The sequence below is a fragment of the Mus musculus genome, chromosome 5 (genome assembly GCF_000001635.26).
Source record: "Mus musculus strain C57BL/6J chromosome 5, GRCm38.p6 C57BL/6J".
Lineage (NCBI taxonomy): Eukaryota > Metazoa > Chordata > Mammalia > Rodentia > Muridae > Mus > Mus musculus.
Window position 1 is genome coordinate 41,597,101 of NC_000071.6, and position 144,179 is coordinate 41,741,279.

The 144,179-nt window shown below is 39.0% G+C and overlaps 1 protein-coding gene, 1 long non-coding RNA gene and 1 pseudogene across 12 annotated transcripts; 1 reads left to right on the plus strand and 2 right to left on the minus strand.

Annotated features, from left to right (window-relative positions):
- Nucleotides 1-8,718: 8,718 nt before the first annotated feature.
- Gm35380 lies at nucleotides 8,719-20,845 on the minus strand. 5 transcript variants are annotated; one of them, XR_868389.3, is made up of 3 exons: nucleotides 16,964-20,845; nucleotides 12,388-12,547; nucleotides 8,719-9,096 (listed from the first exon to the last, which is right to left on the minus strand). It is a non-coding gene; the product is annotated as a predicted gene, 35380 (long non-coding RNA). The 5 variants fall into 5 exon arrangements; XR_868388.3 differs by lacking the exon at nucleotides 8,719-9,096 and adding an exon at nucleotides 9,117-11,900; XR_868392.2 differs by lacking the exon at nucleotides 8,719-9,096 and having other exon boundaries at nucleotides 11,916-12,547; nucleotides 16,964-18,548; nucleotides 19,194-20,845.
- Nucleotides 20,846-27,872: 7,027 nt separating this feature from the next.
- On the minus strand, nucleotides 27,873-111,093 carry Rab28 (RAB28, member RAS oncogene family). 7 transcript variants are annotated; one of them, XM_017320585.2, is made up of 8 exons: nucleotides 110,805-111,093; nucleotides 106,338-106,434; nucleotides 101,290-101,378; nucleotides 90,621-90,750; nucleotides 38,706-38,809; nucleotides 36,073-36,150; nucleotides 29,887-29,981; nucleotides 27,874-28,762 (listed from the first exon to the last, which is right to left on the minus strand). In XM_017320585.2, the coding sequence occupies exons 1-7, from the start codon at nucleotides 110,877-110,879 to the stop codon at nucleotides 29,892-29,894; spliced, it is 663 nt and encodes a 220-aa protein (XP_017176074.1). In that variant the 5' UTR covers nucleotides 110,880-111,093; the 3' UTR covers nucleotides 27,874-28,762; nucleotides 29,887-29,891. The 7 variants fall into 7 exon arrangements, 6 of the variants coding, with proteins under 6 accessions (NP_001297519.1, NP_081571.1, NP_001297521.1 ...); NM_001310590.1 differs by lacking the exon at nucleotides 29,887-29,981 and having other exon boundaries at nucleotides 27,873-27,988; nucleotides 110,805-111,079; NM_027295.3 differs by lacking the exon at nucleotides 29,887-29,981 and having other exon boundaries at nucleotides 27,873-28,762; nucleotides 110,805-111,079.
- On the plus strand, nucleotides 119,992-120,525 carry Gm19004 (predicted gene, 19004; annotated as a pseudogene).

The following is a 144,179-nucleotide window of genomic DNA, read 5'->3' on the forward strand; positions in this document are numbered from 1 at the left end:
TTTTATGCATCAATTTTCCTGCCATGACAATAAACTGTTTAGAAACATGGGTTGCCTTTTTTCATCAAGATCTGCTGAGGGGAGTCATGGAGAAGGCCTTTGCCTACAGAGCCACAGTCTAGTCTCCTGTAGAACTCCTCTCTGCATTCCTAGCCACACAAGCTAAGGACAATCTCATTCCCCGGGACAAGCTGGAGCTCCCCTTCCCACCTCCTTGTCCCTAGGCTAGACACAGGCCCCCAACTTCATTCTCTGCTCTTCTGGGACTCCTAGCAGCGTGCCTGGGTATCCAAGAGCCTGAGAACCCCACAGCCCTGGCTTTGTTGCAGGCCTGAGGACTCCTGAACCAGCTCTGACTTTCCCACACCTCAGACTGCACTTTCCCACCCCTGGAGCAGCATCATAGTGCTTCCCTACAGCCCAGCACCCTCTAGGCAGCAGAGTGGGATAAGTGCAGTCAGACTCCTCATCCCACCTCCGTAAGCAGCTGTGCCAGTGGTGGAGCACAGGCCAACAACCCAACAGGGGCTTCCAAGTCTAACAGCAAACAGAGCTCCCTAGTAACATGAGAAAACATGGAAGCCAGGATCTAATTAAGCCTCTGCCTCCTAAACTACTCCAAGATGTATAAAGGCCACAGCCTGGGGTACCTAGTATTCTCTGTATCTGAAACATATCCTCTTAGCTGTGGGATAGAGTCTCTCTATAGAGGAATTTTAATCCAGAAACATGGCTGATCTGGCAAGGGATCACATCAAACAACCTTCTAGATACATTTGATCTGGCTGGAATATAGACATACCCTTAGTATATACCTTTAATCCCTAACAACGAAAGTATGGTTAGTTTGTAGAAGTAACCAGCTATGTTTGAAAGTGATATCTAATTGAGGGGCAGACAAAACAATGAATCAGATAAAGACTTGACAGAGTGAGTCAGAGATAGAATATGTCCAACTTTGACAAGAAGAGACAGGAAAGAGAAGTGACTTAAAAGAGCGAGAGAGAGAGAGAGGGAGAGAGAGAGAGAGAGAGGGAGAAAGAGAGAGAGAGAGAGAGAGAGAGAGAGAGAGAGAGAGAGAGAGAGAGAGAGAGAGAGAGAACAGTTTTACCAAGACAATTTTACAGAGACGGGTTGCAAGAAAAGACAGAATGAGCCAGAGAATGAGAAAAACCAAAAAATTTAGAGCAAATCACCAAAGTTAGTATGAGGTTAAGCCAAGCAACTCAGTGAGAAGCCAAGAAAGCCACTATGAATCAGTCATCTTGGAGAGGCATTTAAGCCAGAACAGTTGAGCTGAACCAGCCAGCCAGAGTTCAGAAAGAACTAGAAAAGGTGCATTTATCCAGTAGTAAGTCTCCAAGATGGCAATTACATCAGGCGAACAAAAAATAAAAAATAAACCTTTTATATCTGTTACGTGTGTTGTGTTTGGCTGCTCAGTGACATCTGGCTACTTCGGTAAGAGACAACATGCTCTAGGTTACAAGCAGCTTCTATGGCTTCCACCCAGCCTGAAGAAGATACATCACTTCCTCCTTGCAGACTAATCAAGTGTTAGATACCATACGACACTCACCAATCCTTTTCATACCCAGCTACTTGAAATAAACTATGTACCTTCATTTCTTTCCCATTGAGGAACAGCTCTGCAAGCTAGTGGGGAGGGGAGGAAAATACTTAACAAGAAAATGCCTATTTATAGAATGATGTTAAATACGTATAATGACCCTCTGTGTCTGTGGATTTCACATTCATGGACTGAAAATATTTTTTAAAATGTGTTATATTGAACAAACATTAACAATTTTCCTGTCAGCATTCCCTCGACAATACAGTATAACAACCACTTACATAGTGTTTTTAGTGCTCTAAGCATTACAAGTAATCTAAAGATGATTTAAAGTCTGCAGAAGGTTGTGTGGGTTCTATGAAAACACTACACCATTTTATGTAAGTAACCTGAGCATCCATGGGCTTTGGTGTCTGCAGGAAGGCCTGGACCTAGTCTCCATGGATACCAAAGGACAGCTACATCCATGAAGGGAGGGAAACAAACTAGTAATTGTAGTTTTACGCATGCAATGGTGCTCAGTTGTTCAATGAGTGTCTGTCAGATACTTTCTAGGTGCCAAGCTGAGTTGGGTCCTGAGGACAGCAGTGAACACAGTAAGGCAACCTCAGTGGGAGGGAAGGGCAGTGAAAGCAAGACAGTAAACGGTATGTCTGCTCTGATGAGTGCCAGGAAAAGAGTGATGTAGGAGGGGACAGGGCCAGCTGCAAAGGCATGTGTGGGAGATGCTGGAAACAGGGTGGAGGGCACTAAAAAAAAAACCAAACATTTAAATGCTGGCCTGAAGGAGCTGAGGGAGCCACCGAAGCCACAGAGACACAGAGATTCCTCCCATTTACCTGCATCCTTCCACCTGTCTTCTGAGCATCACCACCCATCAAATATTTGTTGGTCCTTGTTTTCAATTGTTCAAACACAATTACCTGAGTCATTTTCTTTAGTGCTGAATGTATATGTATTCCAACTATAGAACTATGCTATGATACTAAATATGTTCCTTCAGGTAAAAAGAGCTACTTACCAGAAGCATTCATAGACTTTCTGTCTCCAGGTATTTATCTTATCTAAATCAATCCTGAGAGCAAGTTACATTCTTTCAAAGCTAGCTTCAGGATTTAGGTCTTCTGAAAAGAATGGCTTTCCACATTCTCTGTCACTTACAGAGAGTTTGCCTATTCATGCCCTTAATGGCTACAGGCAGGCATTATCTGGAAACTGTATCCTGGGTATTACAAATCATGAAGAAGGATGCAATAGATGTTTATGAAATTTCTGGGGTGACAGGAGAAAGCAGGGGAAGATCCTTCCACAGTCAGGCTCACAAGCTGCATTTAGAACATCAAGAAGCTGAGTGTGTCACATAAGTGACTCTCCTGGCCCCAGCAGCAGCAGTAAATCAGGCCACTGGAGCATAACACCTGCTGCCTGCTTCATAGCCTCACACTTGGACATGACCAAAAACTCCTCAGTGCTGCCAGGAGAACAATGATTCTAACTCTGTCTCTGAGCACCTTCTACGTTCTACCTCACTTGTTTGTCACTGGTGAAGTGTGATTAGGAAATTTGCCACAATGAATTCTGGGAAATGTCATTTCTGGGCTCCAACCCTTGGGATTTAGGAAAGATTGGGGGGTAGTCTTCATCCAGTCCGGTACATGGTGCTGACACACAGTCAACTCTCTGGCACAATCAAGTTGCTCTGATTTTCCTAAATGTTGCTTAGTAGTCAAATCCTTTCCCTCCACTCCAACTCAGGGTAGGTCTCCCTAGATTCCAGAGTCAATGCCCCACGTGAGGCAAGATAGCCATTTCATCTAGGTAGTCACAGGTCCTTGGAATCATACAGGTGTGCCAAGAGAAGATAAGTAGAATTCTACCATTTTGGTCTGCCTTACGTCTGGGGGGGGGGGCAAGTGTTACTTGGTAGTTTATTAACCTAGTGCTATTGTTCTCAAGACAAGGGAGCTGACTTGTCTCATAAACTTCTCCCCACTTTCTCTCATTCTTGCAGCTCTACACCATCCTATTTGAGCTTACCAACAGAATTCCTAGATGTTAACCTCCTCCCTAATAGACCCTGAGAAGTCACCAGACTCTCAGTGGGACATGAAGACACTTTCAAATGAGTTTCAGTAAAAGCTGGTTCCTTCTCTTCTCAGTGAAAGCTCCATTGGCATAAAACATTGTCCAGTTTCTTTTCTTCCAGGAGAATATGGCCCACAAGTGTTGGAAAGAGTTACTCCTCCCTTTAGACTGCTAAGAGAACACATCTTTTACTTTCAGAGGAAGAGAAAACAAGTAAACTGTCCATGTTTCTGTAAAGTTTCCAACCTGGGCAGGGTGCCTGCCCTGCTGCAGTAACATTCCCAACACAGGGAAATAAGCAAAGGATGAGGCCTGTGATCTTCCTGCATCTTGTTCTGCCCTGAAGTCAAGGTGATAAAACCACAGCAGTCATTTGGAGCTATGTACATTCACAGGAGAAGCTATTATTAAAAAACAAACAAACAAACAAAACCCCTTTCACAGAGCAAAAACTGATTTTATTTGTTCCAAGTATTTTAACAGCATTCTTACTGATAGACTCTACAGATGAAGTAAACCCAGACAGCTATCCCTTTATATAACACCGGAATCATGAGGAAGTCTACCTCTGACACTATTGATAGTATTCTACTATACTTACAGACAGGAACCTAGCATAACTGTCATCTGAGAAGCTTCATCCAGCAGCAGATGGAAATAGATGCAGAGACTCACAGCCAAAAATTAGGCAGAGCTCAGAGACTCTTGTGGAAGATAGGATGGAAGGGTTGAAGGAGCCAAGTGGGTCAAGGGTACCACAAGAAAACCTATAGGGTCAACTAACCTGGGCCCATAGGGTTTCATAGAGACTGAACTACCAACGAAAGAAGATGTATGGAATGGACCTATGCCTTTACACTTATGTAACAGATGTGCAGCTTGGTCTTCATGCTCTAATCTCAATAATTGGTGATTGCTAAATGATCCATGCAAGAGATTGGGCTTTATCTTCCCCATCTCTTTCATAGAGTCTGCTTCATTTGACTCTAAACTGGGACCTTACAACTTAGCACCAAGAGATGCTAAGCTGTAAGGTCCCAGGTTAGAGTCAAACAAAGCAGAAGCCAGAACTGAGTCAGAGGCAAACTGAGTTGAGGAGAGAGACCAACCATCCACTGTAGAAGTATTTCGGGTCCTAATAAAACTTCTAGAAAATCATTACTATTATTCTCAAGGTTTGTTTCATCCAATAAGAAACAGAGGATTAATTTTTCCTAGTTGAGACCCCTTTCTTAAAGAAAATTCATAGACTTGTCATCCATGAAACAATTCATCTAATTACAAGAACTGACACAATAGTGGAAACTGAAGCTCTGCTGGATTAACAATGCTTGTCCATCAAGCTTCTTAAACTGTGTTAGGTCTGAACTGACTTCACCATCAAGACCTTCTTTTTCCAATGCGGTAGAGTCCTGCTACATGATAAAATGTTAGAACCTGGAAAAGTAAATACCACGAGCCATTACTAGCCAGTAACAGCCATCAACGCAAAGTGTAGGGAGAACAGTGATTCAGAATCAGCTGTAGAGGATTATTTGGCTACACGACGATGAAGAAGTGGCACTTGGCTCCTATGATCTGAGCTTGAACAAGGCATTTTCCCCATCTGAGAAGTTCCTTCTATTTATATAATGAGAAGTCTGGATGGATTTCTAAGGGTTCTTTCACTAATGGAACTGTTAAATTAACCATAAGTGCTTCTCCTATTTTTTATTATAATGCAAGTTGAAGCCAAGTTAAAGAAGGAAATATTTCTTCCATGAGCACAGCACTTTGCCCATCCCCCCACCTGTGGGTGTTAATGTTGTAAAAACGAGCTCTGGTTTCTTCTCCACCCAAGGAGTTTGCTAGAATAGCATGTGGAGAGTCTAGAATAATACATGTATCCAGCAACCCTTTAGTAACTGTTCTCCTAGCTTTTCCAAGAAGATGCCAAACCCTGTTAAACTCCCTATGTCTAGGAGTCTCCCTTGGTTGTTGGGAAATAGACTATTTGATGTGGACGTGTAAATTTATTAAAAGACATAGTGAGATATTTTAAGATTAAAATGTCAAAATGCTCTGGGCATATGGCACTCACGTATAATCCCGAGCATTTGGGAGATGGGAACATAAGGATCTGTGCTTCAAGGACACCCTCAGCTTTAGTTTGAGGTCAACAGGGCTACATGATGATGAGACTGTGTGATAAGAAATTACCAAAATGTATTTTATCACCATTTTAAAAAACTGTACATGTTACAAACTGAAGCACAGAAATATGCATGTGTCAGATTCATCTCAAGAGAAAAATGACCTGATGAGCATCTGAGTCTGAAAATCAACATGGCAAGATCCCGTTCTTTGTCCAACCTGGGCTCTGACAATATTTTTACAACTGGCAATGATGAAAAGGATGCATTTAATCAGAGAAACAACATTTCTTGATAGGAAAATCACAGGCTAAGGAGTATGTGAGCCTTTTTATAAGCCTGGCCAAAGAAACTATACATTTACAGTAAAAAGCTGAAGACTGCTCATTGTGGGGATAGAGTGACTCTGGGGACTGTTCACGTGTTCTATCCAAGCATGTCCCTATCCTCTATGCAAAGGGTTCCTATCTGACTGTGATCAAGCTGTTGCTATGGTAAGTAAACACAAGTTAGAACAAGACAGGTGAGATGCAGGGTTTCCACAAACTAGCAGACGATATGTCCCTAGAGAACACCTAAATGGCAGACATGCTTCTAGAGATTCCCAGAACCATTTGGAAAACTCTGAGGGGACTGAGGGAGGCCTGTGTTCCTCTGGAAAAGCAGATCTGTTGTATTTTCCATCCTCATGATCTATGTGCAAAGAGACACTCTGTGTTCCCTCGAAGTGACACAGCCTGGTGATCACAAGTGCCAATAAGGTAAGCCCATGGAGCTTTGCCCAACAGTGGTTAGAAGATAATTAGAATGTGGAACATTCTACCCTTTCCAGCCTTCTGCCCAAACAGAGGCCAGCCGCCAGATTTCCAACTCTCCTCTCTTGCCATTCAAAGTATCTACATTACGTGCCTCTCTTTGCGGGAGCACTTTTGAGGTGAACAGCCATTGATTGTCAAAATGATGAAATGAGATCAGAATATTCCGGACACATATTTCTAAGCCTCAGGCTTGAAATGGAGGGAGACACGAAGGCCTCTTTGTGTTGGTGGCAGAGTGCTTTAAAATCATGGTCCACCAGAACCTGGCTTGTGAACCAAATAGCTGCACTTTCTTCAATTCAAAGCAAACAACTTCATTTTAAAAATAGGCAATAGGATTTGGAAAAATTAATCAGAGTTTAAGAACACTTGTTGCTCTAGCAGAGGACTCCAGTTTGATGCCCAGCACCCTCATGGTTGAGCACAATGATCTGCGAACTATAAGCCCACAGGACCTGACACCTTCTCCTGGCTTCTGTGGGTATTGAACACACATGGTTCATATACATATAGGCAGGCAAAAACACCCATACACATAAGATTATAATTTAATCATTTTAAAGGGCAAATATATAACTATGTTTCTCCAAAGATGTACGCATTACCAATAATGACAAGCAAAGCAGTTCAATACCATCAACCATTAGGAAAATGCAAATATAACCTCAATGATCACCAACCCCACTTGTGGACATACATGTAAAGGAGACAAATCAGTGTGCCGAGTTCTACATCATCAGCATGTAGCACAGTACAATAGCCAAGAGTCCACATAAGTGCTTATGAACAAGTACATTCAAAGAGTGAAATACTACTCACCCAGAAAAATGACCTGAATCTTGTAATTTGCAACACTGTGGGTTAACCTAAAGGGCATGTAATATATGTCAATCTCTCGGGGAAGTAGAGATTAGAATTGTGGTTACCAGAGGCAGTTGGTAAATGCAGTTCAAAAGGGACACATGTTGGTCAAAGAAATACACAATTAAGTGGGAAAGATAAGTTTGAGAGATGTATTGTACAGTGTGGTTATGATTAATGGCAAGGCATTGTACTTGTCAACATAATGAGGTCAAGTTTAAGTGGACCAGCCAAAGAAAAGATAATGATGTGAGTAAGTGTACTGGTTAACCAACTAGATTTAACTACTCCACAAGGCCTGTAAACATTAAAGCATAATGTTATATATGATCCATGAAATTCAATCTAGATTTTAATTAAAAAATGAAAGGAAAGATAGCAAAAATAAAAATAGAATACTAAATTCATAGCAGATGTGTGGATAAAATAAATGTGGTAAATCCATACAATGGAATAGCAGAAGGCCATGAAATAGAATAGAAATCAGACTTATTAGTGATGTTTAGTTATACGTCAAAGTTGGTAGAATAAAAATAGTCAAGAGTAGGAAAGGAAAGAAGAAAAGACACAAGGTTTTACAGTTTATAAAACTTGACATGATGCCAACCCCAAACTTCAAAGGGATACATGCATGCTACTCTGCTCTGTCAGAAAAGCCCATAGCCTAACTCTTCCTGCTGAACCATTGGCTACTAAAAGATTCTGGGGGAGGGAAAGTCAGTATCTTCATATGTATGCATGTAAGTGAGCCCACCAGACTCCAGTAAACAGCTCCATGTCCCCAGTAACACAACCAACCATGGTGAAACTCAGTGAATTACAAAACAAAACAAAATAAAACAAAACGCCATGAACATGGAACGGAACCCACAGAAAATTGGGAGCATAACAAGGGTGACAGGGAGACAAAGGTGGTGGGTAAAAGCAATCAAAATATACTATGTGCATGTTTGAAAGTATTTAATCCTTTAAAAGAAGCCATAAGTTTCTACAGAGAACAAAGCTCTTATAGGTAAACAATCTGATGTCCCTTACTTTATAAAAGAGACATTGAATGAAACAGTAGATATTGTCAACATCTTTATGGAATCCAAAAATAAAAAAATCGCATACTTTTTTTTGTGGTTTTTAAAGAATATTTTTCCCTTGGATATTTTCTTTATTTACATTTCAAATGTTTTCCCCTTTCCAGGCCTCCCCTTCAGAAACCCCCTATCCCATCCCTCCTCCCTCTGCCTCTATGAGGGTGCTCCTCCCCCACCTCCCATCCTTCTGCCCTGGCATTCCCCTACACTGGGGTATTGAACTCCCTCAGGCCTGAGGGCCTCTCCAATAAGGTCATCTTCTACCACATACATGGCCAACGCCATGGTTCACTCCATGTGTATTCTTTGGCTGGTGGTCCAGTCCCCGGGATCTTTGAGGGGGGGTCTGGCCTGTAGACACCGTTGCTCCCTCCATGAGACTGCAAACCCCCTCAGCTCCTTCAGTCCCTTCTCCATCTCCTCATCGGGAACCCCGGAGCATAGTACAGCGGTTGGTTGTGAGCTTCCTCCTCTGCCTTTGTCGGGTTCTGGCAGAACCTCTCAGGAGACAGCCATATCAGGCTCCTATCAGCAAGCAGTACCTGAAATCCACAATAATGTCCAGGTTTGGTGGCTAGATATGGGATGGATCCACATACTTTTATCTTGTTCAAGTTTCTACTTATCTGTTGTCCAAGAGACAACACAAAACCATTTTCATCCCAGGTTCTACTTTCATTATGGTGGCCAACTTGGAAATAATATATTCCAATTTTTCTATGTGATATTTTCTGCTACATGGGGGAAAAATCATGTCCCATGACAAAACCCATGGCAACGATTTAGGCCTTGCCCCATGAGGTGTTTTCTCCTCAGTGAGTACCTCTGCCCTCTATGTCAATGGGTCTGTCTGATGTCTATGGCCAGGCAAACTCCTCCCCAGCACTCTCCCTACCACAACACCTAACCCATTGAAGAACAGACGGGAGAGATAGAGGGGTAACATTTTCCAACATGAGTAACCGTGGCTTGGGAGGACAGCTGTGCATTCTTCCATGCAAAGGAAATGATGGATGGCCTATTGCTACCCTATGCCAACAGCACAGTGCGCATAGAGTGAGGCTGGAGAGCAGAGGTGGCCTGTAAGCGTGAGGGAGCAATGATTATAACAAAGTTTTCTACTCTGCTTTCTGTTGCTGTGATAAAACATGTTGGCCAAAAGCAACTTAGAAGAGGGGAGGGTGTATTCGGCTCATGATTCTCAGTTACAGTCCATCACTGAGGAAAAAGTCAAGGTAAAAGACTCAAGAAGCTAATCATATCACATCCACAATTAAGAGCAGAGCTTGGGGCTGAGGGTGATATTCCACACAGCATTACCTCTGGCCAGGGAACTCAGTGCACATCCAAGAAGCACAGCAGAGACCTAGAGGAAGACTGCTTGATGGCTCACACAAGCTCATGCTTAGCTCGAGCTTCCTTAGGTAGTCCAGGACCACCTGGCCATGAAATGACCCTCCCACAATGGGCTAGATCCTATGTCAAGGAACAATCAAGACAATTCTCCCACAGGCATGACTATAGGCTAGTTTGTTCTAAGGAATTCAATTGAGGCTCTCCACTCAGGCTATTTCTAGGTAGTGTCAAATTGACAGTTAAAGCTAACTAGGACACATAGTAAGCCCATCCATTACCAACATGAAATAGTAGCCTGTTTTCAAATTTCCATTAATGCATAGAGCAAGCTATCCACCTGGGCATTTATTTCCCAGTGTGTAGATAACTCCACTGGTATTTCTCCCTTCTGCTCTCTTATTTACACTTCCTGTATTGTTCCTGTGGTGCTTTGAATAGGTTTGCCCCCCCCCCACAGACTCATATGGTTGAACTTTTCTCCATAGGAAGTGGCACTATTAGGGGGTGTGGCCTTGTTAAAGGAAGTGTGTCATAGGGTTTGAGGACTCCTATTCTCAAGATATGTCCAGTGACACACTTTCCTCCTGACTCCCTTCAGATCAGGATATAGAACTCTCAGATACTTCTCCACCACCATGTCTGCCTGCCTAGGTGCCATGCTTCCCACCATGATGATAATGGACTGAACCTGTGAACTGTAAGCCACCCTGGATTAAATGTTTTCCGTTATAAGAGCTGCCTTGGTCATGGTGTCTCTTCACAGCAAAGGAAACTCTAAATAAGACAGTTCCAAATGCAAAACCTTGATTGCCCAGACTTCTATGTAACCAAGGATGGCCTTGCAGGACCAGCTCCAGTCAAGAACCACACAATGGTTCACATCCATGGATGTCATGGATATGTCCCCTTCCTTGTCAAAGAGAATTTGCAGAGGAAAACTAGTAGTGGTTTAGAGAAGGGGAGATTAGATTATATTTCTTCAGTGTGGTTACCTCAGTATGGTAGCCTCAGTATTATCACAAGGATCCTTTGAAGAAAGAGACCATAACAATGCAGGGATACAATAATGCCACATGCAAGGGGCCAGCTTCTGCAGCCTATGAAGTTGCAAGAGTTTCCAGGCCAAGAATACAGGTAACCTCTGCCTGGTGAGGACAAGTGGTTGCCGTCTGCCTCAATGCATCTCCACTAAAGAGCACAACCCTGCAACATTAGTCCAGGGAGAATGAGTTTGGGCTGTAGCTCTCTAGAACTGTGGGTTAATAAACATGTACTGTTTGCAGCCACTGTTTATAGCCTCTGTTGTTTCTTGAAGGCTCGTTATTGAGTCATCCAGAGGAAGACAATACAGTATCATGGCCAAGTAAGCATGACAGTCTCTTCTTTATCCCAGTCCTGCTTGGGATGTGAATATGAAGGCATCGAGAGAAGATCTGGATTGCAGTTTTGAGGCACTACAGAGGATGGAGTCATACACGGGAAGCCAGAGCAGGAATCTGAAGCCCTGATGGCTTGCCAGAGCATTGGCATGAACTGGCATTTGCTAGCTTATTGTCACATGAGACAAATGGCATGCATGATTTTTTTCAGTTTCTCTTTAATTTCCACTATATATATTCACTGCATGTTGGGCATGTTCTATAAGAGCGCTTACACAAGTGTGCATCACATACTTCAAACCATCTTCATTTTTACTTCACTACATGAGGATTTTGTAGAAAAATGTTCCAGACTTCCTCTTCCCACTGCTTTGGTTGCACACTCATACAATTAAAATGGTAGTAAACACCCATCACTTCCTAAGTAGTTTCCAAGAGAAAACACACTCCATGCTGTTGGGTCAGTATTATATGCATCTCTTTTGTCTGAGCACAGGAGATACTTCATACTGTCAGCTTCATCGTCACACTTTGGCATATACAACACACTGGTCTCTGCATTCTGCCCAATTCCACACACAAGGACATCACATTGGCAGTGCCAAGCCAGCCTTAAGAGGAAACAAAGCATGCACTGTGGATATAGCAAACACTATTAACCGATGCTTTATTTTTCTCTAAAAAGTCTATTATAGCAGCCAAATACGTTTAAGAAAATTTTAATTGACACAAAATCAATGCAAATGATGTTCTGGTACATTATTCTAAGACACTGCTCATATCTGACTTTTCTCTGTGATAAAAGATTAAATCACTTTTCTTGTAGTTTTTTGAACTATATATGGTTACCTATAGCCACCCCGCTGTGCTATGTAGCACACTAGAACATCTTTCCCCTAACTATAACTTAGCATCCAAGAGCAAACTTCACTCCTCTCCTCTCCCTTCTTCTCCCCTTCTCTCTAATCTCCTCAGCCACTAGTATCCACTAGTCTATTCTCAACTTCTATGAAACCAACTTTTAAAAAAATTTTCCAAGTGAGTGAAGTCAAAAAGTTCTGTCTAGAAAGGCAAAGAAGAAACTGGACTATTTCCCACCATTATGACATTCGTCACATCCATTCTGTTCCAGGCAATATGATTTCATCTCTTTTACTGTGTCGTATTCCACTGTATAGATAGATGTGCCAAAGTGTCTTTATCCATTCATCTGCTGATGGAGCCAAAGGTTCCCATTTCATGGCCAATATGAGCAGTGCTGCAAAGAACATAGAAGGGAAACATCTTTTTAACTGTGGTAACATTTCTTGTCTATATATACTCAATAGTATGATTATTGAATCAGATGGTAGTTCTATTTTTTGAGATAAGTCCATTTCCAGTGGACTTTGCAGTCTCCATAACTGAATATTGTTCTTATTGTAAGATACAACTCAAGTTGTATTTACACAGGACCAAATACTCTAGGCAGCCCCCTTGAGAAGACATCTAGGTGCTGAGAACTACGCAAGGCATGTTCTTTCTGACTGTTTCTCTCACGTTTCTTTTTTTTTTTAATTGGATATTTTCTTTATTTACATTTCAAATGTTATCCCCTTTCTCAGTTTTCCCCCTTCCCGGAGACCCCCTATCCCATCCTCCCTCCTCCTGCTTCTATGAGGGTGTTCCTCCACCCACCCACACACTCACACCTCCCCGTCCTCAATTGCGCTACATTAGGGCATCTATCAAGCCTTCATAGGTCCAAGGATCTCTCCTCCCATTGATGCCTGACAAGGCCATCCTTTGCTATATATGCAGCTGGAGCCATGTATACTCCTTGGTTGATGGCTTAGTTCCTGGGAACTCTGGGGGGATCTGGTTGATTAATATTTTTGTTCTTCCTATAGGGTAAATAGAACAACCCTATTTCTCAAATGAAAAAGAAACAAGGAAATGTGCCACGACTGACTGCTAGAGTCCTAAAGAACCTGAGCAATGCTTTCTACAATGGATGGGGTTTGAGGTTAGGTTTAAAGGGAAAAAAATGGACATAGGTAAGAAAATAAGGGGAAGTGTTACAGACAGAAAAAGCATGAGAAGTTACACATCAAGTGGTTCTGATAGGTAGGACCTAAGCACCCCACTCTTAACTGAAATTTTGTGTTTACTTCTGAAGCACATGTGTTTTGAACACAGTAAGCAGTGACTAAATATTCATCAATTTATTACACAAAGATGACTCTTCAGAGTGTCAGGGATTCCAATGCTCTCCTTATGTGCAAGGCAACACCCTCGCCAAATCGACAGAGCTCCCTGGCATCAGGCTCCTTTCCCTAAACATCAAAGCCAGCCCTGAAACACTTATGGTTAGAAGATTAGATTTCATAAACGTATTAAATTGATGTTTTTTTGAACAGCATCACAGGGGGAAGTACCGTGGTTACAGCTCTCTCATCTTGAAATAGACAGAGAGCAATTTCCTCCTTTGCTGGCTGTCAGCCTGGCTTCTAAATCATTCCCCCCACACTTGGCGGAATTTCAATGACTCTAAAATTAATCTGTTGGGCAGAGAGTATGTCCAGTGCCTTGAAATTCTGGGAGCTTTGCTGTGGTCTTAAAGTTGGTGCCAGGGATGAGAGGTCAAAGGTGAAATTCCAGTCCTTTGTCCAATTTGGAGAACCCTGCAATCACATTTCTCCCCTGGCTTTCTAATAAGGAACTATATAAGATATTTTGAATAGGAATGGATAACAACTAAAGAGAATGGTAAGCCATATGAATTGTGTTTTTATTCATTTAGTCAACATTTACTTGAGTTCCTAAGGCAAACAGATATGTGAACAGATAAATATTGGGACTTGTGTAGGTGAAAATACATGTACTGACTGCTTGGGTCCTGAAGGACCCGAGCAATGCTTTCCACAATGAGTGAGGTTTGAGGTTAGGGTTAAAGAAAAAAAAAATGGACATAGGTAAGAAAGTAAGATGAAGTGTTACAGACAGGAAAAGCATGAGATGTTACACTTCAAGTGATCCAGTTATGAAACTTAAGTCGTAAGTCCCAGAGAGGCAGAAAAATACCAAAGCAAGCATGGGCAAGGGGAAGAGGGTGGCTGGGTATCATGGTGATGCCTCATGCAATGGGAACCATCACAGGTTTTACCTAGGGCATAATATGAACATGTTTGTAGTTAGGACACCCTAAGGCCTGGAGAGCCATGGAGAGCTGTTTGGAAAAGCATATGCAGAAGACAAACGAGAAAGAGTTGGGAGGAAAACAATAGACAAACTGAAAGCACTGTAGACAGAGGTTGGGGAGACTGTTCATGGGTAGAGTGTTTGCCTTACAAGTCCAAGGACCTTAGGTTTTTCTCCCCAAAACTCACATCTTTAAAAAGTCAGGTGTGTGTCACCTGTGTGTAATCACAGTGTTGGAGAAGCAGAGACAGTCAGCTCCCTGGGGCTCACCAGCAAGACACTTCAGTGAACTTGCAAAGAGCTCTTAATATATGTTGGTAGAATGGGAGCCTGACTAATACAGATTTGGGGGATTAGCAATGCCTTCTGTGTGATGGAGTAACATGAATAGGCTAAGACACAGCCAGAACCTCACTTCTGAATGTTTCTGAAAAGGATGTTTCTAGAAGAGATCCTCACCAATGGGGATGGTCATCTGTGGCTTGAAGATGAGCAGATTCTTCTCTCTCTCTCTCTCTCTCTCCTCTCTCTCCTCTCTCTCCTCTCTCTCTCTCTCTCCCCTCTCTCTCTCCTCTCCCTCTCTCTCTCTCTCTCTCTCTCTCTCTCTCTCTCTCTCTCTCTCTCTCTCTCTCTCTCTGCTGGGATATCCATCTGCTCCTGCCCACAGATAGAGTCCCTGGATTTTTGGACCTTGGGGCTGTATGGCTTACACTGTCAACTGCTCTGGCCCTCAGCTCTGCACTGCATTTCACAACTCACTTGCCTGACTCTTCAGCTTTAGGGGGAAAAAATATAATATGGGACTCCTCTGTCTCCATTATTACATGTGCCCAGTTTCCCTAAGTGTCTTTCTTTATTCCTCCAGCCATGCTTTGCTATCTAAGGAACCTTGGTTAATAGATACAGTGAGAATGGCTGAAGCCAAAATGAAAAACTGAAGAAATAGATACTACCTCAAGGATGAGAAGAGAGACAATAAGAGCAACCCATAGGGGGTGCATAGGCAGGAGCCAGAAACCACAGCAGACAGAAAGGCCTGAGGCAGGTGAGTGTGACCAGCTGTCTGAAACTATTAGCATAGCAGGCACAGAGATGGGCTCACCAGTGTTGACAGTGGACACTGAACCATTTACCAGAGCTCAGGAAACCAGCTCTGTGGGAAAATATCAGAAAGGGTATGGAATTATGATATATCAAATAGTCATGCTTACAAAAAAAAGACACAATAAAGTCACAGCAAATGGAAGGGGGGAAAGGTGACAAACAGGAGAAGTACAATCATTTTTAAAGAAAACTTCAAATACATTTTAGACAAAAAATATGAGTAACGCCATCCTCACACCAAGCTGGAGAAATTACTATTGTTTCTTCCAGCATATTTATATTTCCTGCCATTTTGCTGGATGTGTTTTTGAAAGATTCTAAAAACTGAAGGTAAAATAGAATGGGCTTGATAGTCACCATATTTTTCCACAGGCAATGATACTTTCTTCTGTTAACTTTGCCAAAAAAATCTGAGATTCTGATAGCCTCTTCCCTTCCCAGAAATCTTTCTCTGATCCATCAAATTAACATATGATAGAATCTTCCCTCCCAACCCCATAGTTCGATCGGCTGCTGACCTGAGGGTCTTTTACCCATGGAAACGAGACATCTCTGGGGGAATATATATCAACACTAAGGATTGAGGGCAAGATAAGGCAACTGGGATGGCATCTGGGATACTGATGAGGACAGAACAGTAAATACCGAGTGGACTGGCATCTTACAAAGCTCCCAACAGTATCCTGTTATGTCTTCACACCCATCCACCACCCACAGCCACACTTATTCTCTAAGCAAGATCTCTGCACTTCTGTGGAATATTTGGCCCAACCCCAACCCCAGAGGCAGCACAGAGCTGAGGTCAGGTGGCCTCACATTAGTTGGAAGAGGTGGAGTGGGCTGAACTTAGAGTAGAGGTCATCTGGACAAGCAGTGTGGGGTGTGGGCAGGGATTCCAGGACAGGTGGTATGTGCCATTCATTTTCTTGGGTTGTATATGCTATAAGGAGCTTATCAAGGAGTGTTTATAAATGCAGGGACCTTGCTGTTTTAACAGATTAACCATAACATATTAGTTCAGTGACCTGACAGCCCATTTACATGAATGGTTAGTTTACACTTGACTCTTTTCCTGGACAGTAGGCAGATAAAGAGGCCATCGGGTTGATGTGGGGAGGCTGTCACGCCCAGAACTTCCATTAAGCAGTTAAGAATGGGCTTTGGAGGCTCTGTCCCCCCTGAAATCCATGCAGAATTCACAACTCACTCTGATCTAAGTTGAAATGGAAATTGCCTACCCGATCCTGCCTAGGCCTATTTCCAAACAGCTCTAAACATAGGGATTTCACTGTTGAGAAAATATATCACAGTTGCCCCACAACAGGCCATATCTGAAATTGAAAAACATTGTGTCTCTCAGTAAAATTAAGTATGCATGCTATGTTCTCACCCTCTATGACCTCAGCGATGCTGGAACATGAAGTGTTCTAGACAGGTTCCTAAGATGAGTACCAACCAGGCTTCTATCTGCTAGCAAAGGAAGGGGCCTAAGTAGAGAAAGCCAGTTAGCAAGACCATGTCCTGGCCCCTTCCTGCATCTTCTATGTTTCTACCTGCCATGAGGAAAACAATATGGTCAGTAAGTAGCTAGTAGTTACCCTGAGAGCTACACACTAGTTACTCTGAGAGCTACCCACAACATATCGAGACACACAATGAACACTCACCCCATACCAGGATCTTTGTAGAATGCTTCAGCATGCCTTCTCATCCCATGCTTACAATGACTTAGAGATAAATGGTGATGCCCACACCCAACATTAGGAAATCAAAGCCTAGGGGAGCTGAGAAAGCTTACTGAGAGTGCTGTAGTTCCTAAGTGGCAGAGCCAGATGCTAGTCCCAGTCTGTTGGGTTTTCAAGCTATTTCCAGAAGACCATGTTGTTTCATTTCCTTGTGACTTATGAAGCCCTGCATGTTCACACGTTCACCCAAGTGCTTAACGAAGCGAATAGAAGGCATTTGTCATAGTAATCCCTAATGGAGATAACAGAAATATTAGCAAAAGTCCCAGTGAAAACAGTTCAAGTGAGGCCTAATTTTTTTACAAGCCAAAGAATGATTTACTTCATCACAGTAAAGAATTTTATTTGACAAACACATACTTTATCATCTCTGGTCTGCTGGAAATGTAAGTTTACATTTTTCCCAGCCATAAAATTAAAATAATTTTGGCTCCAAAAACTTCTTTTAAAAAAAAATCCCATTCTAGCTTCATTTCCCTGGAAATACAAATGCTAACTACTGGGCCTGAATAAGCATGAGTACTGCCTGGTAGGGCAGCTCCTCCTGTCAGGGAAAGCAAGTTCAAATCCCAACCATGCCTCTTACTAGCAAAGCGAACTAGGACAAGACATTTATCTCTTGTAAGACATTTCTCTCCTCTACTTAACAGCTACCTGCTCTGTAAAAGTCAAGAATCTCAAATCTCACAGTACCCTCAGGCAAGGACCACAGCAGAGGGCCCTGGTGAAATGTGTAGCAGAAAGGGTGAACTGTGGAGATTGGCCATTATCAAACTTGCATGGCCCTAGCTTGGCACCTGGTATTTTACTTGGTACATTCTCAGTTCCTTTGTTCTGCCTTTCCACCGTGTTGCCTGTCTGAAGGGAAGCCTAGAAAGGTGGCATCAAAAACCCAAGTAGCTTCTACCAACCAGTTGTGAAAGAAGTAAGGAAACACCTCGGTTTGCTCAATGTTCTGGCAACCGTTTATACCATTCTATCTGCCTCCAACCCAGCGCAGAGAAGCAAGCCAATCCATCAGTTTATCACTGGCTAATCTGGAAGACAAATTTGGGACGGTGAGGGCACAGGAATGAGAACAGGAAGCAGAGCCAGTGTGAGAGGAAGCAGTTGATTCAAACACCATGGCCCTGTGAAGCTGAATAATACTGGGAAGCAAGACTTCTTACCAGGTCAGGGTAGATTTGGAGAAGGGAACTAAATAAGGGAACTTCAAGGGAGTCTGGAATGCTAGTGAAAAACAAAACAAAACAAAACACAAATCAAAAACAAAGAAAGAAAGAAACCCAGGGTCTCACAGGGGAGTAAGTTTCCATAACAAAGGAGAGTTTAGTTTTCTACTAGTATCTGGTCTCAAAATCTGTACTCCCAGGCTCTCCAAGATAAGCAGAGATGCAGTTCACCTTCTGGTTTGGAATTAAGGTTTTATTAGATCCTGACTCCCACACCCTCATCTCAACCCTAAAAAACCTCAAGAGATGTCATCATGGTTGCTGTCCCATTTTATAGATTTGCTAACCAAACGGAAGCTCACTGTTGACCATACTATTGTGTGCCCAGTAGTCTCCAGATGGAACCCAGAAGCCTGAGCCAAAGGATTGCTGATACTTTCAGCTTCTCTGGTAAATGTGATCAAACATGTTTGAGACCCTCTGACACCACCCAACAAATGCACTACAAAGAGCCTCTGATCCTACCTAACAAATTTATTACAAATAAAGAGAAGGGCGCTAGCAGAAGAGATTTTGGTTTCCAACTAGGACAAAATTTGTCTCTCCATTTAGTTTCCACAACAGGGCAGGCTCAGCTCATTCCCAAGCTGTGTGTAGTTCTTCACAGTCTACAGTGCAGATAGGTTTCATTCATTCAACAAACCTTCATTAAGTATACTTTGGCACAAGACCCAGGTTCTTGGCCTCCTGGAAGGATGATGCCTCGATGGTACTTGAAGAGGAGAAGGCTTGGTATACAGGTGACAGGGAAAGAAGAGATTAGTAATCATTACCTAGGAGTCTTCAGAGGAAAGAGAAAGCAAAATAAGGACAAAGGCTTGGTGCATACAACAGCAGCTGCTTCTGTTTTAACAGCTACATGTGGGCTGTGACTTTATGCAGTACAAATTAAACAAATTCCAATGAAAGATTTCTAAGGGTATTTACATCGTATATAAGAAATAGTCGACACTGAAAGAATTTGATACAACAGATAGATGAAGTAAAAGAAGTTAGGGCCAAATAGAGGCAGTGGGCAAATGTTCTCACAGGCTGGCCTTTTCATTACCATTCAGGTCTTCCTTCTTCCTAAGACTGCTGCAGAAAGCCAGTCCCCATGAGTCCTGTACATGAAAATGGACAAGTCTTCATACCCAAAAACTCTACAGAGCAACGTCCTGCTTCTAAGGTTGTTGGAAGTTACTATGTCTAGTGCATTGGCATACAGGGTCACAGGGAAGTAGGCACTCCTTTGGACTGGCAAAACAAGTTAGGACATTATTTTTTGAGGGCAGTTTGTCAAAGTTTTGAAATTATTTTCTAACTACTCTTATGACCAGCCATAGGTCATAATTTTAAGGTAAAGATCTGACCACTTCTTGGAGCTTACCTTAAGGGTAAATATATAAAAGAAAGCATAAAACATTACACACAGAATAGTTTTTAATAACAGGAAAGCAAGAAAAACTTTCTACTAGTAAAATAAGTGAATATTATCATATTAACAACTATTGACAAAGATGCCCATAGATATAAGAAAATATTTATATTACCCAGCCAAAAAAAGGGGCAAGTCTCATTGCTTATTTCATACCATGTAAATTATATTGAGTACAGCTTCAGGGTATAGATAGATAGATAGATAGATAGATAGATAGATAGATAGATAGATAGAAGATAGCTGTGATCCCATGCCAACAAAGGAAGTCTTAATTTCTTTCTTGTTCATCATTTATGCAATCAGAATAGATAATGGAGCTGACTTTATTTGGATAATCATATTCTCAATACTAAATAGTAAGAAAATCCAACTTAATGGGGACTGTAGATATTTTTCTATGTCTTTAATAACATTCATATATATGCTGATGTAATTAATTCTCTTAAATGTCTGTTCATTCATTTGAAACTATGTAAGCAGCACCACCACTTGTGCATGGGGACAGTAAAGGTCTGGCTGCTGCACTGCATGGTCTGGGGTAGGTAGCATCCCCCTACCTCATCAGCTTTACAGTCATGGATAGCTCACCAAAATGTGCTAAGCCTCAGTGCCTTCATCTGTCAAAGATACTAATAGTCATTACAATAGCTACTGCTATGAAATAAACTACCCAAATGCTTCAGAACTTCAGACAGTAATGGTTATCCCTCCTAGTTCTGTGGGTCAGGAATTTGGAGTGCTCAGCTTGGTACTTCTTTATGTGATGGTTTAAGAAAGAATGGTGACCCCTATAGGCTCATATTTTTGAATGTTTGGTCATTAGGGAGTGGTGCTAATTGGAACCTGGTGTGGCTGTTCCCTGGGAGGTTCTGCCAGCACCTGACCAATGCAGATGTGGAAGCTTGGAGCCAATCATCAGACTGACCTAGGGGACCCCAGTGGGGAAGCTGGCTGAAGGACTGGAGGAGCGGAGGGGGATTGCAACCTTATAGGAAGAACCATGTCGACTGTCTGGACCACCCAATGCTCCCAGGAACTAGACCACCAACCAATGAGGGTACAGTGGGGAACCAATGGCTCCAGATACATATGTAGCAGAGGATGGCCTTGGTTGACATCATTGGGAGGGAAGGCCCTTGATCCCGTGGAGGTTTGATGCCCCAGCATAGGGAGATGATGAAGTGGTGGGGCAGGAGTGGGGGGGAGCACCCTCATACAGGCAAAGGGGAGAGGGAAGAGGGTGGATGGAATGGGGGGAGGGGGCTGTGGAGGGGTAACCATTCAAGAGGCTGAGGTAAAAGTGGCAGTATCTTTAGTGGCCTGCCCTTGGAGATCACACATCATTTCTTCAGTTCCTGACTATGGGATTATATAATTTAATGTCACCAAGGAGGTGAGAATCCTAGAGGTCCCCTGGAAGGCAGACTACACCATGCACTGTGTTAGAAACCCACTTCTGAATAGCATAGAATACCTGCATTGTCCCAAATGAGTCACTGGGGTAACTAACTCAGCAAAAGGGTCCCCATCCTGCTCTGCTCCAGCCCCTCTGTTTCTTCTGATAAGGACACCAAGCTGGAGGGATCTCTAGCAGGTAGTTCCCTAACTGCCCTCTGCAACGTGTCTCTCTCTGTAAAGAAATCCTAGGTAAGGTGAGAGTGTGGGAGCCACCTGCTAGAACGAAATGCCCACTAGTAATGAAGAACGGGTGCTGGTGGGAAGCCTATTAAAGGATTTTGCATGTCACACAGGAATTTACCTACCCTTGATGGAAAAGGCCATATGGGACCACAGAGGGGATCTGAAAGAGTGATAAACTCGTGGGTAAACTCATTCCCATGGTCGTGTGTGCTGGCCACTATGGAGGCTTCCGAGTAACCCCAGTGTCAGGGGCTGAGGGCTGCATTGGTAGAAAAGGGGAGGTTTGAGAGACATAGTACCACCATGTAAAATCTGTAGGTGCTACTATGGATCAAAAGGGGGAGTCAAGAGGCAGAACCAAGGGTGGCTAGCTGTGCTGGTGTGTGCCTCCCACACTCTGTGCAGATGGTTCTCCTTCCATGTGCAGTGTGACAGTAATGAAAGCAGCCTGGAATCAGGGAGGAATATTCTCACTCCTGACTCCCAAGCCCAGAAAGCTGGTACATTGCAGGCTGGAAAGAACACAAGTATGCAGATCTAAGCACAGTGCATGAGACTGTGAGTACACAGACAGCCGAGTTCATTTCCAGTGAGTGGAGAAGGGGCTGTCACTCTCAGGCAGTGATCATTTTTCCTCTGTCTTCTTGTGAACTAACTTGCTGTTCATGTCCACGTATCATCTCTCCCATGGATGGAGTCTCAGGAAACCGAGGATGGCAGGAAGCCACAGGAGCCCACCTGCTTCCTCCTCTAACACTGGAGTTCCCTAATGCAGACACTTGTCTGTGCTCTTGGTTCCCAGCCCCAGACTGAACATTGTGATTTTACCTTCTGACAAAGTTTGACAGGTGTCATCAACTGTCCAGCCAAAGGCTGAAGCATACAGACTCAAGGCTACAACCTGCTCTGTAGGTCTAGTCCAGGCTACCTACCAGACCACCATTCACAGCACCCGTGACGTAAATACTTTACTGGTTGTGCAAGACAGAGCAATGCCTTGTTCCTACTAAACAGTAAAAAGGTTCTCCAAGAGAGGGCAATGGCCTGAGAGAGGAATGCACATTTTCTACCTTGCATAAAGGTTCCATGTGTGTCAGGAAAGACCTTACTCACATGTAACTTGTAGTTGGCCAAAAGAAGTTTTAAAACTACAGTAGAAGGCCTTTATTAATTACTAATCACTGCCGTTCCTCGTCTTATACTCTTAGTATTTTTCATTATTTTTTTTTTTTAGCCGCATAGCCCTGGGAAGCAGAAGTCCACGACTCTACAACAGAGGGCAACAACACAGACAGTAAAACTTGCATCTTTGTGTGGGGTGGGGGGGGGGGGCGTTTGAAGGTTCTTTCCTAGTCCAGACCGAATCTTCTCTGCTTCTTCCTACCTATCTATCCTACTTCGAGGACCATATCACACTTCTCCTAGAGCCCATTCTAATCTATCTGAGTAGCATTATCTTGGCCATCTTTCCCTGGCCTTCTCCCCTCCATACTAAGCATGGTCTTCTTTCAACTATTTTGTATGGCGTCAAATCCCCTCACCTTATTTGGAATGTCGTATTATCCTCTAAAAAGAGGAGCATCCATAAGTCGGGGGGGGGGGGTGGTTAGCCATAGTCTAGTCTTGCAAATCAGACTTTAAAAAAAAACAAAACAAAACAAAAAGCCAGCAGCATAAGCATCGCTTGAGAACTTAAATGCAGAACTTCATGCCCTGCTTACCTGCTGACTCCAGACTACCAAGGTGCTCAGCTGGCGACTGCAGCCTAAGATTACACTAATCCTTGACGGTAATTGTGCTGTGATTTGGGCCCTGTTTGCTCCTATTTAAAATCTGTTTCCAGCCACACTTCTCTTTAAGGGATATTCTAGCATGTTTGATATCTATCTGGGAATCCAAGTGAAGACCTCTAGTACAACTATTTGCTTACACAAGAAGAAAACTGTTTTAAAAGAAATATACATTTGAAAAAAAGGATAAACTCCTTCCATGGGTATTTTGTCCCTTCCCCCTTCTAAGAAGGATTCTGAGCTTCTGGGCTAATATCCTGAGAGGCTCTGCCAGCACCTGGCAAATACAGAAGTGGATGCTCACAGTCATCCATTGGACAAAGCACAGAGTCCCCAATGAAGGAGCTAGAGAAAGGACCTAAGGGGCTGAAGAGTTCTGAAGCCCTATAGGAAGAACATCAGTATGAACTAACCAGTACCCCCAGAGCTCCTTGGGACTAAACCACCAATCAAAGAAAACACATGGTGGGACTTGTGACTCTAGTTGCATATGTAGCAGAGGATGGCCTAGTGGGTCATCAATGGGAGGAGAGGCCCCTAGGTCCTGTGAAGGTTCTATGCCCCAGTATAGAGGAATGCCGGGGGCCAGGAATGGGAGTGGGTGGATTGGGAAGCAAGGGGAAGGGATAGGGAATTTTTGAAGGGGAAGTTAGGAAAGGGGATAACATTTATAATGTAAATAAAGAAAATATCTAAGAAAAAGAAAAAAGGATAAAGGAAAATTGGCAAGTGCTACTAAACAGCTCAAGACACAGCTTGATTCAGAAAGGCATTATGGCCAACCCTTCCCAGTGTTGCTTCTACACTGTAAGCTCCACTCCTGTTCTTGGGCAGGGTTTCTCTTTGTGCTCTCAAATGGCTGCCAATGTCCCTCAGAGCTACATCTGCTTTCACCCTACTCCACCGGGTAAATAATCTTCTGACAACTTGAGTTTCTTGTTTATTCAGTTGGTTGGTTGGAGTTTCTTTGTTTTTTCTTGTTCTACTTCAGACAGCTCAGCACACATCCCAGTGTGTCATTAGTCCTGATAGACTTATCCCCTTATCTCTGAGCCAACCACTGATACAAATGGAGTCTAGGTCCTATTGACTTTAAGCTAATGAAAATCCTAAAACTAAGAGTGGCTGGAGATATGGGGGACTTTTATCAAGAATGAAAGAACTGTGGCTACAGATGGACCTACAACTACCTTAACAGACGTGCATTTCCCTGTCCTTGAATCTTGAAACTTTTTAGACCATCTAGCATTACAGGTCCCATTCGCATAGGTTCTCTATTTTAAACACACAAACATTTAAACATTCTATTTTATCTCATTTTGTCATGCTCTATCTCTGCTTCAGCGATCAACTTTAAAGGGCCCTGGCTTACCTGCTCCCAGAACAATAAAGCAATTCCAGGAGTTCTTCAAGCCACTCCAAAGCCACTCCAGAGCAGTCTGCCACATGTGATAGAGAGTGCACTTGAGAGGCACTTGAGAGGCCAGTTCTCAGTACAGACTTTTGTGTTTCTCAAAAGCTCAGTAAGCAGCAGAAGTAACCACAATATGTTTGAAATATTATAGCATGTGCTTCCAAGAGATGACGTGTCTAAAACTAGATGGGAAAAACTTACAATTTCTTAAATTAAAAACTGTGGACAGGAGAGGTAACTGTCACAGTAAAATGAGCATGGATTCTACATTATTGTTTCAAAAATAAACCTTGAGGTATAGGAAAGGTTGGTAATGCAGAATTCAGAAACCTGCTTGCCCTATGCAATTCTGCTTGCTTGTGCAATAACTGTACTGTTGCTTGTACATGTACTGAGATTTTCAATACCTGGTCACACTTAATGGACATACAGAAAACCAATAGGGCTGACGGAGGAGGCAGCAAGGGGACTAACTTATCTTCATCTTTTTTTTTAATTTTAATTAGGTATTTTCTTCATTTACATTTCCAATGCTATCCCAAAAGTCCCCCATAACCTACCCCCCTACTCCCCTACCCACCCACTCCCACTTCTTGGCCCTGGCGTTCCCCTGAGGCATATAAAGTTTGCAAGACCAATGGGCCTCTCTTTCCACTGATGGCCAACTAGGCCATCTTCTGATACATATGCAGCTAGAGACAAGAGCTCCGGGGGGTACTGGTTAGTTCATATTGTTGTTCCACCTATAGGGTTGCAGACCCCTTTAGCTCCTTGGTTACTTTCTCTAGCTCCTCCATTGGGGGCCCTGTGATCCATCCAATAGCTGACTGTGAGCATCCACTTCTGTGTTTGCTAGGCCCCGGCATAGCCTCACAAGAGACAGCTATATCAGGGTCCTTTCAGCAAAATCTTGCTAGTGTGTGCAATGGTGTCATCTTAGTGGCCAAGACATATGCTGCTCATCAATGCTCAATCATCATTGTTGAGAAAGTGGATGGCACCTCACGGGCCAATCATCACTTCTCCAGAACCACTCACCACCTGACCTGCTCCATTCCTAGGAAATCAATTGAGTGACACAAATGTGTAGCCAGCAAGCATCAGCATCAGGCAATTCTGATCTTGACCAAAAGCATTCTGCACGGCTCCTGGCCCTGCACTTACCAAGGATACTCACTCTCGGTTCCAGTTTCTCTCAAGACCGGGGACGATTCTTCTCTCATCAGTTGATACGAAAGTAAAACAGTGCCTGTGACAAGTCCTGGAATCCTCCATGACTAAAGACAAGCTTACAAGGGCCAGTGTCGCCCCTCTCCCTGCTCAGGTGCATTCAGTTCAAACTTTAACAACACACAGCCACACAATCTTCACTGCCACCACCGCCCCTTCTGAGTGCCGTGCCTGGATTCTCATTGTTCAGCTTCTATCACGCTCACATGAAAACTTGGGAATGCCTGAACCCCTCAAGTTTCCATATCTATGTAAAAGCCACCACAAAAGGGCCAAAGGGTGTGCTTTACCCCTTAACAGAAGGAAAAGCCATGGCAAATGTAGTTTAGCCATGGGCTGCAATCAAGCGCAGCCTTTAGAACAGCACCACCATCAAATCTCTCTCTCCTGAGAGCTCAGAAGAACCCTTGAGGGTTTAGCTCGCCCTTGTTCAGCTTCCTCTTCTCCTAAATGCCCTTGTCTGCAAACAGTAGGCACAAGCTGACAGGAACAGCATCTACACAACGATGAAAGCTTATCACCCTGGACAGCTTTGAAGGGTGCTAAATTATTATAAATTTTAAAATAGTAATAACATGGAAAAACGAACCCAAAATCCTGAGTAGTCATAATCTTTAACATTTAAACTTGTAGCTCCTTGAGGCAGAGATGGCTGTTCCATCAGGTCTAACTCTCATATCACATTATCTTAGGCAAATACTTTTCCTTTCCTCAGTTCAGTTTCCTTAGACATATAGGACATAAACTTTTCTAAAATCTCTAACAGCTTTAAACCCAGATATACAAATTTCAGCACACACTTGTAGCAAGTCTCCAGAGATTGCTTACATTGAAGAACATGAGAGAAAAGATAACAGACACACTTCTTCACTGAGTGTTCTCATGGCTTCTAAAACTAGTAAAAAAAAAAGGAGCACACATGGCTCCAGCTGCATATGTAGCAGAGGATGGCCCTGTCAGGCATCAATGGAAGGAGAGGTCCTTGGTCCTATGAAGGCTGGATTGATGCCCCAGTGTAGGGGAATTGAGGGCAGGGAGGTAGGAATGGGTGGGTGGGTGAACACCCTCACAGAAGCAGGGGGAGGGAGGATGGGATAGGGGGTTTCCGGGAGGGAGGGAAACCAGGAAAGAGGATAACATTTGAAATGTAAATAAAGAAAATATCCAATAAAAAAAAGAAGCAAAAAAAACCCCAAAACAAACCAAAAACAAACAAACAAACAAACAAACAACAAAAAAAAAACCCTGATAGACGGCTCACAGAGAAAACTTGTGCCTTGTGCTGCAGGACAGGAAGGGGAAGGAAGCATCCTAGAGGCACTGGTGCTCATGCCATGGAGCTTAGAAGAGCTTCACATATGTGTGGACTGTGGGGATGTAGGGGGGTCATTCCTACTTTAGTAACAAGTATGCACTGAGCACTGGGCCTTTGCACAAAACACAGAACAATTATGACCAAGACAGAGCAGGAAGCAGACAATGTGGAAGAAGGGAGAGGGAAAGAAGAGGGTATGGGAGGGGAGAGGAGAGGACAAGAAAGGAGGATTCCTGGCTAAGGGACGTGTGCAGCCAATAGATAGGAATGAATTCACAGTTTTATGTGCACAGAACCAAGAGTGGCATGGGTTAGGGAAAAAAATGGGCTGGGGCTGATAGAGGCCTAGAAATGGCAGGCTACAGGCTCAACTATAAACAAGCCAACAGAATGCCTAGGAATGCTTAAGAAACTAGCGGCACACAAGACTTCACAGGATTGCTAGCCATGTGTTCAAATATACTTTGTTTTTCTGTAACAAAAGGAAGATGAATAAATGAAAATCCCAAAAAACATATTTTAAATAAATTTATTTATCTGAGAAAACCATCTGCACAACAGGTCCAGTGTGATCGATCCCCAATGATCCAAGGAGATCATGACTCATCTGGAAGCACTCTCATACAGTCTGTAGGAGAAATTCCATGTGGAGGATCAGCTGAACCATTTATCAAAATCCATAAAGCCATCTAAGCCAAATATGATAAAATATGCAATGACCATGATACAGTAATAAAAATACAATATCAAATACTCACTACTTGTGAGTTATAAACTACAATATAAACACATTAGGCTCCTTTAAAAATGAAAAAATATTTCTATTACAGCCTCATTTGAAGCACTTTCAATTAGATACAGCTTTGTATATTGTACTCTCAATAGCCAGCAAAGGAACACCTTCTTGAGAGGCTTTCACCATCAGCGCTCTGAAGTACACTTTCACATACACAAGTTCAGATAGAAAATGATCATCAAAGCTTGGAGCAGCTTCATATCTGGTTAAATTTTTTATATCTGGGAAACAAAGAAGTGAAGAGAGAAGGAAGCAACATGGTTCTTCTGGAGTGAGGAGGCAGTCTCAATCCAGAGAATGGACTCTCCATTCGGATTTCAAAACGTGTGGTTCCAAATCGCACTCCTTCCGGTCCAGGGAGCTGCCTGATCCCTCAGGCAACTAAAGGATGAAGGAGCAGAGCAGGAGGAAGTGTGAGCTGGCTACGGAGACAGTCACTGATAAAACACGTTCCTAGGCAGCTGGGGCCCAATTCAGGGGAAGAGCAGCCAGAACTATCAATACAGTGTGTGCTCACTGCACTGCACACATGGAGCTCCGAGGAGGGTTAACAGTTCTTGACAAGGGCTCCTGGTTGTAGTTTACAATATCTGCCTTCACCACTCTCTGCCATAAAAGAAAAGAGTTATTATCAAGACATCAGAAAAGGCCCTGAGCAATTGTTTTCTGAGCTCTGGTGAATGTCTAAAAACAAACATCACAGATGAAACAGGAGTTGGTATTAAAAATAATTGGCCAGAATTTATTAAATAGGTTTGGGATTTTCTTGTTTGTCGTCTCCTTTTTTTTAAGGAAGCCATTCAGTTATGAATTTTAATAGTTACTGAAGTTATCACAAATTTTATTAAAAACTCTCAACTCAACATGAATATTCAAACCCTGGTTATAATTTTAGTACAAGTTAAATCATTCATGCATATTTAGTTGATAGGAAAGACATCACCATTTTTAAGATTTTCATTATTTTTTTACTCTTTTCATGATCATTACACTTGGCCATAACTTTGTGAATTAGAAAAAGAGGTGTGTCTTAAAGGATTCACATAGAAAACAGAAAAGTCCTGAGAAACTCCACTGTTAAAAATGTTTCCAGTTTTCAAAACATTCCTCTCAAAACTCTTAGTTCACTATGGGTTAAGCATAATGACTGTAATAAAACATGACATAATGAGGAATTTAAAAGTCACTTCATATCCATGCCTATAAATCAACTTAAACCAAAAGCTACCTTCACACTTCTTTCCATCTTATGCTCAGTATAAAACAATGAATTTATCAAAATGTCTAATACTTCATCTCCAAGTAAAAATTGAAATGAAAACAATCCCTCTTTTAGTTTTAGCTTTTACTAAGTCTATGTACACAGATCAAGAGAGAAGGGCAATTCAAGACTTTCTTTAAAGTCATTTTAAATAACCATTCAATTACCATCTATTTCTGAGGGTTGGGGGGAGAATGGTAAGTAATTACTAATGAAATAACTGCTTCAATCCTCTGCACTACATGTGTAATAAACACCCATAAAGATAAACATAATTGAAAGTAACTAAAATGGTATTTGTTTTCAATTTCTTGTTTAATTTATAATTTTCATGGTAAAAGACCAATTTTTCAAAGTTCTAAACCAAGACATGTCATTTTAATTAATAATTTTCCTTCATAAGGAAGAACAAGATAATATAACTAGCCCTCATCCCCTCCCCAAATGGCAATAATTCACCCATAAGTACCTGCACTACTGTACTGAACAGACTCTACTCTGAGCAGAGCTGGGGTGTTGGTTATCTTCTTCCGGGTACTTGACTATTTCTGCCCTGACAATACGCTGTCAATTCCGTACAACATAAACAAGATGAAGGAGAAAGAAAAAAAGAGAGAAAGAGAAAGACAAAATCAAAAGCATGTTTAACGACTAACAGTAGAAGGAAACACCAAAGCAGAAAAAGGAAATTAACACATGAATTCAAACATGTCACAAAAGAATCAGCAGAATGTTCACATATAAAAGGAAGGAAAAGTAAGAGAAACCCAGTACACATTGTTCTTCATAACTCTGTCCAGCCACTGAAATAGATGACTTTAACTTCTCTGCATTGCAGAGGACTATGGAGGCATTTGCTCATTCCTTTGGCAAACATTGCTGATGATCTACTATGTCAGTCACTCTGTACTAGGCGTGCATGACTAAACCACCTGAAAAATTTATTCCTATGTTACTATAAAGCTACTGGGCAAAGAATAGAAGCAGTTGTCACACAAGTTAGGTATTTTGCTAGTGAGTGGGATGCTGTGGGGACACATGGAGGATGAAAGGCTGTTGTTTCAGCATCAGAGGTAACGCATACATGCAATTTACAGCTTTCATATTTGTAATTTTTACTTCCCCAGGGCTTCCTCTGCTGATCACTTCCCGTCCTCCTAACCACAACCTCCATATTGCCAAATTTCATGTACAAATCACTCCAAATACAAGTATGAGTCATGTAAAAAGGATAATGAAATATAATATTAAGGCACAATAGCTTTTTGCTTTCAAGAATTTTGCTAAATAAACAAAAGCACAGTACTATACATTAGTTGTTCTCTCCTTGGGGATGACCATGGAGAGAGAAGTAACAAGCTCCTTTGCATATTTGGATCTGAGGTGAGGAGTGCTCTCTGCATGACCGCACAGGCCTGATCTCAGAAGCTCCCCTTTCCTAACAGCATATATTCATTTACTAAAACGAAAACACCTCAACATGACTAACTGCCTGTGAAGACATTTCTTAATAAAGGCTTGATAAACACTGAGAGTGAATGAGCAGGACCCTGTAGTGTATAAATGTGGGAGGTCAGTTGGATTCGGCCTAGGTTCTCTAGTGAGCGTAGTATTAATTCTGGACAAGATTCTTCACTTACCAGACACTTGGCTTGGTACCATCAACAGAAGCATTACTAACTGACAGATGAAACAGAAGCAGGGCACATCAATAAAAGGTAAGCCATAATTTAACTCCCTCAACATAACTGTTTCATACCCAACTACAGGTTACAATGAAGAGAAGGGATTTTCACCGCCATAATAGCGGTGTGAAAAACCTAAGTCATTCATCAAGCAAAGCATGGTTTTAAGCACTATTTATAAACATAGCCAGGTTACTGAGCTGTGTGTAAGACACTGGGGTCAAAGTACTAACTTAGGTAAATGACCAGCTCTCATCACTCATTTTGTCAAATTAATGAATAATTCACAAGGCAAATTTTTCCTTGGGGTCTTGACTGCTGAACATAAGCTATGTGCCATGTTTTCAAACCTGAAGCTACTTAGATTGTACCTGAGGTCTCTATGTTTGTTTACTTGCTTGCTTGATTGTTAACTGTGATTTAATTTCACTGTTTTTTAATTGAGATCCAATCTCACTATGTAGCCCAAGCAGGTCTGGAACTTGCTATATAGACTAGGTTGGCCTCAAATGCACAGAGATCAGAGAGCCTCCACCTCTGGTGTGTGGGATTATAAGTGTCCACCACTACACCCAGAAGTTTTAAAGTATTTGAAAACATATATTAAATTTTAAAAATGAATTTAAAAAACAAAGGATATTTGGGAAAATACAGGTCATCACCGTTTAGTGTGTGAGGGTTGCGGTACGACAAACATGAGAGATGCCTTCCTCAAGGAATGTGAGCAGCACTTAGAATGGCTTCAGAAGAGCAATATTTGGAAAAGACAACTCTGAACTCCCTAAGATCTCCTTAAGATTGTGGGCTTGTGCTATCTGTATAGTTGAACCCTCAACAAAAATTTAGAGCATCATACTATTTGCAGGGTCTTATTTCAGATAATAAAGAATATACATTTTAGCATGCCTATACATCTCAGACATTACAGGGATTTTTGTTTTAAAGAAACTACTATATGTCTAAATCAAACCACATAAATTAGTTAACGGTTTATTAACTAATGTGTAAAAATAAGACTTATATCTTGTATTGAGACCCTAGGTCTACATGGCAAAGGTCTCAGACTGAAGGAAAAAAAGCACAAGAACGTATGCTTTCTTCACAGACTGCCTGCTGCATGAGTGAAGAACTGAATGCTGGACATGCAAGAAATGGCTCAGGGAAATTTAACTTCTCTGAACAATCTGAGAAACTAGAAACAATAGCCCCATTTCTACATTGTGACAGAGGGAAATCTGCTCAGGGGAAGGGGAGTGGTTGGTAAGGATGGAGAGGGAGCGTAAACAATGCAAATGAAACTATAATCTAAATTCCAAAGCTGAAATGCTTTCTGTATGGATATTGAAGTATCTGTCTGCTCTATGGTGAAGCATATTCCTCTTTGTGCTTAGATTGCACGGTGGTCCCTTGGCATTATGTAGTCCCCAAAAAGGCTTGCTGTATTAAAAAATCTTCTTTCTCCCATTTTTTTTCTTGCAAAACTTACAAAACATGCTGATAACTCAATTGATTTTATTAGACTCCCAAATGGAAGCAATCTAGGTTAGAACTAAAATAATTGAGTTTAAGTACTCTGTACATAGAATAAAAACAGAAATCTCATTATAAATATTTATGACACAAACCAAATTACTACAGCATCAAGCTGCCCATGGCTGGTGACTCTGACACTTCTTCATAAAATAATATGAAGACATACTTAAAGGCATCAGCAGGACAAAAAACTTGTTAAATACACAATCTGAATATGTATGTATACATGTATATATATATATATATATATGTACATAGATATCTATGTATATATACATAGATATGATATATTGTGTTTATTTGTATATATATATACATATATATATATACACACACACACACATATATACACATATATATATTAGTGTTATGGTTGTTGTTTTCATCTGGAGTTTCTGGAATGAATTTTTAAATGGTTTCCATTGAGAAATATTGACTGTGAAACTGATTAGTGAACTGAGAAAGGTACGAACTCACCTTTCTATAAGATGTGATAATGAAACGTCCATCACACATAAAATTCTGACAAACACAAGGGAGGAAATTGTAGTACCTTAAATTCACCTTCAGATGAATGAATTAAAATATGGCCTATAGCCAGGCATGGTAGCGCACGCCTTTTATCCCAGCACTCGGGAGGCAGAGGCAGGCGGATTTCTGAGTTCGAGGCCAGCCTGGTCTACAGAGTGAGTTTCAGGACAGCCAGGGCAACAATATGAACTAAGCAGTACCCCGGAGCTCTTATCTCTAGCTGCATATGTATCAAAAGATGGCCTAGTCGGCCATCACTGGAAAGAGGCCCTTTGGACTTGCAAACTTTATATGCCCCAGTACAGGGGAACACCAGGACCAAAAAGGGGGAGTGGGTGGGTAGGGGATTGGGGGGGTGGGTATGGGGGACTTTTGGGATAGCATTGGAAATGTAAACGAGGAAAATACCTAATTAAAAAATAATAATAAAAAAATTTTTTAAAAAGAAGAAGAAGAAGAAGCAGCAGCTGCAGTAAAATATGGCCTATTCATCAAATGATGATGGGGGAACTGAATAACCACAAGTAAAAGAATGAAACTGTATCCTATCCTATATAAGATATCCTCCACAAAAATCAATTCAAAATGGATCAAAGACCTTAATGTGGATCTTTAAAAACGTAAGTGAAAAAGAGAGAAGACACTTCAAGATGCAGACAGAGGCAAGGACTTTCTGCAAAGGACTCCGGAAATGACAGCAAGAATATCAAACAGCTTACACATGGTAAATGAAACACCTAAGGGAAGTTAGCATTCACAGAATGGGAGCAAAGCTTTTCCAGCTAGCTATACATCTACTAGGGAATTTTTATCTACAATATACTAAAAAAATAAACAAATAAAAGCAAGAAACACCAGCCAAACAATCTAATCAATAAATAGGTAAAATTTATTAGTAAAAAGTAAAATTAACATGAAAAATATGGTCAACATCCTTAGTCATCAAATGCAAATCGAAACTATATGAAGATTCTATCTCCTCAAAAAACCAAAAAAAAAAAAAAAAAAAGATTCTATCTCACTGGTTGGTAGTGGCACATGCCTTTAGAAGGCAGAGGAACGGGGATCTTTGTGAGTTCAAAGCCAGACTAGTCTACAGAGCCAGTCCAGGACAGTCAGGGCTACACAAAGAAATCCTGACTTAGAAACAAACAAACAAATAAACAAGAAAAAAAGAAAAAAGGTTCTATCATCTCAACACAGTCAATATGGCTACCATTAAGAAAATAAAAGACAGTGAATGCTGGTAAGCATGGGTGGGGGGCTGTAAACCCATGCACTGTTGGTTTAAATATAAGATAGTAGTTATGCCCAACAGTGTGAAAATCATATAGGGAATCTTTTCATTAGAGAATTAAATAAGACCTACCATAGCCAGCTTTTCTTTAGTTCCTAAGGTAACATATCATAAAGATCCTTGCACATCCATGTTTACTGCAGCACTATTCATAACACTCATCCCATGGAATTAGATATACAGAGGTCTATACAGAAGTACACATGATCAGGAAGTACATGAAAACATTTTCAACATCTTAACTATCAGGAAAACAACAAAACTACACTGGAATTCCTTCCCATCCCAGTCAGAATGGCTCTTGGTTAAAAGAAAGTCATTCTGGCAAGGATGTGAATGTACCTCTGTAAACTATGGTGGGAATGGAAACTAGAGAAGCCACTATGAGAATCAATCCAATAACTGAAACTGAACCTCCTATACGACCCAGTTATATCACTCTTTACATGCAAAGGAACCTAAGTCAGGACACCGCACAGATACCTGCACACCCATGTTTACAGAAGAACGCTTCACAACGGGCAAAGCTTGGGAGCAGCCTAGGTATCAAGCAATGAGTGAACGCATAGAGATGGGATCATACATACTGTGTAGCTCAGTTCAGCCACAGAAAAGGAGGACTGTGCCTTTTTCAGGAAAGCAAACAGTACTGGAGATGAATGTGGTAAGAGAAATAAGCCAGAATCACAAAGGTAAGTAGTACACTTTCTTTCATATGCATATTATTTATATACAAAGTATCTTGCAATATATATGTATGTATGTGTATATATACATATATATACACATATACATATATGATAAAAAGTAAAAGAGGAGTTATAGAGAAAAGGGAGCTAGTTCTAACTGCTTCAAAACATTCAACAGTAATAAAAGTACATCACAGAAGTAATTTATAAAATAATCAAGTAAATATTGAAAGATGTGAAAAGATAATTATTTTCAGTTGCAAGGCAAGGTTGACAAAGTACTTAGGAAAAATATTAGCTTGTTGCTTCTAACCCTATTGCTCTTGCTCAAGGTTTTCATTCTATAAACTGTGTGACTTACAGAGCAACTATAATGACAGTTTTAAGCTCTGAACTGCTGATATTTGATTATTACTTACTTACTTACTTACTTACTAGAAATAGTGAAAGAGCACAGAAATCTTCAGTAACTTATGTTATTAAAGTAACAAAATTGCATATCTTTTAAAGAAGAACAGATAACCCTAAAGAAGCATGAAGTACAAGCAGGACCTATAACCCCACCCACACTTTGGAGGTGAAGGTAGGGGAAGCCACCAGAGGCTATACAGGTTCTCTAAAGAAAAAAAAAACAAAAACAAAAGAAAACACATAACAGGATTCTCTGAACCTTAATCCATTAACTAAGAACTGATAAATTTTTATTCATTGTTTTTCACCAAAAGGGACAAAACTGTAAGACTATCATTAATTTGTAAAAAGACATTTTTCATCTTCTGCAATAAACACTCATTTATACATGTAATCTGTTTCCAAGGTTTTGGGTAACACATACATAGAATAATTGGGGGAAAACTGATGAATAAAAATTTGTCACAAGAAATTTGTTACTTTTGAAATATAAATTTTAAGATAATCACCTGTGACTGTTCTATTTCTGCTTTGTTTAATTTGATTCCCAGGATTTCTGCTGCAACTTTCTGAAAACACAGGAAGACCTACATAACAAAAATAAGTTTAAATGATTTAAAACAGACATGCTTCAGTTACCTCAAGTATACTGAACTTTTTAAAGAAGCATAAACACCAAGTATTCCAAAAATGGCTCCAGTTGTCAAATATGTCACCACATAAAATGAAATCATTTTTAAAGAATTAAACCACAATTTGAAAATCCAAGCAATTCAATGAATTAGTCTAAACATGCATTTATTAACAAAACCATTTTTAAAGATTTTTAATGATTTATTTTTATTTTATGTATTTGAGTTTTCTGCCTACATGCATTTATGTACAGCACATGTGTACTGGTATCTGTGGAGGTAGAGGGTGTCAGATCCCCTAGAAATGGAGTTTACAGATGGTTGTAAGCCACCGTGTGGATGTTGGGAACCAAACTAAGGTCCTCTGCAAGAGCCTCAAGTGTTCTGAACAGCTGATTTATCTCTCCAGCCCCATTTGAAAGGATTTAACATAACAATTTCAATGATAAATGTAAAGAACACACGAGCACATCCAATAGTATAATAAACTCCCACAATTCCTTAAGAAAATGAAAATAAGTTCACATACACTTTACACCTCTGGACTATCAGTTCTACCCTGCTCTCCTGAGCTGGCTTTAGTCTGTTTTAACAGGTCTTGCTTTCCAAACCTTTAACACTTTTGGTTCTCTTATCAATGTCGAAACTCTCCATTATTCCCCGAGTAAAACAACTTGGTACTATTTACTGTATTTTATCTGTTCAGGGTAAAGGAGTGATAGAGTCCATTACAGCTATACATTATGAACCTTTTTATAAACATCCTTGAATATGTAGTTGGCTTTTGCTAGGTCCTCTATAATCTCTGGAGCTTCAGTCCAAACCATTTCTGCTGTATAACTTGCTCTATAACTGTCCTACCAGGTTTCTAGCCCAATTCATCTTAGGATCACTTACTAAATACAAGTCGCAAGTTTCCTGACTTAATTATTTCTAGGGGACTAGAGAGGGCTCAGAAGTTAAGAGTGCTTACTGCTCCTCCAGAAGACGCAAGAGTTATTTCCCAGCACCCACACGGTGGCTTACAACCACCTCTAACACCAGTTCCAGAGGATCGCATGCCCTCTTCTAGCCTCCATGGGGTCCTGCATTCATGTGGAGCACAAAAAAGAATTCACACAACCAAGCACATACACATAAATAAAGACAAACAATTATCAGTCATAATCAAGGCCCTAGCCCTAATACCAAATGAAAGGAAAAAACAAACAAACAAACAAACAAAAAAACCAAAGTTTAAGAAAACACTGGACAGCAGACAGGCATGGTAATTCATGTCTTTAATGGCAACACTTGGGAGGTAGAGACAGGTGGATCTCTGAGTTCAAGTCCAGCCTGATCAACAGAGCAAATCCCAAGACAGTCTGAGCTACATAGAAAATCCCTGTCTCAAAAAAACAAACAAATGAATGAACAAAAAACTAGACAGGGACAAAGGGACGACTGGGGCAAAGGTTTAAAAACAATTAAATCCTTAGTCTTACAAGGGCCTGTGCAATAGCAATCTTACAATACTAGAAAAAGAATTTGTTAATTTAGTCTTTCTGGTGAACATCTGGTAACATGTTTCAATCTCCAGTCAAAGAATGTATCTAAAGAAAATAAAGCATAAAGAAAATATCTAATAAAAAATTAAATTAAAAAAGAAAGAGAAAAGTTACTAAAATTTCATAATAAAACTCAAATTTGAAATTTAGAAAAAAACCTACATGTCCAAGATGTCCTACATGTGAATAATTAATTACATTTTTGAACATTTAATAAATGATTAAATTTATTTTATAACATTAAATGACATGGGAAATTTTTATAGATAAAACATTAAATAAAAGAAACACAATATAAAACCACTAGGCTATGATCTTAGTGTCTAATGAACATTTGTTTTGGTTAAAATATCATTACTTGGGCTACCACTCAACCTCTATGCAGAGTGAGCCCTATGACAGGAGCTCTAGAAGATACAGCTATGCAACAGAGACAATCAGACTGACACACCTGACACAAAGTAAGCAGCACAGTGAGGCCTTCAGTGAGAGAACACAGGAGAATCCTCTGAGGGGCTGAGTGGGTATCCCTAAAGACCAGAATTATAGGTGACTTGGGTATTTTATAATTCTGTTAAATCTACTATAAAATTAACTAACCAAAATAAGCATTCTCATATGTTCTATTTATGTCTTCCCTCCGAAAGCATCACTGTGTTCCTTGTTAAGAAGTGGAAGTATATTTCCTGGGGGTAGGGGAGACATCCTCTTGGAGACAGGGTGGAGGAGGAATGGGTGAGGAACTGTATGTAGGAGGGCAGACAGGGAGAGAGTTAACAACTGGACTGTAAAAACATAAAAGTAATTTTAAAAAGGAAAGAAGAGGAGGAGGAGGGAAGGAAGGGAGGGAGGGAGGGAGGGAGGGAGGGAGGGAGGAAGGGAGGGAGAAATGCACGCACGCACTTCCCAGGCACATCAGGAAGGTAAAGCATCACTTACAACAAACTCCATTGCTTTACTTACAGAGTCTCCTGTCTTGGCTGAAACAAAGTGGCTACTAAAACCATTTTCCTGGCAAAATCGTAAGTGCTTATCAGCTTTTACTGTTCGCATATGCTCCAAGTCAACTAGAAAATGTTAAAGAGAAAACAAACTCAATATTAGAATCAAAAAAGTATATTTAACATATTTAAAACTTAACTTTACAATATCATTTCCCACTGTATAATACTAGGTGATTTTTTTAACTTCTTTGTGCTTCAGTTTCCACATTTATAAGCTGTAAACAATGAATATACCTATTTAATACATCATTCTTTCAATATTAGCCAGAACTAGATAGTCAACAAGGACTGGCAAGTAGGTGCTCAAAAATATGTTTTACTATACTACATTATCACCTATATAAATTCACACACCATGACAAGGTTAAAACACATTTGCTCAATGAACCACATTTAAGCACAGTTACTAACTGAACATAGGACATACGAATACAAGTATATCTGGCTGGAAATAGTTTAATTACTTACAAGATAATTTAATAATTATAACAATTCTGAAATCTCTCATATTCTATAGTGACATTAACTTAATTCATACTACAGTTTACTTTCACAAAGACGCAGCTGCTTTCCAAACTGTATCACCTTTGAGGATAGTAAGCAAGATATATTTCCTGGGCTTGAAAGCACAGAATAGAATTCATATCTATACTAATAGCACACTATTTTTTCAGATGAAATCCTTTACTGAAAGGTTTCTGTGCACAACAGTATAACCCTCTAAAGGTTTATTTAATGATATCAAGTGGTACAACAAATAGAGTCACATGACTTAAAATGTAATTAAGCTCTTTGAGTCAGCAGGGAAAACTTTTTTTAAAATGTAAATCAATGGGGGAGGGTATAAAAAATAATAATAAAAAAAGTAAACCGATTTCTTGAGTAAGTTATCTAGCCAACTTGTAAAAACTTAGAAGCCTGCATGTCTAGCAATTGACTATCACCTGAAAATGCCTTCTCATTTCATAAAAGGCTTCACTGAAAATACTGATTACGTTTTTAGTTTGAAGGCTAAAGTTTCTCTAAGAGAGTTCTGAACCAACAACTGAATCTTGCAGCCCATTTACACTGCTGACCTTGGAAAAGAGGAAGATGATTTTTTCGTTTTCTTTTCTTTTTATTTCTTCCTGGCTGAACCAAAAAAAAAAAAAAAAAAAAAAAAACAACCTATGCCTAGAGGAAACACTAAATGAACTCAGCAAGTTGTGTTTATAACTTTATATGAATATATATGTAACAAAGAATAAGAACCCATGAATTTGAGGTAAGAGGGAGTGCTGAGGGGAGATGGAAGAGGACAATGTTGTAAAAACAGTACTCATGTTTATAGGAATGAACCTCACTTTGCTTTCTCTTTCATTCAGTCTGAGACTCCAGCCCATGGAAAGATGCTCATTCCACAGTGAGCACGTCAATCAGCTTAATGTAAATAAACCCCTGTAGGCATCTTCAGAGACTTGTTTCCTAGGTAATTCTAGATGCCATCAAGATAAATCAAGACTAGCAATCACATGAGCTATTAGAACTAGTTATACAGCATGTTAGGTTTTATGTAGACTAAAGTAGAGATAGTTCAAGCAGGCCAGCTTTGGTATTTGCTTTATTCTCTTTCAATGTTGAAAACAAGGAAAATTCTCTGTGGAGAACTAAAGAAAAAAAAGTGATGTATGTTCTTAACACAGAGAATTGTTTGTCTACTTTGACTAGGACAAAAATATAATTCTAGCCCTTCCGGTAGGCGCCAGCACCTGGTGACCTAGGGTGTGGAGTCCGCGGACACCCCCACGGTTCCTAGAAGACTCTCTACGAGATCTTAGGATCACTAGTGAGTGGAACACAGCATCTGTTCCAATCCGATAGCATGGGAACTCAGACAGCAGAAGGGAAGGAGAACACAAGCCTGACCAATGGCACAAGTACCTTCCAGTTGGCACCAGCACCGGGTCACCTTGGGCGCGGAATCAGCGGACACCCCCACAGTCCCCAGAGGACTCTCCACACGATCTTAGGATCACTGACCAAACAGCTCCACAGTCCTCAAAGGAGACACCACTTCCAGGCACTGTAATACGCCCAGGATCTTAGGACAACAGGATCCCAGGATAACAGGAGGTGGGTCACACCAGTATTACAGGGTCTCAGAGGAAGCTTGACTGCCAAAAACTCTGGCACACCCAGAATCTCAGGTTCACAGGAGCCCACAATCAAAGGATCACAGATAAAGCTGGACTCTGAGGAGTCCTGAATCAACTGAGACTATAGGAAGGACAGGCCCCAATCAGATATATTGAGGGCAGCAAGCACTTGAGATAATCAGATGGCAGGAGGCAAGCATAAGAATAGAAGGAAAAGAAACCAAGGTTACTTGGCATCATCAGAACCAAACTCTTCCAACTTACGAAGTCCTGGATACACCATCACACCAGAAAAAGAAGACATGGATCTAAAGTTACTTCTCATGATGATGAAGAACTTTAAGAGGGAAATAAAGGAAAACACAGGTAAACAGCTAGAAGCCTTTAAAGAGGAAACACAAAAAACCCTTAGAGTTACAGGAAAACACTAACAAACAGGTGATGGAATTGAACAAAACAATACAGGATCTAAAAATGGAAGTAGAAACAATTAAAAAAAAAAAAACCCAATGGGAGACAACTCTGGAGATAGAAACCCTAGGAAAGAAATCAGCAACCATACATTTGAGCATCAGCGACAGAATACAAGAGATGGAAGAGAAAATCTCAGGTGCAGAAGATTCCATAGAGAACATGGACACAACAATCAAAGAAAATGCAAAATGCAAAAAGATCCTAACTCAAAACATGAAGGAAATCCAGGACACAATGAGAAGAACAAAGCTACCGATAATAGGAGTAGATGAGAATGAAGATTTTCAACTAAAAGGGTCAGCATATATCTTCAACAAAATTATAGAAGAAAACTTCCCATACCTAAAGAAAGAGATGCCCATGAACATACATGAAGCCTACAGAACTCCAAATAGACTGGACCAGAAAAGAAATTCCTTCCAACACATAATAATCAGAACAACAAATGCACTAAATAAAGATAGAATATTAAAAGCAGTAAGGGAGAAAGGTCAAGTAACATATAAAGGAAGGCCTATCAGAATTACACCAGACTTTTCACCAGAGACTATGAAAGCCAGAAGAGCCTGGACAGATGTTATACAGACACGAAGAGAACACAAATGCCAGCGCAGGCTATTATATCCAGCAAAACTCTCAATTATCATAGATGGAGAAACCAAAGTATTCCATGACAAAACCAAATTCACACAAAATCTTTCCTCGAATCCAACCCTTCAAAGGATAATAAAGGGAAACCACCAACACAAAGATGGAAATTACACCCTAGAAAAAGCCAGAAAGCAATCCTTCAACAAAACTAAAAGAAGACAGTCATAAGAACAGATTCCCAACTTTAACAACAAAAATGACAGGAAACAATATTGTTCTTTGATTTCTCTTAACACCAATGGACTCAATTCGCCAATAAAAAGACATAGACTAACAAACTGGCTACACAAACAGGATCCAACATTTTTCTGCTTGCAGGAAACCCACCTCAGTGATAAAGACACACACTACCTCAGAGTGAAAGGCTGGAAAACAATTTTCCAAGCAAATAGTCCAAAGAAACAAGCTGGAGTAGCCATTCTAATATCAAATAAAATTGACTTCAAAACCAAAGTTATCAAAAAAGACAAGGAGGGTCACTTCATACTCATCAGAGGTAAAATCTACCAAGATGAACTCTCAAGTTTAAATATCTATGCTCCAAATGCAAGGGCAGCCACATTAATTAAAGAAACTTTAGTAAAGCTCAAAGCACACATTGCACCTCACACAATAATAGTGGGAGACTTCAACACCCCACTCTCACCAATGGACAGATCCTGGAAACAAACTAAACAGAGACACAGTGAAACTAACAGAAGTTATGAAACAAATGGATTTAACAGATATCTACAGAACATTTTATCCTAAAACAAAAGGATATAACTTCTTCTCAGCACCTCATGGTACCTTCTCCAAAATGGACCATATAACTGGTCACAAAACAGGCCTCAACAGATACAAAAATATTCAGATTATCCTATGCATCCTATCAGATCACCATGGACTAAGGCTGATCTTCAATAACAGCATAAGTAATAGAAAACCAACATTCACGTGTAAACTGAACAACACTCTCCTCAATGATACCTTGATCAAGGAAGAAATAAAGAAAGAAATTAAAGACTTTTTAGAGTTTAATGAAAATGAAGCCACAACATACCCAAACTTATGGGACACGATGAAAGCATTCCTAAGAGGAAAACTCATAGCTTTGAGTGCCTCCAAAAAGAAACTAGAGAAAGCATACACTAGCAGCTTGACAGCACACCTAAAAGCTCTAGAACAAAATGAAGAAAATTCACCCAAGAGGAGTAGAAAGCAGGAAATAATCAAACTCAGGGCTGAAACCAACCAAGCGGGAACAGAAAGAACTATTCAAAGGATCAACTAAACCAGGAACTGGTTCTTTGAGAAAATCAACAAGATAGATAAACCCTTAGCCAGACTCACTAGAGGGCACAGGGACAGCATCCTAAATAACAAAATCAGAAATGAAAAGGGAGACATAACGACAGATCCTGAGGAAATCCAAAAAACCATCAGATCTTTCTACAAAAGGCTATACACAACAAAACTGGAAAACCTGAATGAAATGGGGAAATTTCTAGACAGACACCATGTACCAAAGTTAAATCAGGATCAGATTAATGGCCTAAACAGTCCTATATCTCCTAAAGAAATAGAAGCAGTTATTAAAAGTTTCCCAACCAAAAAAAGCCCAGGACCAGATGGGTTTAGGGCAGAATTCTTTCAGACCTTCAAAGAAGACCTAATTCCAGTTCTTCTCAAACTATTCCACAAAATAGAAACAGAAGGTACTCTACCCAATTCATTCTATGAAGCCACAACTACTCTAATACCTAAACCACATAATGACCTAATAAAGATAGAGAACTTCAGACCAATTCCCCTTATGAATATCGATGCAAAAATATTCAATAAAATCCTCGCACACAGAATCCAAGAACACATCAAAATGATCATCCATCATGACCAAGTAGACTTCATCCCAGGGATGCAAGGATGGTTTAATATATGGAAATCCATCAATGTAATCCACTATATAAACAAAGTCAAAGACAAAAAACACATGATCATCTAGTTAGATGCAGAGAAAGCATTTGAGAAAATCCAACACCCATTCATGATAAAAGTCTTGGAAAAAATCAGAAATTCAAGGCCCATACCTAAACATAATAAAAGCAAACTACAGCAAACCAGTAGCCAACATCAAACTAAATGGAGAGAAGCTGGAAGCAATCCCACTAAAATCAGGGACTAGACAGGGCTGCCCATTTTGTCCCTACCTATCCAATAGAGTACTTGAAGTCCTAGCCAGAGCAATTAGACAACAAAAGGAGGTCAAGGTGATAAAAATTGGAAAGGAAGAAGTCAAAATATCACTATTTGCAGATGATATGATAGTATATATAAGTGACCCTAAAAATTCCACCAGAGAACTCCTAAATCTGATAAACAGCTTCAGTGCAGTAGTTGGATATAAAATTAACTCAAACAAATCAGTGGCCTTTCTCTACACAAAGAATAAACATGATGAGAAAGAAATTAGGGAAACAACACCTTTCACAATACTTAAAAATAATATAAAATACCTTGGTGTGACTCTAACTAAAGAGGTGAAAGATCTGTATGATAAGAACTTCAAGTCTCTGAAGAATGAAATCAAAGAAGATCTCAGAAGATGGAAAGATATCCCATGTTCATGGATTGGCAGGATCAATATAGTGAAAATGGATAGTTTGCCAAAAGCAATCTACAGATTCAATGCAATCCCCATCAAATTCCAACTCAATTCTTCACTGAGTTAGAAAGGGCAATTTGCAAATTCATCTGGAATAACAAAAAACCTAGGATAGCAAAAACTCTTCTCAATGATAAAAGAATATCTGGTGGAATCACCATGCCTGACCTAAAGCTGTACTACTGAGCAATTGTGATTAAAAACTGCATGGTACTGGTATAGCAACAGACAGGCAGACCAATGCAATAGAACTGAAGACCCAGAAATGAACCCACACACCTATGGTCACATGATCTTTGACAACGGAGCTAAAACCATCCAGTGGAAAAAAGACAGCATTTTCAATAAATGGTGCTGGCACAACTGACAGTTATCCTGTTGAAGAATGCGAATTGATCCATTCTTATCTCCTTGTACTAAGGTCAAGTCTAAGTGGATCAAGGAACTCCACATAAAACCAGAGACACTGAAACTTATAGAAGAGAAAGTGGGGAAAGGCCTCGAAGATATAGGCACAGGGGGAAAATTCCTGAATAGAACAGCAATGGCTTGTGCTGCAAAATCGAGAATTGACAAATGGGACCTCATAAAATTGCAAAGCTTCTGTAAGGCAAAAGACACTGTCAATAAGACAAAAAGGCCACCAAAAGATTGGGAAAGGATCTTTACCTATCTTAAATCAAATAGGGGACTAATATCCAATATATATAAAGAACTCAAGAAGATGGACTCCAGAAAAGCAAATAACCCTATTAAAAAAATGGGGCACAGAACTAAACAAAGAATTCTCAACTTTGGAATATCTAATGGTTGAGAAGCACCTGAAAAAATGTTCAACAGCCTTAATCATCAGGGAAATGCAAATCAAAACAACCCTGAGATTCCACCTCACACCAGTCAGAATGGCTAAGATCAAAAATCCAAGTAACAGCAGATGCTGGGAGGATGTGGAGAAAGAGGAACGCTCCTCCTTTGCTGGTGGGATTGCAGGCTTGTAAAACCACTCTGGAAATCAGTCTGGCGGTTCCTCAGAAATTTGGACATTGTACTACTGGAGGATCCAGCAATACCTCTCCTGGGCATATATCTGAAAGATGTTCCAACTGGTAATAAGAACACATGCTCCACTATGTTCATAGCAGCTTTATTTATAATAGCCAGAAGCTGGAAAGAACCCAGATGCCCCTCAACAGAGGAATGGATACAGAAAATGTGGTACATTTACACAATGGAGTACTAATCAGCTATTAAAAACAATGAATTTATAAAATTCCTAGGCAAATGGATGGATCTGGAGGGCATCATCCTGAGTGAGGTAACCCAATCACAAAAGAACTCACATGATATGCAGTCACTGATAAGTGGATATTAGCCCAGAAATTTAGAATACCCAAGATACAGCTTGCAAAACACATGAAACTCAAGAAGAAGGAAGAGCAAAATGTGGACAATTTGCTCCTTCTTAGAATTGGGAACAAAACACCCATGGAAGGAGTTACAGAGACAAAGTTTGGAGCTGAGACTAAAGGATGGACCATCCAGACACTGCTCCACCAGGGGGTGCATCCCATAATCAGCCACCAAAAGCAGACACTATTGCATATGCCACCAAGATTTTGCTGAAGGGACCCTGATATAGCTGTCTTTTGTGAGGCTAAGCCAGTGCCTGGCAAACACAGAAGTGGATGAATTTTTCTCTTAGAATCGAATCTTCATGAAAAGCTACCACTTGTCATGGTGTGTGAAGGTGAATGAGTACTTTGAATTGCTAGAGGACAAGCACAAGATTGTAAGAGCAAGAGATGGTCTCTTTGCTCAGAAAATGGAACTATGCACAAAAGTCAAACTTGATGGAATGCAGAGAAGCAGTTTGACTGCAGGCTTTAACAATCACCTGTGATACCGATTGGAAGTGCTGGGACTTGTCACATGGGACTTGATATGAGAAAGTTAACTTACAAAGGGCATGTTTCAGACCCTGCCTTGATCTCCCCTTGTGGGGAGCTGCCCTCACATTCGCCGTTACAAGATGGCGCTGACATCCTGTGTTCTAAGTAGTAAACAAATAATCTGCACATGTGCCAGAGTAGTTTTCCACTCCATGTGCTCTGCCTTCCCCTTGACGACAATTGCAGCCAATGGGCTGCAGCCAATCAGGGAGCGACACGTCCTAGGCGGAGGATAAGGGGTTTTGCCATTTTTTCTCTTGCTCCCGAAGAAGTAAGCAATAAAGCTTTTGCCGCAGAAGATTCCGGTGGGGACAAAAGCTCGGGATATCCCCTTGTTTCCTAGCTGACATGAGGTAAACAGACATCCTGCACTAAATACTCCCACCATTGTGTACCTTGTCACCATGGGCTCAAAGCAATGGGGTGCTCATGTACTAAAGTACTCATGCAATGTGTATTGAAGTGCTAATGTAATGGAGTACTCAAGCCACAAGTACTCAAGCCACAAGTCTGAAGCCACAAGTACTGAAGCCACAAGTCAAAACAAACCTTTCTGTTTATTAACTTGATTATCACAGGGGTTTTGTTTTACTAATTCAAATCTGATTAACATATTTCTGTTCTTCTATTTGTAGTTAAATTTGATCATTCTGCTGATTTTGATTAGCTTTTTCTGAACCCATAAATGTGCACAATAAATGTTTGAAAAAGAAAAAAAAAGAAAATATAATTCTGAAAAGAAAGCACAACTATTTCATGAATCCCAGAAAACAGTGTTTTAATGATACTGTCTTTGCAACACAACTGCTGAAGAAGCTGCTTGTGGCTCTTCCTTGCTTTTTTCCAAGTCAAACTGCAAACCTAACCCAAGAACTACCAACAATAGTTTTCACATTATGATTTTCTGTAAGGTCTATTCACAGTGTAGTGCTATTCTGGAGTCTGTTCCACCATAGTAAAAATTAGCCCAGGAATCAGATAAACCTTCAAATAAATGCTGGGAATGCCACCATATTTGCTAAACAAGAAGCCTTCCAAAGACAATACAGAAAGCACAGGGGAAACCTCACATATACACCAAGACAATGCCTAGCAAAAGGATCAAGCCATCAGTGTAGAAAGAACCATCAATTCAAGAAATGATACTGAGAAAACTAGATATCCACTTGCAAATGAATGACCATGGAAAGTTATATGTTAAAGCTTAACTCAAAATGGATTATAATACCTAAATGTAAGGCTCAAATCTCAAACTGCTGAAAGAAAAAGCTTCAAGACATTGGAATTATATAAATTTCTCAGATATGAGATTGGAAACACAACATCAGAAGAAACAAATGGAACTACATCACACTTAACAAGGCTTACACATCAAGGCACACAAGAAAGTAAGGAAAGAGTCACCAAGGTATTACTATGCAGAAAATATTTTATAATTTAACTTTTAATATATTTTTGAAGGTCTTACAACTCGACAACAGAAAACACAGCCAACTTAATAATAGGTAAATGACTTTCTAGATATTTCTTCCAACATATCATCTGAGATGTGAAAATCAAGACAGCAGAAAGAATAACTCATACCCATTAGAATGACTGCCATATTAATATATATTCAATATTATATATTAATATATAGTTCATATCATATATTAAATATACACACATACATACATACACTCACACACACACACACACACACACACACACACACACACACACACACACACAAACCCAAGGGCATGTCCCATGCCCCCAGTCCTGGAGTGACTAAAGAGAGAGACCAAGTGCCTACCCCCCTGCAGTGGGCACCAGTATGATGAGCAAATATGTGCTGGATGGATAGATAGGTCAGAGAGGGTACAGGGCAGAAAGATGGGAGAGAAGTGAAGCTGAGCAGTTCAGGCAATGTGGAGAGAAGTGGAACCAGAGTCGCAATAGCAGTGAGAAACAGGCGGATATGAGGAGCCTATACAACTGCCTCTGGCCATGGAGAGGTCCTGGCTCAGGCTGCTGCCAAGGAACATGACTTGGTGGGTTCAGCGCCGTACTGCAGTCAGGGTCTGTGCTGATGTTTGTTGGCAATCTGGATGTCAGTGGTCTGGGCTGCTGCCTGAGACCAATGTCTGGGACTATACTGTCACCAGCAGCTAAACTGATCTGAGTCCTATCCAGGGCTGCTGCTGAGGGCCATGTTTGGGTCCATTGTCCTGCTGTGTCAATGTCTGAAGCCTGAGTTACCACCAAAGGTCATGTGGATGTCAGTGGGCTGCCATCTGAGACCATGTGGATGTCTAGAGTACATACAGTCTGAGTGGCCTGTGCTACCACTCAAGGCTATAGTGACATCCAGGCCCAACTGCATACTTGTGTGGGGAGGGGGTCTGCTTCTGCAGTCCTATTACAGCTAGAGTCTAAGCTGATGTCCAAGGCCTGTATTAACAGCAAAGTCCATGCAGATGTTGCTAGTCTGGGCTGACACCTGACATTTTGATAGTGACATGAGTGTGGGAGAGAAGTTCCCACACACACACACACAAAATACACCACAGATGGGGTGGATAGTCCATCTATGAAATGCTGGGGTGCATTAAGGGTCCAAAGCTATAGGACCAACATAACACAGGTCAACAACAGGATATCCTGGAGGAGTCCCTATGAGGATCCAGTATTGATAGTATAGCAGAAGTCAGAGATCTCAAACGAGACCAATGATGCATTGTAATGAACATCTGCAAGTATAGCTATTTGGGCAAAAGAGTGTACTATGGTGAAACCCTGTGACACACAGCAGCAGCTTCCATGGAGAGATGGTTTTGGGGGGAGGGGGTATTTTTTATTTATATATTTTTTTCTTTTGGAGGGAAGTGGCTAGAGCAGAGAGCAGATATGAAGGGACAGGAAGATGAGTAGGATTGAAGTATATAATGTGAAACTCACAAAGAATCAATAAAACATTTTTAAAAATAGCAGTAAGTGTTGGTAAGAATGTGCAAACATTGAGACATTTGGGTGCTAAGGCAGAAATATTGAATGGTACAAGTGTTGTAGAAGACAATATGGAAGATACTCAGAAAATCCAAGGTCTTGCTAACATATGATCTATCAGTCTTACTTCTGAAATTGAAAGTAGAGTATTGAAAAAGAATTTTTGCATGGCCACACTCATAACAGCATCAGAGACAAGAGACAAGAAACGGAAATGAACCCAAATGTCTATTAATAGATGAATAAACCAAAGTGGTAAGTACAAAATGGTTATTCAGCCTTTAAAATGAAGAAATCCTGTCTCAGACTTCAACTTGTAGTTATTGGGCCAAATAAAACAAGCCAGTTATTAAAAGAACAATAGTGTATAATTCCAGTTAGAGCAAGTATTTTATATCCAAACAGGTGATCTTTACTGTTGAACTTAACTGAGCAAGAAAGAAGACGAGACCATGTATAAGAAGTCTCATCTAAGTACCAGCTGTTTCTAGGCCAGGAGAGGTGGCTCAGCAGTTAGTTGAACTTGCTGCTCTCTTAGGAAATCTGAGTCTGGTTCCTAGCATCTATATTGCAGCTCATAATTACCTGTAACTCCAACTCCATGACATCCTTGGGCACTCACCCATACATAGAAACACAAAAAGAAACATGCATATAAATAAAAACACAAGTAAACCTTTCAAAGTAAATAAATAAATAATCCCAACTACTTAATTGTCTACATTACAGCAAATAGAAAGGATAGTGGGCTGCATGTAGCTATAGTTCTTTCCTGGACAGGAAGTAAAGGTTTGTAGTAAACAATATATTCTTGACAGGCATGGTGGTATTAGCCTTTAACCCCAGCACTTGGGAGGCATGGGCAAGAAGATCTCTTAAGTTTGAGGTCAGCCTGGTCTACACAGCAACTTCCAGGACAGCCAGGGCTCCATAGTAAAACTCTGTCTCAAACCATCAAACCATCATCTCTGAAAACATACAAACAAGTAACATTATACAGAGTGAGTATGTTGTATTTATATAGTTAAGAACACACATACACATGTCCTTGTAGGTGGGATATATCAGAAAAACCTTTAAATGTCCCAGTTTAATTAAAAACACTTCCACTGGCCACACAGATATTAACTGTTCCTAAATTCATAAAGTATTTAGAAGAAAATTACACATGATAAAAATGTTACACTCTTACAGATATTTAAATATTACTTTCTGCTCCCATGTTGTATACCCAAATGATTATATATCTTTAAATATATATCATCTTTAAGTATCAAAGTAGAAGACAATACATGTATACATAGGTAGTCGAGCTTTTTCTTCCTTCGTCAAGTCATAAGAATCCTATACATTTATCAGCCTAATTATTCAGATTAACTGCAGGCTATAAAAGTCACACAAAATAATAAAATATATATATGGTATTTCAATTACTTATTTAAAACAGGTAACACATGGCTGGAGAGGTGGACCTGGGGGTAAGAGCAGTATACCGCTCTTACAGAGAATCCAGAGTCAGTTGCCAACACCCAGTTCATAGCTGTCTATAACTCTAGTTCCAGAGGATCTGGTAATTTCTTCTGTTATCCAGGAGCATAAGGCATGCACATATTCATGCACATACATGCAGACAAAACCTTCATACACATAAAAAAGTAAATAAATACATAAATATTTTATATAAAACAGATAAAGCATATCTTAAATTGAGTAAGTCAATAGGAGCACCTACTTTGCCTCATACTACACTAATGAGCAAAAATAAGAAGTAGGTAAGCACACTAAGGACACCATCAATAGGACAAATCGGCAGTTCACAGTATGGGAAAAGATCTTCACCAAACCTACAGCTGATAAAAAAACTAATGTCCAAAATATATTTTAAAACTCAGGAAATTAGATATAATAACCAAATAACCCAATTAAAAAATGGGGTGCAAAGCTAAACAAAGAATTCTCAAGCACTTAAATGTTCAACGTCCTTAGTCATCAGGGAAATGCAAATCAAAATGACTCTGAGATTCCATCTTACACCCATCAGAATTGCTGAGATCACAAGCTCAAGTGATAGCACATGTTAGTGAGGGTGTGGAGCAAGGTGAACACTCCTCCATTGCTTGTGGGAGTGTAAACTTGCAGTTTGAAAATCAATTTGGTGGTTTCTCAGAAAATTGGGAATCGTTCTACCCTGGGACCCAGCTATGCCATTTCTGGGTATATAGCCAAAAGATGCTCCACTACACCACAGGGATACTTGCTTAACTATGTTCATGGCAGCTTTATTTGTAATAGCCAGAAACTAGAAACAAGCTAGATGTTCCTCAACTGAATAATGGGTAAAGAAAATATGGTATACCATACACAGTGGAATACATACAATTCAGCTTTTAAAAACAAAGACATCATGAAACTTGTAGGCAAATGGATAAAACTTGAGAATATCCTGAGTGAGGTAACCCAGACTCAGAAAGACATGCATGGTAAGTACTCATAAGTGGATATCAGCCATAAAATGCAGGATAGCTATGTTACAATCCACAGACCTAAAGAAACTGGGCAATAAGGAGGGCCTAAGGGAGGACAAATGAATCTCACTCAGAAGGGGAAACAAAACAGTCATCTGAGATGGATGGAGAGAGAACTGGGTGAGAGAAGGGGTGAGGAGGGATACAGGGATGGAGATTGGGTGGGGGTGCTGGAAGTGAATGGGAATTGGTAGGAGGAATCTCTGAGACTAGCTAAAAAGCTGGTACAAGAGTAGTGATGGGGAATCTATAGGGGTGACCCTAGCTGAGATTCTAGCAGCTGGGAATATGGAGACTGAAGTGGTCACCTCCTGTAACCAGTTGGGACTTCCAGTGAGGGAAAAGGGCAACAACACACCTACAAAACCTTCAACACAAATTTTGTCCTGCCTACAAGATATATAGGGATAAAGATGGAGCAGAGATTGAGGGAAGGGCAAACCAATGACTGGCCCAACTTGAAATCCTTCCCATGGGAGACAGACAACCAATGACACTATTAATGATATTCTTCTATGCTTCAAGACAGGATCCTAGAATAACTGTCTCCTGAGAGGCTTCATCCAACATCAGATGGAAACAGATGCAGAGACTCACCGCATAATATCAAGCAGAGCTCAAGGAGTCCTTTGGAAGAATGAGGAATAGAATTGAGAGAGTCAGAGGAATCAAAGACACAAGAATACCTACAGAGTCAACTAACCTGGGTCCATGAGAGCTCACAGAGACTGAGCCACCAACTAAAGAACATGCAAGGCCTAGACCTGACACATCTACTCCCAGATACATCTGTAGCAGATATGCTGATTGGTCTTCATGTGGCTCCACTAATAATTGGAGCAGGGTCTGTCTCTGACTCTGTTGCCTCCCACTGAATACTGTTCCCCTACCTGGACTGCCTGGCCGGGTGAGGGTGAGACAGGATGTACTTAGTCCTACTGGGACTAGATGTCCCAGGGTGGGGTGGAATCCAGGGGCAGGGAGGCTTCTGCTTCTCCTCAGAGAAGGGAAAAGGGTCAAGGGGGAGATATCTATAAAGGCAGGACAGAGAGGTGTCGGGGGGTTAGGGGATGGGCTGTGATCTGGATATAGAGTGAATAAAAAAAATAAGTTATTGAAAAAAGAAATAGGTGAACACTATAAACATTACTCTTCACAATTCTGAGAAAGAAAAGAATGATAAACGAGCTGACATACAAATAAATGAGTCACATCTGAGATCCCAGTACTCAGAAAGCTGTAGCAGGAAGATCATGAGTTTAAGGGCAGCCTGAGCTATATAGTATAAAGATGGTTTCCTGGGCTTCATATGGAGACCCTCCCCTCAATACCCACCCAAATAAACAAATAAGGATATTACAACAATTATCATAATCCAAAATGAAGAGGCAAAAGGTGACCAGATAGACAACATCATAATGAAGAGAAGAATGAGGTAAGCAATTGCAATATATGGAAGAGTCATAGGGCTGTGGAAGACCTTCCTCCTTGATCTGAGACCTAAAAGATGAAAATAGGTATTACAATGTATAAAATAAGCCATCAGGAGGCTGAAAGAGAACTGTATTTCAGTTACCTTATTCAGGATTTCCACAGCAACTATCTACACAGTTACTGATCAGTGATCAGTAAAGCAATAAATAGACAATAGATTTTTTTAAAACCTAGTTGTATAAAATGTAATCAAAGCTGATGAGATTAGATGATACTCAGTTTGAAAGTTTGAAACAGTTTATAACAAGCCTTATCTTTATGCAGGCCTTAAGCTCAGCAGCTTACTGACCTCCCATGTACTTCTTTTCTACCATCCAATCATGATACTGTCTACAATTAATAACTTTTTCATTCAAATCAGTAACTATGCTTTGTAAAAGAGTGAAAGTACTCTATGATGCTTATTAGTTACACTATTAATGTCTAGTTCCTCTCAAAGAAAACAGCATTCAAAATATCAACTATTTTTGCTCTGACTCATACCACATATGAGCAACAATATTCTCTGTGAAATGATTATAAAGGCTGCTACAACTGAACACAAAGAAGTAAAAGCAAAATATAAACACAGCACTTGTGTAGATTTTCACAGTAATTTTTAGGTTATCAAGGAAACATCTACAGTGTTGATCTGGTTATACTCAATTCAAACAAACTACTTGTCACATTAACTACCTCCAGGAAGTTACTCCAAACACAAAATAAACTGTTTATGCCCCTACTCAGATAGATAACATGACAGATTGTTATTAGTTGAAGACAGATGAGATACATTAATTTGATTGTGAGCATGTGTTTAATTTTACCCTGCCATGCATACTCTCTAATGCTGTCTTTCTATGATGCCATAGTAAATCATGCCATATTCAAAAAATTACTTATGCAAGAAAATTTTAAAAAATGACCAGAACTCGATTTTAACTTTGCAGTTACTTAAATTAACCTTTTTACCAAAGTAACTCCCTTCACTACTACTGAGTTCCACACAGGGATATAAAAGAACACTGTGCCTTCAAGGAAGCTACTTTGGTTTCTAAAGTCAGTTTAAAGATGTGAAGGCAATTTAACATTTCTCTATACACAAACTTTTTTTAATGAGCTCTCTCATCCTTCCGATGTCTACTGCCTGTTTATCCCCTAGACGAAGCACATCTTACAGTGGTAGTACTGCCCATGTTTGTTGCAAGCATTCTCCTCAGGCTAGGACACTCCTTTCAGGTCTTTCATAGAACTTTTGAGAAACAAAACTTTAGATTTTGGTGCTAGAGAAATGGCTCAGTGGTAAGGGCACTGATTGCTCTTCCAATGATCCTGAATTCAATTCCCAGCAATCACATGGTGGCTCACAACCATCTGCAATGGGATCTAGTGTATCTGAAGACAGCTAAAGTATACTCATATACATAAAATAAGTAAGTAAATCTTCTTAAAATTTTTAGATTTCATAAAGTTCAATATTCTCGAGATAACAAGGTTGTTAGTGCTTCTGTGATGCTAACTGAATTCTTGTTAACTGCAGCTGAAAACAAATCAAATAAACAAAACAATTTCCAAATACAGTAGCAACTTCAAAAGTACTGATTGGGTGGGGGGGGGGGAAGGTTTTAGGGTTTTAAAATAAGGACAAAAGATTCCTTGGAAAACTGTAGTCCACTCCAAGCAGTGAAGCAGATAGGCTAACTGCAGCTCTTCACTTACCCCTGCTTTCCTCCAAACCTAAGCCCCCAGCACTACTTTCAGGTCTAAAATAGAGCATCTGCTGCAGCCTGTCTTCCTCGCCCTGCCCCCATCTCCAGTGGATCACACACATCTTCCCCTCCAAACTGCCTTATCCCACTTTCATTATTTTATCCAAGCCCTCAACTTCAACAGGCATTTCCCGGAAACCTGAAGGCCAGGTCAGCCAGGGAAAGAGGTAGGCTAACTACAGATCTTCACCTCTCCCTCCAGCCCTTCAAATCTACTCCCTAGGTTCACCTCCATCTCTTGGCCAAGCACCAGCTGCAGTCTCCCGTCAACTCCCCTGACTCACTCCCAGCAGCAGAACACTTGCTGTGGTCTCTCTTTGCACTCTGACACCTATCACCAAAGGAATACATAGAATATCTTCCTTTTTTTAAACTTCTCAAAAATTAAAAAAGGGCATGTGCAGGGCAGAAGAAATCGGATGTAGGGAGATCTGGAGAGCAACAGCATGGAGAGTGAATGGAAATGGGTAGCAGGCAAGGGCCTCAGGGAACCATCTCTAGGACCTGCCAGAGACCTGGGATAGAGGAGACGCCAGTGAGTCTAGGAGGGTGACTCTAGTTGAGACTCCTATAAGTGAGAGGATATGGAACCTGAAGTGGCCACTTCCTGTAGCTAGGCAGTACATCCAGTGGAAGGACACCAACCCACCCACAACAAAACCTTTGACCTAAAATTTGTCCTGCCTACAAGAAATGCAGAGACAAGGATATAGCAGTCTGTGAGAATGGCCAACCAATGACTGACCCAACTGGAGACCCATCCCATGGGCAAGAACCACCTGACACTATCAATGATACTGTTATGCTTGTAGACAGGAACCTAGCATACCTGTTCTCTGAGAGGCTTCACAAATGCAGAGACCCACAGCCAAACCTTAGATGGAGCTCTGGGAATCTTGTGGATAAGGGAAGGATTGAGGTATCCAAAGAAGATAGAGACTCCACAGGAAGAACAGCTTTGGGTGCTCCCAAAGACCAAACCACCAAACGAAGAGCATACATGGACTGAACTTATCCCCCCCACACACACACACACACACAGACACAGATATGTAGCAAATGTGCAGCTTGGTCTTCATACTGGTCCCCCAACAGCTGGAGCTGGGGCTGTCCCTCATTCTGTTACCTGCCTGTGTGTGGATCCTCTTCCCCTAGCTGGGCTACCTTGGCTGTCCTCAGTGGAAGAGGATGTGCCTAGTTCTGCAGAGATTTGATGTGCCAGGGTAGGTTGGTGCCCAAGGGGGTCTTCCCCAATCCTCAGAGGTAAAGAAAAGAAAGGGGGAGGGGCTATGTGAAGGGGGAACTGGGAGGTGAGGGGAGATTGTAAACAGCATGTACAGTAAACAAACAAATGTGAAATATTTATTCACTTTACATCCCAATTGCAGACCCCATCTCCTCCCAGTCCACACTGAACCCCACTCCCTCCACTCCCCCTGCTTCGTTCCTCAAAGAAAGTGAGGTGCCCACATAGGTATTAACCTGGACATTAACCTGGCACATCAAGTCACAGCAAGACTAAGTGAATCCTCTCCCACTGAGGCCAGACAAGGCAGCCCAGGTAGAGGAAAAGGATCCAAAAGCAGGCAGCAGAGTCTTAAACAACCACTGCTTCAATCTATACAGGACCCACATGAAGACCAAGTTGTACATTTGCTACAAATGTGTAGGGTGCCTAGGTCCAGCCTCTGCATGCTCTTCGGTTGGTGTTTCAGTCTCTGGAAGCCCCCATGAAAGCAGGTTAATTTACTTTGTAGGTCTTGTGGTGTCCTTGACCCCTCCAGTTCCCCCAGAACTTCCCCCCAACTCTAGCCAAGCTCCACCTAAAACTTGGCTGTGGTTTGTTATATCTACCTCCATTAGCTGCTGGATGAAGCTTTCCAGAAGGCAGCCATGCTAGGCTCCTGTCTGTATACAGATTAGAGTATCATTAATAGTATCTGGGGTTGGCTCTCTCCCATGGTGTAGGTCTCAATTTGGGCTTATCACAGGTTAGCCATTCCCTCAGTCTCTGTTCCATCTTTATCCCTCCATATCTTGTAGGCAGGACAAATCTTAGGTGAAAGGTTTTTTGGTGAAAGCTTACAAATTCATGGAAACTGGGTTCAGCAGTTAAGAGCACTGACTGTTCTTCCAAAGATCCTGAGTTCAAATCCCAGCAACCACGTGGTGGCTCACAACCATCCCTAATGAGATCTGATGGCCTCTTCTGGTGCATCTAAAGACAGCAACAGTGTACTTATATATAATAATAAATAAATCTTTTAAAAAATATATGGGTCAAGACAGAAATTTATTCTAGAATTGAATGAAAATGAATACACAACATACCTAAACTTTAGGACACAATGAAGATGGCTCTAACAAAGAAGTTCATAGCACTAATGCCTACATTAAAAAAAAATGAAACAATCTCATATTAGTAACTTAATAGCACATCTAAAAGCTCTAGAACAAAAGGAAGAAATCAAATGTAAATCAAGTAGATGGCTAAATAATTAAAATTAAAGCTAAAATCAATAAAACAGAAATTAAATGTATGTGTGTGTATATATAAAGAATTAATGAAACAAAGAGTTGGTGTTTTGAGAAAAATCATTAAGGCCTACAAACCCTTATCTAATTAATTAAAAGGTAGAAAAGGAATAGACAAACAGAACTAGGAATGAAAAGTAGGACATAACAACAGACAGTGGTAAAATCCAGAGAATTACATGTTTTGAATACCTGTACTCCACCAAATTGTAAAATCTAAAAGAAATTAATAATTTCCTCCATACACTACTTCCCTAAGTTAAATGGAGATTAGATAAGCAATTCAAACAAATCTACAGCCCCTCGTAAAATAGAAGCAGCGATTTAAATGCTCTCCTCCAAAATAAGCTCAGGGTCAGACAGTTTAAACACAGAATTCTACCAGACTTTACTTTTGTCTGTAGACTCCCTGTGGAAACTCTTTTCTTTCTTTTTAAGATTTATTTGTTTTTATGTTTATGAGTACACTGAAGCTGTCTTCAGACACACCAGAAGAGTACATCAGATCCCATTAGAGATCGTTGGGAACTACCATGTGGTTGCTGGGAATTGAACTCAGGACCTCTGAAAGAGTCAGTGCTCTTAACCACTGAGCCATCTCTCCAGCCCCCTCTACCAAACTTCAAAAGAGTTAATACAATTAAAAAATTTGAAACCCATTGTTTAAAATATTGATCTTTTCATTTTATAGGACTGCTATACTTATATTTCAAAAGCCATAGTTTCATATTACAGTAAGAATAAATCTCATACATGTGATAAGAAAAATCAGAATGCAATTTACATGAAATTTTGAAACAGCAAAACTAATTTTGATCAATAGTAGATGAGTGATAGAGGAGGCAAATGGAAAAGACTAAGCAGTGGATAAAACTACTATAAGGGTAGCAACGAGTGAGCAAGAAAGGTGCCTGATCATTACTGGCAATGAGCAATGCTCTAGCCTTGTAATAATTCTTTAAACTATATACATAGGGGCTACAAAGATGGCTTAGCTGTTGAGAGCACTTATTGCTCCTGCAGAGGACCCAAGTTTGATTCCCAGAAACTATGTAGGGTTGCTCACTATTGCCTATAACTCCAACTTCAGAAAATTCATTTCCTCTGGCCTCCATGTGAACTAAAGTGTACATGTCCCTACACACACACACACACATTTATATATATATATATATATATATATCAAGGAGCTGGAGAGATGGCTCAGTGATTAAGTGCACTTGCTGAAGGATTCCAGGGTTGCTAGGCCTGAGCAGTGAGTGCTTTTATCTGCTTAGCCATCTGGCTAGCCCCTGAGGTCTTGTTTATATAATTTTTGTTAATGTAATATGTTTATGTAGCTAATAATATCATCTGAGAACCCAGAAATTTTTTCTCCCTTTTCAATCTATAAGGCCTATATACATTTTTCTTATGGTTTTATAATGACTAAATGCCTTCAAAATGGCTGTGAAGTATTAAAGTCAATACCCTTGCCTGATATGTAATCTTAGGTAGGAAGCATTCATTCTTTCACCACTGAATATGGTACTAAACTATGGGTTTTACATAGATGCTACTCAATTTGAATTTCCTTGACATTCCTAGTTTGATGACAGATTTTTCTAAAAATCAAAAATGGGTGCTTATTTTTTTAAAAAGATTTTGTGCATATATTCAAATTATCCTATATCTTTTCTTCTTTAGCCTATGAGTGCAGTGTATTATATTATTTCATATATGAAACCAGATTTTCATTTCCAGGATACAAAGATAAAGCCCGCTTTGGTTACAATGTAGTACACTCGTTAAATACTACTGGATCCCATTTATTAATGTTGTATTTAAAGAACTGTATGTCTATGATCATGAGGGCTACTGGCTACAGTCTTTATCTGGTTTAAATATCAGATTATCAGGTTAATGATATTAAAATGAGTTTGAGACAATGTTCTACTATCTTTGACTATCTAAAAAGTTTGCATATAGTTGCTATTATTTTTCCAAATACATCTGGTACAATTACCAGAAAAGCCATCAGTCCTGTAGTTTTCTTTGTGAAAAGATTTCAAATTATAAAACATTTTCATTAATATGACAGATATTACCATTCATATCTGCTTCATTGGATTCCAGTAGTCTATTAAAATCTGACACTTCACCTAAGTGTTGAACAATGAATGTAAGCCTTTCATACTAGTCTTTTACACAACTCAGATAAGACTGAAGATGTGACTTCCATCTTTTATTTCTGAACCCTGTAACTCTAATCATCTTTAAAATTCACGTCACCATGGCTGTTACTTTACTGCTCTAAGCCTCTTTTTTTTGTTGTTCTCTCTCTCTCATTCTTTCTTCCTTTCCTCTTCTCTCTTTTCTTTTCCTTTTTTTTAAAGATTTATTTATTTACTTCATGTATGTCAGTACACGATCATTCTCTTCAGACACACCAGCAGAGGGCATCAGATTCCATTACAGATGGTTGTGAGCCACCATGTGGCCTTCAGGAATTGAACTCAGGACCTATGAAAGAGTAGTCAGTGCTCTTACCCACTGACCTATCTCTCCAGTCCCATTTCTTATCTTCTTTAAACTTCTGCTCTTTCACTTTTTTCTTTTCTCATGCATTTTCTTTTTCTTTTTCTTTTCTTAAGGTAAAATCAAATCACTGGTTTGCAAAGTCTTTATTTCCTTAAACAAAGACTTAATAGTGCTAATCATACTTCTTCAAATATTGCTCTAGCTACAGACACCAACTTGGTACAATGTTTTCATTTTTTGGACAAAGTATTTTTTACCTATTTATTTACCTATTATATTGACCTATTCCTCAATAGCCTGTTTTGAAGTAAACTGCTTAATTTCTGAATACTTTGGTGTACTATGTATATTTTTCTAGTACTGATTTCTGCTTTAATTACATTATTGTCACAGAACAAATTCAGCATTTACACCAGAAGAGGGCATCAGATCTCATTACAAATAGTTCTGAGCCACCATGTGGTTGCTGGGAATTGAACTCAGGACTTCTGGAAGAGCAGTCAGTGCTCCTAACCACTGAGCCATCTCTCCAGCCCCCATATTTGAATCTTTTACTATAGTTACTTATCCTTTTTTTTTAAATAAGAATCATTCTAGCCAGTTCATATAAAATATGAATAATCATTAAAATTATTTGTGAAGTGCCAAAAAAGGGATTTCATTGCTAATTCTTTATAAGTGAGAACACTTCCTATCATGATAAATACCTTGTGTGAATTTGAAAGCAGCATCTATTAAGTTGTGATGTACAAAGTTCTTTTTCCTTTATTCATTATTTACTAGTTTGTTTTTTTGTTTTGAAGACAGGGTCTTGTTCTGTATCCCAGACTAGATTCAAGCTCTTGTTAATCCTTTTGCCTCAGCCTCCCAAGTATAGAGATTAGAGAAGTGAGTAATCATATCCAATTTAGAATGTACTATTAAAAAAAAAAAAGAGTCAAGGTGGCTAGGGTTATTCAGGTCATCAACACCCCTACTGATTATCTGCATTCGGTCAATCTATGCAAAGACGGCAGTGGTCAAATACAATGGTTGATTTGTGTTGTTCTTCCGGTTCTATCAGCTTTTATTTGTAATTCTCAACTTCTTGTCAGTTTATACACATTTAAGGTTGTTATGCCTTCTTTTAAATCTTACCCTTTTGCAAAGAAAAGCTTCTCTGATGCTTGAAAGATGCACTAACATATGGACATGATGAGAAACTCAGTAGAAACCAGTTTCTATGTCCTATTTGCTTCTTCATAGCAGTAGGCTTTTCCATGAGGCCGAAGATCTACCTAACTACTGGTTCTATGTCATGAGTTCCAGCTTGTGAAGCAGACCTTAAATCTAAACAGAAAATGGTTGGTGACTCCCATAGCATGTGTGCCACTACTGTGTCAATGAAAATGTGTTCCCAGCCAGGTCATCATTGTAGCTCACAAGGTCCACAGCTGGGAGAGACTGATAATTACTTTTCTCCTCCATTAGTGTGCAGAGCACCTTCCATCACTATGAAAGCTAATCAGTGGGGATGATGGTTCCAGGTAATATCAACTTGATTTTTTTCTATGTTCTATGACTCAAGTATGTTATGCCTTTAAGGTCTTATTGACAACATACATACATACCATATATAAAATTAAACAAATCTTTAAGAAGGAACAAAACCATAGTTAAGCATCTCTTCACAACACAGCTAGAAAGTTTCCCCACAACATTTCTACCTTTATTTTTTATTCATCAGATGAATAGATTCTATTTGAATACCAACCAACAAAGAGAAGACACACTAGTTACCATACAGAGAATAAGAAAATATGTCATTCTTAGCCCTAAATGCTGGGATTAAAGACATTTACCACCACTGCTCAGTGTATTTTTATGAATATAAAAGTAATTATTTTACCTGCATGTGTCTGTATACCACATGCATACCTGCTAAGATCAGAAGGTGGTTATTAGATACCCTGGAACTAGAGTTACCTGGAGTTATAGATTGCTGAAACCTAAATATGTGGTTGCTAGGAACTGAACCTGCCTCCTTACCCCGTGCTCTTAACTACTGAACTCTCTCTCTATCCTACATTCCTTCCTTTTTTTAAACCTATTTATATCTGCATTAATGTTTAAGTGGGTTATTTATGGACAATATAAAGTTGAGACTGCTTTCTATCTGGTATAAATATCTCTAAAATTTTATAATTACATTTAGACCAGATCTCTGCAAACATTTTTTGTAAAAGGCCAGATTATAAATAGTTTTGGAGAACTCAAGAAGGTAGACTCCATAAAATCAAATAACCCCATTAAAAAATGGGGCTCAGAACTGAACAAAGATTTCTCACCCGAGGAATACCGAATGGCAGAGAAGCACCTGAAAAAATGTTCAACATCCTTAATCATCAGGGAAATGCAAATCAAAACAACCCTGAGATTCCACCTCACACCAGTCAGAATGTCTAAGATCAAAAATTCAGGTGACAGCAGATGCTGGCGAGGATGTGGAGAAAGAGGAACACTCCTCCATTGTTGGTGGGATTGCAGGCTTGTACAACCACTCTGGAAATCCGTCTGGCGGTTCCTCAGAAAATTGGACATAGTACTACCGGAGGATCCAGCAATACCTCTCCTGGGCATATATCCAGAAGATGCCCCAACTGGTAAGAAGGACACATGCTCCACTATGTTCATAGCAGCCTTATTTATAATAGCCAGAAGCTGGAAAGAACCCAGATACCCCTCAACAGAGGAATGGATACAGAAAATGTGGTACATCTACACAATGGAGTACTACTCAGCTATTAAAAAGAATGAATTTATGAAATTCCTAGCCAAATGGATAGACCTGGAGGGCATCATCCTGAGTGAGGTAACACATTCACAAAGGAACTCACACAATATGTACTCACTGATAAGTGGATATTAGCCCAAAACCTAGGATACCCAAGATATAAGATACAATTTCCTAAACACATGAAACTCAAGAAAAATGAAGACCGAAGTGTGGACACTATGCCCCTCCTTAGAAGTGGGAACAAAACACCCTTGGAAGGAGTTACAGAGACAAAGTTTGGAGCTGAGATGAAAGGATGGACCATGTAGAGACTGCCTTATCCAGGGATCCACCCCATAATCAGCATCCAAACGCTGACACCATTGCATACACTAGCAAGATTTTATCGAAAGGACCCAGATGTAGCTGTCTCTTGTGAGACTATGCTGGGGCCTAGCAAACACAGAAGTGGATGCCCACAGTCAGCTAATGGATGGATCACAGGGCTCCCAATGGAGGAGCTAGAGAAAGTAACCAAGGAGCTAAAGGGAACTGCAACCCTATAGGTGGAACAACATTATGAACTAACCAGTACCCCGGAGCTCTTGACTCTAGCTGCATATGTATCAAAAGATGGCCTAGTCGGCCATCACTGGAAAGAGAGGCCCATTGGACACACAAACTTTATATGCCCCAGAACAGGGGAACGCCAGGGCCAAAAAGGGGGAGTGGGCGGGTAGGGGAGTGGGGGTGGGTGGGTATGGGGGACTTTTGGTATGGCATTGGAAATGTAAATGAGCTAAATACCTAATAAAAAATGGAAAGAAAAAAAAATGTTCAACATCCTTAATCATCAGAGAAATGCAAATCAAAACAACCCTGAGATTCCACCTCACACCAGTCAGAATGGCTAAGATGAAAAATTCAGGTGACATCAGATGCTGGCGTGGATGTGGAGAAAGAGGAACACTCCTCCATTGTTGGTGGGATTGCAAGCTTGTACAACCACTCTGGAAATCAGTCTGGCGGTTCCTCAGAAAATTTGACATAGTACTACCGGAAGATCCAGCAATACCTCTTCTGGGCATATATCCAGAAGATGCCCCAACCGGTAAGGACACATGTTCCACTATGTTCATAGCAGCTTTATTTATAATAGCCAGAAGCTGGAAAGAACCCAGATGCCCCTCAACAGAGGAATGGATACAGAAAATGTGGTACATTTACACAATGGAGTACTACTCAGCTATTAAAAAGAATGAATTTATAAAATTCCTAGCCAAATGGATGGAGCTGGAGGGCATCATCCTGAGTGAGGTCACACAATCAGAAAGGAACTCTCACAATATGTACTAACTGACAAGTGGATATTAGCCCAGAAACTTAGGATACCCAAGATATAAGATATAATTTGCTAAAAACATTAAACTCAAGAGAACGAAGACTGAAGTGTGGACACTTTGCCCCTCCTTAGAAGAGGAAACAAAACACCCATGGAAGGAGTTACAGAGACAAAGTTTGGAAGTGCGACGAAAGGATGGACCATCTAGTGATTGCCATATCCAGAGATCATCCCATGATCAGCTTCCAAACGCTGACACCATTGCATACACTAGCAAGATTTTATCGAAAGGACCCAGATATAGCTGTCTCTTGTGAGACTATGCCAGGGCCTAGCAAACACAGAAGTGGATGCTCACAGTTAGCTAATGGATGGATCACAGGGCTCCCAGTGGAGGAGCTAGAGAAAGCACTCAAGGAACTAAAGGGAACTGCAACCCTATAGGTGGAACAACAATATGAACTAAGCAGTACCCCGGAGCTCTTGTCTCTAGCTGCATATGTATCAAAAGATGGCCTAGTCGGCCATCACTGCAAAGAGAGGCCCATTGGACTTGCAAACTTTATATGCCCCAGTACAGGGGAACGCCAGGGCCAAAAAGGGGGAGTGGGTGGGTAGGGGAGTGGGGGTGGGTGGGTATGGGGGACTTTTGGTATAGCATTGGAAATGTATATGAGCTAAATACCTAATAAAAAATGGAAAAAAAATAAATAGTTTTGGTTTTGTGGAGCTTATATTCTATGAAGTAACTATTCTACTCTTTCAGTGAAAAAGCAATCCTATGAGCAGGCTAAGTATGGTTCTCTTCCAATAGCACTCTTTATGAATATTAACATTTAACTTTTTTCATTCAGGTATCATAGTTGTTATCCTTCTACTAAGCTTTTTCTAAATACTTTAACATGTAAAAACATTCCTAGTGGCTCATAAAAAAGTAAATAAAGCAAAAGGAGTCACAGGTCATAGCTTATCGACTTTTGCTTTACACTGTTGCTGAAATACCTACCTTTAATGGCTTTCTCTACTTCTCCTAATAAAATACAAACTCTTCCTGCCTTAAACTTCATATTGTAGCTGTGACAGAATGTTGTGCATTCCTCTTATAATCCAGCTTGTTTCCAAAAGTTAGCAGGTTTACTCATCCTATCCTTCTTCCCTGTGTGTACGACGTACATCATTCTAACTGTCTTACTGTCTCTCCTACCGTTAAGCTCTGTATGAGGAACTCATGAATAAATAAGTAAGTGAAGGCAGAATTTAAAAAAAAAGAGGAAACAATGTGTGGAGACGTCTAAATACACAAGAAATGAATTGTAGTCTGCAATTATGTTTCTAAATAATTAAAATGTTTTTTAATCAAGTCAATTTTAAATTCTAATGAAGCTGGGCTCCTTTACAGAAAGTCCTTAGGTTGAATGGTAGCATGTGGTATAATGAACTTTTAGAAGATACTACTACCCAATATAACAAGAACAAATAGGACAAACATTTAAAAAAAAATACTCTTCTAAAGAAAATAATGTATTTATTTACAGAAAAGGCAAAAGGTAATTTCAAACAAAAGCAATTATTTTGAAAAAGAAAAATTAGTTCCTGAATAAACCTAAGACTAAGTACAAATATTAATTTTTACTAACTCATTAAAAAATATAGAATATTAATCAGTGATTTTAGTGCTTAAAACAAAGATATCCTGAAGAAACTGGCAACTCAATTTCAAGCCATAAAATATACTCTTCTCTGCCTTCAGTTTATAGTCCCAGTATATTAGCATATCAAATTATAACTCTGGTTATAAGTGGCATTGTGGGGAAGAAGTTCCTATAAAGACAGCAGCAAAATTATACTAACCCTCTTTGATGCTGTTCAGTTTTAAATCAGAAAGTTTTTTTTTAGAAAACAAAATGGGCGGAGGCCAGAGAGAGCACTCAGCATGTAAGAGCATGTGTTTCATGTGTCCCTCAATAACTGGGGTGGAGGCTATCTCTTACTCAGACTCTGTTGCCTGCCTCTGGATCCCTTTCCCTTAGCTGGGCTGTCCTGTCTGGCCTTAGTGGGAGAGGATGCATTTAGTCCTGATGGGACTTGATGTGCCAGGATGGGTTGGTATCTGGGGCAGAGGGAGAGAGAAGATGGAGGAGGTGCAATCTAGATGTAAAGTGACTAGATGGATAGGTAAATAAATAAATAAATAAATAAAATATTTATGAATAAATTCAACAAACAAGTGGGAAAAAAAAAAAGGAGCACGTGTTGTTCTTAGAGAGGACCCAGGTTCAATGCCCACTCCCATGGTGACTCACAATTGTCCAGGACTTCAGCTCTGGAGAATACAATACCCTCTTTTGACCTCCAGAAGCACCAAGGGTGCACATGATACATATACACACATGAAAGCAAAACATTCATGCATTAAAATAAAATAAATCTAAACTGTTTTAAGAAAATAAAACATACAATTTTACTTAATATGTTTTAACAATTATAACTTCTTTTTGTTCAGTTACCTGCCATATTATTACATTTTTCTTAAAACCAAGTAGCCTCTCTATGATTTTGGATAAAACCAAATGTATTTGAGTCATTACCAAGGACTTTATAAACTCCACATTCAAGTATTCATTTTAAAAGTCAATGTTTTGAGTAGAACATATTTGACTGGTAATGCCTATTTGAACTCTTGTTGAAAAGGAAAGATCTTTTGCTAAAAGAGTTTTAAATGTTCTTACTTAGAAGACACACACTGGACCAAAATCTCCGTTCACGAATATCTGACTTAACATCACCAGTCTTTCTCTTACTGAGATGTCTTCTAGGAAATTACATACTCTGAGAAACAGACTCAAATATAGCACACGGTATTACTCGCTCAGCATGAAACCCCAGTGGTCTAGCTCATAAATGCAATATGCTCTATGAAGTTGAAATAATAAACATGTGGGTTTACACCAAAAAGAAGCTAAAGAAAGCTGTCAGCTTACTTGGGATAGACAGGAAGTTAAACTTCTGAAAACCACAGTTCTTTCAGTCAGTAGCTTTCTTAATGTGTAATCGTGTTCTGACATTGTCATATAATAGATGTCTTTTACTGGGTAGCACAAGAAAAATATTCAGAAAAGCTGACAAGCTTCTACTAAGTCAGAAATATAATCAGTACTTATGGATAGCACTTACAAATTTCATAGTGAATGCTGTAATGAGGGAGCAATTAAAGGGGAAATACTCAATTTTGATTCACATTTTTCCTAATTAGTACCTATCTGAAGAATAGAGGAAGATTACACTACAGGAATTTACAACAAATAAGTATGATAGCTTTTCAGGTACCAACAGTAATGAGAATTTTTCACTAAATAGACAATTTTCTCACTTCCTCAGTTTGCAGAAGTCTGATACTCACTGAAGCTTATTTTTCCTCTTATAGAGCACTGTAAATATCATTTTAATTAAGAAGTAATCATAAACATAAAAATAAGTTAATTATAGAAAATCCAATCAACAAAACTTTGGGGTAGCTCTTCAAAACAATATCTTAATTCTACATGGTGATAAGCTGGGCAGAGGTGGTGCACACCTTGGAGGGAGAGGCAAGTGGATCTGTGAGATCAAGGCCAGCCTCACCTACAGAACGAGTTCCAGGAAACTGACTTTTAAAGAAATAGAAAAGAAAATTCTACGTGGTAAGAAAATGTGGTCTAGGGGCTGGAGAGATGGCTCAGCGGGTAGGAGCACTGACTGTTCTTCCAAAGGTCCTGAGTTCAAATCCCAGCAACGACATGGTGGCTCACAACCATCTGTAATAGTATCTGATGCCCTCTTCTGGTAGGTCTAAAACAGCTACAGTGTACTCATATAAATAAAATAAATAAATCTTTTTAAGAAAAAAAAAAGAAAATATGGGCTAAAAAACATTGAGTGAAAACAGTATCACCAGGGGAAAGATTTAAAAACAAGTTAGTTCTATGCAAAAATTATGAGGGAATTTTTTTTCTTTATTCTTATTTGTAGTCACTGAGCTAAGCACCACAAAAGACTCTGTCCCAAAAAAGCCATCAATGAGGAAACAGAGCAGATCCCTCCTTCCCACCCCAGCCTCTGCAGTAAATGTCCCACAGGAACTGACCAAAATGGGGGCTCCTGTCAAAATGGCAGCACCACAGCTTCTCAGACTGCAGCCTCCTCGTAAGCTGTCTACAGTGTCAATACCTTTCCTGCCTCTACCTACAGTTTTAGTGAACCAGCCCTGTGGGGACTGTGCCATAGAAGCTGTTCACAGTGTCAGCAGTTTCTCTCCAGATCTCCTCTCACCCTCCCCAGCAACCCCACAGAGATGGCACCTCAGCAAAACAACAGGGAATGACTTCCCACCCTAACCCATGGGACCAACGCAGGGAAAAGGCGGTATAAAAAAATAGGTCACTAATCCCTAAGCAAGAAAACCCAAAAATCCCTGAGCAGGAAACCCACCAAGTTCTAAACAGGAAAACATACTAATCCTACATCCCACCTCCAACCCCCACAAGCTCAGGATTTGGAACCTCACCAATTCTCACTCTGGCAATCTCGGCCCGAGTGACTTCCTCAGAGCCGGGTGGTTCCTGAGCTCCCTGTCCCAGGATGCCCCTCCACTGGGACACCTTCTCCCCTCAGAGCTGCACGGTTCCTCGGCTTCTTAGTCCCATTATACTTCCATCCAAGTAGAAATACTTCTAATATCTACACGTTTTAGACTTTTAGACTTTATAAGCATGTGCTGACTGTTCTCTATGTTAAAATCCACATACAGTCCTCAGAGCCCATCTTCAACCTCCTCAGGGAGCTAGGAATAGAATAGACCCGCTTCAAAATTTAGCTCTATCATTCTTAGGCATATGGCCAAAGGCCTCTACGTCTTTACTACAGAGATACTTGCTCATTCTTGTTCAGTGCTGTTTCACTCATAGTAGTCAGCAATTGAAAACTGCCTAGATTTCCAGCAACTAATAGATGAATAAAGAAAACATGACACGTTTACGTAGTGGAATATTATTCATCTGTTGAGAAAACTATGAAATTTTCAAGTAAATGGATAGAACTAGAAACAATAATCCTGAGTGAGGTAACCCAGACCCTGAAAGATACAGATTACATATTTCTACACAGATGTTAGTTAGTACTTAAGCTGTCTCTGTCTCTGTCTCTCTCTCTCTGTCTCTCTGTCTCTCTCTCTCTGTGTGTGTGTGTGTGTGTGTGTGTGTGTGTGTGTGTGCATGTATTTCAATTAGACTAACTATAGTTTAGGTGGCTATTAAGGGACCAGTGTGGAGAATGGAATCTTCCAAGGAAAGAGAAACAGAATGTAGTGTTATGACTATGAAAATAAAACAGGACTAAATGGGGGGAAATATGAGAGGGCAGAGTAAATAAAGAATGTGAGGAGGGATAACTACCACTAATGGCCTTTTGAAAACCCATATGGAAACTTGTGGGGGAGGTTTAAATGGAGTCACCATATAATGAGAAAGACAGTGCCCCAACAAGATCTTTTATGCTAGCAAATAAAAGCCCCAGGGTCAGGTATGAGCTATACCTCGTCAAGTTGTCGGTGAAGCAGGTCCCATAGACCACCCCCCGCCCAAACATCACAAGCTATTCCCAAGGCTACTGATTACCCTCCACAACCTAAAGGTACTTTGGGCCCTACTGCCGATGACACCATGTCATCAAGCATAGAGAAATCAAGCTGGTGACCTACAAGAATCATCATTCCTGCTGACTAACAGTCATGATCCTGCAGGGTCCTAGCATGGTACCAGAACAGAGAAGCAATCATCAGCATCTCCTAGCTACAAACCTTGAGACCAGCAACAGTGATATGCCTTCAAAATGTACTGGTGGAAAAGTGGCACAACTCTTACGGGAATGACCAACCACCTTTACTTTATTGTATTGTATTTAGATTTAAAATTCATTCCATGAGATAAAATCGACACCTAACACTGCTAAATGACAAAGAACTTAAGACTAAATGGGTCATGAGTATTAAAGGAAAAAGCAATTGCTATTTTTCTGCTAAAGAAACATAATAAAATGACTCCTAAGCACATATCGCTGTACCCGTAGGTCAGTGCACTGCACAAACCTCATCAGAGAACAACTTCTTTCAGTAGGTAGTAATTAACATTGAGACCACAACTGAACAATGTGCAGTGTGTGAGATATCTTGGAGCACTTAGCCATAAATGGGATGTCTTTGTCCCCTAAAGACTCAAAGACCTACATAGAAGAAAAATGTAAGAGCTGTAGTGGATGAGTCTAAGGAAAGAGTCATCCGAGCACAACAGGACTGATACACATATGAACTCATACGCACAAGTCTGTAAACTTGAACTGTAGTAAAAACCAGACAAAACCCCATCTTGGAGAAGGAGAAGTGAACATGAGGTTCCACCCCTTACCAAAAAACTATTCACTATTGGTAACTGCTGGGAAAGGGAAAATCAGTTTTTTCCAATGGCATGTCACTAGGTATATCAAGCACATGCCAAGACAAACCCAAGGCCCAGGAGTAATTGGCCAACACAAAACAGACTCCGTGTTTGTGTATGTATGTGTATACTTTTTATTCTATTATATTGTTGACTTATTTACTGTTTGTTCGTTTGGAGGGGAGTATTTGGGGGAAAGAAAGAGCAAAGTTGAATATGTGGGGAAGCACTGAGGACCTGGGAGAAATTGGGGGCAGGAATTTTATATTTAAAAAAGAAAAGGAGAAAAAGAAAAGGAAAAAGAAAATCCCTATTTAGAGAAGAGAACAATTCAAGGACCAATCACAGTGCATTGTTACTTTAAGAGTCACTATGCAGATGTTAAGTTTTAAATAACTTTTTTTATTTCTTTGGTTTTAAAGCAAAGTTTCTCTGTATAGTCCTAAATATCCTGGAACTTTGTAGACCAGGCTAGCAATAAAGTCAAAGATTCACCTGCATCTGCCTGCTGAAATTAAAGGCCTCTGCCACCACACTGAGATTGGTTTTAAATAACTCTTTATGCTAACACTTGAGTATAGGATATAAATATGGTATGACAAAAATGTGTTCCTTAAGCAAGCATATCAATGGCATCAGGTAGTAAGTAAGTTGCAATCTTATTCTGCCAATATTTAGTAGTATTTTTATCTGAAATGTTAGTAGTAAGTTTGACCCACTGAATTTAGAATTAATTTATTAAGTATTATGTTGTCTTTTGTATGTTAATGTATCAAAGAAAATAAGCATTTTGAAGAAATCTGACTCACAGAGATAGTAAATGACTAAAGGAACTATGTCTCTTTCTAACATATCAAAATTAAAAAACAAAATCACACCATATCTAATATAAATAACTAATCAGACTAAAAATTAATTACACTGTATCCAACTACAGTGAATATTCATATGTCACTGAAACATGTATTCAGACTTAAAAACTTTAGTTGTTAATTTATGATTGATCACGTTGCATACTCTTACATAATAGAAAGCATGTATGCATACATTTATGCAATATATATATATATATATACACATACATACATATTGGAAAAATAAAGCAGTAGACTAGGGAAGTGACTCAGTGGTAAAGCCCTTAGCTAGCACACACAAGGCCCAGGGTTCTATCCTAAACACTGCATCAAAAAATAAAATGAAGCAAGAATAGATAAGAATACTGAAAGAAATTCTTAGAAATTTGAAATGTAATTTTTCTAATATTTTCCAGAATAAGAGAGACTAAAATATAAAATAGATATGACATAAAATGTACCAATCCTGAAGAAAAAGGTAAAACCTAGGGAGCTAATCACCATGAAACATTATTTAAGAAATACTGAAAATACATGAAGCAGCTCAAATATTTACTTCATACAAACTGGGAAGGCAGAGGAAAAGATAATTTTTTCTGAGTTAATAATAACAAAAGTTTTAAAGACTTAAGAGCCATGTTGTACCATAATGTATTAACTGTTTTAATCTAAACCTAGTAAGTTTCAATACTACTAAATATTTTTTAAATTCTTCTAAACTCCATGAGAGCAAAAATGTGGAAGGAATAGTAAAAACTAGCATCTCAGTTTTTCATTTTCTTTTTTAAAAAGACTTATTATTTTTCTATGTATGTGTGTACACCTGCATGTGTTTGTTTATATATATATATATATGTATATATATGTACATGTATATATATATATCACAGACAGATCTCTGTGAGTTTGAGGCCAGCTTGGTCTACATAGTGAATTCTAGTACAGCAGGGACTACATAGAGTGACGAAAGAAAGAAAGAAAGAAAGAAAGAAAGAAAGAAAGAAAGAAAGAAAGAAAGAAAGAGAGAGAGAGAGAGGGGGGGGAGGAAGGGGAAGGGGAAGAAGGGGAAGGAAGAGGGAAAAAAAAGAAGGAAGAGGAAGGAAGGAAGGAAGGAAGGAAGGAAGGAAGGAAGGAAGGACGGACAAAGAAAGAAAAGCTAGAGATATGTGACCATGAAACAAAGTATACTGTAAATCAGAGTAAAAACCTAACATGAAACCACATCAAGAAAACAGCAAAAGTATAAAACTACTGTTTGGGGTAGAAGGCTGCAGATTTGGTTTATGCTACTGATGAAATTCTGGAATAAATTTTAAATTTAATAATTTAATGATAATTTTAAATGTTGTTAAATTTTAAGACTGCTTTGTTGAAATGTATTATAAGCATAAAATTATGTTGCCTGTAATTGGATAATAGGAAATATACTTTAAAATGGAAAACTTCAAAGTCCCCAGGAGGAACAATTTAAAAAAACAAAAGTTAGTTAACCTACAGAAGACAAAGGAAGGCAAAGCAAACTAAAAGATAAGTCAGATAAAACACTGTGAGAAAATAAAACCAATGATACCCCAGAAGATGGCCAAGCCGGGCATCAGTGGAAAGAGAGGCCCATTGGTCGTGCAAACTTAATATGCCTCAATACAGGGGAACGCCAGGGCCAAGAAGTGGGAGTGGGTGGGTAGGCGAGTGGGGGGCGAGGGTATGGGGGACTTTTGGGATAGCATTAGAAATGTAAATGAGGAAAATACCTAATAAATTTTTTTTTAAAAAAATAATAATTTTATGGTTGGGAGGGCACCACAACATGAGGAACTGTGATAAAAGGTCCCAGCATTAACAAGGTTGAGACCCACTGTTCACTACCAATGACATAAATATGCTAATGTTATCTACTTCTTTCTTCTGTGGGTCAAAAGCTCTCAAGTCCTACTTCCACAGCCTTCTAGAAGCAGATGTTTATTAGGGAGTTAATGTGTATAAGCTGAAGCTAAGAATAGTAGTGCACGCCTTTAATCATAGCACTTGGAGGTGGGTGGCAGCTGGATCTTTGTGTATTGAAGAACAGCCTGGTCTACATAGTGAGTCCCAGGGCTATGTAGAGAGACCCTGTCTCAAAAATAAAAATAAATAAATAAATAAATAAATAAATAGCCAAAAAAAAAAAAAAGGCAACAATAAGGGACTGGGCTAAACAGTTAAGAGCACAGTGGCTCTTCCACAGGACCTGGGTTCAATTCCCATCACCCATATGGAAGCTTACAATAGTCTCTAACTACACTTCCAGGGGATTTCAACACTCTCACACAGAGGGAGGTAAAACACCAATCAATGCCCATGAAAAAAAAATAAAACCAAAACTTTAAATTTAACTCATACAAATTATAAGCCAATGATACCAAAATGTTATTAGGATTCTATTAAATAAGCCAGAGTCAGAAAGATAAATACATGTTTCTCTCATTTGTAGCTCACAGACTGTGTATGTATGATCGATCACATATGTGCATGTATGCTCATGAGATGATACCAGAAAAATAGCTAAGGGAAGGCCAGAAGAAAGGAAGATGAAAAGAGAAGGAAAGAAAAGTTATGTCAACATAGTCAAAATTTATGATAACTTGAAAGAAACTCCCTTCATAAAATGCAGCACTATGTACAATGAATATACATACAGAAATAATAAACACATAACTATTTAAATGCATAAATAAGTCCTATCTGAAAAAAATCATTTTTGAATGTTAAATATAAAAAATTAGAGCCAAATCTCGAGTATAAAGTCATAAATGTCTAAGACATGCTCTGTGTATTAAAAATGGGCCTAAGTGCTAGGTGTGTGGGGTATGTACTGGTAATTTCAGTACTGAGCAGGATGGGAACAGAATGAAATGCCTTTGAAGTCAATCTGACTTTGTATTGAGAGACAGTCTCACAGGGGATTGGAGATAACCCTATCTCAACAATGAAAGCTTGCCCATGAGAAGACACCATGTGAAAATAGGCACGTGGGGCTGCAGAGCATTCTTACTCTGAAGACGGAGAAGATGGTGGACTTCCTAGGACTTCCATATCAAAGTAACACACACTACTGTCTCAAACCACAGAAACTCTGTCCCAATCCCCAAAAGTCAAAGACATGACAGGATCAAGCTTCCTTCAAGGGCCTCATCCTTCCTTGCTCTTTTCCTAAGCACTAACTAGCCAATGGGATAAACAAAAACAAAATGTAGTAAAAAATACTTATGTATGAAATGTCATGAAGCCCATTACTTTATCACTCACTAAAATCATTAATTTAGAAATGATGATATATGGTTATAATTCCTGCACTTGAGAGGTGATGGAGATCAAAGGGTTAGAGAACTGGTTCTCAGCCTATGGGGTAAGTCCTCTTTAGCATTGCATATCAGATATCCCACATATCAGATATTTACATTATGATTTATAAATAGTAGCAAAATTACCATTATGAAGGAACAACAAAACAATTTTATGGTTGGGGTCACCACAACATGAGTAACTGTATGAAAGGATTGCAACATCAGGAAAGTTTTTTTAAAAAAAAAATTAGTTCTGAGCGCTACTATTCTCTAAAGCCTTAAATTTTTTCCCTTAACTTTTTCAGATTTTTCTTCTTCCCAGTGATACAATACAACCAAATTAAATGTTATCTTTCTTTTGTAGATTGAAAGTCTTGCTGGGAAGTATTTCACTAACACTAAAAGGCTTCCTTGTACAAGATATTAAGGTTCCTATGAGCAGGTTTCATGACCTGCTGAATTCAATACCCAAGTTATCAACCCTGAAATTATATGCTTACAAGCACATTATAGAGACTGAGCACATTATATTTATATATTTAGGAATATACATTAAACATAATATATTTTTAACAATAAAGACCATGAATTTGGGGGACCATGCACGGGAAGGACTGGAGAGAAGAAAGGGAAGGGAGAAATAATATAATAATATTTTAAGTATTTTTAAAAATTTTTAATTGTAAACCATATATATACTTACAGAAGTAGTGCTTCCTGCATTGGCTTTACTAAATAATTACACAAATCTTCCTAGTTCTTTTCTATGATGCTTAATTTAAAGGTGTTTTAAATTATGGAGATTTTAAAACATGTTCATCACACACATATAGCATCAAAAAATTCTGAACACATTTTAGAACATCAGTTCATGTAGCAAACTTAACTTCTTAATTATTAAGCAAAATGAGACTACAATTATATTCACATTTTTTCCATTGTCAACATATTTTTTTACAACAGTAGACTATCATTCTCTACTCTTCTCTAAATAATAATGAGAATATATGCTCATAGTAGCAATTTGTGACATTGCTATAAATCAGTGTGCTCCAGTGATACCTAAAGAAAAGTTTACTTCACTATAACGATGCTTCCAGGCGTCCCTCAAGTCAGGTGGTTACTTGCAGTTAATGATCTGTAACATACCACACAAGAAGTCCTAAAAAGACTTATTATCCATTGAATGTGGAACAATATTTGCTTTATGGATGACTAAATGAATGAAGACATTCAATGTAACTGTAAAAGTAAAATCAAAAGAAAACTTACAAGTAACATGCTTCCTTTAAGTAGAAGGACTGTGACCACTTTCCACTAATACTTAACCTTTCACTGGAGACCATAGTACATCGAATACTCAGACCCACAACGCCCAAGACCTGTTCTAGGTTAATGCTGACTGCTCCCAATCAAGGAGCAGTCACTTTGCAGAAATGTGAGATCATCAGCCTTTCTTGTAGAATCAGAGACACAGCTCAGAGCGTAACAGCACAAAACAGACATGATTTATACATAACTGTGGAGACCATTTTAACCATGCTATACACTCTCCACCTCCACACACAACATAAATATGCCTACAAGAGTATTATTCTACACACAAAACTTGCTAATCTTAAATATGTCATCTGTCATAACTGCCAGGCTTTATAGGCACTTACATCTCTAGCATTTATAATTTTATCCCATTTACTAGACTCGGCTTTTGTCCACCATATGTCCACTGTGGGTTAACTATTCCCTTAGGTACAATTAAGGACTTTCCATTTGTTGTAAGAAGAGCTAAGTATGAAGGACACAGCCAGAAATAACATTTATAACTCAACCAAACACAGAAGCACATTCAGGCTCAAGCAGTGGTTTGTGCAGCATCTTTTTTTTCATTAGACACATGTCTGAATAGCAAAATAAACCAGAGATAAAAATCCATAGCAAAAGTACAAAAGTTCTAACAATTCAGAGTAGCTATCAAAACTGCATCACCTCTACAATTTAATTTTTTAAAATTAAAAAAAAAAACTTTTATAAGTGAAAAGGTTTTACTTTCCAAATGTTAATTATGGTCAACATTTTAATCATTACATTTTTCAAAGATATTTAACAAAATTTCAGCTTGGGATTTTTTAACTCCTTACATAATAGCTATATACACTGGCCAGATGAACAACACAATGGTAGAATGTTTATCTAGCATGCACCAGACTTTGAGTTCAAGCCTTAGCATTGTTCAGAAAGAAAAGAAAAAGAAGAAACATATAAATTTAGCAGAATTGCCTGTTACTGTCTATAAATGTGTCCTTTATTTCCCAATTAAAAGGCATAGACTAACAGAATGGATAAAAAACCAGGATCCATCCTGATGCTGCATCCAAGAAACAGACCTCAACATCAAGGATAAACATTATATCAGAGCAAACAGTTAGAAAAAAAATAATCTAAGCAAATGAACCTAAGAAGCAAGCTGGTGTTAGATACCTTAATACCTAACAAAACAGACTTCAAACTAAAACCAATCAAAGGAGGTAGAGAAAGATACTATACACTCATCAAAAAAATCCACCAAAAACATCATTTTAACTCTTCATATCTATGCCCCAAATTCAAAGGCACCCAGAATTGTAAAAGAAACACTAGTACAGTTTAAATCCCATATTGACCTTCACACATAGATTGTGGGAGACTTTATTACCCAACTTTCAGCAATGGACAAGTCAGTCAGACAAGAAGTAAACAGAGAAAACTAAATTGGAGCTAACAGCCACTGTAAACCAAATGTACCTAACAGATACAGAGCATTTCACCCAGCACAAAAGAATATACCTTCTTCTCAGTACAGCATGGTACTTTCTCAGACACAAAGCAAGTCTCACTACTGAATGAACAATGAGTCAAGACAGAAAAAGACTTTTAGAACTGAATAACAATAAATACACCCAAAAATCCAACTTAAGGGACACCATAAAGATGGTTCTAAGCCGGGTGTGGTGGCGCATGCCTTTAATCCCAGCACTTGGGAGGCAGAGGCAGGCAGATTTCTGAGTTTGAGGCCAGCATGGTCTACAGAGTGAGTTCCAGGACAGCCAGGGCTACACAGAGAAACCCTGTCTCGAAAAAAAACAAACAAAAAAAAAAAGGATGGTTCTAAGAGGCAAGTTCACAACAATAAGTGACTTTATAGAAAATTTGGATTTATTTCATATTAGTAACTTAATGGCACACCTGAAAATTCTGGAACAAATAATAGAAATCACACACAAAGGACGAGACAGCAAGAAATAATCAAACTCAGGGCTACAATCAATAAAACAGGAGAACAATTCCAGCAATGAAACAAGAACATGGTTCCTTGAGAAAAATAGTAATACTGACAACCCTGGTCCAATTAAAGGGCAGAAAGAGGATATCCAAGTAAACAAGATCACAAACACAGTTCATAACAGACATCTGGGAAATTCAGAGACTCATGACATACTTTAAAAACCCCAAAATTGGAAAAACTAAGACATGTGTAAGTTTCTAGATGCATACCATTTACCAAAGTTAAATTTAAATCAGATCTAATTTAAACAGACCTATAGTGGCTACTTAAATAGCAGTCATTGAAAGTCTCCCAACCAAAAAGAGTGTAGGAACAAGGGTTCTAATACTGAATTCTACCAGACTTTCAAAGAAGAGTTTATGTCAATACTCCTTGAAGTATTCTTCAAAACAGAAGCAAAGGGAACATTACCAATTCATTTAACGAGGCCACAATAACCCTGACACCCAAACCATATAAAGACCCAACAAAGAAAGTGAATTACAAATCCATTTCCTTTATGAACATAGACGCAAACATATTCAATAAAATACTGCAAACTGAATCCAGGAATATATCAAAAAGATAATCCAACCATGATCAAGTAGGCTTCATCCCAGAGATGCAGGAATGATTCAACATATGTAAAAGGTAATCCACTGTATAAACAAACTGAAAGGAATAAAACACATGATCATCTGATTAGATGCAGAGAAAAACATTAACTAAATGAAAAGTCAAAGCACTCCAATGGACGTGTTAGAGAAAGGACTGAAGGAGCTGAAGGGGTTTGCAACACCATAGGAAGAACAACAATATCAACCTACCAGACTTCCCCCCCCCCGCCCCACCTCCCAAAGCTCCCAGGGACTAAACCACCAACCAAGGAGTACACATAGGAGGGACCCATGGCTCTAGCAGCATATGTAGCAGAGGATGGTCTTGTTGGGCATCAAAGGGAGGAGAAGCCCTTGTTCCTATGAAGGCTTGATGCCCCAGTGGAGGGGAACTCAAGAGCAGGGAGGCGGGAATTTCTGGGGGGGGGGGAGAGAACTGGGGAAGTTGATAACATTTAAAATGTAAATAAAGAAAATATCCAATTAAAAAAAAAGAAAAAAAGAAAAGAAAAGTCAAAGCAATTCCAATAAAACCAGGAACAAGACAAGGCTGATACTCTCTCCATCCCTATTCAATATAGTACTTGAAGTCTTAGCCAGAGCAATAACTGAAGGGTATCAAAGGGATACAAATTGGAAAAGAAAAAGTTAAAGTATCATTATTTGCAGATAATATGATAATACACATAAATGACACTCAAAATTCTATCAAGGAACTCCTACAGCTGATAAAACACTTTCAGCAAAGTACCTGGATACAAAATTAAGTCAAGAAAGAAAAATCATTAGCCCTCCTATATAACATGAAAAATACAGTGACAATTCAGGGAAACAACAGCTTTCACAATAGCTTCAAATACTATAACATATCTCAGTCTAACTCTAACCAAGCAAGTGAAAGACATGTATGACAAGAACTTGAAGTTATCTGAAGAAAGGAACATATCAGAAGATGGAAAAATCCCCCATGCTCATAGACCTGTAGGTTTTACATAGTAAAAATGGCCACTCTACCAAAAGCAATCTTCAATGAAATCCCCACTGAAATTCCAACACAATTCTTTGCAGATCTTAATAGGATAATTCTCAACATCATATGGAAAAACAGAAAGTCCAGGATAGCTAAAACAATCCTGAACTGCTGGAGGCCTCATCATTCCTGATTTCAAGTTGAACTACAGAGCTACAATTTTTTTTAAAAAATAGTATTGGCATAAAAATAGACATGTTGATCATGATGAATGAAATCAAACTGAAAATCCAGACATAAATACACACACCTATGGACATCTGATTTTTTATAAAGTCGTAAATATACAATGGAAAAAAGAAAGCATCTTCATGATGAAGTTGGAAATCTACATAAAGAAGAAAGCAAGTAGACCTATACTTATAACCCTTCACAAAACTCAATTCAACGTAAAGCCAAATACATACAAACCTGATAGAAGACAAAGTGAGTAGTAGCCTTGAATGTATTAGCACAGTAGATGACTTTCTGAACAGAACACCAATAGCACAGGAATTAAGATCAACAATTAATAAATTGAACTTCATGAAACTGAAAAGCTTCTGTAAGACAAAGGACACTGCTACTCAGACAAAGGAGCAACCTACAGAATGAGGAAAAAAAATTTAACCATCTCCACATCTGAGAGAGGAATTATATCTAAAATATATAAGGACAAGAAGTTAGATACCAAAAAATACATAAGTAATCCAATTTTAAAATGGAGTGAGATTTAAACAGAGAATTCTCTATAGAGGAAACTCAAGTGGCTGAAAAACTTTTAAAGAAATGTTTAACATCCTTATCCAGCAGGGAAATGCAAAGCAAAACTACTTTGAGATTCCATCTTACACCTGACAGAAGAGCTAAGATCAATAACAGAAGCGACAGCTCATGCTGGTAAGGATGCAGAGCAAGAGGACCACTCCTCCATTACATAAGCAAACTTACATAGCTAATGGAGACATCAATAGTGATTCCTCATAAAGTTGGGAATGCATCTACCTCAAGAACCATCTAAACCACTCCTGGGCATGTACCCAAAGGATACTCCATCCTACCCCAAAATCACTTACTCAGCCATGCTCACTGCAGCTTTATTCATAGTCGCCAGAAACTGGAAACAGCCTAGGTGCTCAACAGAAGAATGGATGTTTTTAAATGTGGTAAATCTATATAATGGAATATTACTTGGCTATTTTTTAAATGGCATCATGAAATTTGCTACAAATGAATGGAACTAGAAAAAATCATCCTGAAATAAACCAGACCCAGAAAGAAAGACAAAGGTGATACGTATTTGCTTGTAAGTGGATATTTGCCACTAAGTAAATGATAATCAAGCTACAATCCATAGTCCCAGAGTAGTTAGGTAAAGAGGTGGGGGTCTATGGATCTCCTTGAGAGAGGAAAATACAACAGGTTTAAATGCGGACTATGGGTGAGTGAGGACAGGAGTTGGGTGTTGGGGTAACAGGTGTTAGGGAGATGGGTGGAGGGGGAGAAAAGAAAAGGAAAAAATCATCTCTACAAAAAGGTGCTTGTTTGCCAACAACACTAAGTTAAAATCATAGTCTCCTATAACCTCAGGACGAAAAATATGTTAAATTACACAACCTGACAACTGGCAACTACATAGGGTTTGAGAAACTATATCAGTGATGCTATGCTCTCTTCTCTCTTGTACTTCTAGAGTTATTTACGTGTTTGAATGTCTGTCTGCATGTGCATATACACACCAGGATCATGCCTGGTGCCCATGGTGTTCAGAGAATGCCGCCAGCATCCTGGAACTGCAGTTACAGATGATTACCAGCTGCTATGTTTTAAGAATTTGGGGAAATTGAGAAATCAGTAAAGAAATTGGAAAGTGGCCAGAGGAACAAGGAGGACAACTGAGGTGTACTATAAGCCATCTGCAAATGTGGTTTAAGAAAGGAGTCAGCTGCTGGAGAACACGGATCCTCTGTAAACACAGTGAGACTCTACTGCTGAGCCATCTCTTCAACCGCCTCACCCCTCTTTTCATCTATAAAGATGACTCAAAATGGCTAATTAAATTTCCCAAGGTTACACAGTACAGTAAAAATCACAGCACCAAGTTAAAAAAAAAGTTTTTGATCCCCAGTTTCTTTTATTAAACTAGATTTGTCCTATACTCAGTACAAATATAAACTATAATAAACTATTAATGAGACCTAATTTTTAATCATTAAAATCATCAAAGCACATTTTCACAAAGAAATCTGTCTTACAGCTTTTATCTTTTTGTTCTTCTCTCACATATTACATCCAAAAGGCTTCACCTCCCTCCACTCCGTGCAGTTCCCCCAGCCCCACCCTCCTAGGTTTCCCTCAGAAAAGAGTGGGGTTCTCAGGGAGAGCCAGTGAACACAGCATACTAATCTAATCTTTGATCATTTCTTCTAAAATGCAAAATCCATTAAAGAAACCATAAAAGAAACAGAGAGAGAATAGGAGTGGACTCAGCAGTTAAGAGCACTTTCTACTCTTCAGGAAGACAGTTCAATCTAATATCCACATCAAACAGCTCACAACTGCCTTTAATTCCAGCCCCCTGGGGATCCAAAGGGCTCTTGGGCTTCCATCAGCACCCATAAAGGTATAGACTATTTTTTCAAATGATTACACAACTTCCCAAAACAAAGAAAACAAAACTAAGCACATATAATTTCTTCAGCTAGGTAATTTGCCACACAGTCAAAATTATTTGAGGTAAGGTATTTAAAACCACTGCACAGTGACAAAACGCCATCACTGAAGGTAAAACACAGGTTTTGGTTATGACTATATAGCAGTAGTCATCTGATGTTCTCACACCCATCTGAAGTCACATTTACACACTGCATTTGGAAATAGAACTCATCTAAGTAAACCAAAATGAGGCCAACACTCCCTGAAGTACTGTATACATTTAGAGACCCAGTATAGAGAACTGCTTCTCATCTAGACTCCTGTACTTTCTTCCAAAAGCTTCTACTGAGCAAATAATCGCAACTTACTTTCAAACTGCACATGTAAAGAGAAAGAGCAATGAGAATAGAAGCAGCAGGTCTACCTAAAATAACGCCTGGGTCTGGTCTTCTCGAATTGCTATATCCAAAATATAAAAAATTAAAATGATGCAAAGTAATAAAAAATGAGGAAAGGGGCAAAAGGCTTCAGTTTAGAAGTATAAACAGAATGAATTTTCCAAATCTATAAAAGAGTTGTTTATGCTTCATAAATTAGGGCTCTCCAAAAATAAATGTCCTTGCTATAATACTGTGGCTGATAAATTTTATAGAAGTTGAGATGAATCCTCAGAGTAAGAATCAAATGTTAACTATTTAGCAGTCTCACCTATTTACTGTTCAGATAAAAGAATTTCAAAGCCTCAAAGGATTTACAGTGTAAACGTGTTTCTATAATTCTACACAGCCATTTCTCAACAGTTTATTAACAACAAAAAAGGCTTTTAAAAGCTTTGTGATAATATTATTGAGAGCATGAATACAATTTTCAGCTTCAAATGCACTTATTTTCCTAATACATGTGCAATGAGCACAGAGAACACAACTTGTAGGGTATGCTAAAATGTAACCTTTCAACTTCCCAGTGTAAAACATCACTTCCTGGGCAGATAGTACTCCAGGAACAATCAATCACTGTTAGGAAGAATATACACTCTGCATTGTTAAATAGTCCTGATGCACTCTTCTCTATGCCCTCATCTGTCATGAAGATTGTTTAAAAATCTGAGTTATTAGTCTTTATTTGGGAAAGGATCTGGTTAATATCTTTAAGAGCAGAAATCATTCATCCATCCACTCTATGCTGGTGCATGGTAATTCCTAACCCAATACATGTTCCTGATAACCACCCTACCACCACTAACCGAGAAGCTATAAATCAGGGTCAGGGCAGCTCCCATGTAACCCCTGTTAACTCTGTTTACAATCTATCCACCTCAGAATGTGAGCTAGCTGGGGAAGAAGAAAGCTGATGGATCAGATGGTAAGAAAATGTAACAGATTAAAGAGAGAAAATGACAAATTAAGATGATACATAATTATAAAGAATGGACTAAGTTTTAAATCAATCTTTAAAAAGTTAATATTCCCAAATTTTCATTTTATTTGTTATAATCTTGCCTAAAGCACTGAAGAGAAATTAAAACTATATTTCGATGCAAACAAAAATTAAAATCTTGGAAATAAAACCAATATACAGGTTTCTAACAAAATAAATCAAACTAGGAAACAGCAAACATACTAAATTTTTCATATTTATATAATCAAAAAAATGACATGAAATCTATATTTTGTTTCAAACATGAACAAGCATAATATAACTGTGATGCAGTTTCTAAGGAACTCCCACTGGCAATATTCCCGAAGGTGAAATCCAGGGGACAAATTGGCCTTTAGGACATCTAATAATACCTTTTCTGTATTGAGGAAAACCATTTTCATGTTGTATGCATGTTGTTTGGAAGTTCTCAAACAATTTTTTAAAAGAAAGAATGAAAAGCATTTCCCTGACTTAACTTTCTGAGCCACAAACACTTCTAGTTTCAACCGTCTTCATAACTAGGCTCTTATCCATTATGCAGGTAATGATATTCTTAATTTTCATGAAATTTAGTTTTAGTGTAGAAAGACATACAAGAAACAGTATCAGATGACAATAAGACCACACAAATGACTGATCACAATGACCACACAAAGGCCTAGGTGGCTCCTTGAGATTGAGCTGCCAAAAGCAGTAACTTGATGATGATTATCAGGACAAGATGAGAGTGACAAAACAAAGCTAACGGAAAGCAAAGACCAAGAAGAAAATCATGTCCTGCAGAAGACATGAACTTGGATGGCTTATGAAAAGAAAGGCAGGGGAGGGTGCAGAATGAGAAACAAGCCTTGAGCATGGGAAGCGTAGATTATGTTCCTACAAGGCAGGTTAGAGTCAAATCACCTAGACTTTGTAAACCTAGAGGAGACTAGATTTCACTCAGAACAATGAGAAACGATTAAAGGTTTTAAGTAGGAGAAACCTATGATTTTTCCTTTGGCAACTAATTGAACAAAACAAGGAGCAGGAATACCAGTCAGGAGGCTATCTGTATGAGAGGCATAGCCAGACCCACCGAGGTGTTCGTAAGTGAATCAAATGGTCCTAAGCTTTGCAATATGGCCTCTTCAAGCTAGAGTTCCCCAAAGCTGGGAAAGCACGACTTTCGACAGCAGGGAAGCAAGGATTAAGCCAGGTGGATTCAGTTCCCTGCCTTTTATGCATATAATTGTTTTCAGATGTAACAAGGCCAGAGATTGTAACGGAATCACTAACCACTTCTTGTGCAGTGCCTCTGGCTCAATCTTTGAGAAAACTAACAATGGCCAGCTTAATATGCCATATCTGTCATTTTAAAGTTTGTTGAATAAATGGCCCTCCCCCCCAGCACATAGCGAAGGGGAAAATAAGATAGTGACAAAGGATTTCCTAAAAATCATTCCCTCCCTGACAGTTTCATAGGACATCTATTTTGGATCTAATGGACTATAATGTCTGATCATCCAGATAGAAGCTATGTATATTTCATGCTTTTAAAAAAATTACGATTAACACTAAAATAAAAATTGAGTGCTTCCTATATATAAAACATTCATTGCTTTTCATACAATATACTATTTCACTTAATCTTTAAACTTATCAAACAGAAACTACTATTCTCATTTCCAGATATAAGGAATCAAGACTTAAAGATGTGAAGACACACATTTTTGTTAAATGTAGAAACTGTATTTGTAAAGTAAGTCTCGCTATATCCAAAGCCCTGTGCTCTTAAACAACACTCTATATTTCAGGTAATATCTTAGGTTGTAAAAGATCTATCACTAACTAATGTCTGACAGATTTTTAGAATAGAATATAGGCCAAAATATTGTTCTATTTTTCTAAAAATGTTTCCATTTTTAATAAAAAGCAAGTAATTACATACTCTACTAATGATAAGTTCACAATATGTTATGAGTATGTCCTCCTACTAACTTTAACTAAGACTTAACTATAGCTGTTAACATTTCTACAGGCTGTATTTCTGTTCAACATATTCTCTTTAAGGTGTAAGAAATAGAACACATCAGTGAGTTTATCTCAAGATCCTGCTACACCATTCTTGGGCATATAACCAAAAGATACTTCATTCTCTATAGAGACACTTGCTCAACCATGCTCATCGCTGATCTACTCATAATAGTCAGAAATTGGAAATAACCTATATGTCCATCAATAGATGAATGAATAAAGATAATGTAGTACATATACAAACAATGAAATATTACTCAACCATTAAAAGTTAAATTATAAAATTCAGAGATAAATGTATAGAGATAGGGAAAAAAAAAATCACTGCGTGAGGTAACCCAGACCCACAAAGACAAATATGGTATGTATTCATTTACATGTGGATATTGTAAGCCCCTCAGAGAAGGGGCTCTGCCCACAGAACACTCTAATGGCTCCAACACCTCCAGATTCAGGTGACCAACCTCCACCCTACAGAGTAAAAAGCCTACTTGAACTCCCACCAATCCCTGAACTCGCCCCAAGCTCAGGAATTGAAATCCCACCAATCATCACCCTGGAAAGCTCTGCCCCCAAGAAACCCTATAAGAAGCCTACTTCTACAGGATAGAAACCACACCCAACACTGCTTGAGTAATCAAGAAGTGGAAACTAAATAGCCCAGGGACCTAGGATAAAACCAAACACTACTGTTCTACCAAAAGTACACAGTGATAAAATGACTCCTACATTCTGCTATACTCATTGGTCAGTGTTTTGCTTATCCATCATCATAGCAGCTTCCTCCTACAACAGTTGGGAAGAAATACAGAGACCCACAGCCAGACAATGTGCAGAGAAAGACCTTAAAACAGCAGCCCTAATCAGGAAGTATTTAGGTATGCTTTGTGTTCCACAAAAAAAAAAAAAAAAAAAAAAAAAAAATCCTCTCAGGGCTTGGGAACCCCACAGAAGAGGAAGCAAGAAAGAATGTAAGAGCTAGAGGGAACAGAAGACATCAAAAAAACAAGACCTTCTAAAACTGCACAACCGATATATAATATAAACATATGAACCTACAGCATGCACAGGACTTGCACGTGTCTACACCAGATGGTATCCCAAACTGATAGGAGATGTGGACACATGCCTGCATCCCTAACCAAAAAGCTAGCTCCAATTGAAAATCTCTTGCAACTAAAAAATTAGTTTTCTCCAAGGGAGTTTCACTGTGTGTATGTGTGTGTGTGGGGGGGGGGGGGAACACTCTTAATGGTAGACTCCATGACCAGCAGTAGATGGCCAACACAAAATGAAGTCAAAAACCTTACATGTCCATTATGTATATATTATGGCCCCTTGTTTTGCGTTTTTGTGGAATTTCTGTGTGTAGTTTACATTATCATTATTTCTTAGGCGTTTGCTGTTTTGTAAGACAGAAGGGCTGAGGATCTGGATGGGGAAAAACTGGGAGGGGATAGGAGAGGAAACCCTCATCAGAATGTAGAGTATGAAAAAAATCTATTTTCAATAAAACAATAAATAAAATAAAAATAAAAACACATTTCAGCCAAAGATGAATATGTTTAAACCAGTTTCTACTCTCTTTTTTTTGGTTTGTTTTTGTTTTTGTTTTTGTTTTTGTTTTTGTTTTTGTTTTTTTGCGACAGGGTTTCTCTGTGTAGTCCTGGTTGTCCTGGAACTCACTCTGTAGACCAGGCTGGCCTCCAACTCAGCAGTTTCTACTCTTAATCCATAGTTTCTCTTGCTTTATAATGTGCTATCTTTTGTGGATTTTGCTACTTTTTAAATAAAATTGTATTCCCAAATAGAAAATAAATATACAATATTATATTAACTTATATAACATCAATTTAGAAACACAAATTGTAAAATATTCAGGAGACTCAAAGTTAAAGACCTAATAGGCTTAACTGTGGCATAATCCTTCACTCTATAATCACATGAAATTGGGCTAATGAAAGATTATACAGTAAGTAACAGCCAGGAAACATTCACATGTAGCCTGTGTCACATATGTAACAGTCTTTGTAACTGTGTCACACATGTAACTATATTCTCTGCTTGGTGTCATTCTGAGGGGACATATTATAAATACACAGTTTTTAAAGAAAGGGGTTATCACTACCTCAAAAATGAAAAGTATGAATTTTTTAACAATAAACCTCAAATAAAACAATCTATTAATTTTCTGAAAAAATTTAAATAACTTACATAAGGTCTTATTTTTAATACCTGGTCATAATACCAGCAGCCTAGAGCAATATTTCATCTAGTCTAATATTCTGTTGTTGACATCAATCAGTGGTGGATGTGTCACAGGGTAACCTAAGCACACAGCTTACTGCATATAATTATACACTACTATGCCATTATCTCAGATGACGGTTAGCTATATTCCAAAAGAAATGAAACCAAATCCCAATTCCACTCTTTCCTCTGCAGCTTCCCATATGATGGTGGGAAACCTCCAACAAAAGTATAAGTAGAATATAAGTTAATGCTTTGGTAACATGACAACTGACCAAGAAATTATCATCTAAAATGAAAAGCTACACACAAAAATAGAACCCAAAGTGACCAAAACCTATTATTTGGAAGGAAGATTTCAATGAACTGCAAATCATAATCCACTCCAAAAGAATTACTTATAAAACAGATGTGCAATTTTTAGTTAAAACTAAGGAAAAAAAAAACACTACAATTTCTACCAAAGGCCATGCAATTTTGTGACATATGATACTTTTTTCTAGACAGCTGACAGTATTATTTTTAACTTTGCAGAGAAATGGCTTCACACCTGTTTTGTAATGGTTTTAAACTAGAGATTAGGTTTATTAAATGCTCATCTTAGTATATAAAACTACAATGCAGAAATCTAGGTCATGCTTTAGGAAATACTATTCCCTAAATAATTACAGAGAAAAATGTACTGCATGTTTCAGACATTTAGAGAAGCTAATTCTCTTGGTGATATAGACAGGCATTGATGTAACAACTCTTGTACTCAAGAAAACAGTTCCCAACTAAATCCTCCATGGTATAATTGAAGTTTATTTTCTCTTTCTCTGACCTCAAGTAAATTGGAGAATATCAGATTGCACCATAATACCTCATGTATCTAAAAATCTCTTAATATTTTCTTTTCAAAAGTAGTACAGGTCAATGAACCAAATAGTAGTTGAGTCCCTGGTTCAGTTTTATAATTTCTAGAGGCTATATATCATAGTTCAAGAAACTGATCTCAAAAAATTACTTATTTATACTTTTTACCAAGTATTCCTCCCTAACACAATACACTCTCCCCCACGTACACACACACACACACACACACACACACACACACACACAAATTATCTGCATTTCAGAAATAAACTTTTAAAATTTCAGAAAAAAGTTTATAAAACATGGGACGAGGAATAATGAAGTGCTACCCAGGCACTATTCCGTCTTTAGAATAGGTCATAAGGTGAGCTGTCGCAGAGCCCCTGGAACAGAGCTAAAGCTACAGTGTAGTGTCATAAAATCTCCAGCTATGTCAGCAGTCCTAACAGTCCACGCTGTTCCCTGAAGATCACAGGAAGCCAGAACATACACTATCAGTCTTGAACTTACCTTTACAAAAGCAGCCAAAAGCCACAGAACAATTATGACAGAGCAAGCCTCAAAACAGTTACTGAACAATAGGTCTTAATCTCACTGTAATGACTGTTCACATGGTCGAAAGTTATTCTTTCAATGTGAGTGCAATGTGAGCCATATCATATACTACAAAGTTTAAAGATTAGATGTTGCTTATGGAAAAAAAATGTTGTTGGCTGCTTATTCATATTTTAAAAAGTTTTCTACTTAAACTCCAAAAAATCTATTTCCAGATATCAAATATATTTTAGGAATAAAATGATCAACAATATAGGCAAATGCCAGCTGGACACTCTGGAGGCAGAGGCAGGCAGATCACTGAGTTTGAGTCCAGCCTGGTCTACAGACTGAAGTTACAGGACAGCCTGGGCTACACACAAAGAAAGAAACCCTGTCTTTAAAAAGAAAAAAAAAAAAAAAAAAAAAGGAAGGCAACTGCCTTTACAAGGTCTCAGCTTAGATCATCATAATGAACTACAAAACAAAAGACCAATGAGCAGACTTTATTTCTTTTAGTTCCAGGGACTGGTAAGTTCAACTTCAAGGTGCCAGCAAGATATTGATGTGAGCCCTCTTCCTGGTTTGATGGCCACCTTCTTTCTAAGGAAAAGAATCCTGTTGTGGTTTTTTTCTTATAAGGGCCACTAATCCCATTCATGAGGGCTCTACTATCATGACTTTGTAAAAGCTATTCCTCTACTTACCACCATATTGGAAACCTGAGTCTCAATATATCAGTTGGTGGGAAAACACAAACATTAGGTCCACAGAAGCACAAAAACTTACTACACATAAATAAGTAGTAACAACTTACTTTTATTGCCCACTAAAGCAACCAGGGGCTGAGTTTCTGACTCTTCACTTACTGTCTTCACCACAGAATACCAATCTTCCAAATTCTCAAAGCTTTGGTAGTTTGTAATATCATATACCAAGAGGATTCCCTGTCACAAAAGAATTATAGAATATTTATAGCATATGCTTGAAATAATATGAATAATACTCTTCAAAGTTTCAGATATATCAAGTATATTATAAAATGAAGTTGCTTTTATATATAAATTGATTTCAATTTAAATGAGTTAAGTAGAAACAGTAACAAATAATCCCATTTACAATAAACTATGAAACAAAGATGCAATGCAAGATAGATATAATTTTTTTCAAAACTGTAAGTAATTTCCCAGTAAGATACCTAAAGAATTCTTAGTGAATTCAGGATAAGAAAATTCTATCACAGTAAAGTGCAAAGACTACATACTGCCTCTCATTTTCACAAAGTCAAACATTCAAACTTTTCAATAAGAAACCATATGCTGCTGCTGCAATTTTAAATGTCTTCAAAAATGAAGATTCCATGATGTCCCTTGATAGGCAATTTCAGTGTTTAACACAATTTTCTTTAAATGAATTGTGGATTTCCTCTTTTAGTCCTCTGTGCATTTAGAGAACAACTGGAAAGTATCCTCCTTATAATAACCCCTCATATACTTGAAGACAGTTAAGTAACTCCTTACCAGACGCTTTCCAGAGTAAATAAACGCTATTCCTTAAGGCTGCCTCAAAGGGCCTATTTTCTGTCCCTTTAATCATGGCTATTGAGTCTTCCCAGGACACACTACATAGAGTTTTTTGACATCCTCTTTAAAATGAGCAATGCAAAACTGGATGTGATACTATAATAAGAGTCCAAGAAAAGCTAAATATAAGAGAGGGGTTGCTTCCTGCCTCTTATATATCATATTCCTTTTTAATTTATCCCATTATATTACGAAGGAAAAAAGAGAAGTATATACATACACAAACTACATTCTTGATTGTCATCCAGTTTGTGGTCAAACACTTAATACAAATCTCTGCTTACAGGATAAGTCACTCATGGTATTCATGTCTGCTTCTTATGTTATAATAAAATGACTATTTTGCATCTGCTACGTATCAAACACAGATTGAAATCTTTACACCAGTCCTCATATCTCCTGCAGAGACTGGCATTATCCCCATTTTATGGGTAAATGGTTATAATAACCAAGATGACCCAGATAGATAGTTGATGGAACCAGGACTGTAGCCAAGGACTAAGGACTAAGTATGTTTGCCTGTAGATGCTATACCATGCATTATGCTGACTGCTGGGGAGGTAAATGCTAAAGTACAAGTATGCTAAACTTCAAGAAAGCCTTCCAGGAAACCTAGACATATAAATAGGTTAGTATACAACACAGTAGTCACAGCAAATAATAAATTGGTAATAAGGGTGTAATTCCACTGCGGCTGCTATCAATGTGACATTACTAAATATAGACACTACTGGAATAGTTCATTTCTTCCCAACACATAAACTATAAATGTGAACAACCTTGGGAGCCCAGACAACAGAAATTATAGCAGCTAGTAAATAATTCATTTTGATCACATAGCATTTCTAACATTTTTTGAGTTTATATGAAAATTTTAATTGTGAGTGTATTCAACAACTCACAAAAACTTCCAAAAATTAATTGAGTTTCTAAAATTAGAACAAATTGGATGCTGATATGATCTTCCAGTACTGAGCTTTTATTAAGCCACACTGGCTCTTAAGTCACCTATTTCTTGTTTTTAAAAGTAGATTTCTAGGGAGTAGAGAGATAGTTCAAGGGTTAAGAGAACTGGCTTTTCTTCCAGAGGAACTGGTTCCATTCCCAGCAACCATATGACAGCTGTTATCAGTCTGTAAGTCTAGTTTCAGAGGATCCAACATTCTCTTCTGGCCTATGGGGAAATTGCAAACATGTGATACACAGATAAAACATGCAGGCAAAATACCCATACATATTGGGAAAAAACCTGAATCTTATAATAAGATTCCTGGAGTCCCCAAGATCCTTTTCAGTTTCATTATTCTGTAAGTTTAAAGTCAGATGTGGTATCTTACAGCTATACTCCCAGAACTGCAGAAGCTAGGGCAAGACTGTTGAGTCTAGCCTCTACTGTAGAGTGAACTCTGCAACAGTCTAGACTACAGAGCAAGACCCAGCCTCAAAAACCTTTCTGATCATTGACCAAATTTCTGTTTCCTGAAGAATATAGTTCCAAAGCTGAACTCCAGAGACAGGTACTCCCCAACTTACTGATTTGACCTCTCTCTGTAGGGAGTGATGGTACTGCTGAAAGAGTTCTACCCTTGGATTCTAAGCCTGGACACACCTTTAATTATTCTTTGTGATCTCCATTTAAGAATGTTTAATACAGCTATATAATTAAGAGACTAAGAACACACACCAAATAGCTAATGTGAAATTAGCAATTTGCTAACTGTACATGACTTTTTAGTAATTTATTTTATTTGTATGTACACCAATATTATATGTATGTCTGTATGAGTATGTCACATCCCTGGAACAGAAGATATAGACAGTTGTGAGCTGCCCTGTGGGTGCTGGGAATTGAAGCCAGGTCCTCTGGAACAATATCCACTGGTTTTACATGCTAAGTCATCTTCTTAGCATCACTGTACATGATTTTTATTATTCAATGTCAATCACATACTCATGGTAACTTTGAAGTGTTTAATACTCATTAAACAAAGGCCAATATGTGATAACTAATCCTTGAGATTATGGAACCTTTTGATTAATGCATGAAAATCTTTACTCAAGGTAGAACAATAGCTGAGTCAGACAGAACACATGCAAGTAGAACACATATGCCACCATGTACTGATGGCTAGCACAGTGGTACATGTCTTTAAGCCAAGGATTCAGAAGGTATAGGCATGTGGATCTCCAAGAAAGGTTCCAGTCCATGGATATTTCATAAGCTTCTATTTAATGCCGTTTTACTTAAGAATTATCAGTGGTTGCTTTAGCATTACAACTGCAGACCTGATTCACTGCAAAGGAGATAATAACCTCAAGTCTTCCCTGAAATATTTACATCTAACTCTTTATAAGAAAGCCTGCCAATCCCTATTTTAGACCAATGTGTCCCCATATCTCTCAGTCAAAAGATTCTTTTAGACTCATAAAAATAAATAAACTTCATTCACTAACGTAGCTATCCTCTAACCCAAATATTATTGACACAATTAAACATAAAAACAACTAACTACTTTATCTTTGTTCTTACTATCATAATTATTACTGGATTTGACTTTCAGTGTTATATAGAAATATCTGGAAAGCTGATATGAAAACAAAACAACAAAATGCAAAAGAAACTTTAGGAGTTTTGGCTTCTGGTATATAAAGAACTTTGATCATCATCTCAGTCCTTAAAACAGAAAAATCAGATTTTTTTCAGGGTTCATTAGAGAACTGAGACGGGAGCACATCAAGGAAAGCACAGTAAATGCAGACAGTCACAGACAAGACCTACTTCCCTGGGTCAGAGGATTATCTACACAGTAATGCTGACAACCCGCAATGAACTGTGGACTGACTGAAGCACGCGGGACTCTAAGCAGCCCAGTCTTCAAACCACACCATACTTTCACAAGATTTATCTCCAGGAACACGTAGCACAAGAAAAGGTTCACTCCTGCTTCTGACAAGGAGAAAGTAACCATTGCAATACTCTTCAAAGCATTATATCCCTTGGGTGAAAGAAAGTTTCCAACTTCTGCTCCTCTAGCCAGCCTCTCATTGAGCTGAAGCCCACTGAAAGACTGACGTGTTTTCATTAAAATAAAGACCTTTCCCCTTCTTCCATATTTTGGCACAGTATCAGCAAAGCTTCAAGATAAGAGCAACTACAAGCACATAATTCTACTGAGAAGGATTCTTTCAAACTAAAAATCATTGGTGGGATGAAACAGAGACAATAGGAACTGATATCTCTGGCCCCTAGAACTGTACCTAAAAGGTACAACACATCCAGGGCCAAAGCAACATAAAACTTCAAATCAAAGGCCCATTTTCCTAAATTCTTGTTATTCACTCACTTTGTCCATTTTCAGTAGAAAAATCATTGGGCATTTACTACAGGAACTCTTCCCTGTAGTACAAAAGGATCTACCCATCAATATAAGACACCAAAGACAAAACAAAGTGCATTCCACCGAAATCCAATTTAAGGAACTCATAAGTTTACAGGGCTCACTTACAGAGCTTGGGTGAGGTAGTACTTACAGGAGTACTGGTAGCCTAGATGATGACATCCCCGTAGCTGCAGAGATGGAGTGGCCCTTCAGTTAACACTGCACACTCCAGTACCTTCTAAGACCAAGAGGCCAAGTGCAATTAGGACAGACCTGCATACACATGGCAGACAGGCGTGGGAGGGAGCTGCTGGAATCTCAGTTGAGGATCCAATTGTCCTTTTCCTACCCCATTCTTCTAGAAGAGAGCTCCAACACATCAATAGTCAAAAGCCTCCTCTTAAGGGGGCTAGTCCAAGGAGTCAGCAGCGCTCTGATGGGGATCACTTTGTATCTGCAGCTGAAGATATAATTTCTCAGATTCCTGTGGTTGTAACCTGCTGTCATGCCTCCCCACTGTGATGAACACTTAACCCTCTGGAACCATAATCCAAAATAAACTCTTGTATAAGTTGCCTTGGTCCGGATGGTTTATCACAGCAACAGAAAAGTAACCAATACACCAGTTTAGATTGAATATATTAATTAGAAAAGAAGAAAGACCAATAATATAAGTTCCTATGATAGGAAGCCAAAATAAAGACAATTTCAGACAAAGCAAGAAAAAGGAGTAGAAATAAAAATTAGAACACAAATTAATAAAGTTGAAAAAAGAAAAAATGTACAAAAAAGATTCCTTTAAAAATCAATTACAGGGAAAAGACAGAGTGAGCAGTATCAGACTGAATAAAAAAGTCATCAGTGCTGACATCACACATATCAAGTGGATATATAATCAACTTTATGGCTACGAATATGGCAATACAGGTGAAATGAACCAAATATCTGACATCCATTATCAAAACCATTACTCCCAGAGCCTCTACTACCAGCTCCAGCCTCTAGAAGCACTCTTGGGTAGTCAGCTCCTCAGGAGGTCCCTCAAAGCTGAGTCTCTTGCTATATCAGTCAATCCAGGATTCTCCTGGCTTTCTCCAAAAACTATAACAAACAAATATAACTTTCTCAGATGTGAAGGACATTGTAACTTCAACTCCAGTCCCAGAACAATCCTGGCAACTGTGGAATCTAATTACCTTCGCAATGCTGTGGGTATGTAAGGCATTAGCATTTCTCCTGTCCCAGACACCTTTGACTACCCACAGGCCATCATCTTTCTCCTTTCTTTATTCCATGCTGCCCTTCTCTTTCCCTCCCTAACTCAGCTTCCAGTCGTTCCTCTCCTTCCCAAACCTTTTCAAATGACCTTTGGAAAGCATACTTCAACCTTAAGAAATGCTTCTTTCAATTCTCCAGTGCTTTTGCTATACTAGACCTTCCATTTCAGTTTCAAGAAGACACGACCATTTCTCTTTGTAACGTTCCAGACTCTTCTACATGAATGCAAGGTTACTTTAGGGAGCACTGTCTGCATCTGTTTCATGTTTTTAAATAAGCATTAGTCATTACAACAACTACACACCATTCTCAAGGTAAATAACTGATTGCTGTTTGTAAGTAACACACATTGGTGGCAATACTTCATGCCCTTAATAAGTTTTCCTCATCTTTATTATAATTTCATTATAATTGGCAAATGATACCTTAATTTTAACATTTCATTTTCTTAATAATTTTCCTAGTAACAGTCTTTATTATAATTTTATTTAAATTAGATTATAGTAATCATAGTCTTAATATAAAATATAATTATAAAATATTGAATACATCATAATATCAAAAATGAACAGTTCAGGGCTGGAAAGATGGCTCAGAGGTTAAGAGTACTTGTTTCTCTTGTAGAAGACCTGGGTTCAATTCCCAGAATCCACATGGTGGCTCACAGCCATCTTTAGCAATAAAACCCAAATTATAAAAAAAATGAAAAACAAGAGGTCATTGATTCAGCTTTTTTTTTTCATCTAACCTACAAGAGAAATAATTTATTTCATTTCTTAATTACACAGGGAAATTAATTAAATCATAGATACTATACAATGGCTATAATATAGAACACTTACAATACAGAAAATACTAGTACAATACTAGAATAATACTAGTACAGCAGGTTATATTTATATACTTATGCATTTACAGATACAGAACAATAATAATTAAATAAAAAGAGACCATCAATTTGAGAGGACCCAAGGGAAGAGGGAATAGAAATGACTGAAGGGAGATAAAGAAAAACAGAAATAACATAATTAGATTTAATTTTTAAAACTTCAAATAAAAACATTTTAAAGAAATGCTAGTGCAAGAAGACTATAAATATAGCTATATTTGGCAATTTCTCAATAAAAAAGTCATAGTAAAAGGTCTCAAGAGTCAAGCTTTAGATATAATCTGTCTCTAGCTGTCATGCTGGCACCAAATCATTTTCTTGGTGGTTAACAAGCAGGCTCGTCTGTGTGGGGCACTGATGCACAATAGTAGTTGTGTTCTACCTCACAAATGACTACACTTCATTGAGTTTATGCTCAGTAGAGCAGTGTTTGCAAACCACTTAGATTCCAGGATGGAAAGAGCTACAAAAACGAAACATCCAGCCCTTCCCTGAGGTTTGTTATTAGCCTCTGTTAGCCACAGGTTACAGGGCACTAAACACTATGTGCTGTGTATTTGCTCCTAACCGCTAGGGAAAACAGCCTATAACATCTTACTGAAGACTTCTAGAAATTTTTAAGTTAATTTAAAATCTAGGCATTTAACTAAAACTTATTTTAATTCTTAAAACTAGCTCTTGTCACAATAGCTTAATTCTGGAGGTCAGTTCAATTGGTTTCAACCTACATTATTCTATAGGTCTTTTGCTAAAGTTTAACGTTGCTGGGAGTAAAATGATCAATTTTATCTAAAGCCTAGTAAACTTCCATCTTTCAAATAAATTTCTTCCTGGATACTAATTAATACTTTAAAAAACATCCACATGCACACAAGAAACAATACTCTATAGCTTACTGACCCAGACTTATTTAAGACAATTCTTCTACAATACCGAAGAAAAATAAGTAAGATAATTCTATAAACAACGCAGAAGTCAGAAAACCTCAACCAGAGGTTTTCTAAGTAGCATATTAAGCTAGGATCCTAAAAGCAAACTCCTGAAACACTATGTATGAAGCGCTTATGTCCTGTTAAAAAGTAACTCCTCAAATGTTGGTGTCCTTGGCTGAGGTATATTATTTACATATATTTCAACAGACACGCCTACTGGTAAATGTACTTTTGTATATTCGACATACCTTTTAGGTTTAGAATTTCTGGAGAGCACAAAAAATAGGTTATTACATTATCATTAACGTATGGTAATTTATTTCATCTTCTCAGAATTTCAAGTTTTTAGAACGAATTTCTCAGAAACACTGCATTATGCTGTTACTTAGCACAGCAGAGAACGTGCTTGGTAACCAAGTTGTGACTAAGAAGTCAGCATGTACATCAAGGTACAGCTGAGCATAATGCATTCTAAGAAGGCACATAGCGCTCACTTTCTTCTAGGAAGTGAAGTTCATTTCACCAAACGCAAGTGTTCTCAAAAAGTAAATATAAGAATCCTGGGTACCAGATGTAGTAATGCACGCCTTTAATCCCAGCCTTGGGAAGCAGACAAATCTCTTAGTTCAAGGCCAGCCTGGTGTAAAGAGTGAGCTCCAGGACAACCCAACTACACCAAAAAACAAACAAAAAAATCATATCTCAGAAAAGAAAAAAGAAAAAAGTAATCAAAAGCAAACAAGCAAACAAAAACCTGAAGGAAGTTCTATACACTTCACATTTTAAGCACTGATATAACAATATAAAATATATACTGGCTTAAGGATATAGTTGCATAATATTATGAATATAGTAAATTAGACACCTGAGATAGCATATTTTGTAGCTTTCACTACAATATTTACTTTCATGTAAAAGTAATAAATGTTTAAATAATTTAAATGATACATTTTACATAATTTAAAGTAAAGCAAAACTAACAAAATCCAACTCATACAGTATATTGTATAATTTTAAAACAAAGAAGAATCAACTTTAGTATTATCTGTCCAATAATGCATAAATTACTTCTATTTGTCTACCAATAAACCTATTCTGAGCAGACAATACAGCTCAACAGATAATCCTACACAAAGGTGGAAGGCAAAAACAGACTCCATGAAGCTGTTCTCAGACCTCTACAAGTGCACCATGGCACATGTTGTGCATACATAAACACAATTAAATTTAAAACAGTAAGCTACAGTGAGTCATATATTACTAGAAGAGAGACCATCTCAATTTTTATTTACAAACAAAAATCAAAACTGATATGTGGCCTGTAGATATATTTTATGTGACAAGGAGAAAAAGATCTGTTATTTTCAAATCCAATCTACCCACTCTCATAAGCAAAACAAGGACTGTGGCTCTCTGCATCTTTCTGCCCAGCCATTTCTCTTCTGCCTAATATCTATTTTAAACATAATCAGTTTAATAAGAGACAACAAGGGCTGGGGATGTAGCTCAGTGGTATAGCTTTAGTCTGGTATGTATAAAGCTGTGGAATTAATGTTCCAGCACCATAGAAGAAAAAGCTCTAAACAATTGTAAAAAAGAACCAAAAAAATATGAGCTACATACAGCTTTAGAAAGTTAATACATCTATGCTATTAGGTCATATAATCATATATATAACTATGAACCATAAGCAGAAAGACTTTGCAAAAGAAACAAGATAATGTACAAAAGACAAAGAAGAAAATGTTAAGAGTCAAACCTAAGTGAAAACAACTGCCTCTGGGACCACTGCAAATGATCCAGAATCCTGTCATCTCATTTGTACGTCTCATTATTTGATAGAATAAAATAGATTCCATTTTCCATGCTTACTGATAAGAGCCAAATTGTGTAAAGTTCTGTCTTTATCCTACAGATTCATTTTTATAAGAAACCTAGTTTCACTAAAGCAAATTGTGCTTTCTATACTTAAAACACCAAACTCCAATAAAGCACTATGAACTTGTAGAGACTACCCTCATGTCTCATGATGGTGGAGAAGCTTCAGACTAAAACCAGAAGCAAGAGCAAAAATACAGAGTACATACACAGTAAGTGCCATGCACTTCTACCCTTGTCCACAAACATGCTACAAATGGTATCACTGCATCCTTAACATCTCTGTCAGAAAGAAAAAGCAATCTGCCAAAGCATTTAAAAGGTAATTATTCTTCACTGGGTCTCTTTAAAGATAAAATAATTCCAAAAGAGTTTTGCTAATACACATTTTCTATTGTATAATTTTATTAAAACATAAATTATAGCCAGGCATATAGTGGTTCACATCTGTAATTTCAACTCTTGGTGGCTAAGGCAGAAGGGGACTGGGATGAGCTTAAAGCTAGCCTGGACTACAAGTGAGTTCCAAACCAGCCTGGACCATAGAATTAGATCTGGTTTTTATAAACAAACAAACAAACAAACAAATAAATAAATAAATAAGACATAGCATAAATTACACAAGCATAAATTATATCTGTTACAAGGTCAAACTGCCAAAAAAAATTAGGCAAATATTCAAATGTCATTTATACATAAACTTTCCACTGAAAACATTGTGTTATTTTTATTAAACTATTGTATTATTTCATACATAAAACCATTATCTACTTGTCTGATACAGAATAAGGTTACATATTAGTCTGAATTATAATTATTTAATAAGCCAATTACACAGTTCAAAAAGACAGATATGTAGAAATATATTTTGTTCCTTTCAACTTAAATGAATACTCTTTAAATATTTCATTCAGTTTATTGATAGTAGCCATGAAACCAAATTACTGTATTTATTCAACCTAGAACAGTAGTATTTAGTAAAATAAGTACAAGAGTTTTAAAGCATTTTCCAATTTCCACCAAACCATTGCAAATGTAGTCCGGAAAGAATGAAACCAAAGGACTAGCACATATAAAATCTACATATCAGATAAAAATCAAAATAGCAAGCCAAACCTGGTGGCCTATGCCTTTAATAACAGTGCTTGGGAGGCAGAAGCAGGAAGACCTCTGAACCATAGGTCAGCCTGGTCCACAGGGCTTCACATTCACACCCTGTCTCAGTTGGAGACATGGCCCTGGCTGCTTTTCTAGAGAACATAGGTTTAACAGCCCCCACATAGCAGCTTTACAACTATCTGTAAGTCCAGTCCTAGAGAATCTGATGCCCTCTTCTGGCCTCCTTAGGCACCACATATATGTGATGCCCAGACATATATACAAGCAAAATAAATTAAAAAATTGATCAATTTTAAAAATCCATACACATTAAATAAAGTAAAGTTAAAATTAAAATTCTGTGTTTACATATATATGATGTGTATCTGCATGCTTTTGTAAGGAAAGTATTCAAAATATTAATACAATCATAGAATGTACATCATACCTGTGCTCCATAGATGTATTTATCCAACATCTTGCCACCTATTGTCTGCCCTCCTATATCCCAAACTTGAAGAGTAACATTCAAATTTCCTAGAATATAAAAATAATATAGAATAGGAATACAAAAGACTAACAATCTAACAGCTAAGCACAGTATCACAGAGCACTAAATAACAACAGCAAACTGAAATCTATTTGCACTGTGTTCTGCACATTTACATGGTCAGATATTTAAAACTGAAAACACTGTTGTCAAACAAATGGTGCTGGGGAAACTTTACCTGATATTTCTACAGAAGCATCTTTATTATTTTATTTAATATAAAATAAAATTCAGTGCCTGGCATGGTGATACATGTCTTTAATCCCAGAATTCCATGAGAATCTTTGTGAGCTGGGGACCAGCCTAATCTGGAGTTCTACAACAGCCAGGTCTACACAGTGAGGGAGACCCATCTCACAAAACAAAAATAAAATTTTAAAAAATGCTATATATATTAATTTACACAATTAAGCCTTAACAAAATGATTATTTTCAAAGAGTGAATCAATATAAAACATGTTTACAGAGAAAGAAAGATACTTTCACTATGAAGATAAAAGTTTTATACAGCAACCTACCCAATCACTTATGACCTGCGCTGTCACGGGTTCTAAACACACTATAAAAATGTACCAATCATTTCTATTGAAATGAAGTTTTAATTTGAATGTCAGCTGTTATATGTAAAGGTAAACATAATATTTATGATTTCATATTTAATCTCTAAAATATAAATGCTAAAGAGCTCTTTTAAGAGTTCAAACAGTGATTATAGGCAAAGTGTATTTCTAAACTCTATAATTCATACCTGTACAAAGTTGGCTGATTGAAACAAATTATTATGTGTCCTTTAAAGTCTTCCTAATAATCTAATGTTCTATCTCATACAAGCATTATAAAAGCTACCAAGAACACCAAAAGGCAATCTCTGAATTCATGTATGTATTTTACAAAATATTGACATGAACAGAAATTAAATAAACTTTTCTCTCTTAACAATACAACTAATTATTAAACTACAAAAGTCAAAGACTATGTACAAAACTTTTTTCTCATAAAATTATACTGTTTTCTCAAAAGTCTGTCCTGGTACATTCAGAATGAATCACAAATTGAAAAATGTTTTAAATAAAAATTTAGAAACTAAAAAAAAAAAAAAAAAAAAAAAAAAAAAAAGAACTCTCTTCAAAAATAAATTTTAAAACCATAAATTTTTAAATCAATGTAAAACACTAAAATCTGAGAATGTCCATTCCACCATTTAACTATAGTCTAAAAAGAAAGCACAACAGTAAATCAGTCATCAAAGTTTTACACTTAAGCTTCATTTCTGTGGCCTTGTATTACAAGATTTCCATTATTTAGATGTAGATCTGTCCCATGTGCTCCAGGGCAGAGATGTCCAGGAGGAACATCCATTAGCACTAATGAGAGCTCCTGAAGTTTATCGCTGTGGTCACGGCCATCCATACATGCAGCTCCAGCACTGTGAGTTATGACCAAAACATTCTAGCTCCATTAATTTGAAACCCAAATATCATAGACTATTAGCCAACAGACTGCATAAAACCAATTTTTTACAATTCTAATTTTTATGAAAACCAAAGCTAAACTCGTCTTTTCTGAAGCCACCTGAAGTCAGATGGGGACAAAGCTAACTGTTACTAGAAAGGTATGAATGAGGTTCTGAAGCCTGCACCAACAGGCAGCAGTCTTCATTTCACTTGCAAAATGAACTCCTCAATTTATAGCAAAAGACAGCGCTCCCCAATAGTAATGCACACAGAGTAAAATTTCAGGCCACACATTAATAATTACTAAGTATTTAATCCCATTTCCTCAAGGCCCAATAATCCCTACTGCTTAAGCCTGCATCCAAAAATGATGCTTTTTCCCTCTCCCTCTTCTTTTTCATTCTGATATCCAGAGCCTCCTAAATTACACATTATAAACAGCTCTGCTATAACTTCAGGAACAATCTTTACTGTATGCTTCTAAAGTCTGGTGAGAGTCACTTGAGCAGCCAGCTCAGATACTCAATTGCATCTAGAGGATTTACATCTGTGTAAGAAAGGAATTTTAAAATCTTTCTCTTTCTGAATACTTTTTATTTGCTTGCATTTTATTTTCTTAAGATATAGATTCCAGTCACTAAGAAATAAAATCCCCCTAGAATTATTAGTAACACATAACTTTAATTGCAAAAAAACTAGCAAGAAAAATTACTATGGCTTTTATCTTCAATGAGTAATATTACCATCATAGTTATTTCATATTCTTAGAAAAATACTTTAACATCTACATTTTAATTTTAGGCTTATTACTATACAAAACTAAAAATAACATGGATATTTTGTACCTGGAGACCAAAAATAACATAAAACTATGATTCAAACTTATTTACCTTTAAGTTTTGCCAGCATATCATGCAATAGCTATTATATTTTCAATATAATATAGCTATAAAGCTATACAAAAGATGCTCAGTTAATCAACATAATATTTTCTAAAATCAAAATGCCAACAAATAAAGAACATTAAAGAATCTGTCAGCATTCTAATCTCAAATGCAAACTGCTATAAAACCCCTGTCTTCTGTAAGAAATGGCATGTGACTAGGGAAAAAGATTAGATGAAGTGGCATTTATATTAAAAGATAAAATAGAGGTAAGTTTCACTTGTCATAAGTCAAAGCCACCACAGGGATTCAACAGTGACCTTGTATAAGTACACTAGGTGCCTCGGTTAACCTTACTGAAAGTGCTGCATAGTCACGAAGGAACTCAAAAACACAGGACTCCCCACTTCTTGTGCCAAAGACTCAGAAATCCTTTTCACAGTAGAGCGAGCGCTGTTTACTGGACTGTACCACAGGCTTCCTGAAGGTATTTTGACTAAGGCTCTTAAGAAGCACTATCAGCAGAATCTCTGACTAATAGATACACTATTTTAAGAAGCAAAATCTGCACAGTGGTTGCATCCAGACTATACAGCATACCAGATCATGCAATACACTAAAATGCATGAGTATCACAAAGTAATGACCTTGAAAAGATGCATGAAGAAAATGTGAATAAATAGACAGTGACTAAATTCATAACAAATATTAGATTCACATGCTATGCTACATTAGTATAAATTCAAAGAATCTTTCCTGTGATGTTTTAGTTAACAAATGATACAAATACTAATCATCATACCTTAGACATTACAATGACTTAAAACTGGAGTCAGAGTGTGCAGAGTATATATTTAATGTTATATAGAATCATAATTTTATATTAAATCAAAATATACTAAAATAATTTTTAACTGAAATACCTGTGATAATTTTGAATCCATTAAGTAACTAAAATATCTTCTCAAAATATATGATTTTTTCCGGAATTCTACTCATCAAACTTCATAAGGAAAATTAAAACATACATTCATTAAAAACATATTTCCTAATGCCATTTTTAACCTAAAATCTTTCTAAATCTAAGCATGTTATAAATTTGTATTTCAAAAATATCAATAATATCTTACAAAGTAGTCACGGTTTTTAACTAATTGTGCAACAGTTCAGAGATATCATATATATAAAATATCCAAAACTATCTTTTGTTATAATATTAATATTTGGGTAGGTTTTTGTTCCTGTATTTCAGCCTTTCAGCTAAAAAAATTAGAAAATTTAAACAAAACTAAGAGGTAACTTGGTGCTTTGACTAATTAATCATCCCAGGAAGAGAACTATTTAGGCTCTCTGTATCCAACAACTAGAATCACTGAGTCAGGCTTGGGCAATGATGTTTTCAGTATGTGTCTATGCATGTATCTAGTCTATTAGCAACTGCTTACTTCATATGAGCAAGTAAAATGATATTTCAATCTTGAATACAGGAAAATAAAATATAAATGAAACAATGAACATACTACACACATGCTTCTCATTAAACCTCTGAACAATAATTGAGTAGTAGAAAAATTAGAATTTAGATTTTTTTCTCATACTGTCTCACCTAACCTATTTTGGATTGAGATCCAATCATAAACCATCAAAAAATATAATAGGAGATAGTAGTAATGAGATACAAACAATATCTAAAGTTGCCAAAAGCTTTCCTTAACTGCTCTATAATTTTTATAGGAAGTTACCAATAGATGGGGAATTAATCCTAATAATACTGAAACTTACTCACATTTCAGTATAGGAATCTGGTATTACAATTGCGACCACTTAATTCACAGAAGAGACAGTGATGGTTTGTGAAAAATCAATCAAGATAATACTTTTAATAGAGCATTTGAAATGTCATTTAATCACTGAAATTAAATAGATACATTTTAAAGCTCCAATTGTTCAGAAACAAACCTAAAACATAAACCACTCTCTTTGTGTTATTATTTCCCTGTATTTCCCACAAAATGTGCTGCAACTGGCATCTAAATAGTTTCTTTGCATGGTGAACTGAAACATCGTGAATGCTCAAACTGTACTTTTATGAGTGCCTAGGGACCCTAAATTTTAGTGGTCTATTAAATGCCAGCAATTTCATGCTGCCTTGCATAAGACAGCATTCACATATTAGAGCACAGAAGTTCCACAGCTACATTATACTTCTCTTCCAACTTCCAAACAAAACACTGAACAGAAGCTAATCAAAAGAGTATTTTCAATGCCTTCCCAATATTTTTACATCATTAATACAATAGCAGTCAACAAGTATATAGCATTTAATTTTTTAAAGCTTTCTAGAATTTTATAAGCAACTATTGTTTATTCTCAAAAAAAGAAAAGTGCAGAGTTGCTATTAACAGCAATAGAATAGGGAACTGTATAAACATTTTCTTACCCCAGTGGACAGTATACGCTCACACTAGTTGCTAATGATAGATAATTTCAGGTAATATTCCTGTGAGACTTATATAACCTCACACAGGTAAGGTTCTATAGTCTGTTACCTAGTAAGGCTGCCCTGTGAGCGAGACCTACACAGTCTCATAGGTTTATAGTCTCTCACCTGGTAAGGTAATCCTTCTCAAAAAGAAATCCAGTCCTATCGTCTGCTTGTACTGCTTCCCAAATGTCTCTTGAGCAAAACACGTAGCTAAGGAGGTCTAAAAAAAAAAAAAAAATGGATGCACAAAACAGCAAAATTAATTTCTTTGTTTAAAAAATGTAAACATAAGAACACCTCTAAACTTATTAAGTAATACTAACATGTATACTTTAATGAACTCAACAAACAACTTTTTGCAGCTCTAATCAGTCACGAGGTTGGAGACTCACCCTCCCCAGGAATACTGACTGCACTTGCAATAACCAGCAGAGGAAACAGTAGCCTAATCTAATCAGACTTCATTAGGCATTCTGATTCTCAAGCTCCTTCTCCTTGATGGAAATTAGACTCTGAGAATTGTAAATGGGAACTAAAGCAACAATATAATTAAGATCTCAATTTTACATATTGCCTTAATAAACTTTTTCAAAGAGCTCTTAAGTTTCCTTCTAAGGTTACATGCTCTGAGGATAGCTGTACTATTAGCTAATAATAAGAAACACTGATTAAGGAAGAGAAAGCTACTTATAGAATTTTTTTGGTTTTTCTACAAAAATCATTGTGTTCATTTTTCTCTATACTTAAGACATCAAAAATAATTACATAGAATTATCATGATAATGTGTACCATTGAAATAAAAGGGCTAGTATTCTAAGATTAGAAGGAAACAGGCAAAATAACTATTATTTATCTGAAGACAGTGCTAACAAATCACAAGATATTATAAACAAAAAATCCATGCATGTTTAAAAAAAAAAAAAACCTCTAAATTTCACTAAAGGACTCCAGGGCTTTCCTTTAGAAAGTCATTTCCTATCAAAGCCAAGTGATATTGCTAGGGACAAGTGAAATGATTCTAGACTCAGAATAAGGAATTTCAAATGCACTGCTGTTACTTGAAAGCCTATCCAAAGGAGAGAAAGGAGGGCACTAAGTCTCAAGACAGGCTGTCAGGTTTTTTTAGGTTTTTTGATTTCTCTCTTTTTTTTTCTTTTAATCCTGTTTTATTTTAAAAGTCAACCCTTTTTTAAAAAACTAGGATAGTTAATTATGATATTAGAACAGAAGTTCTAAGGAACCCTTGGCCATATTTCAAGTCCTTTTAGCAAGGTGAGTTACATTTCTTTTACACTAGGGCCGTATTTTTCCCACAAAGGACAATTTGCGCACTCTAACTCCAAACTTTAACATTCCAATAATGTAATTATAATTAATGTCCAAGATTTTTGCATCAAACTTTATATGCCCCAGTTCAAGGGAACACCAGGGCCAAAAAGTGGGAGTGGGTGGGTAGGGGAGTGGGGGGGGGGAGGGTATGGGGGACTTTTGGGATAGCATTGGAAAGGTAAATGAGGAAAATACCTAATAAAAAATATTTTTAAAAAAACGATTTTTGCATCAAGTATTCATTGAGTACTTCCATATGAAAGATGTTCAGGCAAACACTTAGAAATAAACTCACTGCATGGATTATATCACTGAAGCTCGTAACAGTAAAATGAGAAATCAGAACGAAAGACGGAGCTATGTGGTTCTTAAAGATCTTCTGGGTTTCCGTCAGCTTTAATTACCCCATTGAGTCTGGCAAACACAAAGCACCAAAGTATGTGCACAGAGGCTCAGTGGTCCAGAGAAAAACACCACTGCATACAGTTCTGCAAGCGTTCCAAACGTTTCACAGAGGAATGGTCGAAATATTTAAAACTCAAGAAAATAAAGCACATGCACAGCCTATTGTTGGGGTATTTTTCTCTTTCATTTAAGATTCCCTAATATATTGCTTTTATATTCAGTAATATTCAGAAATGGATACAAGTGTGAGTGGGAGAGCACAAAGCCACGGAAGAATAACAACAAGACAAATTTTATTTGGAAAATGCAATAATGAAACCTAATAAATACTTCATTTTACTAAAAACAAATATTTTGAAAGATTCTGAATAAAGTTCTTTCCTTGAAAACAAGATTTCCAGATTTTTAAAGCCCTGCCCTCAAAACTCTAAGGCAAACACAAAGCCTCAAAATCACAGGACTTCCAAACTCAAAGTAATGAACTGCAAAATGTCTAAGTCATACGCCACATATAGTAGTAATCTAGGTTCTTAAATCATTGACATTTTGCTATGAAAATGACAGAATCAACGGTGTCTGTGGGAGGCACTTCCTCTTCAGTTCTTTATACTTAGTGTCATTTTTCATATTCAATAATTTCTCACAAGTTTCTGTTTAAATGGCCTTCTTAGAGTAAACAACCAGCTACCATATCCAAAATATTTCTATTAGCTCGCTGATGTGTGTATATACGGGGTGTTTGTGTTGGTTTGGGGAACGCTCTTTCTCCGATCTATACATTGAAATGATACCAAAGAAGTATCATTGCATTTATTATGATAACAAAAAGAATATTTTGCTTCAAAAACATCTTAAGAAAATGTGTAATTAAATTGAAAATCTGAAACAGAAAGGAAAGACATAAAAAGCACATGGCTCTAGAGGGATAAACGAAGCATCTTTTCCATAAACTGCTACTGGTCTTCCCAGTGCTGTTCTTTATTGCTTCTGCCTGTGGGGACAAAATGCTGAAAGCTCAACTACTACAAAACTGGCAAAGAATTAAATGAGGATGCAAATAAGAATGAAAAGTGAGTCTGAGTTTCACCAAAGGGAGTAAAAGAAGCAGACAGAGTGGAGCTCTTAGTAACCTGAGAGGTGAGCACAGAAAACAACTCCTGCTGTGGTAAGAATGGAACACAGCTAAAGTTCAGAGGCTCATCTCTGAAGGCATAGAGAAGAAAATGTTATGACATTTTAAATATATTACTTAAGAAGATAAAGGCTGAGTCAGGGCAACATAAAAAGATCACTCATTCTTCAATGCAGAGTGACGACCCTAACTCAACCATACAGAAGAGAAAAAAATTATACATTGTTCAACACTGGACAGAACTTTTAACAGAGGTGAAAACTAATTATACTAAACTGTCAACAAAGGCAAAATAATGTATGACTGTCTACATTTTAAATATATATAGAAAACAATTAATAAATTTCAGCATGTATTAAATATTAGCAGACAGATGAGTAAAACTTAAGAAAATATGTCAAATATTTTAAATACTTGATGAGATATATTTAAATTTTAAATATAAAAATAATACTAGACTTAATAGGCAATCTGGAGGTCTTTTAGATAATAGTATTGAAGTGTCATGGTTTTAAATGGAAAGCAAGTTCAGTTGTTCACTGAATGCAAATGAATATATGAAACAAAAACACAATGTGTGGCTAAAAAGAAAATCTAAGTAATGAAACCTATAAAAATATTCTAGCTTTTGTTGAATTAAAGTTTAGAAATAATGCTGATGTACAACAATTTGCTTCTTCGAAACGTTTAAGTGCACTTCCTAAACAGAAGCAGCCAAGCTCTGTTCTTTGCTCAAAAAAAAAAAAAAATAGCATCACATTAGACTGTTTTCTTCGGGACAGTGCTCTACGGGCAAGTATCCTGGGAACCCAAGGAATGGAATAACAGAAGACTCCAATTTTTGCAATTAGAATGAAACCGTGTGTAGCGGCCCTTGGAGCCCAAATTTCAGAACCAAAGCACGAAAGCGTGTGCAAAGCTTCCTTCCGGGAATGATGCAAAAGCTGTCACCACAGAAACCAGGTCCAACTCCAGCGCAGTCCCAGAGGCGGGAGAAGACGGGACGCTGGCAGGGGCAGAGGAAGAGGAACTTAAGCTACCTTCCCCAGGAGTGCTGCGACAGGTGTGAGGGCGCCCGGAGAAGCCGGCATGGCTTTAGTGGGAAGGTTAACCCGCAGTCGCTCGGAGACGCTAGGGACCCTCTCCCTAGAGCAAGTACCAGGCACCGAGGCAATGTTTATCCCATGTCAGTTCACAACTTCGGGTCGAGAACTTGGACCTAGGAGGCAGGGGACTAACTGCCTGCGGGTCCTCTCCTGCACGCGCCCATTCATCCCAGCAACCAACGGTCGCAGAAGGCTAGGCTTTAAAGTCCCTGTGTCCCCCGACATCCTCCTGCCCAGCACGGGAGCTCAAGAAATACCTATTGAATGAACCCTTGCACGGACGGGTGCTAAGAATGGAACTAAAGTGAGAGAGGACACTCAAGAGGCAGCTAGCGTGTGGGGAGGGCCCTCGGCCAGAGTGCATCGTCGCCATTCGTGTGGGTCCGGGTGGTGGCCCCCACCCCAGGAGCTGGCCTGGTCCCGCGGGCCGGCTGGCGGGCGGGCGGCGGGCACGCGCACAGGGCGCAGGCGCGAGCAAGGCCGCGGCCTGAGGCGAGCCAGGCCAAGGCTGGGGAGGACGCAGTGCTGGACAGCGCTCCGCTCCCCGAGGGCCCGACACGCCCGACCCGGACCACGCTTTCTGCAACCCAGGGAGCCGGGTCCGCTGGAGGACTGACCTTCCCCGAGGTGCCGTCCCCCAGCACGACGATTTTCAGTTGCCGGTCCTGGCTCTCCTCCTCAGAGTCTGACATGGTGTCCGAGGATGCTGGCCTGCCCCCGAGGTGGAGGACGGGAAAGAGGAGGCCTCCGGGGGCGGGGGTGAGGAGGCCGGCGGGCTGCACGAGCGGGTCCCCCGCCCCGGCGTCTCCTCCGCCCTGAAGGAAGCCAGGGAGAATCACTCACCGGCCGCCATCTTGCCCTCCTCCCCTCCCCCAGCAGGGCTCCGCCCCCCGGAAAGCCCCGCCCCTAGCGTCACTCAAAAGACGTCCCGTCCCCGCTCCAACCATCACACTGCAATGGGGGAGTACGTAGACGCAGACCGGGCGTCCCGGTTTGCTCGTGGGGAACATTGGCTAGGAGACAAAAGCAAGTTTTTTTTTTTTTACAGTGAAGTGAAACCACATTAGAGAAGAGTAGCTCTCGGGTGCCCTGTCCTTCTTTCTTGTTTTCATGAGGTCTGAGAACATAACTCACATGATTGATTTAGTCCAAGGGGGCGGGGACATGGTGAGGTTTTGTTGCCATGGAAGCCTGGAGCCTGAAAGAGGCGCGGGGGCGGGGTCTGTTTCTGGGCAGCCGGGGACGCTTCGGGCTGCGCGTGCACAGGATCCTTCCTGTCGGTGAAGGTGAGCACCCACCAGGAGGTTGGTATGCTAGTGGAGCTGCTGGAAACTGCTAAGGCCACAGCTGAGGGGGAGACATTTAGAGTGACCTGGGGCTCTAGTGCTGGCTCCTTTTACCCTCTTTAACTCTTCGCGTTCTAAAGACCCAGACTCTAATTTCATTAGTAAGACAGAACTGAGTGAACCATCATAGTCTTTACCTCTGCAAGCCTCAGAGTGGCCCTGGAGCCCTGGGGTTCCCGTGTCGTTAAAACAACCTTCCATAGTAGGATCAGGGCCTCCTTTGCCTGTGTTACCTTCAGGATCTCACAAGTGTAGTTTGCTGGAGGAAAATTGTTGTGTATGAAGTTCCAGAGAATGATGCTGCTATATAAAATGAAACCAGTTGTGTGTAACAACAGTATTTTAAATATCTGTGACAAGCTAAGAGCATTTAAATGAGAGTTTAAATATTTAAAGCCATTGTTTGTAAAGTAAAAAGGGGAAAGATCTTGTGTATAAGACTTGAACATTTCCAAGAAACAATCTAAAGGAAAATAGAAGTAAAACACAAAATACAAAAATGTCATTGGATTCTCAGGTACAGCATTCATAACAGGACCAGGTAGTAGACCCCTGCAAAGAGTAAACAAAAAGTTGTGAGAAGAATCCCAGGCATTTTATGAAATCAGGGATCTTTGCAAATACAACACTGGTTTTAACATAGCTTTTCGGGATTATTACAAACTATTTTAATACCTGCACATTCAAGGAGTGTGTTCATTCATGAAACACCTAAACTATAGATGGGTAACATCTAGTCCTTAGAATAATCTCTCATAGTTTCTCACTGCAAATTCCAACTAACTACATCCTAATACCATTGCTCTACCATGTATGACTTCTCAGATCAAACCAAATCTCCCCACACTAAAGATGTTTAAGGTGACTCAACAATGCTTAATCTTTCAAGTATCAGTGATCGTTGCTTTCTTCACAACACTTCTGAGCATTGAGGACATAGAAGAGAACAAACCTATGGGACTTAGTCTGAAGGGTGTAGTAGTAGACTACATCACGTAAAGATATCAAGGTCTCCTTAGCGAATAGTAGCCTGTGTAAAAGATGTAATTTCCAGATGTGATTACAGATCTAGTAACAAGAAGACTATCTAGTAAGACTTCAATTCATTCACATATATCCTTATAAGGAAGAAATGGAATCTGAGTTGGCTCAGACAGAGAGACAGAGAGAGACAGAGAGAGAGAGCAATATAACCATGAAAACAGAGATGGCAGTGATGGAGCCACAAACCAAGGAATGCCGGTGGCCAGAAGAAACTGGCAAGGAGAGAGAACAAATTCCCTTCTGGATCTTTCAGAGGGAACATATTCCCCACACCTTAAGTTCAGTCCAGTGGCACTGATTTAGAACCTCTGACCCCACAACTTCAAACAAATGTATTAGTTTCAACTAACAAGTTTATAGTACTCTGCTCTAGCAATCACAAGAAGCTAGTACAAAAAAAGACACTAATAGATCAACAAAATTTTTCAGGTAGGTTAAAATATTAAAACAATTCATAGATGGGAATAATATTAATTTATTATTGCTCATCACTAATGAAGATAAAATAATTTCAGAAAACATTCTGCTATAGTCTTTTTTTCTTTCTTTAGACAAGACCTCTTGCTGGAACTCACTGTAATAAACCAGACTGACCTTAAACTCACAGGGATCCATCTGCCTTTGAGTCCCACATGCCTTTGATTAATGGAGTGCCATTATGCTGGGCTCCCTTTGTGATATTCTTAACAATCTAATGGTTATTGTTCCGACTTGAAGCTGAAATGGTTCCCAAATGAGAAAAATAATCAACACTTTCACCCAGGTACAAACTCTGTGTCCTACAATAGTAACTTGCCTACAAGATATAATGATGCAGTAGTTTCACAACTGTTATAGGAGGTAACATCCTTCACACACACACACACACACACACACACACACACACACACACACACTGGATTTAATGTCCACTCTATCTGATGGGAGCCATGCCTGATATTGTTAGTAGAGCCAAGAATCTGAGACCAGATAGATCATGGGCCTTAGAAGAAAACCTACTACTGTTATTCTGTTAAGACAACATAGTAATAAAATGACGCCAAATGGCATACTACTATTCCCATAGATCGGTGCACCACTCAACTCTTATCAGAGAAGCTAGTTCTTGCTGTACAAAGTAATTAACACTGACCACAATTGGGAAATACGCAGAAAGTGAAATATCTTGGATCACTTAACCCTAAATAGGATGTCTTTGTCAAACCTGAGCCTCAGGCATCAGTGCAGAAGAGGAGGCAAAATGGATATAAGAGCCAGAGATAGAAGATGACTCCTAGAATGTGAGGAGCGGGTGTAGCTGCAGTCCCTGGCGCCTTTGGGACTGCCACCACACCCGCTCCTCACACTAGAATGGGCTGATACACATATGAACTCAGAGAGACTGTGGCATCACACACAATACCTATAGAGATTAAAACTAGACAAAACCAAGGTACAAGATACAAAGCACAGGAAACTCAAGAAGAACAAAGACCAAAGTGTGGACACTTTGCCCCTTCTTAGAATTGGGAACAAAACACCCATGGAAGAAATTACAGAGACAAAGTGTAGAGCTGAGACAAAAGGATGGACCATCTAGAGACTGCCATACCCGGGGATCCATCCCATAATCAGCCGCCAAACACAGACACCATTGCATACACTAGCAAGATTTTGCTGAAAGGACCCAAATATACCTGTCTCTTGTGAGACTATGCCGGGGCCTAGCAAACACAGAAGTGGATGCTCACAGTCAGCTATTGGATGGATCACAGGGCCCCCAGTGGAGGAGCTAGAGAAAGTATCCAAGGAGCTAAAGGTTTCTGCAACCCTATAGGTGGAACAACAATATGAACTAACCAGTACCCTCTGGAGCTCGTGTCTCTAGCTGCATATGTATCAGAAGATGGCTAGTCGGCCATCAGTGGAAAGAGAGGCCCATTGGTCGTGCAAACTTTATATGCCTCAGTACAGGGGAACGCCAGGGCCAAGAAGTGGGAATGGGTGGGTAGAGGAGTGGGGGGGGGGGGTATGGGGGACTTTTGGGATAGCATTGGAAATGTAAATGAGGAAAATACCTAATAAATTTTTTTCCTTTTTTTTATTACGTATTTTCTTCAATTACATTTCCAATGCTATCCCAAAAGCCCCCCCCCCATCCCCTACCCACCCATTCCCATTTTTTGGCCCTGGCATTCCCCTGTACTGGGGCATATAACGTTTGCCTGACCAATGGGCCTCTCTTTCCAGTGATGGCCGACTAGGTCATCTTTTGATACATATGCAGCTAGAGTCAAGAGTCCTGGGGTACTGGCTAGTTCATAATGTTGTTCCTCCGATAGGGTTGCAGATCCCTTTAGCTCCTTGGATACTTTCTCTAGCTCCTCCATTGGGGGCCCTGTGGTCCATCCAATAGTTGACTGTGAGCATCCACTTCTGTGTTTGCTAGGCCCCAGCCTAGTCTCACAAGGGACAGCTATATCACCGTCCTTGCAACAAAGGCTTGCTAGTGTATGCAAAGGTGTCATCGCTTGGAGGCTAATTATGGGATGGATCCCTGGATATGGGAGTCTCTAGATGGACCATCCTTTTGTCTCAGCTCCAAACTTTGTCTCTGTAACTCATTCCATGGGTGATTGTTTCCAATTCTAAGAATGAGCAAAGTGTCCACACTTTGGTCTTCGTTCTTCTTCAGTTTCATATGTTTTACATATTGTACCTTATATCTCGCTATACTAAGTTTCTGGGTTAATATCCACTTATCAGTGAGTACATTTCATTTGAGTTCTTTTGTGATTGGGTTACCTCACTCAGGATGATGCCCTCCAGGTCCAACCATTTGCCTAGGAATTTCGTGAATTCATTCTTTTTAATAGCTGAGTAGTACTCCATTGTGTAGATGTACCACATTTTCTGTATCCATTCCTCTGTTGAGGGGCATCTGGGTTCTTTCCAGCTTCTGGCTATTATAAATAAGGCTGCTGTGAACATAGTGGAGCATGTGTCCTTCTTACCGGTTGGGACATCTTCTGGATATATGCCCAGGAGAGATATTGCGGGATCCTCCTGTAGTATTATGTCCAATTTTCGGAGGAACCGCCAGACTGATTTCCAGAGTGGTTGTACAAGCTTGCAATCCCACCAACAATGGAGGAGTGTTCCTCTTTCTCCACATCCTGGCCAGCATCTGCTGTCACCTGAATTTTTGATCTTAGCCATTCTGACTGGTGTGAGATGGAATCTCGGGGTTGTTTTGATTTGCATTTCTCTGATGATTAAGGATGTTGAACATTTTTTCAGGTGTTTCTCAGCCTTTCGGTATTCCTCGGGTGAGAATTCTTTGTTCAGCTCTGAGCCCCATCTTTTAAGGGGGCTATTTGATTTTCTGGAGTCCACCCTCTTGAGTTCTTTATATATATTGGATATTAGTCCCCTATCTGATTTAAGATAGGTAAAGATCCTTTCCCAATCTGTTGGTGGCCTTTTTGTCTTATTGACGGTGTCTTTTGCCTTGCAGAAGCTTTGCAGTTTCATGAGGTCCCATTTGTCAATCCTCGATCTTAAAGCACAAGCCATTGCTGTTCTATTCAGGAATTTTTTCCCTGTGCCCATATCTTCATGACTTTTCCCCACTTTCTCCTCTATAAGTTTCAGTGTCTCTGGCTTTATGTGGAATTCCTTGATCCACTTAGATTTGACCTTAGTACAAGGAGAGAGGAATGGGTCGATACGCATTCTTCTACATGATAACAACCAGTTGTGCCAGCACCATTTGTTGAAAATGCTGTCTTTTTTCCACTGGATGGTTTTAGCTCCCTTGTCGAAGATCAAGTGACCATAGGTGTGTGGGTTCATTTCTGGGTCTTCAATTTTATTCCATTGGTCTACTTGTCTGTCACTATACCAGTACCATGCAGTTTTTTATCACAATTGCTCTGTAGTAAAGCTTTAGGTCAGGCATGGTGATTCCACCAGAGGTACTTTTATCCTTGAGAAGAGCTTTTGTTATCCTAGGTTTTTTGTTATTCCAGATGAATTTGCAGATTGCTCTTTCTAATTCGTTGAAGAATTGAGTTGGAATTTTGATGGGGATTGCATTGAACGCCAGGGCCAAGAAGTGGGAGTGGGTGGGTAGAGGAGTGGGGGGGGGAGGGTATGGGGGACTTTTGGGATAGCATTGGAAATGTAAATGAGGAAAATACCTAATAAAATTTTTTTAAAAGTTAAAAAAAAATAGACAAAAATCCAAGCACTGAGAATAGGAAGTGAACACAAAGTCCCATCCCTAACCAGAAAACTATCTGCAATGGATTTATTCTAGAAGACTGAAACTTTTCTCCAAGTGTCACTGAGTGTATCAAACACACTTCATGGCATACCTCATGTCCACAGGTAGCTGCTTGATACAAAACAGACTCCATTTTGTGTGTGTGTGTGTATGTGTGTGTGTTTGTATGTGTGTGTATGCTTTGTTTTATTTTTTGTCATTGGTTTTCCTCTGTTCTGATCTTTGGTTTTTATCTTTGTGGTTATGAGAGAGAGAGAGAGAGAGAGAGAGAGAGAGAGAGAGAGAGAGAGAGGAAGGAAGGGAGGGGAGGGGAGAAGAGGGGAGGGGAGGAGAGGGAGGAGAGGAGAGGAAAGAATAGAAGAGAGGGGAGAGGAGAGGAGGGAAGGGGAGGAGAGGGAGGAGAGGAGAGGAAAGAATAGAAGAGAGAGAAGAGAAGAGAAGAGAAGAGAAGAGAAGAGAAGAGAAGAGAAGAGAAGAGAAGAGGAAAGAAAGAATATCAGACCTCAGACCAGAGGGATAACCTAAGTAAAAGTGAAAGAAAAGAGCGAGGTCCACAAAGTGGTTCTATGACCTCCACGCATGTCCCTGACATGTACACTCACACACATCATTATTGTATTGGCTTACATACATATTAATACTACACACAATCATGCACACAGAACAATTTTAAAACCATTTTAAAATTCTGCTCACCAAAAGACACCTTTAGACTAAGGATGTTTTTAAGCAGTAGAGTACTTGCCTACCGCATGCAAAGCCCTGGTTTTGACCTACAGCACCACAAAATAATTGTAAATGGATAAAACTGAAAACAGGAATAATAGATTTCCTTGCATATAACTCACAGGTGACTTATAGCTAGATTTGGAAATTATATCCATGTCACTAAAAGGTCACATGCACACAAATAGAGTACTAAGTGTGAGATTGGATTAGAATGTCACAGAAGAGTTACTAACATGAAGAGCTTCTGAACTTCACTAGTAATAGGAGAAATGCAAACTGTAACGAGCTATGACTACACTGTACCTAGCCCACTCACTAAACTTACAAAGGCAGACATTGTGCAATCATGGTGGTGTGGAGCCTTTCATCTCTCCATACACTGATAAAAGCAATATAACTCCCTGTAAACAATGGAGAAGCCCATTTGACATCTACTAAAGCCAAGCTCACATATCCTAGAAAGCAGTTACATTTCTGTGAGGGCCCTCTGCTTACCCAGTGCATGTGTGACTCCCCAGGACTCCCAGCACACTCCACTGAGGTGACTTTTCTTCTAATCTTGAAAAGCTGGGTGTGGTGGTACATGCCTTTAATCCTAGCACTTGGGAGGCAGAGGCAGGCAAATTTCTGAGTTCAAGGCCAGCCTGATCTACAGAGTGAGTTCCAGGACAGCCAGGGCTATACAGAGAAACCCTGTCTCGAAAAGAGAAGAAAAAAGAGAAGAGAAGAGAAGAGAAGAGAAGAGAAGAGAAGAGAAGAGAAGAGAAGAGAAGAGAGAAAAAAGAGAAAAAGGAAAAGAAAAAAAGAAAAGAGAAAAGGAAAGAAAAGAGAAAAGGAAAGAAAAGAGAAAAGGAAAGGAGAGGGGAGGGGAGGGGAGAAGAGAAGAGAAGAGAAGAGAAGAGAAGAGAAGAGAAGAGAAGAGAAGAGAAAGAGAAGAGAAAGAGAAGAGAAGAGAAGAGAAAAAAAGAGAAAAAAAGAGAAAAAAGAAAAGAGAAAAGGAAAGAAAAGAGAAAAGGAAAGGAGAGGAGAGAAGAGAGAAGAGAGAAGAGAGAAGAGAAGAGAAGAGAAGAGAAGAGAAGAGAAGAGAAGAGAAGAGAAGAGAAGAAAAAAGAAAATCGCTCTCTTGGCCAAGGTGAAGGTGCAGCCGCATGACATAGATCTGGTGAAAACAGAAAGCAGAATTGTAGAATTATGCTACCTGTTCCCTTTTGGAATCACAGATCAAATAATCTAGAATGAAATGTTATGCATAGAGCAAAACAAAGGAAATGGCCATCAGTAGACTGATGTCCATGGGTCAGCCTGGTCTTAGAAAGACTGATACAGTGCCAGCAGAAAGAATGAAAACAGGCAAGCCCGGGAGATGGGGGGTAGGGAGACCTTCTAGAATGTACCAGAGATCTGGGAGGTGGGAGACTCTCAGGACTCAAAGGGAGAAACCTTAGATGAAATGCCCTACAGTGGGAAAAGGGAACTTGTAGAGCCCACCTCCAGTAGAAAGACAGGGCATCAAGAGAGGGATGGGGTTGCCATCCAACAGTCAAAAACTCTGACCCAGAATTGTTCCTGTCGGAAGGAACTGCAGGAACAAAACTGGAGAAGAGCCCGAGGAAAAGGTTCAGTGATAGGCCCAAAGTGGGCTTCAGCTCAGGAGCTGAACTATTACCAATGCTTTGGTGTACTAACAAACAGGGGCCTCTCATGACTGCCCTCCGAAAGATCCAACAAGCACCTGAAAAAGTCAGATGCAGATATTTACACCCAATCAATGGACAGAAGATGGTAACCCCTGTGGTTGAATCAGGGAAAAGCTAGAAGAAGCTGAGGAGGAGGGCGACCCTATAGGTAGACCAGCAGTCTCAACTAACCTGGACTCTTGAGACCACTCATACACTAAGCCACCAACCAAGCAGCATACGCCAGCTGATATGAGGCCCCCAAGACATATACAGCAGAGGACTGCTGGATCTGGACTCAATCAGAGAAGATGCACCTAACCTTTGAGAAACTTGTGGGCCAGGGAGTGGGGAAGTCTGGTGGGGTGGGGGTGGGGCATCCTCTTGGAGATGGGGGCTGAGGGAGGAGGTGTGGGATGTAGAACAGTAGGAGGGTGGACTGGGAGGGGGATAAAGTCTGGACTGTAAAAAAAAAAAGATTAAAGAATAAATTTTAAAAGTGATAAAGTCCCTAGATAGAATAAAGGATTCTCAGAATGCTAACAAAATGAAGGGATCTAATAAGCTCTCACCTTTTTTACTCTCATCTCTAGCCCTCCCTCCCCCACCCCACCCCACCCCCCGCCACCACGTGGCCATAGCTGACCTGCCTCTCTTTCTTTCTACCTTCTCTCTTTCTTACTGTCTTTCTACAATAAAGCTCAAAACACACACACACACACACACACACACACACACATAAATCATGAAGTATGCAGGAAATAAAGGAATATGAAGCAGAGATATTTGATGTAAAAGTAACAGAAACCAACAAAATTCTCAAGAATTTGGAAAGTAAAAGGCTTATCAAAACTTTCAAGTTTGTAGCAGACTCCTTAAAAAAATGTTTTAAGCTCTGTAACTGTTGTTGCAAACCAGTACACTGACCAGGGTATTTTAAAACCCAATGCTACAAAGAAACAATTCATTAGCTTCACCACAGGATGTGTGGAAGTACATCTGTGAATTGAGCATCAGCAAGAAAAAGTTGTCCATAGAGGACACTGAAACCATCTCTAACACATTTATGAAGGGAAAGTAGAGATGTCTCTCATCGCTGTGAAGTATGGCACTGTTGGCACATGTTGGACACCTGAAACTATACAGGACAGACAGTCAACCCAATTCTCCCCCTACAAGCTTGTCTGGGCACCATGTGAACTCTGTAGTTTTTGATGACTGCCATGAAGGTAGTGAGCTCTCACCATCTAATTGACTTTACATAACAGCGTGGTTCAAATTTTAATAGAGAGCTGTGGACTTTACTTACAGTTAGCAAATTAATTACTTGGAGAGCAAATAATTCATGATGGAGCATCAAATTTCTTTGAAAGCATACCTCATGATAATGGATACTGACTTACTGCTATGAAGACATTTATTTGTGAAGACAAAACACAAAGCAAATTAAGTTTAGTAAAGCTTAATAGAGAAGTCTTTACTTCAGTAGGTAAAATACCTTGAAACTCTGGAAGACCAAGGAAAAGAAGTCAACAATCCTATATTGAGCAAGTACTGAGATAATGGCTAGAATGGGAAGATGTTCACTTAAGTTACTAAGATTTTCACTGAAAGTATTATATCAGCTTTATTGCCACCATTTCCATTTGTTTCTCCTGGGCTTTCACTGAGAAGGAATTACAAGTGATCCAGGTAGGAACGGCTGATGATGGGCATGTGTGCCAGCTGAGCGCCTGCATGGAAGGGTTGGCATCCCTTGTCCACACTGTCGATCCCTCTTCACCTCAGTAATGCTCTTTCTGCTATCCTGACCTCACTCCCAAACACTGTTGTCCAGGACTTGTTTTTGGATCTCTGCTATTCCATCCTAAAGGTGAAAAATCTAACTGGCCCTTTATTGTTAAGGCTATAAATTTCTCTGTAGGGCTTAATTGTGTTATTTGCCAGTGTTATTTCCAGTGACCTTCTCTACCACTAGCATCAAATTCAAATTTGGTAATCTAATACCTGTGTGGAATGTGATAAGTAGGACCTTTAGAAGATGACATATCATGAGTACAGAATTCTCATGAGTGGAATTAGGGCCTATATAGAAGAGACCGAAGGTGTCCTGTTGCCTCTCTGTCGTAGGAGAACACAGGAAAAGAATGAGAAAGCCCAGCCATGATCAGTAATCTTCCCAGCACTGTGTGCCCAGCCATGATCAGACAGTGATCTCCCAGCACTGTGTGCCCAGCCATGATCAGACAGTGATCTCCCAGCACTGTGTGCCCAGCCATGATCAGACAGTGATCTCCCAGCACTGTGTACTTTCCAGCCATGATCAGACAGTGATCTCCTAACACTGTGTACTTTCCAGCCATGATCAGACAGTGATCTCCTAACACTGTGTACTTTCCAGCCATGATCAGACAGTGATCTCCCAGCACTGTGTGCCCAGCCATGATCAGACAATAATCTCCCAGCACATCGCAATTCCCAGCTTTTAAAATCATGATAAATAAATGTATTTTCTTGATTTAAAAATTCATTTTTAGTAAGTTACTCAATGAAAATCTCTTCAATGTCATGCAAAATAATGTTATCCATAGAAGTATTATCCTTAATACTCCAAACTGGAACTAATCCAAATGTCTATCAATTATTGAGATATGACATAATCATACAACAGAATATTTTGTAGCAATGGAGATTAACGGATTGCACAAAGTGTTTATTGTTTGACAGTTCCATACACTTGTATACCAAGTGCCTTATTTAGGCTTTATATTGCTATGAAGAGACACAATGACCGCAACTCTAATAAAGGAAAGCATTTAATTGGAGTTTGCTTACAGTTCCAAGGTTTATTTGGTTCATTTTCATTATAGCAGGAAGCACACAGACAAGCATGGTGCTAGAGAAGTAGCTTAGAATTCTCCACCCAGATCCCCAGGCAGCAGAAAGACAGACACTAGGCCTGACTTGAGCATTTGAATCATCAAAGGTCACACCCCGTGACATACTTTCTCCATCAAGGCCACACCTCCCATAATGCTATTCCCTACAGGCCCTTGGAGGCCATTTTCATTCAAACCACCACACAGATCTTCCCAACCCCTACTCCCTTTCTTCCCCTTTCCCCCTTGCTGGAAACTTCCTTCCTAGTAGGTCCTCCTTCAACTTTCAGGTCTTCTTGAGTATGACACTTTGAGTTTAATGAGGGCTTCTTGCCTGAGTGTCGGTAAGAGGATATTTGCTGGAGCGAGAGAAGTCAGTGGCTACAATATTGAGGAAAATGACACCCTCTCCCTCAATAACCTTTAATCTTGTACATGTCTTGTGCTGATAACCATGGCTGCTGTGAGTTCATGAGTACAATGGCTATGCCGTGTTATCTAACTAAGAAGTTATCTTTTTGTTCTCTATCTCCCCATTCTCTGGCTCTTCCCACGACCATGATGCTCCCTGAGCCTAGCAGGGAGTGATAGAGCCATCCCACTCAGGGACATGCACCTCACCATCTCTCAATTCTTACCCCTTTGGCCACTTATTTCATATAATATTGAATAAGAGAATTTGGATACAAATGAGAACAACTTCTATGATTATTTTTATGCAAAGTTTAGAAGTCTGCTGACACTAGAAATCAAAACAACCATTGCCTCTAGAATAGAACGTTTTGGAGTAGGAGGAATGTCCTTTCTTGGTCTGATCCACAGTCGTGTGGACATGTGTGCTTTTGGGTGATTCAAGATTTATACTAATATTTGTGTAAATATATATTCACTGTGGCCCTGCTTGCCGCCCGGGGATCATTAACCAATATCCATCCACAAGGGCAAAGGGAGCAGAGATGACAGACAGGGTTCAGAAGCCCTGTGAGTGCATGTGGAAATGACACCTGGACCAGCTGCAGGAGGCAGATCAAGTTTACATGAGGTGATAAGTTTTATATAATGTTTGGGGGGGTAGGGGTCAGAATATCCAGGATGAACAAATGCCATTGGCTGAAGGCTTAAAGTACTGAGATGCCTCATTAGGAAAGAGGCATTCCAGGAATCTCAGAAGGAAGGAAGTGGAACCTGTAATCTTAACCAAGGTTACATGACACTTTGCAGGTAGAGGCATGTGGGAGTTTTTGAACTCCTCAGACAATGTCAAGGAAGGATAAGTTTTGCTAGTGAAGGGAGTCCTCCATTTTGCATTGAGCCCAGAAGGCTGTCCAAACAGTGCACCTAAATTATCAGGGCATCAATGCATTACCTAAAATTATATGCGTGCATATGTGTGATTGTAAATGCATAGTAAAACTAAAAAACCAAGCTATAAACCCCTATTAGTAAATTACAAAGAATTATGACTTCCCATGATATATACTTTAGTATTAGATATTTTACAGTCAACATAAATGTCACTTGAAATTAGTAAAGAGAAGATTAAAAAAATCAACAATAAAAGAAGACAAATAACAATAACCCTTTCCAGGGAACAGATGAGAAATATGTTATGGTCACTATATTTTATTAGTACATAAAAAATTGTTGGTAATTATAAAGGGGACCTCATGAAACTGAAAAGCTTCTGTATGGCAAAGGAGACCATCAGATAAAGTAGCAGGCTACAGAGTTGAAAAAGATCTTTGCCTGTTGCTCATTCAAAAGAGAGTCAATGTCTAAAGCATACAAGGAACTAAAACAATTGAACACCAAGAAAACAAATAACCCAATTAAAAATGGGATACTTATCTCAACAGAGTGTTCTCCAAAGAGGAACACAATTGGCTGAGAAAAGCCAAAAGAAATGCACAACAACCTTAGACAGGGAAATGCCAATCAAAATTACTTTGAAATTTCATCTTATACCAGTCAAAATGGCAAAGATGAATCAAATATATGTCAACTCACAATGCTGATATCTGGATAAAGGGAAACACTCACCATTGCTATGAGGGCACACACTTGCACAGCCACTAGGCAAAGTGTGGTGATTCCTCAGAAAGCTGGGAATAGATTGACTTCAAATCTACCTATAGCATACTTAGGCAGATGGCCAAAGGACTCCATATCGTATTACAGAGACATTTGCTCATTCATGTTCATTGATACTCTATTCACCATAACCAGGAAATAGAAACAGCCTACAAGCTCATCAACAGATAAATGGATAATGTGCCACATTTACATAATGCAATATTATTCAGCTGTTAAGAGAAAATGAAAATTGCAGATAAATTGATGGAGTTAGAAAAAAAAATCATTCTGAGTGAGGTAACCCAGACTTCAGAAAACAAATTAGGGTATGTAGTATTTTGTATGTGGATGTTAGCTTTAACCTTCCTATAGACATCATACAATCTGAATAACTTGAGAAATTAAGTATAGAGTAAAGAACTAGTGGGGAGGGAGGACCTCCCAAGGAAGGGGAAATACAGAGAGATAAGGGACAGATTGAAACATGTGCATTAGACACAGAGGAAAAAGGAAGGAGGGAGTCTTATTAGGTATGTGAGCCATACTTAAGAGTAGGCCCCCACCCACACCTATGGTCCCTTGATCTTTGACAAGGGAGCTAAAACCATCTAGTGGAAAAAAGACAGCATTTTCAACAAATGGTGCTGGCACAACTGGCAGTTATCATGTAGAAGAATGCAAATTGATCCATTCCTATCTCCTTGTACTAAGGTCAATTCTACGTGGATCAAGGAACTCCATGTAAAACCAGAGACACTGAAACTTATAGTGGGGGAAAGCCTCAAAGATATGGGTACAGGGGGAAAATTCCTGAATAGAACAGCAATGGCTTGTGCTATAAGATCAAGAATTGACAAATGGGACCTCATAAAATTGTAAAGCTTCTGTAAGGCAAAAGACACTATCAATAAGACAAAAAGGCCACCAACATATTGGGAAAGTATCTTTACCAATCCTAAATCAGATAGGGGACTAATATCCAATATATATAAAGAACACAAGAAGATGGACTCCAGAAAATCAAATAACCCTATTAAAAAATGGGGTACAGAGCTAAACAAAGAATTCTCAACTGAGGAATACTGAATGGCTGAGAAGCACCTGAAAAAAATGTTCAACATCCTTAATCATCAGGGAAATGCAAATCAAAACAACCCTGAGATTCCACCTCACACCAGTCAGAATGGCTAAGATCAAAAATTCAGGTGACACTGGACAGTGGTGGCACATGCCTTTAATCTCAGCACTTGGGAAACAGAGGCAGGTGGATTTCTGAGTTCGAGTCTACCCTGGTCTACAAAGTGAGTTCCAGGACAGCCAGGGATATACAGAGAAACCGTGTCTCAAAAAAAAAAAAAATTCAGTTGACAGCAGATGCTGGCAAGGATGTGGAGAAAGATGGGCACTCCTCCATTTTTGGTGGAATTGCAAGCTTGTATAACTACTCTGAAAATCAGTCTAGCAGTTCCTCAGAAAATTGGACATAGTACTACTGGAAGATGCAACAATTCCCTCTCTTGGACATATACCCAGAATATGTTCCAACTGGTAATAAGGACACATGCTTCACTATGTTCATAGCAGCCTTATTTATAATAGCCAGAAGCTGGAAAGAACCCAGATGTCCCTCAACTGAGGAATAGATACAGAAATTGTGGTACATTTACAAAATGGAGTACTACTCAGCTATTAAAAACAATGAATTTGGGCTAATATCCACTTATCAGTGAGTACATATTGTGTGAGTTCCTTTGTGAATGTGTTACCTCACTCAGGATGATGCCCTCCAGGTCCATCCATTTGGCTAGGAATTTCATAAATTCATTCTTTTTAATAGCTGAGTAGTACTCCATTGTGTAGATGTACCACATTTTCTGTATCCATTCCTCTGTTGAGGGGCATCTGGGTTCCTTCCAGCTTCTGGCTATTATAAATAAGGCTGCTATGAACATAGTGGAGCATGTGTCCTTCTTACCAGTTGGGGCATCTTCTGGATATATGCCCAGGAGAGGTATTGCTGGATCCTCCGGTAGTACTATATCCAGTTTTCTGAGGAACCGCCAGACTAATTTCCAGAGTGGTTGTACAAGCCTGCAATCCCACCAACCTAGGATATCCAAGATATAAGATACAATTTCCTAAACACATGAAACTCAAGAAAAATGAAGACTGAAGTGTGGACACTATGCCCCTCCTTAGAAGTGGGAACAAAACACCCTTGGAAAGAGGTACAGAGACAAAGTTTGGAGCTGAGATAAAAAGATAGACCATGTAGAGACTGCCATATCCGGGGATCCATCCCATAATCAGCTTCCAAATGCTGACACCATTGCATACACTAGCAAGATTATGCTGAAAGGACCCTGATATAGCTGTCTCTTGTCAGAGTATGCCTGGGCCTAGCAAACATAGAAGTGGATGCTCACAGTCGGCTATTGGATGGATCACATGGTCCCCAATGAAGGAGCTAGAGAAAGTACCCAAGAAGCTAAAGGGATCTGCAACCCTATAGGTGGAACAACATTATGAACTAACCAGTACCCCGGAGCTCTTGACTCTAGCTGCATATGTATCAAAAGATGGCCTAGGGGGCCATCACTGGAAAGAGAGGCCCATTGGACACGCAAACTTTATATGCCCCAGTACAGGGGAACGCCAGGGCCAAAAAAGGGGAGTGGGTGGGTAGGGGAGTGGGGGTGGGTGGCTATGGGGGACTTTTGGTATAGCATTGGAAATGTAAATGAGCTAAATACCTAATAAAAAATGGAAAAAAAAAAACAATGAATTCATGAAATTTTTAGGCAAATGGATGTATCTGGAGGATATCATCCTGAGTGAAGTAACCCAATCACAAAAGAACACACATGGTATGCACTCACTGATAAGTGGATATTAGCCCAGAAACTTAGAATATCCAAGATACAATTTGCAAAACACATGAAACTCAAGAAGAAGGAAGACCAAAGTGTAGATACTTCATTCCTTCTTAGAATGGGAAACAAAATACCCATGGAAGGAGTTACAGAGACAAAGATCAGAGCTAAGACAAAAGGAAAGACCATCCAGAGACTGCCCCACCTGGGGATCCATCCCATATACAACAACCAAACCCAGATACTATTGCATACGCCAGAAAGATTTTGCTGTCAGGACTCTGACATAGCTCTCTCTTGTGAGTCTATGCCAATGCCTGGCAAATACAGAAATGGATCCTCACAGTTATCTATTGGATGGAACACAGGGCCCCTAATGAAGGAGCTAGAGAAATTACCCAAGGAGCTAAAGGGGTCTGCAACACTATAGGAGGAACAACGATATGAACTAACCAGTACCCCCAAGAGCTCTGTCTCTAGTTGCATATGTAGCAGAGGATGGCCTAGTTGGCCATCAATGGGAGGAGAGGCCCTTGGTATTGCAAAGATCATATGCCCCAGTACAGGAGAATGCCAGGGCCAGGAAGCAGGAGTGGGTGGGTTGGGTGCAGGACGGGGGGAGGGGTATAGGGGGCTTTGGGGATAACATTTGAAGTGTAAATGAAGAAAATACCTAATAAAAAACAAGAGTAGGCCTCACCACCAGTGGGAGGAGAGGAGCTTGTTCCTGTAGAAGCCTGATGCCCCAGAGAAGGGGGATACTAGAGGGGTGAGGCTGGCATGGGTAGGTGGAGGAGAACACCCCCTTAGAGGCAAAGGGGAGGGGAATCGGGTGGGGGGGTTCATGGAGGGGAAACTGGGAAGGGGGATAACATTTGAAATGTAAACAAATAAAATGATGAATACATTTAAAAAAAAATAAAGAATAGGTCCCAAGCCTAGCACTAAATGACAAACACAAAACAAAGTCAATAATTTTGTTTTGTTTTGTTTGTAGGCTATTGTTTTGGGAGGTTGGTTTTGTTTTGTTTTGTTTTTCATATTGCTTTGTCTGGGCATTTTCTTTTAATCTTACCATTCTTTTGCTTGAATATGGTTTCTGAGTTTGTGGTGTGTGTGTGTGTGTGTGTGTGTGTGTGTGTGTGTGTGTGTGTGTGTGTGTGTGTGTTGTGTGCATTTCTTCTACCTTTTGCTGGTTTTTTAAACTGCCTATTTGCTTTCTAAAGAGGTAGAGAAGGAGACATGGTGTCAGATGGAGAGAAGGTGAGAGAATCTGGGAGGAGGTGCATGAGGGGAAACCGTGAACAGAATATAACATATGAACATTCATTTTAAAGAAAAATAATGTTTCAATAAAGGGAGGAATATAGGAAGGAGCCCGTGGGGAGGAGGAAGGGAGGGAGATAGGAGGAGGAGGAGGTTGAGGGTAAACATCATGTATTATATACAAGTATGAAAATTGTTAAAGAACAAAATAAAAAGAAAATCCATTGCCTTCACAACTATCGAAAAGCTTTTGTCAGAAAAGAAAAGCGTGTGCCTGATGGACCTCAGGCAGTGTGTGAGCTCCAGCTTCCCAGAGGTCCACAGTTCTGCCTCATTGCTTGGGGGATGTGCTTCACTGCTTCCCAAAGCAGAGCTCCAGACAAAACCAAAAATGTGTACAGCCGGAGACTTCTCAAATCAACTCTACAGCTGTGAAAACCAGACGTGTCACAACCCAACAGTCAGGCCGGCATGTTTAAATCAGGTAATAGGTGTACAAGTGTTTGAAAAGTAGGCACTGGGTGTAAATACGGTAAAACTCAAAGCTCAGTTGTGGGGGCTGTTAGGATGTGTATGTCCCTGGCTGTCAAGAACCAACAGAAAAAGGACTGGACGACTTCTTGGGCATTTCCAGATTCGACAGGATGGTGGTGTGATCACAAGACAAAACATCCTTTCCTTTGATCCTACTGAAGCCTTGTTTTATATAGACCTCCCCTATCCATGAAGGTATCTCCCTTGGTGGCCTCTAGCAATGTCATCTGGACTTCCAGTTTATCCGTGTTGTTAAATTTAACTGTAAGACATTCAGAGAAGTATGATGCTATCGTCTCAACCTTTGGATAATGCCTCCTAAAAGAGAGATCTTTTGGACACTTGGACCATGGATTCCTTTCCAAATAAAGTTCAAATGAAAATAAAAGTTATCACTGCACTTTTGAAAAGTGACAGTGTGCTGGAGAATACCATACTTTGAGATGCTACGATCTTCTTGGACCTTTTCAAGCCCACCTATACCTAGTGCTTAAACCCTCACTTCTTTCTTTCTTTGTTTCTTCTTTCTCTCTCTTTTAGATAGTCTCTCTACGTAGCTTTTGCTTGTCTGGAGCTCACTTTGTAAACTAGGCTGGTCTCAAATTCATAGAGATCAGAGAGCATCTGCTTCTCAGGTGCTACAATTAAAGTCATGTACCACGATTCCCATCTTAAACCCTCATTTCTAAAGGGCTCATATGTCAAAGGTTTTAGTTTCTCCTTAAATCTATATGGAGTTCCATCATATGGTCCACAGATATTGGTGTCACAGAAAGATGAGGGACCATCACGGCACAGCAGTAAAACAGCAGCTTAGACCTGGGGACTCTACTTTTCATCTGTAGTCATTTTTATGAACTTGAACCACTAATACCACCTTTGTGAGTCTCCTTGTCATATGTAAAACAGAAACTATAGTAACAGAGCTTACTTCACTTTGGTGGTTCCAATGGGAATGGCATCAAGTAAACACATCAGAGTCTACATACAAAAAGAAGCTGGGCTACAAAACAGCCACAGCAAACCAGTGAGGCCAGTACTGTGACTCACACCAGCAGCACCAGAACTGAAGACAGAAACTGAGTCAGAAGGGAGTTTGAAGCCAGCATGAGCATAGTGAGTTCCAGGTCAACCCTGGGGTGGGGAGAGGGAGAGGAAAAGAAAGAAGAGGAAGAAGAGGAAGAGGAGAGAGTTCTGTTTCTCTAGATAACTCTGGTGCCTGCTATAAAGAACACAAAGATGAACTAGACTATTTGATTAGCATTCTGATAAGAGAATTTACAAATCTACTTCCTTAACCAAGTAGTATGCAGCAGCAGACTCCTCAGTGAGAAGTGCTGTGTAATACCAAATTTCCTTGTCAGAGTATTTAAACAAAAGTATGAATCAGATCTTCAGGTGTCACAAGCTACAGCTTCCGAGTTGCTTTGCAGAACATGAGATCTTAAATATGGGAAATGAGGGAAGGACATTAAGGAAATAGGTGAATGGGAGGAACAATGGTAGGAAAGAAACTATTTTTGAAAACCCCATGTCATTTACCCAGGAAACACTGAGTCTGGAGTTAAACCTAATTAGCTTTTCAAAAAAAAAAAAAAAAAACCAAGGTCTATTTCTATATAATAAAGCACAACTTTTCCTAATTATCAGCTCTCCACTCCACCATGTCATAAAAGTTACTCTATGAATACCATGAAATCAACAACACACAGGGTTCAGTTCAGTTCTTACTAACTTGGTGGCCCTAGGCAGACCTGTTGGCCTCAGTCTTGTTCGATATAAAATGGAAATACATGTTACCTCATGAAAGCACAGAGAGACCCAAATTGGATTTAATTATTTGAAACAATTCTGAAAACTATTTAAGAATATTCAACTATTTGTTCTTTGTTTAAGTGCCTATCTGTGACATATTGTTTATTCCTAAGTTTACATATAGCAGGAGGCTTGGGTAGAAAATACAGGCTTTTACACACACACACACACACACACACACACACACACACCTGCAAATTCCTGCTTCGCATATATTTAGCAACTTTATAAACTTTATAAACTCTATAAAGTCCTTCTACCACAAACTTAAACTTTGGGTTATTTTAATGGAACTTGTAGAACTACAAACTACAATCATTGACATTAAAGCCTCTATGAACGCATTAAATGGCCCATTTGCAAGAACTCGGTGACTGGGAAATAGATATAATAATGTCACCCAGGACCTAACACAAATATGACAGTATATCAAAAATGTGCAAGAAAGACTGAGAAATGGGATAAAATAAGAAGGTATAACACAAGCAGGGCATGGTGGCGCACGCCTTTAATCCCAGCACTTGGGAGGCAGAGGCAGGCAGATTTCTGAGTGAGTTCCAGGACAGCCAGGACTACACAGAGAAATCCTGTCTTGAAAAACAAAAAACAAACAAACAAACAAAAAAGAAGGTATAACACACAGCTATAGTTCAAAAGAGGACAAAGGGAATGGAGGAAGCCGATATTAATCTCTTTTTCAAAAATAATGAAAGGTATTAAAATGTGCATATAGAAGACAGAATATACTGGGCTGGAGAGATAGCTCAGGGATGCAGTGCTTGCTTAAGATATTTAAGACTCTGGGTTCAATTCCTAACACTGCAAGCAAACACGTGCACAGGCACACACACACACACACACAGGAGCCCACATTCATTGTGGATATACTTAATAGCTTACCAAAGACCAGTACTTTTTATATTATTCTGTGCATGCTAATCACAGACTCTATTTTCCAGCAACCAGGAAAATACAAAATAAGTTATATCACCATGATACTTTCAAGTGTTAGGTTGAAAACATTGGTGTTTTCCTGGTGTTTTGCTCTTCCTTCCTTCCTTCCTTCCTTCCTTCCTTCCTTCCTTCCTTCCTTCCTTCCTTCCTTTCTTTCTTTCTTTCTTTCTTTCTTTCTTTCTTTCTTTCTCAGGTCAATGATTTGCTGCAAGTCATACCCTAGAGCATTTTTGCCAACTATTTATGGTCCTTACTTACTTAGGTAAAGCAAATCCCATACTTTCTCCATGGGGTTAAGGTCAAGACACCGAGGGGAGCCACTCCTTCCTAATTAGTTCCCCAGACTCCTCTTTTTCTCCCTCCCTTTAAATGGCCATAACAGTCTAGAAAAATGTTTGGAGTCATAATCCCCCTGATAAATGAATCCGGGATCAAGCAGCTGGTTTCCAGAAGGGGCCCCTCACTGGGCTGCAATTATGTTAAAGGTGAACTCCAGTAGTTGGGGGTCACAGCTGAGGTACGTCAGGGGAAAATACCTATCTCCAAGCTCCATTATGTGATTCATGAAGCTAAGAGCCTCCTGCTTCTCCCCCACCCCACAGCACACTGTCACAAGATGAGGATCCTTGGAAATGAGAAAAAGACTTAATGAAGTGAAGGAAGAAGAAGGTCCCCTACTGGTGACTCGCGGCAAGAAAAGACTCCCATGTTCAGGCGGTACTGGCCTCTTAAAAGTTCTCCTAGGAATCCTGACAGTGATTTCTCATTTCTTACACATCGCACTTATTTCTGAGCTAAGACATAGTTATCTGGTAATAGCAGATGGGGCAATATTATTTCTTTTTATTGAATTTTTTGTGGCTTCTCTTTTTTGGTATTTTCATTAATACTTTGAGAATTCCTTACCAAGTATTTTGATTATATTCATCTCTTCTATCTTCCCCCAATTCCTCTCAGATCCATCCCTACTTCCCCTCTCTCCTTCCTACAGCTTTGTGTCTTTGAAAGTGATGCTGTCTTATATACTAGAAATCATGGCAATGTAAAACACTAGTACATTTCAGAGCTTGGCTGCCTTCTCATAATATTGTAGACTTACTTTATCTCCTTGATTATTCTAGTATAATTAAATTACTGTGTTCACATTCCACAGGAGGGTGCAGTCATTCATCCCATCATTCTGTCAATAATGGTTTATGCCAAGAGTGGTGTAACTTCCTCACTAAAATAGGTTCTACTTTAAGCATCTTTCTTATCCTGAGGTTGCGGTAACTCCACCTTTATCTTAAGTTGGAAAAATAAAAATTCAAGTCTTCTTGGGGAAAAAAATAATAGATATTTCAGAAAACAATGGTACTCTATGTGAGAACTATCAAACACTTCTGTTGGAATTTAAAAGATAAAGAGACAGTGGACATAATTCTGACTTAAACCCATGAAATATTTCATCTTGAGAAGAGTACTGGGTGGAAATCAACCAAATATCTCACACCTTTATTTTATCTGATGTAGATCTGAACATCAACATAGGAATGAAAAAAGTAAACAAAGAAGCAATGAGAAATGTGACTCTTCTTATTTCAAGCCACAGACAGACTCGGGTTAAGGGAATGGGGATGACAGCTTTGGGGCTAAGTTAATCAGAAATTTCGAGCATGCACAGTGGTATGCCAGCCTGGATGGTCTCTCCTGGAATGCTTACCTAGGAGAGCCGGTATTTGCTTGTGAAGGGAAAGAATGATATTGCAGAAAAACTCAAGAGGTGACCACGTGGTCAGTTTCATGGTGATGGCTACTGTGTACTGTGTAGGTTACCTTGGTCAAGATTGGTCCAGCTCAGAGTGCATGCTCTGTTAATACTCAAGCCTAGCTCACAATAACTTGTGCTTCAAGTACAAGTCAGGATGCTCCGTAAAGTTCCTCATGCCCCATGAAGCAGGGAAAGAACAGAGGTGCCTCTGAACTACAGGAGAAAGGCATGTGCCAGGCAGTATCCTATGAAGGGAGGGAGGGAGGGAAGGAGGGAGGGGGGAGGGTGTAAACTTGTTTACTATGGATAGTTTTTCCTTTGAATTAAATTCTAGAATGTCAGGCTTTTTTTTTTTTTAACTTTGTTATTCCTAAGCCAAATCTAATTTTTAGGTTTCTTTTTTTCCCCATAATTAATTCTTACCTTCCCACCTCAAGCATCTACATAACATGTAGACTTCACATAAAGTGTATGTGATACAGACATGCTCTTGAGGTTGATGGAAAATATTTTCGGAAGCAAGACCCTTCACACAATTGGCTCAGGCCATTTTTAAGGATGAAAGCTCTGCCTGGTCCTCCTGGTGCGGGGCATCTCTTTGATAGCCTCTTGTGAAACTCATGAAATTTTAAAAAGAACAAGCTTTAACAAGTGTTTGGCCTTTCAGCTTCCTCTGTGAGCTCCTGCAGTACCAGTGGGCAGGCAGGACAAGGGCCCAGAACTGAAACTTAGTCTTAAAATTTACCATGGAAATGGGGGCTTAGGCTCTTCTCTAAATGTATCTACTTTATCTATGAGATACTGACTGTAGCAGAAGTGGATTTGAAGAAGACATCCTTTGGTCAGCATCCTTGATCAAAGATGCTGAAATACGATGTTGGGATCCTTGTACTCTGGAACCATGCCATCCCTGATGTCATGCTCATGCTAGCTAGCATGTGAGAGGATGCAATCTGTCTCTTTGAGCCCTGTGAGAGAATACCAGTAATGCTAGAGGAAGACTGTCAGTCACACAGATAACAGGCATTGGAAACAGCCACACTATGGCTTCTTTGAGAGCTGTTTCCTTTTCTAGTTGTGAATAAGGCTGCCTTAGGACTCTGCTAGACCAATAAAACCTTTAGATTCTGGTGTTGTAGCCAGAGCCTCTCCAAAAGAAAAAGATAGAGACAGACAAAACCCCTTGCAACATATAAAACAGAAGTAGAATAAAGAATACCAACTCTACTTGTGTTCTATTTGGATTACGCAGAACTTCAATAATAAATTCCTGCAAACATTGTGCTCAAAATGGTAGAACTGTATTCCATTTTGGTTGTGAGCATAAGAAGTTTTTTTTTAATTAATTTATTTTTATTAGATATTTACTTTACTTACATTTCAAATGTTGTCCCCTTTCCTGGTTTCCCCTCCGAACCCCCCCCCCCCCCAGCATAAGAAGTTAACAAGACAGCTGCTCTAGCATCTTGGGGAGGATATCCTCTTTTGCTCCTCAGGCTCCTGGTTCTTCCCTCCCTCCCCGGAGTCAATGTGTAATTCCCCATCACCTAAAGACCTCTCCCTTATCCAAATATGTTCTTCCTTTGTGTATGACTACATTCAGAGACCATCTAAATAATTTAAAGTGATCTCCCATAAATTCTACCTTCAAAGATGGAGTTCCAAATAACTCACAGGTGTACAGGGAAGTACATGGACATCTCCCTCAGGGCATCTCCCATGTGACCACTCCACCTATAAACAGACTCAGAGCCAGAATGGCTCCCCACCATTTTGATTTGAGGCAGTCTTTCTTTGACCATACAATATTAAATAGAAGAAATATAAAAAGAGAGAGCACACAAGACAAACCATAGTGAATCAGAAAAAAAAAATTAGGCAGGGAATGGCATTAACTCTTTGACTGTAGATGACTTAAAGTCTTACAAAAGTAGAGGAATTCAATTATTTATAATCATAGAGACTGCCAATGCCCATAGTGCAAAGCAGGGTTCAAAGCAAGTGTCTTCTTTCCATGACAATATCAGAGGGAAGCCTTTTAAACTGAAGTTTTCTTAAGTTTTAGTAAGTTGTATTTTAATAAAATTTTTGTTCATTGATGATTTTTGCACTAATGTCTATGTTATACACAGGACTGATCATTTCTGAAATAAAATCAGCCTGGTCCTTTTAAAGGATGACAGACACTATAGGCTGGGAGAAGACAGAGCATTTAAGAGCACATACTGCTTTTGCAGAGGGCCTGAGTTTGGTCCTCGCCACCCTTGTCAAAGGAATCACAACTGCCTCTAACTGCTGCCTCAGGGATATCTGATGCCTCTGGCTTCTGTGGGCACTACACTGGTGTGTACATACCACCCCAGTGCCACACACACACATGACTTAAAAATAAGTTATAGAAGTCAAAGTACATTCACTAAAAGTCTATATTCATGTATGATGTCTTTTACAACCCTTAAGATGAGAAATAGAAAAAACTTCTCCAATCTGATTTGTAAACTCTCTCTTGAGAGACTTCACAAAGACTTTTGAAGCATTCTTTTTTTTTCTATGCATCATCAGAAAAGCCAGAAAGAACAAGACAAAACTGTCGCTGTAGGTGCTAGGGTCATCTACATAGAAAATATTAGAAAATCAAACTCATAAACCTACATATACTTCTTTTTTTAAGTTTTATACATTTAATTGTGTGTTTATTTGCATATGTGTGCATGTATGTTCCACAGCATGCTCATACAAGTCAGAGGACAACTTGAAGAAGAATAGCCCTAAAAGCACTTGTGTGTGTTTGTGTGTGTGTGTGTGTGTGTGTTTCTTGCTTGCTAGTTTTTAATAAATATCTATGGATGCTTTGCCTGCATGCATGTCTGTGCACCACATACATGTGGTGACCACAGAGGCCAGAAGAGGGCATCAGAGACCCTAGAACTGGAGCCACCTGAACAGAGGGTGCTGAGAACTAAATCAGGTTCTTCTGCAATAGTAGTAAATACTCTTAATTACTGAGGCATCTCTTCGTCTCCCTAAACTGCAAAGAGAGGCACATTGGACTTGCAAACTTTGTATGCCCCAGTACAGGGGAAAGCCAGGGCCAAAAAGGGGGTGTGGCTGGGTAGGGGATTGGGGGGTGGGTATGGGGGACCTTTGGGATAGCATTGAAAATGTAAACGAGGAAAATACCTAATTAAAAAAAATATATAAAGGCCAAAAAAAAAACTTTGTAAAACATGTTAAATTCAAAATCTATCTATAGAAGCCAATCATATTTATTAACACTGGTAAAGCAACTGGGAAGTATTACTAGTAATATTAGAAAGATTACTAGTAAAACAACTAGAAAGAAAAAAGGGGAAGAAACTAGACAAGATGAGGCAAGACAGGAGCAAGCCAAATGAAGACAAGAAAGGAATTTGGCATCACAAGGGGCTTTTGACGGGATCTAGGGAAGGAAGCCAGTACATACTTTATCTCTTATACTAATTTTTCTCTCTGCACGTTACTTATCCCATTCTCCCTATTTAGCCTGGCAGTCTCTACTTCCGTCTTCTGTTTTAGTTGTGTGCTCCATTCAGAAAACAGTTGTCTTTTTCTCGAGCTCATCATGAGTCACTACGTCAAATGACTGACCAAAAGCATCAGACTCTCGACTCTCTTTGTTTAGTCCACAGATCTATCCCAGCTCTGGTTAACTCTGTGACAGGGAACAGAGTCACCAGACAGGATCTTGGGAAATGGAAGACAATGTTCTGTGAAAGGGTGACAAGAAGATTGTTTATGCTCTATTGGAAACAACATGACAAATCTCTAATGCTTTTTTGTCCTTCAAACATTATATTTTGGAACCACAGACATGACTCAGCAAGTGAAAGCTCTTTCCACGCAAGTCTTACAATGTTAGTTCAGTCTTGGGGATCTACAATGAAAGGAGAAAATATCTGCTGAAAGCTCTTCTCTGTGTACGGAGAGAATAGAAGTCCATGTTGGATGTCTTCCTCAATGACAATGTTGCTTTGTTTTGTTTGTTGGTTGGTTGGTTGGTTTCTTTCTTTCTCCCTTTCTCTCATTTGTTCTTTCTTTCCTTTTTTTAATTTTACAAAATAATTTATTCACGAAGAAGTAGCCACATATGGAGATAAGTAGTGAGTATCCAATCCACATCTCACCAAGGATTGTGGGCTTTCTGGCCTGAGGCATGGAGAAAGATGATTTGATAAAAATTCCATCAGATTTTAACCATCACAGCTCACATGCCAGAGAAATTATTGATGTGATCAGTTAAAAGGTAGTAAATAATTAAAATTGAGACAAAGTTAAATCTAAGAACAGGTGAGCTTTAAGCAGGCCAGTTCAGGCTTCAAACTGACTTCAAAATGGGTCCTCGATGCACTTAGAGCTCACTGGTTTGGCTGTCCAGAGTGATTTGAGGATTCCTTAGAGTGACCAGTACATAAAACAGAACAGTCATTAAACTTGAGAGAAAATGGCCAATATCATAGTTCTGTCCAACATGTGTGTCCTGAGAAAGATAGTCTCATTTTGGCCACCAAGAGTGTTTACTCCTGCCCTAGCTGTAAACTGGGGAACAGAGTCTGTTTCCCAGTACCCATGTCAGGTGGCTCACACCATATGTGTACACAGACTCACAAAAGCATGTGTACACACAAAAGAACATTTAAAAATCTTTAGAATACAAAAGAAGAGAAATTATCTCTCTAGACCATGGTTGCCTCAATTACAACCTGGAACAACTTCAGCCCAGCCAACAGGTATTCATTCTAAAGCAATCAGCCTATCTATAGAAAAAGGGGTATTCAGAGGATATGGTTATAATAATATAACATGCAGCAATAGGGTATTGACTAGTAATATAGTTTGCATGCTCTAAATTTAGAGCATTAAGTACCATGTCTATATATACCAATATGGAAAGATGAATACTGTATGCATCTTAATGTGGAGGATTTATAAGAACACAAGACAAAATCAAAATCCAACTGCATAACAAATATGGGACGATTTCATTATGTGAAGTAAATAGTATAGAACAAAAACTATGTATGAAAAGGTGTTTCTATTCGGAAGATCAAATATCAAAGCACTATCAACAGCTGCTACTGAGAAGAGTCAGGGAGAAGACTCTATTATTTTATGCTATATGATTTGTGATTTGTATTAGCCACACATGTAAGCTTGAGGAAAGGGCACACAAATAGATAATTTAGATGATTAAATATAAAATCTAAAATTCCAGATCTAAAGAAAAATCATGGTATTAAGAACTACTTTCTGTTTTTTCCTCCAGCTCCATTCTCCCCACAGTGCTCGCCAAGAGACCGTTGCCTCTGTGGGATCAAGGGTTTGTTTCCCAACCCTCAAGAGATATAAAACTCTGAAGATGCTTGCTGGGTGGTGGTAGCACACACCTTTTATCCCAGCTCTTGGGAAACAGAGACGGGCAGATCTCTGAGTTCAAGGCCAGCCTGGGTCTATCCTAAGACAGTCAGAACTACACAGAGAAACTCTGTCTCAAAAACCTAAAATACAATCTGAGGATGCTCAAATGCCTCATATAAAGTGTCTCATCATTTGCATGTAACCTGCATACATACTTCTGAATACTTTAAGGCATCTCTAGGTGGTTTCTAAAACCTAATTCAAGGTAAATGTTACATAGTTGGTTGACATAATGCTTCCAAAGGAGAATAGAGAAACAGATGCAATTTCAGCTTTCCCTTTTTCCAGGGACAGGTAAATAAATCTGCAGGAGTGGGATGCAGATTGTTTGCTTTCCCAGGCTGGAGAAATGGATCAGCAAATAAGAGTCCTTGATGCTCTTCCAGAAAGACAAAGTTTGATTCTCAGCATCCACATAGCCTCTCATAAGTATCTGTAACTCCAGTTTAATTTTACAAAAAGAAATTACCTAAGCACGGTGCTGCATGCATGATCCCAGACCTTGGGAAGCAGAGGTGGGCAATCTCTGTAAATTCAAGGTCAACTTGGTCTATAGATAGAGTTCTAGGCCAGTCAGGGCCATACACTAAGACCCTGTCTCAAAATTTAAAAAAAAAATGTAAATGAAGAAATCTTACTGTATTGAAAATTCTCATCAGACCAACAATTGATCTTAGTAGCAGATTCAACCAGAAGAGACAGCAGAAAAGGAGAAGCTAGAAATAAAAAATTATCTTAAAAGCGGCTATCTTTTAAAAAAAATTGCAACTGATATATTCTTTATATTTTACTTGCATTTCAGTTGTCAAACCATGGCAATATAAAGAACTAAATTTTTAATAGCTTCAAGTTTGTGTTAGCTAATCCAGACTGGTCTTAGAACAAGGGTTTGAACTTTCAATACGAAAGGCAAAGCTGGCCCCTTAAAAATGTAATTGCTGGCTTGGTGGTTATATTCTTTAAATATATATAAATTATTATAACGCATTCTTGATTTCTACCTTTTAAATATAGGGTATTAAATTAAACATAGGGTGAAATACTCCACAACTAAAGCCATTTGAAGGAAGAGTATTTTTAACTGTAAGTAGGAGAACACGCTGATGAGAGTACATGTGCTGGGTTTAAATTCACTCTGATAATGTACAGCACACTGTAATACTCTCCAGCAGCTTGGGCAAAGAAAGGGGGACGGTATCCTCTCTGTCTGCCAGAATGAGACTGTTTCAAGGGGCAGGCTGCTGAAAGTGAAGAAAAGGGTCAAATCCAATTAAAACGGCAAAGAAAACTTTGAGAGGACGAATGCCATTAGCACAAACTGGAATGTGGCCAAAACACAGGGTAATACTTCAACTCTTAGAAAAAAAAAAGTGCCAGGGGGATATTTAACAACTGCAGGTGGCCAAATTCTTTCTCCCAAGTCTCAGTCAGGGAAGTCACTTACAGCAACAAGGCTCACCACAGCAAAGTAATATTACTTGACAAACTGCGTATTCAATTATCATGTTTACACTTTTACTTTGGTCAGGTATCAGTTAAAGCTATCCCTCTGCAGGATGATAAATACAGAAATCCAACACTTGTGTTATTAAGCAAGGACAGGGAATAGGAAATGGTTGCTATTTGTGACTTATGTTGGTCTTTCTTTCCTTGAAAACCCAATTATCATTTTGGCCTGTGAATTGAAGCTTGTTTGATGTATGCATATTTTAATTTCCTTTCTATATTTTGGAAATCTTTATAAAATTTTAAACAAGGGTTCACTCCTCACAATAATTTCTCACTACAGGCTTACTCTATGTGAATTCAGACAGTTGGCTATTTTCTGTAACTTATAGAAGAGTGAGCCTGAACTTTCTTTTAGTATACAAATTTTTCCATGTTGGCAATTACCACAGGATACTATTCGCTATTCCTTTATTAATTTACCTTTTAAATTTCTTTAACATTTATTTCCATTTATCACTCCACACCCACACCTCCACCAGGGTTGCACGAGAAACATTTTGTTAACCCGGATAGAGGAAGGTGATGGAAATTGCAGGCCTGTCAGTGACATGACCCATCCATCTTGGATTCTGCAAAGGATATTATGTGAGCAAAAGCATACATTGAAACTGAGAATGGTCCCCGGCTTTTAAACGCTGAATGCACAAGAGTTCTGCTTCTGCCTGCTGTGATTTAAAAGGCTAAAGGCCTCATTTCGAGCCACTAAAATTCAAAGTGACAGAAACCTACAAATTTTTATTGCTGTGCATTTAATAAAATTTACATTTACAAGCTGTCAGTTTGAAATGTTGAATAACTGGTACTTCTGCATGCAGACAAGCAGATTGGTTTGTGCTGTGGGTTCATTACTACCTACTTACACGTTCCTTAAATACTCAGAATAATCCTTCAATCTATGACTTTTGATATCTCTTAATTCAACACTGCACAAAAACACCATTGAGTTTGCAGCAAGGTCAACAAAAGGAATTTATTGTGCTCCCATAAAGGAAAGCGTAATTAAGAGCCCCTTTCTGCTTGTTTTAATGTGCTAATACGAGAACATTAGAACCAAGGTACAGCCTATTGCTAGGTGTCTGCAGCAGCTGCCTACGTTTTTTGGTAATTTACTTACTCAATTATGTCGACTCTCTTAAATCCACAGCACTGGTGGGTGGTAGGGTAGAAGGATAATAAAAAACATAGAGTAGGAACCCCTTTAATGCATCTTTTATGTGTATCTTGGGTAAATTGTTTCTTTCTTTTTCCTTCTTTCTTTTTTTCTTGTTTGCTTTTGAGAATCAGAATTAAAGGTAGTAATTTTGAGAAACTCTCAGCACAGAAATAAACAAGCATGAAACTAAGACACCTCCCGAAATTATGAGAGGTCTAATAATCTGGTGGTTACATGCTTTGTGCTGAGAAGGAATACTAAGCTGAATATTTGACTCAAGACTACAACAACAAATTATCTAATGGCTTCCAAAGGGGGAAATATGAGAAAGGCCATTCAGAAAGTTAGTACATAGTGAATTATACACACTTCCTTATTCTGCCGGAGAACCGAAAGACAAAGAGAAACTCTGAAGAGGGTGTGATGTCACAGGTCCCGAAGGTCACCGTTAGCACGCTCTCTCAGCATTATTTGCAAGCAAAACAGACTGTTTCAGATAGTCATCAAATGAAAATACAACCCTTCCACCTACAACATCACCTAATTCTTCCTAATAGTAAAGAAATTTTTACATGCCAACCTCAATGTTCTAACGTTATATTTTCTATATATGTTTTATACTGAAGTCAAAGTGCAAATTCAGGAAGAAGACCCAAAGTAAGAGAGAGGTTCAACCTGACTCACCCAGACAGCACTTCTACAGCGAAAGTCGTAATCGCACCAACTAGTGACTTAGCCTAGCAAACCCAATAGTCTTATTTTAGATTTTTTTCAAACTCTCTCTAAAATGTGGTTTTCATGTAACAGGGCAAGTCACAACCTGTCAATATGAATTAAAATATTGGGAAGTACTTAAGTAATTTATTCTAAAAAGTAACAGTATTATTCTGATTTTTCAATATGTTAAGACTTAAAATGTCTTTGATAGATGAGTAATTTTCATTTTATAGCTCAAAATTTGCAAAGGATTATCTGCTTTGCACATATCTGCTTATTAATGTTGACTGATTAAATTTTCCTCATTAAGACATGGATTCTGCTGAATGAGGTGACATAATTTTTAAAAAGAGAAAGAAAGCAAATAATTTCATTTGTATAATTGCTAATTTATGTGAATATGCTTCACTCCTAAGACAAGTTCATTTCATTTTGATCCCAAGGAAATTGGGAGTATAAAATATTATATTAGACTAAATTAACTCCGGTACAATGATAAGCTCAATAATGAAGGTAATTTAGCTTCTAGAAGATTGTGTCACATTTCACTTTCTATTGTTAACAGTCAAAAGTGAATTCGAACAAATAAGCCTGTGAGATTTTATTTTTAAAATGGAAAGTGAAACTAGCTGAGTAGCTCCAGGCTGCTGGAAAAAAATGTATAAAACGTCACCTCTTTCCCAAAAATAATGAGCTCACTGAGTGGAAGGGGGACCCAAATGAGCTTTCCCTGAACAGAGAACTGACCCAGCTTCTGACTGCAGGGTCATTGCCTGCACTGTGAGTTCATTGATTTGCCTATCCTTTAGTCCTTTGGAGAAAGGTATCCTAAGAGATGTGGTCAAAACAAAATCTGTTATTTCACCTCTCCACAAACTAAAACAAACAAAACGTAATTGTCTATCTAAACAAGTCAGTGACTTTGCCTATGATAGTAGATTCTAACAAACTCATTTACTACAAAGTACCAGATAATAAATGGTGGTCCTTCTCTAGCAGCTGGGAGCAGGCTCAGGCTACACATTCTATTTTCATGCTCAGCCTTTCTCAAACACGTAGTTTAAATGTCTGGTAAAATGCTATGCTTATTGGTGCACTGTACGCATCCAATGCATCGAGTCCCTATTAATCTGACTGCCTGTAAGATAGCTGAGTACTAAGTAACTCAAACAACATCAGTATTAATATAATTGTATTTACTAACCTCTAGCTACCCACTCCTGCCTGGCATAAATGTTGGAATTATAATTCAGACGGGGCTGAACGGCAATCTTCAAGAAAATTGCTTTAAATTGGCCTTCATTAGCTCCCAAAGTCCTGAAAAACAACCCCAAGTGCCTGACTATGGAAGGCAAGCCAGTAGCAGAACCTCCCTATTAAAAAGACAGCATATTGACCTGCTCAGCCGGCACTCATCACATCCAATCAATAGTATTAAATAATCTGCAACCGCAAAAGAATTCTGCTGCTCCTAAGTATTGGGACTATTAAGACTATATTTAAAACCCAGCCCAAATGCCACATGTGTTATTGCAGTTTGCCTGTTTTTTACAACTGTAGAGAATTGGAGGCGATAGCTGATGTTTTTAAGTCTTTTGCTTAGCATTGCTTAGTTATAACTAATCATCATTACACTGTAACAAAGAGCAAAGAGACTGAAACGTTCATAGGAAAGGCAGATGCAATTTAGATACCAAACACCAAGTGGGAAATCTATTTCAAAGAGAAGAAAAATGTCTACCGTTCCAGGGCTCCGCTTTGAAGGGCGTGTTCTTCCTTGACATCTGCATAGTAAAGGGAGTCCAGTTTCCTTGGTCAACTGTCCTTTCTGAAAACCCTGCATTGGCAGACTTGCAAATGGAAGGAATTTCTGAAGGATTAATTCACAGCTCTTCTTAACACTCAAAATGCTGAATCTCTTCAGTATACAAGCCAGGGAATCTGGTCCTTAGA

Coding starts and splice junctions, on each gene's coding strand:
- Rab28 (NM_027295.3), bottom strand. CDS start 110,879: ATGTCAGACTCTGAGGAGGAGAGCCAGGACCGGCAACTGAAAATCGTC. Junction 90,751..101,289: donor AATACATCTATGGAGCACAG/GTATGATGTACA, acceptor CTTTTGTGACAG/GGAATCCTCTTGGTATATGA. Junction 28,763..36,072: donor CAGAAATAGAACAGTCACAG/GTGATTATCTTA, acceptor CTTTTATGGCAG/AGAGTGGTGAAGGCAGATAT.